The sequence below is a fragment of the Alosa pseudoharengus genome, unplaced genomic scaffold (genome assembly GCF_046254945.1).
Source record: "Alosa pseudoharengus isolate Yale_2024_CS ecotype anadromous, Long Island Sound unplaced genomic scaffold, YU_APseudo_1.1 YU_APseudo_1.1_scf_3, whole genome shotgun sequence".
NCBI lineage: Eukaryota > Metazoa > Chordata > Actinopteri > Clupeiformes > Clupeidae > Alosa > Alosa pseudoharengus.
In genome coordinates, this window is record NW_027468718.1 from 28,644,532 (window position 1) to 28,757,043 (window position 112,512).

General features: G+C 42.9%; 4 protein-coding genes and 1 long non-coding RNA gene across 27 annotated transcripts in view; 1 reads left to right on the forward strand and 4 right to left on the reverse strand.

Moving 5' to 3' along the window:
• Positions 1-1,395, reverse strand: part of LOC143100567 (FERM, ARHGEF and pleckstrin domain-containing protein 1) — a 47,752-nt gene extending 46,357 nt beyond the window's left edge. The window contains exon 1 of one of the 2 annotated variants that reach the window (XM_076263863.1): positions 1,310-1,395. The gene's annotated coding sequence lies outside the window, so the exon portion shown is untranslated. Of the gene's footprint in view, positions 1-1,244 lie in introns of both variants that reach the window. The other variant, XM_076263862.1, reaches the window with a different exon arrangement.
• A 4,162-nt stretch (positions 1,396-5,557) lies between these two features.
• LOC143100568 (gamma-crystallin M3-like) lies at positions 5,558-7,096 on the forward strand. The gene is made up of 4 exons (XM_076263864.1): positions 5,558-5,623; positions 6,179-6,274; positions 6,483-6,725; positions 6,821-7,096. The coding sequence occupies exons 2-4, from the start codon at positions 6,266-6,268 to the stop codon at positions 7,094-7,096; spliced, it is 528 nt and encodes a 175-aa protein (XP_076119979.1). The 5' UTR covers positions 5,558-5,623; positions 6,179-6,265.
• Positions 7,097-25,914: 18,818 nt separating this feature from the next.
• Positions 25,915-85,062, reverse strand: LOC143099717 (uncharacterized). The gene is made up of 3 exons (XR_012981720.1): positions 84,954-85,062; positions 84,696-84,794; positions 25,915-26,033 (listed from the first exon to the last, which is right to left on the reverse strand). It is a non-coding gene; the product is annotated as an uncharacterized LOC143099717 (long non-coding RNA).
• Positions 32,487-46,885, reverse strand: rap2aa (RAP2A, member of RAS oncogene family a). The gene is made up of 2 exons (XM_076263865.1): positions 45,936-46,885; positions 32,487-34,279 (listed from the first exon to the last, which is right to left on the reverse strand). Exons 1-2 carry the CDS (start codon positions 46,247-46,249, stop codon positions 34,042-34,044), a joined length of 552 nt encoding a protein of 183 aa, XP_076119980.1. The 5' UTR covers positions 46,250-46,885; the 3' UTR covers positions 32,487-34,041.
• Positions 53,729-81,757, reverse strand: LOC143100571 (muscleblind-like protein 2a). 22 transcript variants are annotated; one of them, XM_076263873.1, is made up of 12 exons: positions 81,505-81,757; positions 72,797-73,099; positions 72,320-72,574; positions 63,706-63,870; positions 63,144-63,353; positions 62,049-62,309; positions 60,286-60,339; positions 59,735-59,885; positions 58,422-58,457; positions 57,390-57,484; positions 54,852-54,979; positions 54,235-54,371 (listed from the first exon to the last, which is right to left on the reverse strand). In XM_076263873.1, exons 3-11 carry the CDS (start codon positions 72,491-72,493, stop codon positions 54,902-54,904), a joined length of 1,224 nt encoding a protein of 407 aa, XP_076119988.1. In that variant the 5' UTR covers positions 72,494-72,574; positions 72,797-73,099; positions 81,505-81,757; the 3' UTR covers positions 54,235-54,371; positions 54,852-54,901. The 22 variants fall into 22 exon arrangements, with proteins under 22 accessions (XP_076119993.1, XP_076119983.1, XP_076119998.1 ...); XM_076263872.1 differs by having other exon boundaries at positions 72,320-72,690; XM_076263875.1 differs by having other exon boundaries at positions 57,390-57,442; positions 72,320-73,099.
• Positions 85,063-112,512: the final 27,450 nt, after the last annotated feature.

Below are 112,512 nucleotides of genomic sequence, written 5' to 3' on the forward strand. Positions count from 1 at the left end.
TCGGACTGGAACAGGGAGCCCTCTGTTCAGGCAACTGTCTGTTGAATAATTAACAAATTGAAGCTGCACAGCTGCATTGTTCAACTAGCCTGGTTGAAACTGGGATTACTGAAACTGCCATATAGCCTACATATATATGATGATGTCTTCAAAGATATATATATCCTCATATAGGGCACTGATGGCATAATATGAGGGAGTGGTTCTAAAAAGAGTCTAAAAATCGCAAACAAAAACACCAAAGCAATATGTTATCTTCCAGGATGGGTTTTTCAAAGCCATATGGCAAACTGTCATATTACACTGTTGCATGCTATATGGCTTGGAGAGGGGGAGGGGAAGTCTTTGACAGGCGAGAGATCAGACGTCACCAAGACACCAACATCATTCAGTAGGATTTACTAACTCCAGCCGGTTCGACACATCTGCAAGCATCCGTCATGTTTGCCATTGCCTCAACGAAATTAAAGCTTAGGAGATAGCATTACAGCTGGACGTAACGCCAACGACCAACTCAACTCAATCACTACAAATAAACTAGTCACAAAAGCTCTTGTAACTGAAATGCAAAAAAAGCCATTCAGTGGACTGGTACCTGACTAGAAACCATGTCCTAAACCTTGTCCTAAACCATGTCCTAAAGGCTATTCAACGCCTTCAGGTTAGCGGACTAATCCTTCAAGGTATCATGAGCACAAAGGTTATTCTTCATGTGATAGGATGAGCAAAAAGCACAATTAGCCTAATTTTAATTCTCCTCCTCGAGAGTCTTCTTTTCATTTAGGTTAGCATCATATGATCTGCCATAAAGCTTGCAGCGCACGATGCCCTACCGGTTCCCCTGCATCCCTCCCGACGAATGCAGGGCATGTGTGTTTAACTTGCGTTTGCGGTGTTCAAACACATTGTAAATTCGTATGTACACCCATGTTATGCTATGGTAATTCCATCATAGATATATTCTTCTTTAGGCCTGAACATGCTGTGGTTGCTCATTCAAACTGAGATTGGAAACCTGCATAGAAAAATCACTATTCCCTCCCCAACGCTGCTTTCACTGTCGATGGTCGCGTAGTGGCATAGGCTAATAAAACGTTATAACAATTAAACCGCTTAAACCAAGACCAACAATGTCACCAATACCCCCAGGTTGTTCTCGGCTTTAAAGCTTATCTCTCTCAGAGACAGAAGTTGTGGCACTACCGTTTTCCATTCAGGAAAAGGGACGACATGTAAAGACTTACCCTGCCAGAAATTCAGCTAGATCCACGCGTAAATGTTCCGGGGATAAAAGAATAAAATACTCAACAGCAAGTTGATCAGCCTTTCTGTCTTGGCCAATTCAGATGCTTCTGGCAGCGGAGAGGACCTTCCTCTTGGTCGCCATGTCGGACGACTGTCTGTGGAAACAGGATTACATTGAAACGAGCGGCAGATCCACACTTAGCTTGTTACTCAAACAATAAAAGGACGCGCAGTGCCTCCAGCCATTGTAATTGGCATTGCAACTGCAAGAGGAATCCTCCGCGAGGAAAAATTATTTCTTAGCACCATCTTGCGGTTTTGAGAGGGAGAGCTAGCGCTCATGCTCATCTAAAGAGAGTGTCACTCCATCACAGTTGTTCAGTTATAGAGCAAAAGATTAAATTAATAATCAATCAATCAATCATATAAATCAAGTAAATGTATCTATCTATCGATCTATCTATCTATCTCTATTTATCTTATCTATTTATCTATCTATTTATCTACCTATTTATTTGCCTGTCTGTATATCAAATCAGTTAGAAAACTATTATTTCCAAGCAGGGGCTGTAGTGGAGGCTAAATGCAAGTAAACACAGTTTATCCAACTCTGAAATTTCAGATTTTTTTAAACACAGTTATTCACCACTTATTAGAGTTTATCCACCTCTCAAAAGAGTTTATTCACCAGTTGCAACTTTTTACATTAAAAAATGCACTGCATTATCCACTACACCTGTTTCCAAGGTGTGGCATACATTATTCAAATAATAAAATATTTACTTGCTTCCTTTAGAAAATCATCCTGACCATAAAATCTGTGATTGGAGTGCTCTCTGAGACACACATCCTGTTTTCTTTGTGTGGCTTAGGACCAGTTGAGATTGCCCAATACTCAATGACAGAAAGTGTGTAGGTAAGTCTAACTGTGAGGATAAACATTTATTGAAAACCTGCCCAGAGATGCTCAGAGATGGAAGCATTTCATTGTAATGTAAGAATCAATAAAAAGAGAGTATGTTAATCACATAATTAAAACTATCATCCACAGACTGCAGTACTGAGTCCCCCAACTCTGTGTAATTTAGCAAAACATCATTTAGGTTCACAAGTTTCCCAGTATGATTAATGATGCTCTCTAATGTCTGCTAAAATGGGTTTGACACAATGGTGTCATGGCAACTCCTCAGAACTCAGAACATCCAGTGCAGTTAACATGCCTGAAAGGGCAGCAGCCATTGATTGTGTTAGAGCCCATTTCCCCGCTGCCCACCTGGTGTATTCTTCAGGAACGATATCTCTGGGTGGCTGCAGGCATTAGCAGAGACGGAGGCCTTGATGATGCTCACCCACGCCTGCCTCCACGCAGCTGAGGCAGAGGCAGAGGAGGCAGATGAAAAGCCCCAGCAATGTCACGGAGGAGCCAGATTCTGGCTTTACATTCCATTGCTGTCCACCCACCACCTCACTAACTGGCAATGAATCCTCATCTGCCTTCTGCACTGTGGAGAGCCCACTCTGTCTCTTGGAAGCAATACAGAGCTCTACAACAACACACTGCAAAGGGCTGTACTCGTGCTTAAGCCTCAGAATGAATCATTTCTCTGCAGTTTGCATATCATGGCTATCATGGCCTTTTCACTTCACTACTCTGTCGAAAAAGCTGACTTTTGCAAACACTTACAGTCTATATAAGACAATTCAAACACTAAATACTGAGGCAGGGTTCAGTAGTAAAATATGTACAAATTATACATTTGTGGGGATTCTAGATTCTAACGTGCTGTAACAAATACATTCACTGTAATGTGCCACAATTAAGTTTCAAAGTATGCTGAATGTAATAAACAGTCATTTATATTATTTGATTGTTTCCTGGGTGGATCTGTAGGCATTATAGGATCTAGACCTGTTCCTGGGTGGGAATGGCATTATAGGATCTAGACCTGTTCCTGGGTGGGAATGGCATTAGGATCTAGACCTGTTCCTGGGTGGATGTGATGGCATTAGGATCTAGACCAGTTCCAGGGTGGGAATGGCATTATAGGATCTAGACCTGTTCCTGGGTGGGTGTGATGGCATTAGGATCTAGACCTGTTCCTGGTGACACATCATTTGTTTGGGGCATCACTACTTAATACAGAAGCTCAGTAGGCTTACTATAGACTTTAGGCATTAGTTATTTGCATGAGTCATCATTATATGCAAAAGTGTTGAACCGGTGGTCATATGTAATCTGTCTAATATAATTTTACCAGTTCTATTACTCTATTTTGGAAAGAACTGCTGTACTGTAAAACAATTTAGTCTTTATTTGTATGAAAATGAATTACATGGTCTGGCAAAAACCTAGCCTGGGTGCCATTCCGAACTTAGTCCCGCCCACAACATTTGAGGTCGGGAAGTTCAGTCTGGCATTGCTCCATTGTGGTGGAAGTATGCTCGCCCTAGATCGGGCGGACCAATCAAATCGGGCTTTACGATGATGGACAGGTGAGCAACAGCGCCTGGTCTATCACGTCATCTGAGCACGCTTATTAGGCTTATGTTTGAAACAAAAAACGCTGTGGCTAGAATGATACATGGCTTTTAAGACCCCATATGGAAAATGCATATTATTTAATGAGGTTTTATCACTGGAAACGATTATTTCTGAAAACTTTGGCCAAAGTTGAGATGTGGGAAAACTTTCACTTTCATCAAGGGAAAACAGCGCTGTTGCATTGCGACATGTTCCCTCGTTCGTTTGAAATCTCTGATTGACCACCTGTTCGAGGGATTTGCGACAGCCTTTCCCAGCAGTTTAACATGTTTGTAGCATATCAGTGTTATCAGAATTATTTTTAAAAATGGAGGGGATATAGGCTATCAGTTTTTTCCTAACAGCCTACCCTACTAGGCCTACGTATCTCTTAGATTTCGCTAATGAGTGTTGTAGGCTAGGAGTTATTGACGGCACTAACTTTTACAAAAGACCAGAAAACAATGTTAAGGCATTTGTGGAGAAGAAGGATGGTTCGTGTGTTTTCTTCCTACACCTCACGGTAAGCTATTTTGTTGCTCTGATTGGTTAGGTCTATCCAATTGAGTGCAGAGGCATTCCCCCCCTGTATCGGTTGAAACACGCCCCATAATTACGTCCCAATGGAGCAGAATCAGTATCAGACAGACAGACAGACAGACAGACAGACTGACTTTATTGATTCCTAGGGGAAATTCAAGAATTTAATTGAGTAGACTTGAGTATGACTAGAATTGAGTATGACTACATCAGGCTAGCAAAAACCTAAAATACAAACAGTACAATAAAGGCACACAGTAAATATGAATCTTTTCTGATCCCCTAAACAGTCTCTCACATTTAGTAATGTGTAACGTTTATATAAGATTGATTCAAGGCCAACAGAAACATTGCAGCCTTGAGCATTTTCATAAGAAAAAGGCTTACAAGGTAAGCTGTTATTTTGACAACATGATTAAGCATTTTCACTTTCTTGTTTAGAACAATGACACAGGAACTTCTCATTCTGATGGCATGGACATATTTATATTTGCTTTTGAGAAATAAACACGCCTTTGCAGGTAATCCACCGTATGGTGGATTTGCACAAATTGTTTCGAGAAATGAACTTACTGTTAATGATGATTCGAGACCACCAGACTGAGAAAAACTGTAAATATTGAGCATTTAAATAGCAGGAAAAGTGCAATGTTTTCATGCATGGACTAGCTATGGTGTCATTTTAGAGCACTGAGCTGACCCAGCGGTATTTGCAGTTAAGGTCTTGCCCATTGTGTTACATAAGCAAATTGATTTAGTCTAGTACATTAGTTTTGGTTCGAATTATGATTTTACACTTTTTCCCATCATTCAAATGAGGGCCCATCATCTCAATAAGTCTTATGTACGTCACGTCAGAATGTTAATACGTCAACAAGTATGTATTGGAAGCTATTAAATGTATTACGGTGAACCAGTTAAAAGGTAGTCACACAAACATGAACTGCTGTTGGAAGAGACAGCATGCAGGCATGTTCTCGGAGAATATCTTGTTAATGATCACTCCCAGGAGACGAACCCCTTGTTGCTGTCTTTGGGTGTGTCTATGAAACTGTTTATTGTTCTGGGTAGCTCATAGAAACTCCTTGACAGTCATTGTGATGACAGGGTGTGGGAATCCGTGGGGATATAAAACAAGATGTACCGCATAGCGCACTCAGTCCGGAGTCAGTGCGGAGGTCATAATATTATGCCACAATTCTTGGCACCCCTAGAACAGAATGTAACGTCATCTTTTCCCATTTATATTCAACTTCTTCAAGTTAATCAGAGTGTCACATTTTTAAACAGTAATCCATTACTTCCTGTTTCACTAAGGTAAAACAAACTTCTCAAAGTCATTCTTCAACATGAAGGCTACTTCTTATAATTAAGACTAACTCGATTGATTGGTTGTAGAACTGTTGTGTAAAAGCAATATGGTGTGTTGGTGGCATTGGGAAAGGATACAGTTGTGAGAATAAGTTTACACACACCATGGGGTACTTTCCATAAAGTCATCTATCAATGCAAATCAAACCAGCTATATAAAACCATGCCAAATTATATTACATTTCATGAATCTTTAAATTAACCAGCTTAGTAGCTTAAGTATATGCTGGCCATTATACTGGTCAATATTTACTTGTTTGTAACTTATCTATACTTTGAAACAGAGAGTATACACACATACATACATACATAATACAAATATAAAACATAATACATTTACAATTCAACTATTACTTAAAAGAATGGTCCTGAGAACTCAGAACACAAGGGCACACAGTCAAACATAACAAAACCTTTAGAATTGTCCCTGCAGGTTTCAATGTGTTGTTGCTGGGTCAGGACTTTACATACAATGGCAAACATGTTCTTTACGTTGGTCAGGTATAAAAGTAAGGGTTAAACCGTCAGGATGTCAGTGCATCACTCGTGAACGCTCAGTACTGGGACACAGTCACCTCCAACATCAACATGGGAAAGGTATGTAACACCAAAGGCTAACTCTTCCCTACACAACTCCGACAATCCAAATTCAGAAGTTCTTATTTTTAATCATGACTTGTTAGTTATAACTTATTGATACTGATATCAGGTTAGTTAAACTATACTTTTAAACTATACTTTACTTTAACGGCTTTCTCTCATTTATTGGGCTTATTTCATTTATTTGTAATCACTATGATTTCAGATCATCTTCTACGAGAACAAGAACTTCCAGGGTCGCTCCTATGAGTGCATGGGAGACTGCTCTGATATGCACTCTCATCTCAGCCGCTGCCAATCCTGCAGGGTGGAGAGCGGCTGCTTCATGGTCTACGACCGTCCCAACTTCATGGGTAACCAGTACTTCATGAGGAGGGGCGAGTACTCTGACTACATGAACATGTTTGGTTGGAATGACTGCATCAGGTCCTGCCGCATGATCCCCATGGTAAATAAATTCAGAATTATGAGTATTATTATCATATGACTATTAGGATAATTTTTCTAGAGAACTAAACTTTTTGTGACATCTTATGTCTACAGCACAGAGGACAGTTCAGAATGAGGATCTACGAGAGGGAGAACTTCGGTGGACAGATGATGGAGCTGATGGACGACTGTGACTCCATCATGGACCGTTACCGTATGTCTGACTGCCAGTCCTGCAATGTTATGGATGGCCACTGGCTCATGTATGAGCAGCCCCACTTCAGAGGCAGAATGATGTACATGAGGCCTGGCGAGTACAGAAGCTTCAGGGAGATGGGAATGAACAACATGAGGTTCATGAGCATGAGGCGCATCACTGATATGATGTAAATGCTTATTTTTTTCATAATATCTGGGGAACAGTGGGTATAATAATGACTCAAATAAAATCTTTTTTTTCTTTTTACAATGAGAGATGTGTGATATCTTTTTAAAGCAGTCTATATCTTTTTTGCGGTCACTCTCCCTTACATTCAAGACCTGAAACTAAAAAGTCATATATACACATTCCTCAATCTAGTGTCAATTTTGTTTTCTGGATATGTCTGCATTGACCAGTACACAGTAACAACAGAGGATAGAAACACCACCTATTGAACTGTGACAGCACTACACCTTATGAATGGCATGCGTGTTTGCTGAACAATGCAGTTTGCTGAAAGACTAGGTTATTTCCAAGGGGGTACCCCCGGGAGATTCCATAGGCTAACAAGCTACTACTAGCATTCCATTGAACCCCATTCATTTTGGCATCACTTTGACAGTGAATAACTTTACATATGAAGCGTTTAAAGACTTGTCCATTGTTTATTTCTAAAGAAACACAACAATGGATGAATGGCTCCATTACCTTGTATCTCAGGTTATGGCCCTGTAGCAGCCGTTTTTGTAAACGTTGATGTCATGACCACACAACTTTCTGGCTGTGTCTCATTGCGCCTACTTGCACACTTCAAACACTTAGTTCTAAGTATATAGTGTAGATAACGCAAAAAGTCAGTGCACTGAAAGCCGGATGACCCCCTAAAAATGGTCAAAAAGTTCAGTGTGAAACGATGGGCCCTACTCGTACTAAACGGTTGCCATCTTGACTACATAGCGGATTTGAAAAATATAATGGTTTCAAACTGATTTTTTTCAATGCCCATTAAATTAACACATCTTAACATGACAGGAAATTGTGTTGGGCCATCTCGGTCCGTGTATCATTCGTTCATTTGATATTCAATTGAGAATCAAAAACAAAAAAATTAAAAAATGACTTATTTCATTATTTGTTTATGAATGTGATACAAACAAACAAATAACACGTCGTTTTCCAGGCTTTTGATTCCATGGTCAGATCAAAAGTATAACGTTTAAAAAATGGCTTCAGGGCCGAAACTGATTTTTATATTTAGGCCTATTTGTTCCGATTTCTGTGACCTGGAAGTCTATCCAAGTCACTTTCTTGGTCTAGACCTGTCAGTGCTCAGTGTTTATTGACAATTTAGTGACTTTGTTACTAGATTTAGCGACTAATTTTGGCCATCCCTAGCAACAGAAAATATTTGTCAGGGTTGTGCAGGAGGACCCAAATGCAAGACTCCACCATGTAGAGTTACGGACAAAACAGAATTTATTCTTCACACAAACTTCACATTTAATCTTTCTTACTTACTTACGTACATACGGGCTTTGACAAGACAAACAGAGAGACGAGCCGACAGGGAACAGAGAAACAGGAGGGTAGAATACACATACCAATTAACAGAAAGACAGAGGACTGGACGAAACCAACGAGACAATAACAAGGAACAGGTGAGGAGGCAGAACTGGAGGGAAAACAAACGAGACAGGAAGCATGACCAAATAAGGAGATGGGGCGGAAACAAAGACAGGTGACAGGCAGGTAACACAAAGCACATTGGAAACAGGCAAAAACAAACACAGGACAATACACAAAATGGCCACCAGGGTGGCACAAACTCAAAGGTCCGGGCCAGATCCTGACAATATTGTCTAACAACTATAGCGAGAATTTGGGCGACTTGCGCAACGATGGCAAACTCGGTTTTGTTGAATCATCAGAAAATCATAGATTATAGAAGTAATGACTAGCCTAGGATAGGTATCAATAGTATCAGCCCATGTTAGGGAAGTAGGCCTAGATGTTAGATCTATCAGCTCAGATCATCATTTGTCGCCAACGTCACTGAAGGCTGCCTTAGCCTTCTGGTGAGATTGCCCCAAAGACAGTAGCTATGACAGGGAAACTAGGGACACGCATCGTTCAACAAGCACATTGATCAAAGGAAAGAGGGACTACAACTTCATTCACAAACAGAGCAAATAATTAGAGTAAACCAATTACGTTCACCATCTAAAAAAGACGCGCAAGTCAACACTGCTCTGAGAGCTCAAAAATCAGTCAAATCGCGAACAGGCGACAGCTCCGTTTAATTGTCAGGTGTGAAATGCATTCATATTCCACTTTTTATGTCATAGACGTTGCATGCCTATGGAAGGAAAGGCTTTGCAGTAGGATTGTCCAAGCTGTTCGACGCACCGTTGCTGCGTTCATGCCGTTTTGCGCAAGTTTAAAATGTTTAGCCGACTGCGTAATTTGCTATTTTTGTTCAGTAAGTTCTATTTTTCATGTCATGAATGTAACATGCCTATGATAAGGCTTTGCAGTTGTACAATATGGTCAATCTATTGTCTCAATTGTGTTTCATGTGACGCGCCGAAGCTAGGTCTACATTAAAATGTAATTTGCTAAATGTAATAGCGTTTTTTCTGAGACCTGACTCCTTAGAGATGTTTTTCTGAGGCCGTTTGGTTTGAAGCAGTTTTATCTGAGGATGACAGAGGTTTTTCTTACGCTGAGGCAGTTTTTTCTGAATATGACAGAGGTTTTTCTGACGCTGAGGCAGTTTTGTCTGAAGATGACAGAGGTTTTTCAGACGCTGAGGCAATTTTGTCTGAAGATGACAGATGTTTTTCTGAGTCTGACACCTGAGTCTGAGGATGTCCTAAAATGAACACCGTACCTCTGACTACTTAGTTGATCCTCAATGATGATAGACTCCTGTCTACAGTATATCTCCTTCTTGAGGCGCTTAGCCTCCTTTCTTATTAGTGTCAACCCCTCTCATTCCTGTGCTTCTTCTTTCAGACCAGCTGAAAAGTTTGCAGAGCTTCATTTTTCTCACCTGTTCACTTTGAAGTGATTCTGTCAAGAGGAATGATCTCAGATCCCGGCACTATATTCTCCAACTTCATGAGACACAGTGCCACTAACAAGCTTCAGACTCAACATCCAGATGGGGCTTTTATTGTCACTGGGGACTTCAACCATTGCAACCTAAAAACTGTACAACCGAAATTGTACACCTCAACACACACCGGCATGGGAGTCGAACGCTCTAACCACTGAGCTAAAAGCCCAGTCTTCCAACTCAGTAGTTAGAAGCGTTCTTAAGGTTAGGGCTGTGAGGATTTACACGGGCAACTAGCACGCTAGCTCAGTTCGCCTCCGTTACACTCACCTCCCTAAATCCTCACTCCCATCCGGGTCACGGCACCACTGTAACAGAGGTCGTAATTCGTCTGCCGCTCACGGCCCTCGAACCCGCCACCTCGACACACACCGACCGGCATGGGAGTCGAACGCCCTAACCACTGAGCTAAAAGCCCAGGCTTCCAACTCAGTAGTTAGAAGCGTTCTTAAAGGAATTACGGATGATTGGGAGTACACACGTTGAGTTGACATCAAAATCATGTCATTCGGATGTGTTTTGAGAAAGTTCGATTTTACCGTTTTTAGTCAAAACTCATTAGCGTGGAAGTGAGAAGGGCATATTATTTCGCCGCTACAAAATGCTATTTTTCAACTCAACGTATGTACTCCCAATTATCCGTAAATTGATCTAAAGTGCATTTTACTCCGGATAATTCCTTTAAGGTTAGGGCTGTGAGGATTTACACGGGCAACTAGCACGCTAGCTCAGTTCGCCTCCGTTACATCTACACAAATGTGCCTGGTGCCCACAAAGTCACACCCCTCCCCCACCTTGGTCAGTCCGACCACCTCTCTTTGTTTCCCCTGCTTAAAGGGCTCAACATGCTTCTGCATCAACTCCACGGCGTAGCTACGCCGCCACTCCTACGGCGTCATGACCATTTTATGGTTCTGCGTCGGGTTGCTTTGCATTTCACCTCCATAACGCTCGATGTCGCCTGTGTGTGCGTCGCTCACCACCGAAATAATAGACTGTATGACCGAAACGGTACGGAATGTTACCCCATAGACTGTCGTGCCAAAATAATCTTATTTGTGTGGCCCTTTCTTGCTTAGATTTTGTACAAAGTATCGAGAAATATAGTGAAATCAATTGACCTACTTATTGTAACCAGCAAATACATCTGAGGTTTGCGAGGTGTCTGCCAGCCAGTTTAGTAGATAGGTACAGTAGACACTTTACAAACGGATAACCCCGTCATTGTAACCAAATATGTTTGAGTTTATTTGCAAAGCTTATGTCAGTGAACTAGCATGTTGCTAACTCCCCACACCGACAACACACAGGACGAGTTGACAAATCACAGTCCTTGCGATCTGCGTCGCCTCAACGCGAAGTTACAATTTTTTGGAGGGATCGAAGAGGGGTTCGTGGCGACATAGAGGGGTCTGCGGAGGTACGGCATTGATTCGACGCAGAAACATAAAATAGGCTTAAGTACACACCAGTCATCAAACGTGTGAAACCAAAATCAAAAGCCTTTAAGGTCTGGATGGAAGACGCAGACTCCACTCTACAACAACAGTTCCAGCACACTGACTGGAATGTGTTTGCTGCTGACGCCACCACAGACTCCCAAACAAACATTCACACATACACCAACTTTGTCCTGGATTATATCAACAAGTGTGTAGAGGGAGTGACTACACATAAAACAGTGAAACTATTCTCTAAACCCTGGATGAACAAAGAAGTTCACCTTCTCCTCAAGGCTAGGGATGCAGCCTTCAGGTCGGGGAGACCAGGAGGCCTACAACTCCTCCGACCCCCGGCGTATGTGGCAAGGCCTACATACAATCGTGTGGTTGTATTCTGGGTAGTAATCCCCCTCCTGTCAAAAAATCCATGTAGGATTTTCATTCTCTCTTCTTCCATCACGTCTCTCTTCTCAGGGGTGTCAGGCGTGCGCCATGCACTGGCCTGTGGTGTGGGCTTTCCAACTGTAGGATGGCTGTGCCAGTCCTGTTTCAACTGAGGCACAGGTCTCGCTCCGTCTCCACCACCATGCAGCAGGGATGAGCTCTTACCAGCCTCCTCGTCCAGCAGAGGTGTCCCGTGGTCAATTGATGATTCGTTCAGGGTTAAGGGGTTTGTGCCCTAGCTCTTGTGTGGTATTGAAACCTAGGCCTGGTCAAGCTTGTATTCGGGTGGCTCACCCTCCTATGGCTTATCCCTATGTCTTTGCATGAATTTGTGTGTTATTTATCAACAACCAACAGCGACTCACTTGTTCTGTGCCAATGAAGAGACAGTTTACCATTAACTGGGTTTAATGTTGACTGTTATCGGCCACAGCCACGCCACAAGAACACACTTTTACACTCACAAATAGGAGCTCCAACTCACACACACCTCGTAATCTCCACTACCTGTTTTCCCCAAAACTACACACATTACCCCGGAAGGGGGCGGTACCCCAACCCTGGCCCAGGTAACAGAGTCTATCAGAACCATATACACATTTAGGAACTTAGACCACTACTTTTAGGAACTTAGACACGCTACATTACCCCCCCCCCCTTCTTCGTCCCGAGGACAAAGTCTTTAAGCCTCAGTGGTGTCCGCCGCCTCCTCCTCGGTCGGCCCACGGGCGTCGTATCCTTCTGTTGCCCCCCCCCGTGTGTCCTAGGTCAGGTGGCTCCAAAGCCGCAAGTGGCAAACTGCGTGCACTTGCGGTGTCCCCCGGGCTACCTGCAACGACTTCCCGGTTAGGTGATGCCACGACAGGCATCCAAGGTGTTTCCTCACCTCCACCAGCTGTCTGAGGGGAGGCGATGCCCCGGTAAGGTGCCAGCCTGTCCCGGTGTAACGCCACCCGGCGCCCCCTTCCAGGCATCTGCACCCGGTAGACGACCTCTCCAAGCCGCTCCAGGACCAGACACGGTCCCACCCAGTGGCTATCCAGCTTAGGGCACCTGCCTTTCTTCCGCTTAGGAGTGTAGGTCCACACCAGCTCCCCAGCCTCAAAGTGTCGCCCCCTTGGCACGGATATCATAATTCCTCTTTTGTCGCACCCCCACACTACGCATTTGCCTCCGGGCATACGCATGTGCAGAGTCTAAGCGGTCCTGGGGCCCGCAGGGACCTGCAGCGCATCCGGGGGCCGTCCAAAGGCCAGCTCAGCCGGTGTTCTCAACTCTCTGCCCAACATGAGGAGGGACGGTGTACATGAAGTGGAGTCATGGACTGCAGTGCGACACGCCATTAGGACCAGCGGTAAGTGCATATCCCAATCGCGCTGATGGTTGGTTGTCAGAATAGATAGCTGTTCGGCCAGAGTCTGGTTAAATCTTTCCACTAATCCTTCACTCTGGGGGTGGAGTGGTGTTGTACGGGTCTTTGTGATGCCCAGACGTGTACACATAGTGGCAAAAATTTTAGATTAAAAATTTCTCCCCTTATCGCTATGGATTGACTCTGGGACCCCCAGCCTACTGATTATTCCCTCCACTAGGACATTAACGATGGTCTCGGCCTCCTGGTCTTTAATGGCATAAGCCTCAGGCCATTTAGTGAAATAATCCACAGTAGCGAGTATGTAGCGATTACCTCTGTCTGTGAGTGGGAGAGGCCCCAGAACATCTACCCCCAGCCGCTGCATGGGCTCCCCCACTGGAAACTGCTGCAGCTGAGCCCTGGACTGGCCCTGTGGTCCTTTGCGAGCAGTGCAGAGATCACAGCACCGACAAAAGTCCTCAATGTCTCTCCTCAGCCGCCCCCAATAGAAGGCGCTTGACGCACCCGCCGGAGTGTTTTGGTCACCCCAAAGTGACCGGAGCCTGCAGAGCCATGCATGGCTTTCAGAACAGTGGGCGGTTGGGCAGTTTTTCCCTTAAGTATGACCCTTAAGGCTTAATTTCTCCTTAGGTAAGGGATTTACTTAAGGGTGTTGCGCAGAATACCTTAAAATGTTTCCTTAGTTAAGGAGAAACGTAAAGCGATTTATTGCATTGAAAGGGATTTTCTGGCAAGAACATTCTATAGTTTCCACGGAGATTGTTCTAGCTGCCTGTACTAGCTGCCTTTGCCACGATGCCGTTAACCCACCGAACACAGTAAAGCTTAATGATCTTATCATTCATCTTACCTTAATAATATTTGCGGAAATTATCCAGGTAGCAAGTAAAGCATGTTATATACATGAACTGAACAATACTAGTTGGCAAGTTATGATCCTGACTGTCATTAGTGCACCAATGTTTTGCCTAGCGAACCGAACCGAAGCTCATAGGCTAACAAGACATCCACATGAATTGTTGACGTTAGCCTACGTAAACTACACAATAACAATACAGCATGTTTCTGATAGAAGCTAGGCCTATTTTACAGAGTAAGCATGTTAACAGAGAGGTTTTATTTTGAATTGTTAAAAGTAGTTAATATACTTATCAGCATCAATTCAGTTAATAATATGGTTAAGGTATAGTCAGATGTCCCTTAGGTTTTTCCCCTTAGTTAGACTACTAAGGTCGTTTGTGCAACAGTTTAAGGGATTTCTTACAAGATATGGACAAACCCTTAAATACTTGGAAGGGAAAATGGTAAGGAAATCTTAAGGAGAAAACTTAAGGGTGTCTATGCAACCGTTTTTATTTTAAGGGACCCTTAAATCAGATTTTAAGGGAAAAACTTAAGGTGCTTTGTGCAACCGGCCACAGCCCCCTGCATCCCTCTGGGTACCACCGTCTGCCACTTTTTCTCTCCCGACGCTGGTTCCAACTATGCTTGCCGGAGGCCCCCATCAACCAGCTGCAAAGAATTAAATTTAGCCCACAGCCCTTTTGTCCATGGGGTGAGAGCTGCCACCTCCTCCCAGGGCGGCCGCTGCCGTACCTCCACCCACAGCATCACTGGCTGCAGGTCCGGGTCTTGTTGCTGTTCGGCGGCCCAGACAGCATTGTCCACCACCAGCAGCTCTCTACAAGCCATGACAGTCTCTTCACACCCCTCTCTGTCCCACTTGTCTGCCCCCAGAACCAGCTGCTGTTCTCTGGCCTCTCTGCGGTCACAATACCGGCAGCCGTCTTCACTGCAGGGTCGACGGGACAGTGCGTCAGCGTTGCCATGCCGTTCTCCAGCACGGTGAATCACGAACTCGTAGCCTTGCAGCTCCTCCAGCCAACGAGCCAGCTGCCCCTCAGGCTGAATGTCATCAGCCACTGCAGTGAGGCATGATCAGTGCGTATGGTGAAGGGGCGGCCACACTGGTAGTACTTAAAATGTCGTGCGGCAAAGACGACAGCAAGCAACTCCCTACGTGTGACGCAATACCGCCGCTCAGCTTTATTCAGGGCTTTGCTGTAGTAGGCCACAACCCTCTCTCCTTCCGGCCATGCCTGTGATAGGACTGCCCCCACCACCTCGCCGCTCGCATCCATGTCCAGGACAAAAGGACCTTCGGGGTCAGGGGCTGCCAGGATGGGTGCACTTGACAGAGCCTCTTGGAGGGTGTTGAATGCGATTTTACAGTCCTCTGCCCAAACAAATGGCTGGTCCTTCTGCAGTAGCCTGTACAGGGGGGCAGCAATGCCCGAAAATCTCCGCACAAATTTCCTGTAATAGGAAGCTAAACCTAAAAAAACGTTTTAGTCCCCTCTGGTCTGTCGGGGTGGGCCACTCACGTATGGCACGCACCTTCTCTTCCACTGTGCCGATACCCTCGCTGCCTATCCGGTGCCCCAGGAAGGTCAGCTCTCTGCACAGCAGCTTGCATTTGTCAGGGTGTAACTTCAGTCCAGCCCCCTTGATCCTTTCCATAACTTTGCACAGTGCTGCCATAGCCGAATCAAATGAGCTGCCATGGGCTAGAATGTCATCTAAAAACACCAGGCACTCTGTGTGTGGAACCCCAGCCAACACCCTCTCCAGTAAGCGTTCAAATGTGGCAGGCGCATTACACAGTCCAAAGCAGAGCACTTTAAACTGCCACAGCCCCTTTCCTGTGCAGAATGCAGTCTTGGGCCGGGCCTCTTCGGCCAGGGGGACCTGCCAGTAGCCGCTCCTCAAGTCCAAGGACGAGAACCAGGAAGAGCCAGCTACTAAGTCCAGACATTCATCTACGTGTGGGAGGGGGTAGGAGTCCTTCTTGGTGACATCATTAAGCCTCCTATAATCCACGCAGAAGCGCCACTCACCTCCTTTTTTCGGCACCATCACGACTGGTGATGCCCAGGGGCTCGCTGCATTTTCTCCAAAGCCTGCTCCGCTGCGTCTTGTCGGCCCAGGGGGAGGCGACGTGGGCGCTGCCGTATAGGCACAGCAACACCCGTGTCCGACAGGTATGAACCGGGTGCCCTTGTCTGTTTGCCTTCCCCCACACAGCACCTGTGAGGCCCGGCTGTGTGTGTAGCTGCGAGTTGGGAATCCAGCGGTCTCATATGCACCACCTGCTAAAGCTCAGCGTGGCTTTCCCCAGGTCTAACTGACAGCCCTGCTCCCGCAAAAAGTCCAAGCCTAAAATACAGGCATCTTGTACTTCCGCTACCCACACAGTGTGTCTCATTTTCCGTCCCCCCACAGTCAATATCAGCTGCCCTCTTCCTTTCATTGGTGCTAGCTCACCAGTTACTGTGCGGAGCTGAACTGCTGTGTCCTCCAGCTGTGTACCCACTGGCACCACCTCTGGCCGGACCACTGTGACTGTTGACCCCGTGTCCACTAGAGCGGTGCATGAAACACCCTCGATGCAAATGGGAATGTGGCAAAAGTCTGATATGGTCCTTCCCACCACAACCACATTCTGCCCCCGGCCCATGCTGTACTGAGAGGCCATGCTGGCCTCAACCAGTGATGAACGGGACTTTAGGGTGAGAGAGAGAGTACGCAAGCGTGTGTAGAGAACAGCAGCTGGCAACAATATGAGTGACGGAGAGGGGTCCGCGGTGGAGTTACAGCATCTGCGACGTTTGGAGCAGCTCCAGGCTGAAAATGAGAGACTTTCGGGGGGAGAGACAGCGGGCAATGCTAGTAGCAGTGCTACTAGTACCCAACCTGTTCGACGGGAGCAAGTGCTCTTCATACCTCGAGAGCGGCGGTGCCCGAAGTTTTCTGGCTCTGCAACTGCAGGGTCCAATGAATGGATTGAAGAAGCGAAAAGCTGCATTCGGGCGACGCATATGTCTAATTTTGAAAAGGCCTTGTTTTTGTTTGATCACTTAGAAGGCGAAGCCGGAAATGAGATTAAGTACCGTCCTATAGCCACACATGAAAACCCTGAGTCGATAATTGAAGTCTTAAGGGAAGTATATGGGTGTGCTAAATCATATGTGTACTGGCAACAGCGTTTCTTTAGCAGAAAGCAAAAAGACAATGAAAGTTTATTTGAGTTCTCTCATGCTTTAATGGAAATGTTGGAGAAAATAAAACAGTCAAATGAAGGTGCCACCAGAAACCCTGATATTGTTCTGAGAGACCAGTTCTGTGAAAATGTCTGTGATCCAATGTTACGCAGAGAACTCAGGTGATTGATACGAGCAGATAGTGGGTTGACTCTTCTAGACGTAAGAAAAGAAGCTATAAGGTGGGTGCAGGAGGGTCAGCCCAACTGCGACCGTAGTTACCGTGCTCCAGGGGCAAGCAGTGAAGCTCAGATTGTGTTGTAATGTGGTACCGTCCCCCAGTCATCAGAATTCACTGAACTAAAAGACTTGGTCCTTAAGCAACAAGCCCAGTTGGACATGCCCGTAAGGCAGTTAGAACACCCTAGTGGCAGATCACAGACGTGCCCCCAATGGTCAGCCCATTTGTCTACGGTTCGATCAACCAGGTCATATAGCCCGCTACTGCCAGGTAGCTCTCTCCACCCACAATAGTAGGCCAGCTTCACGTTTTCCCCCTGATATCCCCCCTAACTAAGCACCAGGCCCAGACAACTTTACTAGCCTATCGGGAAACTAACATCTCCCAGTGTGCAGAGCCACACGCTGGGAGGGGATGTGTCAGGCTCATTGCATCCTCCGTCATATGATAAGTTAGTTAAAACCTGCCTGTATTGGCTGTTTCTATGGGAGACGTAACAGTTCCCTGCTTGATTGACACTGGGTCAATGGTGACCACCATCACTGAGAGCTTCTTTCAAGAGCATTTCCATCATCTGCAAAAGAAAGACTGTAGATGGCTTGGGCTTAAGACCGCTAATGGTTTAGACATCCCCTATATTGGTTACCTAGAGTTGGACGTGGGGGTACTGGGTCAATGCATTCCGGGGAGGGGAATCTTAATTGTTAAAGACCCAGAGAATAGCATGCTTAAAGACTGCAAACTTGTAACACCCGGGATACTAGGAATGAATGTAATTGGGGAGTGCTACCAGGTCCTTTTTAGACAACATGGGTTACAGCTCTTCCACTCCCCTCCTGTAAAATCGGCGGCACCAGCAGCTTGATGTGCACTGAGACGCTGTGAGCAGATCCAGGCCATTGTAAATGCACCGAAGCCATTCAAAGTGAAGATCCATGGGAAAATGCCAGTCTGTCTTGAGGCAGGAGCTCTAACCATGGTCCCGGTTACATGTCCCCAGCTTGAGTCTGCAGCGTTTTTGCTGGAGCCCTTGGGCTTTGATGAGGAGCAGTTGCCTGAAGGCCTACTGGTGTCCCCTACCCTGGTGCCAGCTAGAAAGGGTTTTCTATATGCACCTGTAGTGAATGTTGGTAACACGAAAGTATGGTTGCCCCCACGCCGCCCTATTGGCACTGTAGAAGTTGTGGCGGCGGCTGCAGCAGGAACAGCTGCTTCCATATCAGTCGACCCTTCATGGGAACAGTGTCAAGCTTATGTCTCCACACAGGAGGTAGCTGAGTTCTGCAGTGTCCCTGAGCTCACAGCGTCAGACTTCCCGGGGTTGACCCAGCAACAAGCTGCCGAAGCAAGGGCCCTCCTGGCCCAGTATAGCAACATCTTTTCCCAAGGGGATGGAGACCTAGGATGCACGTCTTTAATCAACCATGAGATTCCCCTGCTGGACAATGCTCCTGTTCGGCAGCCGTACCGTAGAATCCCACCCTCCCAGTATGAAACTGTAAAGGCGCACATCCAACAGCTCTTAGATAGTAAAGTCATCAGAGAAAGTAGCAGTCCATATTCTTCTCCGATAGTCTTGGTGACTAAGAAGGATGGGAGGTTGCGCCTCTGTGTAGATTACAGGCAGCTAGATGCAAAAACCCGCTGCGACGCATACCCCCCTTCCCCGTATCGAAGAATCGTTGGAGGCACTCTCAGGAGCAAAATGGTTTTCCACCTTGGACCTCACCAGTGGATACAATCAGGTTCCAATAGAGGAGCAGGATAAACTAAAGACTGCCTTCTGTACGCCTTTCGGCCTGTTTAAGTTCAACAGAATGGCATTTGGACTATGTAACGCGCCTGGAAAGTTCCAGCGCTTGATGGAGTGCATGTTCGGCGATTGCAGATACCAGTCCATTCTACTGTACCTGGACGATGTGATCGTCTTTTCCATTACCGTCCAGCAGCATCTGGAAAGACTGGGAGAGGTGTTTTCCCATCTGCAAAAAGAGGGACTAAAAGTAAAACTGTCAAAATGCCATTTCTTCCAGCACCAGGTCAGTTACTTGGAGCTTGGGGAATTACGATCTTTCCTCGGATTCGCAAGCTATTATCGGCGCTTCGTGGAGGGATTTTCAAAGCTGGCAGCCCCACCATCTGGTAGGAAGACTCAGTGGATCTCGAAGGAAGGGAAATGTGAGGACAGAGGATGTGAGCAAGCATTCCAGTCTCTGAAGGAGCGACTCACCTCGGCTCCAGTGCTGGCATATGCCGACTTTAAGAAGCCCTTCATCTTGGAGGTAGATGCCAGTCACGGGGGCCTTAGTGCAATCCTCTCCCAAGAACATGAAGGGAAAGTACGTCCAGTCGCATTTGCCAGTCAGGGAGTTAGAGCTGCTGAAAGAAACATGGAGAACTATAGCTCCATGAAGCTTGAACTACTTGCAGTAAAATGGGCAGTAACGGAAAAGTTCCGCGAATATTTGCTGGGGAACCATTTCACAATCCTCACTAACCCCTTGAGCCATCTGCACACGGCAAAGTTGGGCGTGACCGAGCAGCGGTGGGCTTCTCAGCTGGCGTCATTCAATTTTACTTGAGATATCGGCCAGGCAAGAGCAATCAGAATGCGGACGCCCTCTCCCGTCAGTATCTGGAGCGCTTCACCTTCGGGACAGAGGTCCGCCTGCCATAGAGGGTAAATGTGGAGAGGTCGTGGCCTTACTGGGGCGTACACCCCAGGATTTTAGCCTGCTACAGGAAGCTGACCCAGTTATTGGGCCCGTGAGGAAGTACTACCAAGAAGGGCGACGGCCAGGTGCAACAGAGCGTGAAGCGTACACAAATCCAGCAGAGCCCTGCTCCGACAATAGGACCGCCTAGTTGACGAGGAAGGAGTTCTGTACCGCCTGATTCATGCACCAGGGGGAGGTCCGGAGACTCTCCAGCTACTGCTGCCCCAGTGCTTGCAAGCAGAAGTCCTACGGAGCGTCCACGACCAGCAAGGGCATCAAGGCACGGAAAGAACACTCCAGCTACTCCGGAGCCGATGTTTTTGGCCCAGTATGACTAAAGATGCAGCAGTGCCAGCGATGCGTTTTGGGGAAGGCTGTCCAGCCCAAAGTTCGTACGTATTGGAGCACGATGCAAGCCACTCGCCCAACTGAAATCCTATCGCTCAACTTTACTCTGCTAGAGCCAGCCAGTGATGGACGAGAGAATGTCCTGATCCTCACAGACATTTTCACAAAGTACTCACAGCCTGTCCCTACTAAAGACCAAAAAGCACCCACGGTGGCCAGGGCCTTGGTGCAGCAATGGTTCCATAGGTTTGGTCCCCCAGCTTATATACACTCTGACCGGGGGCGAAGCTTTGAGAACCTCCTGATCCAGCAACTGTGTCAGATGTACGGTATACAAAAGAGCCGCACCACGCCATACCATCCTCAAGGGAACGCCCCAGTGCGAACGGTTCAACCGCACACTCCACGACTTGCTGTGCACACTACCTGAGACAGAGAAGCGTCGTTGGCCACACCATCTGCCTCAGCTCACCTTTGCCTATAACATTACCCCACAACAGACTACAGGGCATACACCATATTATCTGATGTTTGACCACCATCCCAGACTGCCAGTTGATTTCTTGCTTGCAACCAACAGCGACTCACTTTTAGCTAAAATAAAGATTGTATCCTTTCTACTTTGTTAAACCAAACCTGTGCGTGCTTCCTTGTAAAATATCCCCTTGCTCTCACCATATCCCCTTGCTCTCACCAGTCCTGTCCAAGGGGTGGCGTAGTCAGCACTGCATTAGACTTACGGGGGGCCACATTAAAATGTAGGTGTCCATTTTAACTATATTCAACTACTTCAAAATGTGATAGGCCTACTTACTGCAGTCCTCTTTGCTGAATTCTTGATCACCATCTCCATCAACACGCAGTGGGGATGGGCTCCTACCTTCCTCCTCGTCCAGCTGAGGTCTCCCGTGGTCAACAGATGACTCTTCCGGGTCTGTGGAGAGATATGAAAGGATGATTCTGATTGAAGTCTGACAACATTAACATGTAGGCCTAGTAAGTGTCCATTTTGACTCTTCAAGATAGGTCCGCACTCCTGCGCGAGTCCCGCGGGGCCCGTGGGTCGCGACGCAATTAGAGTGTGGCCGTCTGGACATGTTTTGAAAGCTTTCATGTTTTGAAAGCTCTATGTAGGAGCGGGCAAATTAAATGCGTAAAATAACATAATAAAAATAGGTCTATACCGCGGGACCGGGCCATTTCCTTCTTGAGATGCTTAGCCTAATTTCTTTGCTTCTTCTTGCTGGTGTCAACCCTCTCATTCCTGTGCTTCTTCTTTCGGACCGGTAAACAGCAGATGAAAAGTTCGCTGAGCTTCATTATTTTCACCTGTTCGCTTTTAAGTGTCTAACTCTAATAAGACTGAGCAGATTCTAGGAATCCTCTGAAGATTCTACATTTAGCATTTTGGAATGGAATCTTTAGAGTTCTGTAAATAAACATCCCAGGTGAAGTTGTAACAGCGATAAATCTGGAGCAGCAACAAAAGGTTTAGAATGTTCATTCATTTTGATTTTCTTTTTTTTACGGTTTTGTCCAAAGCGACATAGGCTACAAATAAAATGATATAGTTAAATTAACAGTGAACAGTTTTAGAAAGTTGGTAAGACTACATTAAGGAGAATAGCAATGCAATCAATAGCCTAATGAAAATAAACAAATAATATAATATAGGGCCTACTATAATACAATATACAAACCATAAATCATAAGAAACGCTTAATTAACTAAGCGCATGCTGAACAGATGCCTTTAGACCTAAAACTATCACAGGAATGGAGAGCACTGGGCAACTCATTCCACCAACAAGAAACCACTGAAAAGAGTCTTGAATCTGACCTAGCGTTTATGACTGGTTGACACGTTTGACCCAAGGTTGCTAGGATACGCGCTGGCGAGTCACGCCGCTCCATCTAGCTTCTTGTTTATGTTTGAATGTTTGTCTTTTTCGTCTTTTTATGTAAAAATGTGTCCTGTCGAAGTGTGCACTCTTGAATATGAACATAATGAGCATCTGTAGGCGATTTTATCAACGCGGTTTGTCGCTAGCCTAACACCTGTTTTGAGTCCGAGACCCCGACCACAACATCCACGTCCTCTAGTGAGGATTCTGCCTGTCGCTATAACGTTATGCCTGATGACTGCACTACGAGAGATAACGTTACCTTCTCAGTGTCTGGTGAGAGAAAACATCTGTGGGACCTGACTGTGAGCTTTTGAGTGTCAGTTGAGCTGAACTGTCATCCGACTGGATGTCGACGTAGTGATGCTAGCTAGCTAACTAACTAGCTATCCACTAACGTCAACCATCAACAGACGTCAACGCACAAGCTGTGTCAGGATTTCACGTTGAAAAGTTGCTGGTATGAACTTTTAACGTTACATCGTCTGCCAAGAGAACTTAACTCACCGTCTGCCACCGCCTGCCAACTTTCACACCTGCCATCTAGCTGCAGGCCTACGTTTCACCACTGGACTGTCCAGGAGCAACGTATGGGAATATCTTGCAAGCGACTTTTTAATCACCATGCCGGAGAGAAGAGAGAGCCGCCCACCGCCACGGCCACCGCCCCCTCGTCTGCTGGCTGATCTACTCCGCCGAAAGGGGACCTGTGGACTTAACTGCTGGCGAAGCACTATCACCTGCCTGTGGACTTATTGAGTGTTTTTGTTTGTCTTTATCTTTGTCTGCATGAGCGCTGAGTCTGTTTGTTTTATGTCTGGTCTTGTTCTGTAAGCCTACTGTCTTTGTAAAGACAGGCTTGCTTTACTGTCTCTGTCTATTTGTCTGTCTGTTTATTTGTGTATGTCTTGGTGTGATGTCACAGGTACGCTGGCGATTACGCCGCTCTGTCTGACACCTGTTTTGTGTCTTTTGTTATTTTGTAAATTGTTTGTTTGTGTCTTGATGTCACGGGTACGCTGGCGACTACGCCGCTTCGTCCAGCATTGTTTGTCTTTATGTGTCAATGTCTTTTGTGTGGAGCGCTTTGGATTGTACTATGTACATGTTAAATGCGCTTTATAAATAAAAATGACTTGACTTGACACAACAGACCCTCATCAGAAGCTTCATCGAATTGAGAGCAGGGAGCAGATCCAGTAAGTGTCCTATAAGCCTATAAGGTGAGAGATTTCATGCCATCTTTTTCTACTTCGCTACCTACAGATGTTTTACCGGTATGATATTTCGAAACGCCATGTTATTTCCATTAGGCGAGTTCGACTTGCGGCAGATCTGTGCAGATCTGACTTGATGTGATGCATGCTGGGATGGACGCAATGCTTGCTGGTTAGAAATTCTGTCCGACTTCTGTCAGCCGGGGAGGGACTTACCACCGTGACACCATGTCACATGGCCTTAAAATATCGCGGGAGTCTTAGCCTGCAGACAGATCTTGCAGTTGCCTTCCACGAGCTGCACGAGCTGAAACACGCCCTCATGACGTCAGTTCAAAGACGTGATAGGGCCATTTGGGAGGAATGTCCTCATGACGATTATGACGGGAGGCTCATGCTGCTTCCTTATGTTGGAATATGCGAAAAAAAAACAGAAATCGAAGGGATACCTTCTTATATGTGATTTCTGCAACAATGGTAGGCTAGCCGACTGAAAATGTTTGGATATTCTGTTATTTTCTGCTGTTGGTTAAATAGATAGACACACATATAGGGAAAACACTTGATATTGAATTTAAGTGCTACAAAGCAGGCCTGTTAACTGTATGACAACAGTGGTTTATTTAAACTACATCATAAGAATTTATCTCGTCAGTCATCATGCTCATTTTAATGAGTAAGAATGAAAGTTCTGCTGTATTTATTGCATTCAAAATTCCGCGATATCTCCCGCGATGTCTCCCGCGAGTCACGTCAGGCAGACTGTAGCCTTTCTGTCCGGGATGAGCTGCCCTCTGTTGTAGCTCCTCCCGGCTAGCCTCTGAAGATCACGTTTACGTAGAAAGCCAGACGAAAGTCAGACTCAGTGAAGACGAACAAGCCTATCAACGCCAGGAAGTTGGATGGATACGGAAGTTACGGAGGCGGGACTTATTCTGGAGAGGTCTATAGGGAGGGAGCCAATGGAGAGTAGGCCTAAGGAGAGGAGTTACATGTGTCCTCTTTGGCTGATTGAAGACCAGGCATGCTGCAGAATTCTGAATCAGTTGTAATCTTACTACACAAGCAGAGAGGCCAGCTAACAGTGAATTACAATAGTCTAGTTTGTAGATAACCATGTCCTGTACAAGAAGTTGTATGGAATCTTGTCTTAGATAAGGTCTGATCTTCCTAATGTTGTAAAGGACAAACTGACATGATTTTGCAATTGAGGCAACATGCTCAGAAAAGTCATCAATTATGACGCCCAAGTTACGTGCCGATCTAGTTGGGGTCAGTGAAGATGAGTCAAGCTGGATGTTAATCTGTTAGGGAATAGTTGTTTTAGCTGGAAACACCAAAAGCTCTTTGAGAGCTTAAGCTGAAGGTGCCGATCTTTCATCAAGACTAAAATACAGGTGGGAAAGACAGGTAAAGTTGAGTATCGTCCACAGTGATAGTAAAATCCATGGGAGTGAATGGTCTTACCCAAGGAAAAATAGAGAAAAGCAGGGGCCCTAATATTGATCCCTGAGGCACACCTGTGGTGAGGTCATGAGGCCTTGATACCAGTCCTTGCCAATACACACTGAAAGAACGCCCTTTAAGGTAGATTCAAACCAGTCAAGAGCTTTCCCAGAAATTAGTAGAAATAATACTGATGACTGATACTGATGACTGAACAAAGGACTTAGCTACACTCAATGCTTCAGTCACAGACAGAAGAGCAGTTTCAGTAGAATATCCACTGATGATACGGTCATAATAAAGCAGAAGAATAAGCAACTAAACTGTGGCCTTCATATGACACATAATCATCATAGAGGGAAATGTCTGGAAAAGTAACAGACTGAAGGATCAGTTGAAAGGATTCAGAGAAATTTTCTCTTAAAGGAATTATCCAGAGTAAAATGCACTTTAGATCAATTTACGGATGATTGGGAGTACATACGTTGTGGTTGACATCAAAATCATGTCATTCGGATGTGTTTTGAGAAAGTTCGATTTTACCGTTTTTAGTCAAAACTCGTTAGCGTGGAAGTGAGAAGGGCATATTATTTCGCCGCTACAAAACGCTATTTTTATACCTCTTCTACAGTTCCAAACAACATTACACTTACGTGGTAGTGAGTAGAGATTCCCTAAAGCCAAACCGAAGTATCCCAAGTATCCCGAGGTCTTTATGTGGTCGGATAGAGAGTCCAGAATGAATTTCATCAAGCCAGTACCTTTCCGGAAATGTTGCCATCTTTGCTGCCATCTTTAGGGGAAAGTCCGTAGGAGTCGATTGCCAAGTGTGCTCTGGAAATTCACAATTTCGTCGACGTTTAAAAAAAAAAAAAAAAACATAGTCCATTCGTCGACGTTTAAAAAAAAAAAAAAAAAACATAGTCCAGTATTTCTTTTGAAATTTAAATGAAGTTGTATGGACTGGACTATGTTTTTTTTTTTTTTTTTTAAACGGCGACGAAATTGTGAATTTCCAGAGCACACTTGGCAATCGACATGATTTTGATGTCAACTCAACGTATGTACTCCCAGTCATCCGTAAATTGATCTAAAGTGCATTTTACTCCGGATAATTCCTTTAACTCAGCAAAAAAGCAGACAGGCTACAATTCACGGCATATGAGGTGATGAAATACTGCAGTGAAGACAAGGAGTCCAAGATATGTAAATATGATAAACTAGGCCTACTGATATACTACAGATCTGTGCTGTGTTATGAGGTAGGCATGTTGATTCATTTTAAATGAAGAGACCATATGGACAATTCCACGCAAAACTGTCACGTTCACATTGGCGTTATGTGTATGGAAAGATTAATTTGACCCAAGGATGAATAGTGAAAGGTTGGAAAAAGATGGCAAATAATGGTCACTAAGGCATTACGGAAGTAGAATTTGTAAAGGTGAGTGTGATGTTGAATAACAGGAAGATGAGAAACCAGATGAGAAGAGTGACTAAAACAACCGATCCAGAGCAAACTGGCTGAAATAAAATAATATGCACACCCCACATTAAAATTAAACAAGCATTTTACATTTCTGGTCACACACAATGTCGACTACTCTTCTTTCTCAGTAATGGAATTACCTGACAGGATTTGTAAATACTGGTCACAGTTTATCCAGGAGGAGAGAAAAAGACAAAGTCAAAGAAACTTACAGATGGATGTTACCTGATAGACTGAGAATACTTCAACCAAGTACAAAGTGACTCAAAACACAACTGAGATTTTAAGGACATCTCCTGAAAAACATGTAGAATGTGATGCCAAAAGCCTGGCACTTCACTCAGTTACTCACTTCAGACATCAGAAAACTTGAAAAGCGTGGACACACAGTAATGAGGAACATGAGAGGGAGAACCAACATGTGAGGGCTTTGAACAGAATTAATGAGGCGAAAAGCAAACTTTGAGAAAAAACAAACAAACTATTGACAAGCTATTGAGCATCCAGGATCAAATAACCATACCTTTTGATACATTTTACTTTACTGATTAATTTATATTAATTTTATGAATAATATTCTATTATTATTTTGCATGTCATAATTTAATAATTGCTGTGGGCAAGCTAAATTCTTTCCAAGTCTTGGACACGGGAAAAAGACACCACATCTCATTAAGATGTGAGGAATTAGAGGACAATGCTCAGTATCTCGGTCCAGACAGGGATAGATTACTGAAAAGGTCTACCGGGCCCTGACCCCATGCCCAAGACTGTATGAAGGCGCTTCACCCCTGATATCTCCATGGGGCCCAGTCAAATAACACGGGTTATGTTATGTGATATGTCTTAATAGGGCCCCTCAATCATATACTTGATGCAGATGGCATTGACATAATGAAAATAAGGCTACTCAATTCATGAATACCAAATTTTGGTGAGCAATTTTTTAAATCCAAAAAATAAAAAACAATTCCAAGAGACCAAATTTATTCATGTGGACACTGCAGTGTAAACATTAGGATATAGATGTGCTGCCATGTGAAAAAGGATAAATAACCGGGAGCCAAGGACACTGATTTCTTAACTGGGTGCCAGCTGTCCTTACCTGACCAGGGGAGGAATCATTCTTTTTCAGCATTCCGTCTGAAAAATGTCTCAGCCTGTGAGGCTTGAGGCCATAACGACAGAGGCAGACGGTGCGCGGCACAGCGCTAGGGAGGCTGTTGCTGCTGCGCGTCGCTGCGGACCTACAGGATGCTGCATTGTTTGTTCAGGTGTCACAGAGAGGGAACGCAGCATGACAATGAAGCGAAGACCAAACAGGATATCAACTACTGCAGGGGACTCTGTGGTCAAAACAGCCTGATTTTTATCCCAAAGAGCGCATTTATTTTGTTCCCCAGAGGTAAACAAGCTTTGTGCTGTGTAATATAATGCCTAGTGTAACAAATTGCAGTGACATGAACAGTGAACCCTTTTCACCCAGAGATACTTTTCTAGTGGATATGGTGGTAGAGATGTAGCCATGGTAAGAACAACTCCTGCAGTGCTTAAAAAGAATGCAGTAATTATACAACCAGAAACACATTGAGTTATATAATGCCCTTATTCTGACAGGACAAAGGGGACAAGATATTCACTTTGAAAAGAAATGAATCACCTACAAACTTACAAATAGGATTTCATTAGCTTTTACTCAGATCAGTACATATCACAGTTTAGTTTTTATGCTGATAAAATTTTCAGTGTCTTACCACTTCCAGGGATCCTTCCTAAACAGAGATATTCTTGGAATGCAGGAGTAGGAGAGTGCATGCACGCAGGAGTGCACACACACACACACACACACACACACACACACACACACACACACACACACACACATACACACACACACAGCTGATCAAACTGGGAGGAGAGGACTGAGTTTGGAGAGGTGGCCTGACTCCCACTCAGCACTCCCTCCCCCCCCGCTGAGTCTCCAGAACCTCAGTCGGGGAGCAGCAGGGGTGCTGCCTGGCATGCAAGCCCCATTAAGGGAACCCAGACACCCAGACACGGCAGAGATGCAATAAAGAGCATGCGCTATCAGACATACAGTCAGATCAGAGATATAATACACTTCACATGCAGCTTTGCTCAATAGCATACATTGTACATTGCAGCATATTACAATAGCAGCATTGTAAAATAGCTTTTTCTAAAATAAACAAACAAACAAAAAAAACTTTCAATGTCCTGAGGAGTTGGGCCACTGATGATTCATGCTTCTGCAATCATTCAGTGAACATCTAGGTTCACTTGGTGCCTCAGGCACACACCACTTCATAACTTCTAAAACAATTCTTATGTGTTCTGGGTTCTCTCAAAATGAGCAGACCTCAAATATGCTAAAATAAATAGCATACACTAGCAAACTAATGTTGGTCTGTGTGTTCCAGTGCTCTAAGGGCCATTACCATTTTGTACCAGCAGAGGGCGCTGTCACAGTCCACACATACACTCTTGGAAATCATTAGGAGGCCTTTGCATCTGCACAGCTGCAGGTGAGCTTCTCTCCTTTTGGAATTTCAGGGAGAGGATTGAGATGTGTTCCTGAGTGAAGGACACTCCTTTGGAAAGACACATAAGGGAGTGTGCAAAGGACAAAAGGGGGATTGTGGTTTACAGACACATGCCTGAACTGTTACAGAGAACACTGCTGATAATATCATGACTAACCACCACTGAAAGCTCCTAATGGAGGTAGGAATCTACCAGAGTAAAATGGTGACGTGCACACACATACCCAGTTTTGCTCTTGCTCCGTGGTGCCATTTTTTACCATAGCAGAGCTCTTAATCCACAGATGAAAAATGCATAAGCACAAGATGGAACGCGTCCACGATGCTCGTGTTTATCCCCCCTACCACAAACACACACACACACACACACACACACACACACACAGACACGGAAAAGCAGACTGGCCCTGTCCATTCCTACAGCTGCAAATTAGACTGTGAAATTGACAAGTCATGTGTTGCCATCTGGTTGCCATGACACCTAGTCATTAGTGCTTCATGAGCATCCTACACAGGCGTGTGCTTCATGTGGCTTGTGCCTCTTCCACATTGTCTCCCATCTGAATGGTTTAAGTGAATGATGATGTGTCCTCAGGCTAGCTCAAGGTTAGCTCTTTCTGGACAAGGAGAGAGAACGCATCCAGCCCATGAACATGTCCAGTCAGGGACACTCTGTGTGTGTGTGTGTGTGTGTGTGTGTGTGTGTGAAAGAGACAGTCGCTTCACACTGTTTTGTTCAAGGCACAGCCAGCCATCGCACCACCGACTTTGGGCACATGGGCTTTCCACAGCTGCTGTTTTTATGGGATCTCATTATCCAATTAATCTAACCTTTACAGACGACTGTTACAATTCATCTGTGTGCGTGTGTGAGTCAGTCCCTGGGAACAGCTGCCTCATTCCAGCGCTGGGAGTGGAGGGCTACTCTCCGAAGGCAGTGGGAGAGAGGGAGGTGTCCCGCATCACATCTGGAGAGACAAATAAACTCTGGGATCACAGAGCGCTAATCCAGACCATCCTCTGTAAACTCTCCACCTCCCACTTTTTCAACCCCGCCATCCATACACACACACAGACACAGACACACACACAGACACACACACACAGACACACACACACACACACAGACAGCCACACACACGCTCTGTGGCGGTCCAAGGCAACCACATTCCTTCCTTGCATTGTGAAAATATTTTTAGAGAGGAGCGGAGCGGACTCTCTCACAGGCTGTGTGAACTCAGTCACTGGCCGCTCTTCCCTCAGTGACAGTGGAGAGAGGAAGAGAGGATCGCGTGACTGGCTCTACCCTCGTTAACTGCTCCTCCTTGTCTCGCCATTTCGTTCCCCGCAATGGGTTCCTCAGGTGGAACAAACACGCCACTGTGTGTCACAACCTGCACCCTTTTGTTCTGTGTGCTCAGGTACACCGTGAGTCAGCTCATCACTAATACATGAGGCCTGGGTTTCAGAGCTCCAGTGGTTTAGGTGGGTGGATGAGTGGGTGGAGAGGCAGGCAGGCAGGCAGGCAAGCGTTTGGGGCGGGGAGGGCTGTTGCCTTTCTGGGGCACTTTGAAGAAGCCCTTGTGTCCCAGAGCTTCGAAAAACCTCCTAGTTATGCAATGCATTCTTTGAGAGTCCACCCCTCACAAGCCTCTCGGTGTGTGCTGTGCGGTGCGGAGAGGGAGCCGCTCAGCCACTAATGACTGCAGCGGGCGCAGACAGAGTGGGGACATCGGCAGGCCTCGTCCACGCCTGGAGGACGGACATCTCATAGGGTGGGCAGTGACTGGTGACAGCTGCCTCAGTCTGGGAGATGCTGGGACACCTCACGAGTGACATCTTCGGGCCTATTAACAACTTCTCCTCCTGAGGGGTCTGAGGAGGTTCCTGCTAGCTTTTTTTTCATCCTAGTGTGAATGGGAACAATCTGTGAATTAAACACTAAAGCGAGAGCTAGGCCTGGGAGAAGGCTGATCCGCCAGGGATTAAAACTTTTATCATTCCTTTCAAGTGTCTCATTGTTCCGTCCAACAGTCAGCTCCCAACCCTCTCTGGGAAGAGGGATTGGTCTTAAATTAGAGTGGCCCAGATATAGACCAACTATAAAAACATTGAGTCATTTTCAGCTTTGATTCAGATCAGCAAATAGACCTCATCCTCCTGCCCTTCAGCTACATTCCCTATATGAGAGGACCATCTCTGCTCCAGTGATGCCCCTAACCTGCTGCTCCATTGGCATCGCTGATAGGACCAATGATGCGGCAGTGTCCTCTCCTGAGCACCATTCAAAAACCAGCTGAGACAGTTTATCAGTGAAAGTGCTAGCTATCTCAATTGTATTTAGCTAATTGTCTAATTCCATTATCTTCAGAGGCCGTCCCGCTGGACAGTGTGTGCTGAGAGGGGCCTAATCCTGGCCTGCTGGCGCCCGGCCCTGGAGCTCCTCCAACAGGCCCCCTGTGGCTGACAGAGAGCTGGGCCTGCCAGTGGAGAGAAGGGGGGGGGGGGCTGGTGGTGGCAGAAGATGAGCTGAGCCCATCATTGTGGGCTGGGATCAGGCGTGGGGGAGTGAAACTGGGACGTCGGCCATATATGTTATGGATGATGGGTGCGGATGTACACGATGCTGAGTGGCTATGAACTGATATGAACTGCGACAGGATGTCCATATGTAAACCAGAGTGAACAGGGTTATTAAAAAAAAAGTGCATGGCTCAAATTGCAGGACTGATAAAACACACATTTACACACACACATACAGATGTACGCTCCACGTTGCACAAATGGCTATTAACAGCACCCCAGTGTGAGGTTAGTGTTTTCTGTTTGCCCAGCTGTCTTCCTCTGACAGTGTTATGAGTCTCTCTCTGCACCTTCCCCCAGGCTGTGAGGGGCTGGGATACTAATTGCCAATATCAGTATCCATGACTGCAGTCAGCTAAAGCTCCACTGGTGCCATTACTTATACACACACACACACACACCACACACATCCTGCCCTGTATGTAACAACTTACCCCTGCAAGAGAGAGAGACACTTTTGATCATATGGGCAGGGAACAGCTAATCATCCGCTTTTGGTTTCTGATGCAAAATTAAACAAGCTGCTCAGAAATTCACAGGGGGCAACATCATTCAGAGAAAAGCAAAACTGTCCTGCCTGCACTAAAATAGGTCAAGTCTCTCCTCTTTCGAGCAACAACATAAGAGAAAATGCAACAGAAACCTGCAGAGTCGTGTTGAACACACTTTATTGTTCAGATGCCAAATGAAACCGTGTCACCATTCAATTTAGGAAGGGAGAGAAAGAGTAAATACTCACATAAAAAAATAGAAAAGAAATCAACAATGAGAATGGACAGAGGGAGCACTGTCCCCCCTCTGGTTATCACAGACGTACATTGCAGACCAGAGTCCCGGTTCCAGACGTGAGAGTGTTTGGCTGGCGGATTTCAACCTGCTGAAAAAATAAATCTCAAAAAATGATCAAGTCCTTTTTTGTTTGTTTGTTTTACTAGCCATGCATACAGTTGACAATTCCACATGAGTGTTAACGTCTGTGTCTCAAGAGGAGCTGGCACCTTCCATACAAAATTATTTACACTACAGTTAATTACCGTTTGTTATTAGCATCGTCAATATTATTACACTATTATTACTATCATTTTTTTACGAATACTCTGAATACATAAAGATGAGTGAGAAGCTAACAAGCTCTCAGCACCTCAAAGTATCTTGATTCCCAATCAGAGGACATGACAGAAGTGGCTAGTAGAATGATTGATGGCACCTTAAGAGAAAATGTCCTTCATTCCTGAAAACACAGTTCCCTCACTCCAAACAGAGCCCAGTTCCGAGGACTCCCTTGGGAATTAAGTTCTCATTACACTGTGCAGAGCCATCCTCAGTGGAAGCTAACAGCTTGAGGGAGAGACACCTGTGCACTTTCTTAAAAGATCTCCAAAAAATAGAGAACTAACAGTGAAGACATCATGATATTGATGTCTTCAAGGACAAGAGATGGGCTTCCACCTTTTTCAATCCCTTTTCTCAAAATAAAAAAAAGACAAAATGATGAAAAAATAAAGAAACAAACGACAAGAAAGAACTGAGGCGCTTTCAAGTCGCCTCTTTGGTTGTGACAGTGATGAGTAGAAAACATCCTCTCTGCTGGAGGTATGGTTTCTTTAGCTCTGCCGAGAGAAACAGGGTACACAAATCAATTACCCATCAATGTTTCAAACAAGTGGATCAGGGGGGATAATCTCTCCTCTTGGGGGGCTGTGCAGTAGATGTCTGCCTCTGTGCCTTGGTGACTTAAAGTGAGGAAGGCTCAAGCAAAAAATAAAAAAAAGTGCCCAAAAAAACTGGGTCATGACAACAAAATGCACACACGCTCTCACACACCCACACACACAAACACAAAATGAAACCAGTTTCAATGAAATATTACCAAATAATACCACAGCGAAACATAAAAAAAAGCTTCTTTAAAAACCAGTTTGAAAATCCTGCTCTGAAATCTCAATTTCTTTAGCCATAGAAAACAGGATGACATAAGGCGAGTGCTCTTTTTTTTGTCCAGTTTCTCAGGTCGTATGGCTAACAAAGATGCCTCTTCTCCTTGTCCACTGAATTATAAACATAACCACTTTTTAATTACTTTATGAGGGATTTGTATGCACCAAAAACAAGAGTATCCTTTGCCGTTCATGACTTGAGTGTGTGAGTTTGCTCTCCTTCACCCTCCTGTCTGGAGACTCCAACGAGGCCCATGTGGGCTCAGTGGCTATTGTATATTGCAAGAGGAGCAGCAAGGGTCATCCTTGTCCGGCTGGGCCGCGTAGTCCATCTGCCGCACAATCTCGGCGAACAGTTCATCTACCATGGTTTTGCTTTTGGCCGAGGTCTCCATGAAGGGGCACCCCCACTCCTCGGCCAAGGCCTGTCCCTCGCTGGACGACACCTCCCGCTCGCTCTCCAGGTCCACCTTATTCCCCACCAGGATCACCGGAACCTTCTCATACCTACCAAGAAGAAGAAGAAGAAGAACATCAGCTTTTGATTTGATCAACAAAAAATATATATCTTTCAGGAATCAGCTGATCATTCACTTTACACTGTCCCCATCTTCTCCACATACTTCCAAAAGCACCAACCGAGAGCCGTGGCATTAACAGATCCACACGCTTGTTGTAACACACAGCACTTTTACACTTTTGCCTACAATACAATCACAGGAGCTCTTAGAAAACTGCTCTTTCCTCATTTCATGATAAAATACATCATGGTGGCTTCAGCCTACAGCTTCCACTGAGGAAATACTGTTCGATAGTGCCCCTCAAGCAGGAAGTGGGCAGTGTTCCCTGAGGAGAGGAGAGGAGGAGAGGAGGAGAAGAGAGGAGAGAGCCTTAATCCACTGCGCTGCTTTGAACTCCAAGCCTTGCTGAGAGGGATAGCATCACTTGTGAGAATGCCACAAACCGCTTGTTACATCAGGTGTCCTTATTCTCTGAGTCATGTTATGTAATGTGGAACCTGTCTACAAGCCCAAAAGACTTGAAACAAGATGTGTAGGATGTGAGAGCACCAGTTTATAACAGACCATGTTCCAGATCAGCCCACATCTCCCTCAGGTTACGGGAGAACTATTCCTGTACATTCTGAGGATAACTTTGTTTTTGGACTAGCATGATTTTGTCTACCACACCGAACATCTTTGTATTTGATGTGCAACTCATATAAAACAGACGCTGTTGGAAAAATTGTGCGGTTGCACAACATATCAATACCAGTTGTTTCCGAACTGCATCCCAATCAACATTTAAATGGCACATAACTGTCTTTGTCTGGCATTCTCTTTTTCCCCATATCCAGTGCGACAGTAACAAATCCATGAAGAGCATTGGGCTCCATCAAAAGCACATTTTCTGTTAGAACTAAACATGATTAGAGTGTACCTTTAAGAAAAACGTTCTTTCATGAGGCATTTGTGAGTGTTCCTGTGCCAACACAATACTTCTTTAGACAGGACACTTTAATGACAGCACAGACAATATTAGAGCACCACAGCAGTAAGCGTCCAACACCAGGGCAAAACAATGGACCGCTACATTAAAAATAGGTTCTCCCTGCATGTTATTGACAGCATAACAAGAGAATTATCCTCTCAACCACCGCTGGCCATCAACCATCATTATCACTTTCAGAGGTTAGCCTTTTAAGCATGAAATATTCATGGCATTAAATTATTAACCGTTTTCTAAAATGAAAAAAAAAATCAGAAAAACAGAAACAGCTAACTGAGGTGGCTAACAAAGAGAGGATGAAATGAGAATGAAGAGCAGTAGGGGGCACAGAGAGAGAGAGAGAGAGAGAGAGAGAGAGAGAGAGAGGAATGGAGAGAGAGATAAAGATAGGGAGGGAGAGAGAGGAATGGAGAGATATAAAGATAGGGAGGGAGAGAGAGAGGAATGGAGAGAGAGATAAAGATAGGGAGGGAGAGGGGGGGTGAAGAGTGGAAAAACATCAGAGTAGCTTCTGTGAGGGAAGTCAGCGATCACTGCTAGCACCTGACACCTGAGGCCGTACAGTAACTGCAGACAGACAAAGGAACTGAACATGGTCTCTCCACTCATAAAGAGTAAGGCGCTTTGTAGCTTTGGAAATTCCATCCAGGATTGTAATCACTGCCTTGCTGGTGCCTCGGCTAAGAATAACCACTTGGAAATATTGACCGACGACTGCAGCAGAAGGGCTTTGACAGGTGTGTTCAAAGTATGAAAATTGCTCTGGTGCTCTCTGAACATAAGGAACAGCTAGAAATCAATCAATAATACGAGTGAATCAATAAATCCTAATGACTAAAAAGGCAAACTGCACACTGGATTTGGTTTCTGATTCGGAAATGATTTGATGCTTTGTGATATCAATCTCTCAGTCAGACGTGATCTCACAGCATAGTAAACCATGCTCATGCAGCTGATCAACCAGGCCTACATGAGTCAGAAAAAAAGAGCCCCAGGCAGCAGTGTGTTTCCATTCAGGCCCTTACTGTGCAAAGTGCAATTTCACTGTGGGTATGCAAGGCTGCAGTCACCATCCTCATCTGCCGTCTTTTTCTGTTTTTAAGGAAACCCTAATTACACAGCGGTGGGTTGTAGGCCGGGGTGGTGGTGGTGGCAGTGAGTGGCTTGGTTGGGTGGGAGGATGCAGACGGCACTCTGCGGCGACACCCCATTAAGAGCCATGCTGGGAAACGCCTTGTATTTGGGCTTAGGAGACCAGCATGCTCCCCCACCAGACTGATCTGCTCTATTCCAAACAGCATGGAGGAATAGATGGATGAACCCTTCTGAGAGCACCCACACACACACACACACACACACACACACACACACACACACACACACACACACACACACACACACACACACACACACACACACACACACACACACACACACACACACACACACACACACACACACACACACACACACACACACACACACACACACACACACACACACAAATGCCCATCTCTGGGTGGGCTGAGACCATCACATGAGACAGCATGCAGCCACATGACTGCAGATTACAGGCTGCCCTCATTTCATTCATGGGCCCAACCATCAGTTCAGCCGGAGCGCCAGCCAGCATACGTGTGCAGGCCTACATGTGTGCCTCTGTGACAGTGTGAGTGCAAGTATGAGTGTAGGTTGTGTGTGCTTGTGAGTGTTTGTATACAAGTATATATGGCTGTGTCTGAACGTATGTGTGTACTGTACCTGTGTGTGTCTGCGAGTGAATGTGTCTGTGTAGTGGAGATAATCTATTGCTAGGGCTGTGTCCCTCGCCAGGCTCTTTAGCCAATGAGATGTAAGGAAAGGAAACCCGGCTCCTCTCCCTGGTGCCACGGACACGGATGTCTGCCTCCCCCCGCTCCCGAGAAAAATAAGTTACTTTTTTTTTCACTTTTAGGATAAAAACGTAAGCGCTTGCTCTCTCTGACAGTGATGGATGGAGATCAGAACTGTGGATAGCTGGAAGACAGCTAACATTGTTTTAGCGGGAGGAACTGGGAAAATATACGTGTCTCCTCTCCTCCCAGCGGTCCACCACACACGCAGACAATAATAGCCGAGTGGTGGGAGATGCCAGGTGGCTGGAACTTCCTCCCTCTGGAGTGGAGCGGCGCGCTGTGGGGCCCGGGAACATGGACGCCGAGCGCTGCAATCTGGCGCCATTGGAGGAGGCACGCCAAAAATAGCCGTAATAACAGAGGAGGGAAACCTGCAATCTGGGAGAGGTGTGCAAGGACGGCTGCCACGGACAGCAGCCCGCACTGGGAGGGTTTCGCACGGAAGGTGTTGTTCAGCTCGACGGGAGTAGGCTGCATCTGAAGCCAGCTTTACTGCAGCCCACCTCCACCAACCAAACCACCCCCCCACCCCCCACTGAAGAGCTTTCAACTCCACAGTTCTACACTTGACACTCACACTCTCTCTCTCTCTCCTCCTCTCCTATCCCCACTCTACTCGCTCTACAGAAACAGCCACCGACACCCCACCTCTAACTATTCGCCCACACATAAATTGGCGAAGAAAAACATACACTCACACAAAAAACTCTCCCACACGCACACACACAATGACACACACACAAACAGCGCACCGCACTAAGACAGCCCGCCTACATCGAAGCACTCTCCCTGCAAATACCCACAGCACCTCTCCCAGACACACCTTATATATAATGTATGACGCATCAACTGATCTAGCTGAGGGAAGGTGGGAGCTGCCGGGGCCTTGTGCTAGCGCTAGCTCCAGCCACAGACAGTGGAAGTGAGTTGCACTCGACCTGCTCGGCCAGACAACAGGATTTAGAGCACTGCAGCCAAGTCTTGGGTTTTTCTTGGGTCTTGTGCTGCCTGAATCTTGAGCTGCATTTTTAGTAAACTAATGTGGATTAGTTTGCAGACATGTTACTGTAGATAGACCCTTTGAATGACCCTTTAGCCTAAATGAACATCACTGCACATAATTATGGAGAGCTCTCTTATGTTGCATAGTGAACATTAAAAGCTAAACAATGTAGTTATTTTACCTTAAAATAACAGCTTCAAACTGATTTTGATGTTACACTGACCTACACTACAGAGAACGTAGTGTGTAATATTGGCGTCGGCGATGCACATCCGGGACACCTGGCAATCTAATGTTGTCGCGGGTAGAAGCATGACCCTTTAGTGCTAGATGGGTTCCCTGCATGCTGAAAGCTAACTAAAAGGGGAATTCCTACATTGTGTTACTTTTAAAACCAAAGATGCTGATAAAATTGTTGCTCTGAAACACCTAGAAGCCTGTTAAACATGGTAAGCATGTCATGGTAAACGTGACTATGCAGGTGATAGGTAAGCAATGGAAACAAAGTGGATGGGGGTGAGAAGCTCTTTCTCAAATGTCTGGCTAGCACAAGCTCAGTTATAGCACAGTAATTGCACACCACCACCCTACCATCATATCACTTTGTCTGCGGTCCAACCTGATTGTTTTACAGGCTATATTAGCCCTCCTACACAATCTGGACTGTGGTCATAACATTTACATCTTATAACTTATTCCAAATGATATTGTCCTTTGTTAAGCAATTTTATTATGTTTACATTCTTCAAAGCAAGTGTAGATACTAGATAGAAAAGTGAACAGTGCAAGGATTGAACAGTACAATAACTTTGCTTATTATTAAATGCATTAACTATTAATATTATGGTTATAGCATTTCAGGTGATTAAGAACTGACTATTGGAGGCTGCATCAAATACCCCCTGTGCCAGTGCCAGAGTGCATCTACAGCACTTTGGAAACAGTCTGAGGATATGACTATGTCACGAGACATAAATCTGCCCCAACCTCTGCAAAAATCAAACCCTGCATGGCTTTATCTGCTGCAGTAATCACTGCAAATTTGCTGGGATAGGAAATCCGGCCCTCTGCTTTGGAGCCGTACAGCAAGAGCTTTAGCAGGTTGCTTGAGTCTGGCCCCTAACTAGCTCAGCAAAGAGGCTTACTGTACGAGGGCTGCTGCGTCACCGCGTGATGGAGCACACCAGCAACAGCCTACTGGGTGATGCTGGAACGGGCAAATTATAAAAACAGACAACAGCTGACACATAACCTAATTCTTCTCCTCAGTCTCTCAACAATGTCCCTACATTCTCTATCTGCAGTCTCAGGGCGGCTGGAGGAAACCACTTCCGTCACTGCGTTTCCTGTGAAAGCTCAGATACTATTCTCAGACTGGAGAGAGAGAGAGACAAGAGTAGTTGGCGGAGTCTCTTTGGATCAACGGTGCATCACACATCTGGTGCTATTCAATCTGTGTCGTCTTTGCAAACAAATACTGCTTCAAGTCTAATATGGACACTTCAAAGAGGCAGAAGAATAGGAGAATTCAAACACAGTTTAAAACAAGAAAGTACGCAAATTACACCTTATGGCTTCCATGGGGGGGAAGACAGAGGTGGAGCGAGCCCTTTGCTTTTCATATAATTATGTGCTTCTGTGGAATGACCATTTTGAACGCAGAAAGAATTTTATGAATTCTGTTCAGATATTCACTAGATTTGTCACACAGCTCCATGCAATCATTCCAATTATCACCGTCTGAGCAGTAAAATCGTGAAGTTCTGCCACTGTAATTATTTGTCATTGCATTCTTGGCTCTGCAGTGTTCTGCACCTTTGAATGGCCATGCTAAAGTTAAAATGGGAAAATCATGCACCCTTCTCAATTCCCAGGACGATTGTTTGCAGCAGTCCTTGTGAATAAAATGCTAATTTTGGCTGGTGCCCAGAAGAGGGTGAAACCATGTCCTGTTAAAGCTACTGCAAGAACTCTGGACTACTAGCCTGGGTTTTCCCATGCTGCCTTGCGCGCAATTTTATTCACGCTGCTAGGCAGCCTGGATTCTATGGACTTTGTTTTCACCTCAACGAAGGAACCAATCACAGAACGGAGGGAGGGCAGCAAGACGATGACGACACACCGAGGCGTTATGAGCTACGTACAGACGCATTTGATAGACATTCATAGCGCCCTATAAACGGCTCTGGGCATTTGTAAACCACGTTTCAAATACGAGAAAATTAATGTCTAGTTCCCAGACCCCATCTCAATGAGATGAGGTCTGACGTTAGCCAGGCTACTGGACTACTATAATTGCGATGCATTTGTATGTCAGAAATATATAGGACAGAAAATCTAGATAAGGAACTCTGGTGTGTTAGCAAAAATATTTAAGTGCATTATGTGCTCAATGTGCTATAATAACTGAAAATATGAAATCCAGTGATGTAGTTTTCATTAGGACCAAAGGTACTTCTCTAATCCATTCTGTGTATTGAGGAGAGTATAGTGTGGTGATGACACATATGGAGCTTGCACTTGAGGGATTAAATAAGCAGCGCTGAGAATCACACATCCATTCTCCATCGCTGAGAACGATCGCGGCAAGCAGCTCTAATATCCTCAATGGGATTACACGCAGAAAGTAATAAGGCGCCTTTCTCCCGCATTTCATCAGTCATGGCTCTCTCTCTCTCGCTCTCTCTCTCTCTGGCTCAGTCGCTCTGCAGTCGCCACGTCCACAGCAGACCGTCGCCGGCCATCACCTGGGCCGCACTAACCGAGCCTGAGCTCCGGGCTGATGAGTCCCGTGGTGGCGCCATTCATCATCTGCACCCATCACCTCTGCTGATAACGAGCCGTGACGCCGCGTCGCCGTCGTACACTGATGCGGCGTGACAGGGGGCGACAGGGGGCGACAGGACGCGCGCGACACAGGCCGGTGCCTCTGACCCGCTGGACTGCCTCACTGGTGCCGGACAGGCGGCGCTGCCAGCAACAGTGACAGCTGTAGAAGCCACAGGCTGTCACCACAGGGAAAGTTCATCAATAAGGTGTGTGAGTGTGGGTTTGTGTGAATGTGTGCGTCTGGCAGGGCTGGTGTGTGTGCAGATGTGGTGTTTGGCATAAAACCTAAGTCTAGCTGCTGATGAGGTCTGGAGAGCCTGAGAATTAGAAACATAAAGACTAAATCTGGGTCAGATTTTAAAAGGTTAGCCTAGATTCGACAGGAGGAGCCAAACCCACACCTGGCTGACCTTATTAGGGCATGTGTTTTGCCTTTATTGTGTTATAGATCTTCATTAATCAATGTTCTCATTATGCTAGATCTACATGCACCTCCATCCTAGAAAGACACATCTACAGTAGACTACTCTTCAAAGGTCGATAGAAGCAATATAGATTTAAGACAGATGCAGCAGTACTCTAATGAACACTGCCCGAGGAAAGAACACCGCTAAACTCTAAATGTCATCCCTAAACACTTTAGTTGGAAACAACCACCAATTTCGGATGTTTGTAAAATACTTCAAGGCTACAGGAGTGAGTGAACGGATGTACTATGAACCCAACACCCCCCCCCCCCCAAAAAAAAACTTAACATTTACTGAGTAAACACAACATCCCGTTGACATTACATGCTCCCAGCTAACAAACAAACAGGCCCCAACAATGACTTCTTCCTTCACTGCATTGGGCCTCACTCACAAACATCTCTTAGGAAGAAATGTCTTCTTAAAACTGATTTTTGCAGTTTTCACAAAGATTCTGACATTCACCAGGATCACCTTGTTGGGCATTTGTTCTTAGGTAAGAACAGGAGCACACTTGAGAGCACACTTGGACTAATGAAGTTTTTCCTTCTATCTCTTAACTTTTCTTTTCAATATCTGTGTGTGATTTATAACGTGTGTACACAGCTCTCTTCGCATGTCCTTTTATGGGAATGATGGCAGCTGGCTTTCAATTCAAAAAGACAATGGGAATCAACAACAGACAATGTAGACTTTTCTCAACTCTCGATTTTGGTGAATGAGGCCCAGTGATTTGATTACATTTGCACCTTCCACTTGAAATGCAGCTGTGGGCTTGAGCTAGGCTTATACCATGACAAGATTTATTATGCTTCTCGGGTAATGATATGCAGTCAATGTCTATTCTGGTTTCTACAAAAACAGTCTCTGAAATACATTTTTTTGCAACAGCAACGTAACTGCAACAGCTATATCCTGAAGATTCATTGTTACTGTAGTGGAGCTATTCCATGGCAGACAAGGATAATTACCCAAAGAAATGTGTAGGCATGGATACTTGTCAATACTAAAGCAATGTGATTGATTATCTCTCACCACTCTTATCTGATGTGCACACAGCGGGTTGGTGATTCAGTAACCTTCGGCTACAACTACACAACATGTCCAAGTCACAATTGAACGTTATATGTCTGAATCATTCAATATAGATGTGGAGCATCTTTTGTGCCAAGCCTTGCTAATGGATTCTGCAGAGGGCCAGACCCTTCATGCAGGCCTACTTGTGGAGACCACCTCAAAGCTGACAGGTTTAAGCATGTTGGTGCATGCCAAAGAAATTACCAAGCCAATTACCCAATCCAAAGATACTGTAGGTTAATCTTTCAGCCTGTGTGGGAGACAGTTTAAATGAGCTTTTTCAGATGGTTTATTCGTCAGTGGTGTAAGTCTGCCCTGAAGTTTGAACCTCAGTTGGTTTTTCTTTCACCTTCTCAGCGCAATACTGTGGTAAATCAATTCTGATTCGCCCCCTCCAGACCACTCCTCACTTCTCTCACCAAAACAATTCTTTCATGAGGATTGAACTGAGAGGGAAAACACCAGAGGTGGTGCAATACAGGGCATCTCAACTGAGAAATTACAAGACAAGAGACCCATGGTTCTAACTGAAACAGAGGCGTGGTAAGGCCAATGGTGAAACTACAGATAGGGCCTATGCGCCACCACCCTGAGGCTGGTTGTGAGTCTCAGCACTCACTCAGCCTTTAGAGCTTGTACCTGGTGGGCAGCCAGTCTCTGTACTTGAGTTGAGTCATCATGCAGACTACTACTCCCCCCTAGTTCTACATAATCTTTGGGGAGAAATGTTTCTGCATATGATGACGTAATAACATGTAAAAATAGCCTTGCAATAGCGTCATACTGTTGTATTGATTGTGGTCAGTTCCCTTGAATTCCAACTGTGTCAATTAGCCCTCATCCACATAATAGGAAAGTGTGACTACAACAGTAAATCAAATTCACGGTAATTAAATGGGCAATAAGGCAGATCTTGACAGCCTGTCACTGTCAGATTTCAAACAGAATCACTCAATATGTCATTTCATCTCCCCACTGTTCAGTGATGATGAAACTAAGACCAGAAACACTTTTGTCTTTGGGGAGTATACTCTAAGGCAAGTTACTTCAGACTTTTAAGGCAGAGTCCATAAAATACTTATCTTACATTTATGATGGAGGTCAATGAAAACACAAGAGCAAGGTGAGTGTTTTGGGGGTTTGGGGGAAGTTAAAGAAACAAAGTCAACCATCAGCACGTATGGAGTGGGCAGACACTGATTTGGGTCAGTGCAGTAGGCTAACTTATGGACAGGTCAGAGTTGGGATTGTCTTGCCCTAGCTGGTATGCGGACGAGCAGGCATGCGGAGGTAGCCGGCAACCTGCAGTGTCAGTAATAGGAAAGAGGGCCTCAGTCTTTCAGCAGAATTTATTGAACGAGTTAACCACTTCCATTCCTTTCCTTTGTCTTCCCGCCATTAATGCCACAGCAGAACAACAGGCAGTAAAAATGCAGCGGGCCTCCACATAAAGGAGACACACAGCACAGCAGGAATGCCTGGGCTTGTTAACAAAGCCAAATGCAACAGCTTGCTTACAGTACACAAAAGCCCAAGATGAGAATGTGAGGTGGAGGTATATGGTGGGGGAAGTATTTTGGGGGAAAAGAGAACAGCAGTAAACTATGCCAACCCCCTACATGGAATGACAGCGAAGCACAAAACTAACCGCAACACGGTATCCTGGAGCACTATGACCGACAAGAGAGAACCGGTGTCAGTCCATCCGGTATTCCGTGACACCAGGCTGTGCTCAGTAACCACAAGACAAGTCTATTACGAGCAGATGTCCCCTCAGTAAGACCATCCTGATTAACGTGGTGGCTCGCCAAATTCTATTCTATGATCAGATGTATTTATCAAACTCCAGCCTGGATCATGTGGGGGATGAACACACTGGGGTAACAACAGTGGCTGTATGGGGATAATGTCAAAGACAGACTCCACTAAAGCCAGTCCAACTCACCACACCAACACCCTGGCCTTAGAACCCTAAGAACCATGCTGCTGAATAAATCAGTCTACACCGCTACCAGACCTAATTTTGTGTATCTGTATTTGGGCTATTTACTATAGTGACAGAGAGAGGCATTCCCCCCTCCTGATTCAACTAAACTGGTCCCTGCTCACTTGGAAGGGAGATCATTTTACGTAGCCTACATCAAGTCACTCCATGAGTACAAAAATGGTCCTGCAAATGTCACAAAGTACTAAAGTAGAACCCTGCGTGCTATCAATCTGTTGAAGTCCTGTCATCTTACAGAAGTGTGATCTAATACAAGCAGTATTCACACAATATTAGTGAAACAGCATGCCACAGATGATTCCTATTTGTGCTTGTTTGCTCTTTCCAAACAGCTTGTGCTCAATTTTTTAATTTAAAACATCTCTCTCTCTCTTTGCCTCTCTTTCTCTCCCTCTCTCTCTGCAGGGATAGGCCTTTCTGTGGGCTTCTGTTTTTTTAACCCTACCCCTCCTCCCAATTTAGCCACTCCTAACCCTGTACAGCTTTAGCCCTATTCCGGGATGTGTTGCCAAAAGCGTCCCTCCTTCTGCTGGGCTGCAAGAGCACTGAATTGTGGGTGCTGTGCTTGGCTCTGTCAGAGGGGCTGCAGCACACAACTGTGGGGGGGCAACTTATCAAAGTTACCAAGCTCACACACACACACACACACGCACAGACACGCACACACACACAAATAAAAGAGTAGAGGAGAAAAGCGCCCAGTCAGCCTAACACTTTTTGATGAGCAGCAGGACAGAGGGGGCCTGACACTGTGCACTGGGAAACATATGGCTTGGGCCTAGATGGAACTGTCTGTGGTGATAGTGTGACTATACAAATGCAAGAAAGCTTTGACAACACAGTAGCTGTGGACCACACACACACACACACACACCTCAACAGGTAACCGCAAAGGCGTCCAGCAGCTCCAACAGGTGAGGGGCTTAGCTCTGTAGACTATGACACGTTTCTATAAATAACATCCTCACCACCATACTAGCACTAGGGTAGGTGGTGAAAATCTCAGGATATTTAACATGGTTTTCACAATGTCTACAGATGGCCTGAGCTGTATCCCCCCGCCCCCCCCCCCATGAGGTCAGATGCAAAATGCAACTTGGTCAATTTAAGTGCACCTCCAAAAATCAGAGAAAAGTGAGGAGCAACAATGAGGACTCTTCTCACACCAATAACAAAAAGAAACATAAATCTGTGATGAAATACATTTCATAAGGAGTAGGCTACTGTTCTTTTGCATGAGTGGCTTGGCTAGATGAAGCAATCACTCGCCACAACGATCAGATGGCAGACCATCTGCAACATAGCTCACTGCATTGGTTATGCATTAGGTCAAGACGTTTCGTCTAAGAACAAGAGCTCCCCTTTACATCCTCCTCACCTTTTAACTCGGATGATCTGATCCCTCATTGGTTTGATGTCTTGGAAACTCTGTTGGTTGACGAGACTGTACACCAGAATGAAGCCTTGGCCGTTCTTGATGTAGAGATCCCGCATGGACGCAAACTGCTCGGTGCCAGCCGTGTCCAGAATCTCCAGAACCGAGGGCGAGGAATCCACTTCAATTTCTTTTCGGTAAAAATCCTCTATTGTAGGATCATACTTTTCAATGAACGTCCCGGTGACGAACTGCACCGTGAGGGCGGATTTCCCAACCCCACCGCTTCCGAGGACCACCACTTTGTACTCGCGCATCGCTCCCGTGTTTTAACGGATAAAACAAAAATACTGCCGGATGCTATCACTTACCATTCGGCATTGAAAAATTAAAAAATGAATCCGCGTAAAAACACTGTCAATCGGGCTACAGACTGCATCCCATTCTTACGGGAATGTAGACTATGGCTAACGTTACCTCGATTACCACTGCTTAGCTATGAGAAATAAACAGCCAGAGCACAAAGACTTGGTGCCCAGAGATGGGTTTCATTGTAAAAATTTCCCGAGGCAGCCTAGACATTGATGATGATTTGATTTCAGACGCCTGTAATTCCCCCCATACAATAAAGGTAGAACAAAATGACTCGGCAATGAATAACTTGTGCTTTTTCATCTGTTTAGCTCGCCAATGCAAAGCATCATAAAAAAACAAAACTTGCTCCTGCGAGGACATTAGGGGGAAACCTGGAAAAAACCCGTTTTTTCCACCGAGAGACGCCTGCGTTATCCGAGGAAATGCTGTTAAATTATCACGAATCTCAAGAGTTGATATAACAAGTTTTGTCCCTTTGATTTCCTTTCATCTTCTCTCATCTCTCTCCCCTGTTCTTATTCACACAGCAATACATTCCTGGCCGCCATACTCTCGGGTGGAGACCCACCGCCGCCGTGCAACCAGCCGTTCTCCTCTCGGCTTCCGTAGCGACGAAAAAGAGACGTCTTTTCCCTCACTTAACAGATCTGTAAATAGTCCAATGGCCGCATCCAGGCGCCAGAAACCTCGCCCACGCATCTATGGACTAAACACCAAAACGACCAGTACACATTCAAGGGCTGGATTTCCGTTTGAGTGTCAAACCCCTCACGATTCGGTTGCCACAGTGACATCTCTAGAGCATTTACCCAATAGCAGAAGCAGCTTAGGGATGTGTATCCAAGAAGAGCCCAGTGCGTCGGATGTTGTTGCTATGGTAACGTTGATATTAAAGTATTTTAAAAACTTCTCTCTGAAACAGTATTTGATTTTAAAAGTTGGCACTAGAGTTAACCATGTAGCCTATAAACCAATGCAATTGCAAAACTGCCCTTTCAATTACCACTACAGACTGGGAAAAAACCTAGCAGTCCAACAGGCCTAGGCACTTTGGTCTAGCTAGACTGATCCAACTTCCAGGCAGTGGCCCTAATGGAAGCGGTAACTTAGAAGTGTGGGCTTGAAATTAATAAAAGATTGAATATGGATGGACCAAATATTTTTTTTAACTAGGGTGCATGATAACTGATAACATTTGCAAAAAAACACACACACATCATTTAATTTTTCATTTATTTTGTTATAATAACTTTTACATATTTTTTAAGAGAAACTCAAAACAAACTACTTAATATGACATGAACAGCACAAATAAATGCACAAATAAACCACCAATAAATTGTCACACTGAAATTAAATCAAACTCTAGCGAGAGGACCCAATATTCCTCTCTTATCTTTTGGTGCAAAGTGCTGCTTTACTGATGGAACTATGTGGCACTGTCAAGAGCTGAGATTAGATTCTGCAGTCACATTACTACCATATACAAAGATAGAATGAAAAACATAAAGGTGAGAATTTAATTCCATCAAGCTTTGTCAGGAAGTGCTAGACAAGATTGCCTCCTTCACAACAGTCTACCATTTTGGCCACACATTTAAAATATCATACTTTGTTTGATTTGTAAGACCAATTACAATACTTCCTATTTTAAGAGCTCTATAACATAGAATACAAGAACAGTACTCCTGAAGGTAAGGCAAGGTTCACACTTATTCCTTGTTGTCAAGTCCAACACTGCCAAGAAAATTGTGCAGGAAATATGTTACCATCAAAGTCTTAACATTCTGACATTTACCATCACCATTTTCACCACATTATTTAAGATTCGGCTGAGGACATTAGGCCCTACCCTTGTTATTCTGACAGAGACACTTTGTGGAATGCTGAAAAGATCACCAATAGTTTCAAACTTGAATGTTTACACATTTAATGTGTAATGTCCCATGTCCACTTCTTACAGGCATTCGTAAGCTTTTCAAGATCAATTATCACTTAGTGAAACAACAAAATGCTGACTTACAATTCTTATCAACCTCTAAATTATGCTTTAATTTCATTGCATTTCACAAACATTTCATTCATTGTTTGTGAGCCCTCTTTTTTTTTTTTTTAAATCTAGGGTGAGACCTGCCACACTGTAATAATAATAATGACAGAAGTTACTGTATATCAGATCTGTCACTGGGTCTGTTGTAATAGGATAAGAAATGTTCAGAGAGCAACACAACCTAGGTAATACAGTGCTCTAAAATGTTAATAGTTACATCATTTACAAAAATACAGAACTTTAGTCATTGTCATTTTCAGGTTGCCACACTGACAAATTAGTACTTTTATAAAATAGTCACATACTACAATGAAACTTTTCGGTACCCCATTCACCCATTTGTTTTCTTCAGTGAAACAGGACCTATACAATAAAACCTTTAATAGATAATATAAGCAGTTCTGCAGCCTTGCTTCTACTGTAGTGAGCTGTCTTGTGATGGTGGCAAGGCAGTGATGTGTGAGATCTGAAGGCCTGAGCAGACCGATCAGAAATCCCCCTACACCACAGACGGCTTTCAGAGGCCCTCCTGCCAGTACCGTCTCAAGCTGGGACACCAGCAGAAAAGGGCCTAGCATAATAAATTACATTCAGTTTAAAATATACTCGGTTACAACATTGTGTAAAGGACTAACAAAGAACAAAGAATGAGAACAAAATACACTTAATAATATATTTCCATATACACCCATAAGGACATTTTTAAAATATATCTCAACAAAAGAGTAAGGAAAAAAGAATGAATAAGAACAGTGCCTCTTTCCAAGATTTAAAGGAGTCTTGATGTAGATTGTCTATTAATCTCATACCAAGATGTGTACATAGTGACTTTCTTTTAGTCTCTGTCAAATCCCCATGCAAGTGTGTACATAAACAAATGCACTCACACACATACATATAGACACGCAGAGAGTGAGATAGAGAAATAGAGAGAAGGAGAGAGAGAGAGAGAGAAATGTACTATACTGAAAACTTAGGACTAATGTTAATAATGGATACTGCATACAGTATAATGATGAAATCCACACAGAATTGTGTTCAGTGCTTAATGCAGTCGGAAAGCTCTTAGCTCTGAAATGAAAATGAATATCTAAAGACAATGCAGATGAGAGTTGTAACTTGTCAGTAACAATGTGGATGCAGTAATCACACTTACTTTCGCACTTGATACTGGAAACAATTGAAAGAGTAATTACATCAACATTTAAACTAACTCAACATCACGTCATACTTGACCTTGTGACATTTTGACCTATACCAACACAATTAAATGTCTAAATGCAGCTAAAGGGTTTATCATTTCACTCTTAAACAAACAAACAAAAAAACTTAAAACAAAATGTTTCCCACCTTCCATATCAAATAATATTGACACATCGCATTAAAACTGTCAATTGTGCTATGAACAAAAATCATCTTAAAATGCTTTTTCTGTAGATTAAGAACTTCAGGCACTTCTACAGGTACTCAAACAGACCACTCATTCATTGACAATGGTTGTCTATGACAACTTTAGAACAGACCCATCTGAAACTTATGGATGTCTGTATAATTCAGCTCTGCTATTACCCTTCTTTTGGCCAATATATTATTTCACCTTGGCCATTTCTGTCTGCCTGCAGACACCCATACTTTTCAGCCACATAATCTAAATGTCTAAATTTTATGTCCAAATGGCACTTTATGGGGATGTGGATATATGCCACTATGATGGTGCTCAAAAGGATTTGACAATGATGCACAATAGGCTTATTCAAACTCTAAACAAACTTGAAAAAAATGTTGAAACAAATTAGAATTTGCTGGATCTGATAACCACAACATTTGCAAGCATTCATGTCATTAATATTTGCATGAGTTTGTATGGCAATGATGAATAAATCAATAAGTACTAGAGGCAAGACAGTTTTTCCTCCACAAGGGGGCACTGTGCTCCACCCTATTATTATTATTGTTATTATTATTATTATTATTATTATTATTATTATTTAACCCTTTGCAGACCGCACGTTCTAATTTCGGTACCCCAGTACCGATGACGTTCAGTCTAATAACTCAGCCATACCCCAACCAATTTTATCAATGAAAACTTCCTCAAAAACGTCACATCATAGGCTTTCTGGCGATATGATTGGTTAAGGGATTTGTGGCGCGAATTTATTTTACTACGTGAAGGAAAAATCAAGAGTTGATGTCTCCCTCCACTAGAGGAAAAACGGCAGGAAGCACTATGCATCGTTGATCTTGACGTCGTCTAAAGGAGAAACTACTGGATCATCTGAGGTAAAAACAAGTCTTTTTATGTTATTACTACTTGTTATCCATGTTATTACTTCAAAATCGTTTTTAAAAGTTATTTTTGCTGGTAATTACACCTTGTATGCATGGCCGTAACATAATGCGTGTGTGTGTTCACTTCAGCTGATATGACAGCTGATATTTTAGCACACCGTAATCTTTAGTAAACTCATTATTTTCAGTCATTTCTGAGGGGTTACTATATGTCAACCAAGATTACAGACCTACTAGGACTGACATTTTAACGATTTGTTCTATTTTGAACGATGTTCCTTGCTTGTCAGCTGATACAGAAAACTAGCTAAGTTAGGTAACGTTAGCATCAGAAGAGGCTGCAACATGTCCCTGACGCGTAGTCGCGATAAAGTTCACTCCCGTGCTTCATGACTGCCAACTGTATGTCAAGTACACCTAATCGGTATTTTATTGTCAAATAAACCTTTCATTCCTTCGTAATATGTATAGCACAATTTACAGTTGTTTGTAGCCAAGTTGCTTAGCTTACTTAGCTGCTAGATAGAAACATCTGACATGAATGACAACGTTAATGTTACGTTACCGACATGAAGACTGTGTTGATCACCGATGGTGTAACGTAAGGATTTTATTCATTGACTGCTGTTTTCATGAATACATGACTGAAGATTTGTTATAAATGTGTCTTAGTATTGTTTAGCTTTTAGGCTGTAAGGTTGGCTGCTACGATTATTAGGTTTTTGGGCGGCTAACTATGATGGGAGCTCATACACCCAAGCCTACTCGTCGACACATTATTTTCTAAGGGGGTGTTTTGTCTTTACGCAACTGCAGTAGCCTATGCACGGTGTGTATGTGTATGCATACGCTGTTTAGATGTTTTCTGTCATATCTCCTGACTCATGTTCATGAATCAATGTTTGCTTGTAAGCTGGTATGCTATGTATGGTTTAGCCAAGGCAATAACACCTAGTGAGCTCTGAGACTAATGTTACCTCTCCAAGCAATATTGGAGTCCTCCAGTGACAATAATACTTTTAGTGAAAAGAGTCATGGTTGGTGGTGATTAAGATTATGTGGAAGTAATGTAAAATAAAACTAAACCACCTATTTACTAACAGAGCTGTGATTTTTTGTTATTTTAGATGGAGGGAGAAAAGTATGTGCAACTGAGGTGAAAGCAGCCGACTGCTGATGGCAAACATGACCCCAAGGACCACGGTGGCATGGACATGGGACATGGATGGGTAGTTTCTGGATGAAGAGGAAGACAATGATGTGGTAGAGGAGGAGAGTAATCTCCCATCATCCTCAGCTGGGTAAGCATGTTTGTGTGTGTGTGTGTGTGTGTGTGTGTGTGTGTGTGTGTGTGTGTGTTCGCCAAACTGGGCGTATGCACATTTCTGGTTGTGATAAGAGTGTTGCTTATGACAATAATGACAGGGATTATAGTGATAATAGTTTGGTTAGATTTGTAATTAAATTTTTTAATTTTCTTATCTGACAATTTCTTTATTTTGAGCTTGGTCAAGTCCCATGTTAGGTAGAAAGCATACACTTTGCCTATCCTTCTAACACAGACAGGGACACCAACTCCAGTAGCATTTACACCTCATCGTCTGCTAGGCTTAGATGGACACACACACACACACACACACACACACACACGGATCTGGTGTGAATGCGGCGTTAGTGTATCACCTTATGTGTAGGGCAAATTATATCGATAATTATATATTGTATCAAATTATATGCTGTATGGTTGTTAAATGTATTGAATTTCTTCTAATGTTTAATTAATTAACACTTATTAGTGTGAATGTTAATATGAATTGATGCTTTGTTCATTATGTTAAAGTATTTTGTTGATCTTTGTTATACTGTTGTCTTGTCATTCTTGTAGTTCTAATAGTTACTGCTTGTTTGTAAACATATGTTTTGTTATTTACCTGAAGTTGTTGTTCCTGATTATTTAATGAAATTGTTAAAGACTTATCTAAATAAAATGATTTATTTCTTCTTTCGTAAACCTAACACATGTGCCAGTGTCTCTTATTCTTGTTTTTATAGTAGAATGAAGCACATGGAGAAGCAGTTACCATCTGGATAGTCTTTATTTCAGCCTTTATCTTTCCTCCCCACAATTGATTTAGCCTCTTCAGAGTACAGTAAGACATCCTATATTTAGCTATGCATCTTGTTTTGATGGTAAAACATCTTATATTTGTTACATGACCATTATATCTGTGTATTTTTGGTCAGATGTCAAACCAGGAAAGGAAAACATCCTACTCTTTAAAAATTCTACATGTTACTGCGACTTGCAGTTATGAGTAAATTAATCATAACTTCTGAACCAAAGTTGATAAATTGATTCTGTTTTTTTCACTGAGGAGATCACAACACTGTCTATCTTTCACACACTATATCTACAATAGACATTAGGTGAAAAGCAAGATTCTTTACAAATTGATATTTTCGTGTTTTTTGATGTTGAATTTTGAAGGTATTGTTTAAAAACAATGTGTGTTACACTCAAACTTATTAACTATGATATGTACCATTTTAAAGGGCTAGTTCTCCTGATTACAATGGTGGGTATATCTTATCTCTGCCATTTAGCATGGCCACACAATAAGCCTTTTTGTCTCACAAGGGCATCAAGTATGAAAAATCGGAATGTTTTGTGCCGTCTGCAAAGGTCTAATACATTTATCATAACTTTTGAACAAAAGGTGATACATTGATTCTGTTTTCATCACTGAGTAGAGGACAAAATTGTGAATCTCCCATACACTCTAAGTTTTTCTCTATCTACAACAGAAATTGGGGGGAAAATTAGATTAATCTTGACAAACTGATAGTTTTGTGTTTTTTGGGGTTGAATTTTAAAGATATTTTTTAGAAAATATGTGTGTTCTCCTCAAAATTATTAATTATATTTTATACCATTTGAAAGGGCTATTTCTCCTGATTATAATGGTGGGTAAATCATATCTCTGTCATGTAGCATAATCACACAATAAGCCTTTTTGTGCCATAAGGCCATCGAGTATGAAAAAATGGAATGTTCGGCGCGGTCTGCAAAGGGTTAATTAAGAGAAACAAACAAAGAATAAAACTTATTAGGTCTTGGAGCACTGGTGCATGATCATACTCCTATGTGGAGATATTAAACTGTCTTCTGAAACATTCGTGGTTTTATGGATACGAGTTCGGTCAGATGCAAAGCCATACAGTCCAGTAACCATGACAGGTTGAATTCTGGATCATTACACTGAGTTCTTCTCTCTATAATTCTTACACAGTACATGGGGGTACTGCATAAAACATAAGACATGTCTTTCCCGAAAGTGCAAATTAAGTTGTTTCCTTGGTACATAATGTCTTAAAAACAAATATGGAACAAAAATAAAACTCAAGGTTACACATTTCAATAAAGTCTCCACATTCACAAGTTTTGTGTATGTACATACAATATTCTGATTGTGTCAAATACATGTACTAGTATGATACTAGTATTCATTCTAGTATTACGTTACTCTTATTGGTATAGTTAACATTTGAAGTCGGCATTACTGTAAGGAAAAAGGTGAGTGCTTCTTAATTCTTGTCTTAGCATGCAGGTTGCTGCAGATCTTGTGTGAAGAATAGGTTATATTTACAGAGGAGCTGTCTTGGACCTCTAAGTGCTGCATGATGACACTCCATTCCATGTTGATTAGCTATTTCAAGATTATCTGTTTCAGGGAAGCAAAGAGGATGAGAGGTAGGTTACTTATAGATATGGGCCTAACCACTAAAAGGCAATTGACTTAGTTTTCTGTTTTCCCCATGCTACAACATGAATAAGAATTTACAGCAATGACTCAGACGTATTGCTCCAGCAACATACAGATCTGATAGGCTATATTGTTTTTGGAATGTGTACTGAAGCACACCGGATGCTGTTTAGCCAAGGGTAAGTTGGTATGAAGTGATACTGTACAATATATTCTGATCCTCTGAAGAGTTAGACATATGATATGAAACACTCAATTGATAGAGGAAGAACAAAATGATAAAATAAAAATGTCACACTTTCACTGAGACTGTACGAAATCAGTTAATGCAGAATGGTGAATAAAGTCAATCATGGTGCCTAACCTGCTTTGGTAATAGGACTAGTCATTATAAGAAAACAAATAGGAAATGAATACAAACAGGTCATAGAAATGTACCTAATATCCATCTATTAGTGGATCAGTACACCTGGCAATCACTGAGGCCCCTAGTTTGAGAACGGAGTCTCATGGAGATAACAGGAGTTCAAGCGCAGTGTTGCACGTGGGGGAAAGCAGGCGGGAAGCTGTGATCAACACAAAGGCACAAAGTGGGTAGAGCCAGGATGAAGTTCATTACTGAAAGGTTTGGTTAAAGCCAATAGCATTGTTGAGAAATACCTTTAAAATGAATGCGTCCAATTAGACAATGGCTTTTAACATGTCAATATCGCGGTGGGTCTAGAAAGCTTTACAAGAAATAAAATATAGTACTGTATTTCTTCTGTTTTTCCAAACAATTAAATTCGCTAAAACATGATAGTAGCTTTTCAGACCTGTTTTAAATGCCATATCACATCCCTTCAACCTGACTGTTATTTTGTTCAGCCATGTAGCCTATACAATTTTGAGCCAAACATAATGTGATACATATTACTTTATTATCTAAATTAGTTTAATGGAACACATTTGCAACTTTGGAGCAGGATAACTTATTAAAAAGAAAAGTGTAGAGATTACATTTATCCTGGAATATTGAATGTACAGAAAGACATTTGGCAGAAGAGGTCAGCTCTATTTTTCCCAAAGGGCTTATCTGTGATCATGTCAAATAATGATTTTAAGCTTAAGAGTTTGTCTCTGATAGCTATGGTCGGCCTACTATTCAACTAATTAAGCTGAAAATGTTATCTGATGCAGTAGTTGCATCTAGAGCTCTGTCAGAATGGAATAGCAGGTGACTGAGAGACTGTTCAGTTGAGCATTGTATCCAGCTCAGCACTGGGACCTCGGAGCCTTATGCGCCCCGGGATGTCTGGTGCGCACCACCTTGTGGCACTGGTGTTAATTGGAAAGACGTGCAGAAAAAGATGAATGAACTGAATGAATGAACTGGCAACACCGCAAGTTTTGATCAGGTAGGATGTAGGAAGATAGGTCTTATGTCTATGATTTGACAGTTCAATGCTTGTAGCCTAAACTGCCATCCTGTTCTAGGCTATGTAGTAATATGTAAGTAGGCCATGGATTTAAGTAGGCTATGTTATTACTATAAGTAATCTGCAGGTAGGCCTTGCTTTGAAATAACTGAAGCAATGTAGCGGTAGCCTATTTATGTGTGTTGTTTGTTCCAGAATGAGCACTGATACTACATATTGTCAGCCACTTCTGCACATACTGTGATATGTTCCAAATTAAGTGCTTACTGTATGCTGAGCTGACTTACTGAGATCGAATAGTTCGAAGATTAGGATTTATTGCTCTCAAACTAGGGGCCTGAGTCTGTCAGACACATTAAAAACAAAGGTAGGGTTTTTATCTTGTAGCTGAAAGAACATTTGCATACAAAACCTATAAATCTATAAACGCTGTTGTCAATGCCAGTAATGCCAGTAATGACTAGTAAAAAGTTCATGAATCAGACCACACCATAGAGCCTGAGGTAAATCCACATCCATCCCTTGGCTAACTTTTTTTTATTTTATTTGTAACTTAAGCTTTAAGATTGTACATCTTTTTAGTAAATGATAACTAAACAGCACTGTTTACAATGTTGCAGTGTTTGACACCAATACTGCCACTGCTTTCTTCCTACACCCCAACAAACTGCTCTATTGTTGAGAGGCTAAGGGGCTGACTGGTCCAGTATTACCTCATTTAACCTTGTGTTACATTGTCTAAAACTGCCAACAGGGGGCAGTAAAACACAGGAACATAGAGGATCCTGCTAGTTACGAACCAAGTGAGTGCGTAAGTGAACAGCCATTTCAGTTTCCTGGTCCTCCGGCTCTGTTAAATCTGCTAAAGCCGCTACAGCCTCATTTGAAATTGTCCAAATTAACATCTTTTCAGAGCCATGGCCAAGAGCTGGCAGAAATGAATGTCAAATGTCATATTATTCCATCAAATGCAATCATTCATATTACTGGATCAGCATCTCGGGGATGACTGACTGCTGACTGGTTGACTCATTTAATTTACTGACACCTTTTTTTAATATGGTTATGAAGGTAGTGATAGAACCCCATAGCTTTTCACTCAGAGGTTATCTGCAAGGAGATAACGTGGTAGCATCATTAGACCCAGCATTAGTGTAAGCTTGTCTTCTTTTATTGTGGTTTGCATGGATCTCTAAAGCAACAGGTATAAATAAAAATGCTGACAAAAAGGGAGGTCATATAAGCAAAAACATGCAAAAAAAGAAACCACGAAGGGAATTAAGCAACACAACACAACTACTAATTGCATATGTGGTATCTCTAAGTAAGTGCTTAGCACTGCTTTAGTTTCAAGATCCAGTTATATTATTATGTCATTATTAAACAGCCAGATGAATAGTGAATAGATGTAGGGTTTCAAAATATTCCTGATAATCTGCCCACAGATTATGAAGGGCAGCTTTGTAATTTATATGCATGTTACAAATATTTATTCCAGGAAACGTGCACTTATTTAGAGCTCAGGGATCTATGAAAGAAAGCTTCAAAAGGAGCAAACCTGATTGGCTGGTGCTGTTGCTGCGTAGGGGACACTTGTGGCAGGAGTTGTTGCTGCAGAGACAGTAGCAGGCGTAGCACTGTACATCATGGGTACTTTTTCAGGAAGGGGAACCATGGAAGCAATGAACAAGTAGGTGGAGCATTATGGTAACCATGGCGACGTTTTTTTTTTTTTTTGGTTGTTCAAACCAACACAGCGGCAAGCCATCATTAGGTTAGACCAGCAGATGGCATGCAACAGAGCAAAGCAAGAAAAAAACAAGAGAAACAAAAACAAAGCATGGGAGGGAAATCAAAGAGGAAAAAAGCAGATTACAGTCACAACACAGTCAACACATAGGTTAGAATATCAGTGGATTCCCAGAGCAGTTTCAGCATGACAAACATGGAGGCATCAGCTGTGCACTTCCAAGATTGAATGCAGTGAGCCAGCAATCTCATATCACTAAAGCAATTTTCATTTTACAGTTATATCTTATTGAAATGATTGCTTCTATCTCTTACTTTTGTTTTAGAGGGAATGGAAAAAATTGAATGCAAAAAAATCTCTGGGAAGCTGATACAGTTTCCTCAAGAACAAGGGACACAACAGCATGGAATATCTACAGTATGTGTAAGGGTGTGAGGGTTGGGAGATACTTATAGTGTTATAATACTCAGCAGGGGAGTGTGCCAATGGTGTGAAATGGTGCAACAACAAGGGCTACATTCAAAAGACTAATAATATACCACAGAGGCTGGTCAGGAAGAGTAGAGATAGCCATATAGAACATGGAAAAGAGACACACAATTAAATTTTCTGCATACAACTGACTCTCTGACAGCTGGTTTAAAATGCCTGCATGTGCCCAATTTCACACACCTGTCCCTAGCTGAGCCAATCACCTTTACTCCCAACTATCAATGCTACAGTCGATCGGGATGAATGACCGATCGAATTGAGACAGGCCTCTTAGATCAACTGTGAGAGCACGCCAGTCTGAGCCATCCGTCAGAGGAGACGAGAGAAAATAAGAAGCAAGGGACCTACCAATGCTGGTAGCAGGAGTCATGCACAAGACTGGCCCTGGATGATTGTGCAGTGGAGAGTGAACAGAGGGTTAAATAAGGGGAAAACAGATTAGCAGAGTGCACCCTTTAGCATGCTGCCCATCCTCCCTCACACCGCCCTCACATGTGCAGTTAGCCTAGACACTCCTCATGCAGACCAGAGGCATGCCAACATTGTACTGCAGGCTGTGTGGCCAGTCTGCAGGGGAGTGTGTGTCAACGTGTGTGTGTGTGTGTGTGTGTGTGTGTATGTGTGTAGCTAAAGATAATGTGTGGCATTTGTGTGTCGTGAGTACAGTGTATATGACTGAGCAGCTGTGCATGAGTGCATGAGTGTGTGTTTGCTACTTTGGGCACATCTGCGTAGTGCCTGCGCGCACGCACGCGCGCGCGCGTGTGTGTGTGTGTGTGTGTGTGTGTGTATGCGTCTGCTTAGGAGTGAGTTTCTTGTCAGCCTTGGGCACTGTGTGGCTGGAGCATGCTGAGGACTCTGGCGCCCACCACCTGACCGAGACACAGCTGCCAAAGCTGGGGAGGAGCTGAGACAGAGGCCTGACAGAGCAACGAGCAGCGCTACGGGGGTCTAGAGGGAGCCGCAGGGCAGCGTGAGCCCAACACACAAGCCTGGGAGAGGGCACATCAACGCTACACTACAAGGAAGAGCTTCAAGGAAATCACACATCCAACTAAGACTTCTGTCAATGACGGTTTCTGACGCAAAGGCCCTGGGCATCTAATTAACATTGTTTACTCTGAGAGATACGAGTTCAAATGGCTCTAGGGAGATGCAAGCCTGGCGCTTGTATGGGTGCGGTGGGGGACAACACTGGCAGACACTCACATCTGTTGTTGTAGCGTGCTGGCGCTAATTGGCCCTGCTCTTCATGTCATATTGGTATTGCTGTGGATGTTCTTGCTTCTTGCTTTGTTTGCATTACATTCTCAGACTGCATTGAGATCACACAAAGACGATCAATTAAATAACCCGATGTTAAGATAAAGAAGCCATTGCACGCCCTGCTTCCCATCTTTCCTTGAATACAATTTTTTACCAAGTATCACCACGGACGACAGACATTTGTGTGTTGTTGTTTTTTTTTTTTTTTTAGTTGGTTTAGTTTAGTTTTATTCACTGTTGTTTTTTCTAGTTTTAATCTGATGGGCCTGACTGCAGGCGGAGCAGCATGAGGAGTGGCTGATTACTGGCTTCCTACTGATGCCTCGCTAGATGTGTGGCCAGCATCAGCAGGGCCTGCCCTTGCCGGGGACAGAGAGCAGTGACCCTGGGCTTACCGGTGGGGTAGAAGGCAGACTGCTGCATCTGCGCATTGGCCAAAGCCTGCTGGTAGTGCAAAAAACTGGGGTTGAACAGAGCGCTGGCCCCATTACTCTTCTCAAGTGCTGGTCTCTTTGGTAGGGGCTGCAAGACACTGTGGGGGAAAGCCTACGGAAACAGAGTTAGAGAAGCAGAATTAATGCCACAGAGCTGGTAAATATTTCACACAAACACACACTTTACTAGTAAAAAGTATTGACCTCTACTTGGCTAGTGCAAAACTGATTCTATTTACATGCATTCTAACACATTTCTGATATGACTATTCAGAAGATTATAGATTTTAGGTTTCAGGTAATTCTGGGAAACCTATTCACTCTTGGCATATTACTCATGACAAATCACAACACAGGTATTACTGTAGGTTTAAAGATTAAATGATAAATGGTTTTGTACACATACTGGATGATTCTACTTGTGACATACACAAAAAGCCAAATTAAATTCTGTGAGTGGCTACAGTACAATTAAAGCTACATGCAAAGCAAAAGGTGAAAGGTCCAAGTACCAGATCTACAGTTGCCTCGAGGGGTCGCTTCACTGCTTTGGCAGTCGACTGAGTCTTTAAATAGCAGGCAGCGAGCACATGATGGCAGTGGGCCAATGGGATTCAAGCGTATTAACATACAGGTAACAGCAAGCAGAGGTGCGTCATGGGGGGACAGCATTGCATTGTGGGTAGGTGAGAAGAAAGAAACAACAAAAAGAAAAACACAAAATAATCTGAATGCAGAATACCAAACATACTGAAACAATACGCATGCTCAATAAACAGAAATCAGCACTTCAATGAGACACGCCCTGAATTAGTGGGTGAGCAAACTGCGTCTAGTACACTTTTGTTAAAAGCAGTACATGTTACACAGATCTAGTTCAGCTCCTCAGACAGTTGCTTAGAGTACAAACAACACTCAGTACTTATAGAGAGTAACCTAAGGACATCTAAAGTATCTGCATTACTGCTAATGCAATATATAAGATTATAATGTTTAAGAATACAGTTCAAAGCATTTCCACAATTTCAAGTCATTTCATATTTTTCAGTTGATTTTGCCAATCTAATGCATACAATGTTTAATAATTGATCCAATGAAAAGCTTGTTATCTCCCCTAGACTACCAACATGCACAGTAATATGAGCAGGGACGGACACTGTGGAGCTCTGCTTGTTCTCATGCTTGGCCATGACGCCTGTTTGTGCTATCGGCTTAAATCGTTAGAAAAAGTCCTTTTTTTTTTGTGCAGTCAAATAATTGGGCGCATATTTCACGGGAGGCAAGATGACTGGAAAGTGAGACGGATCATTTCCACATTGGCCTCCACAGTGGGTGTGCTGGTGAATTAGGGGTTGATTTTCATTAGCATTTTCTATCTGCATTACCATCTTACATTTACCATGTGAGACATCTTGGTGTGAAATCTGTATTTAAGCCATGACTATATTAAACAATGCTGGGAAAATTAAGCAGATGAGCATAGGCTAAAATATGACACCATGACAAATAAAATGAGCAAAACACATTAATGTATCCACAGAAATTCATGAACTTGAAGGGTAAACAAAGTTCATTGTAGATGATAATGATATGCGGCATAAATAAAAAGAGCATGACTGGCATCTGAATTAATATGGAACACAAAAACTAACAAAGCCACAAAATCTCTGTTCAATATGACAATATTAGACATTTGTGCTTTTCCCATCCAACCAAGCTCTGTATGGAAATTTCAGAGCAAGTCTTCCCATCACAGCCTGACAACCAGATAGATAGATAGATACTTTATTGATCCTCAAGGGGAAATTCAAGGAAACCAGTGGCTTTAGAGCCTTTTTTCCACCTCACAGGGATCAGGGAAAAGTCGTAGGGATCTGCGGTGCGCAGAAATGAACCCTTAAGGGCCTGCAGTGGTTGGCTCCTTTCTTTCCTCCAGACAATACACAAAGGCACGCCTCACACTTACACTTCATAGTCTCAGGCTTATCAATGCGCAAGGGTTTGTATGAATGTAAACATACAAACCACAACACACTCAAGACAGCAGTCCACAGTTTCCTCAGGCAGTATGTGAACATCTTATGCGCAAAAGCAGCCTACGGCAGATGTTGTTTATGTAGAAAATGATTTCATGAGGTAATCCCATGTGAGTAAAGCAGGGCTCCACGTGTCTTACGTCAGGTGAGTCACTACACTACTACTAAACCCTTGCTTAATAAGGCATTTAAATAGGAGTAATCACATCAGTTGGAGGGATTGCTGGAGATGGGCTTACCATGGCTGCAGCAGCAGCAGCCGCGGCCGCCGCCGCCTGGGTCTGGGTGACCTGCTGCTGGGAGGCCTTGATCTTGGCCAGCAGGTGTGCGGGCGGGTGGAAGTACTTGCACTTGTCGCGGGAGCAGCGGCTCTTGACGTAGTCCATGCACACGGTGACCGTGTTGTCGCTCGTGTCGATGGTGGGGCTGTCGCTGGGGTGGGCGAAGCGGCAGTCCGTTTCGCCGCGCGCACAGTTGCCACGCTGGAATTCGCGACACACCTGCCCGACAGACACACAGAGAGAGCAGAAAGACAAGGAGGAGGGGAAAAGGAAAGTTCTCGCTCAGCAATGTTTGGAATGGACTGAGATTACTTCAAGAACCATGGAGGATGGGAATGATAACAGAGAGAGCTGTATTCTTTTTTTCAGCTTTTCCCCCCCATGGTTTTAAAATTCAAATAACCTCAGACCAACACAAAGAGCATGATGCTACATTAAGTTAACATGTTAAGCATGTTAAAGCATGGATCTAGTTATCTTTAGAGCAAACATATTGCTTTTCAGCGTTTGAAACCAGAGAAATAAAATACATATGCCTTTGCCAACCTATTGGGATCACCTAGTATCACTCAAAATACTGGCAGCAAACCTCACACACTTTCTTCTAATTAAACTGTCTGACAAAGTCAGACTCCATCCTAGACAGTGTGCACAGCGTGTTTCTTTGTGTTTGTGTTTATACTTCAAAGATTTATCCTCAAGGTATTACACTGACTCGCTCTCAGCAGTGGAACTAAGCACTTTCTTCTTGATGTTGTTACTGCAACACTGTGAACATACAGCTACTCTCAAAATCAAAGGCCCAAGCAGGAAACCTTTCAGGAAATTTTTGAAAGTCATTGACAGTTTAATTTATATCCAAATGAATAAACCCAACACAATGTCAACCATATACTATCAAAGACAAACTTATACGACTTCATTTCGTTCAGACCAACAACAAATATGAAATAAATAAACAGGTCATAAGGTGTCATCACATATCTAGACTAAATTACATTTTTGCACTAAAGTTATGTTGGCAGTGTTTCTGAGAGGATAAGGAATGGGCACCTCTAGTTTGTCGGCGCGCAAAGCCTTCTGGGTAGGAGAGGATGAGGAGACGCTCTGGACTGTGACGGGAGGGCTGCCAGGCATAATGACTTGGGTGCTGGGGAGCATCTCCGTGGAAACCAGCCCCATCCCATGAGTCATGGGCGTGATGTAGGGGGAGTAGCTGATGACAGGGCTGGTCCCCAGACCCTGGTTCATAGGGAACGAGGGCTGTGAGGGGAAGACAATGCTCAGTTTTCTGTAGTATTACACAGTAACATGCAAATGCCGCAAAACATTTCATTTAGATAAAGTCAGCAATACATCAGTCAGTATTTTTTTTCATAACAATAGGCTTAATTGTCTGGCTTTTGTAAGACCCATATATTATAAGCAGCTTCTAACTTCCTCATGTAATCGATGTCTTGCAAAAGTAGTGAAGTTAGTTAGTTGTACACAGCTATGACTGGGCAGTGGGCCATGATTAATCTCTAGCTAAGGTGTGGGTCAATAAACACTGTCATTCAGAGGGCCAGTGCTTGACGACCTGGGCTGTCATCTTGTGGAAGATAAGCACACTCACGACTTGGGGCATGCTGGAGCCGGGGATCATGAACTGCATCTGCTGGGCCAGCACGGCGGCCGCCGTCTTCTGCTGGATCAGGTTGTTGCGTCCGTTGATCTCCAGCTGCGTCTTCAGGTGTGATGGCGGGTGAAGGTACTTGCAGTTCTCACGTGAGCAGCGCCCCTGCAGATGACAAGTGAGTCAGTGGATAATGAATGCTAATAGCCTCACACTGACAGCCGGTACCTTCAGCTCAACCTTCATCTGAGCACGAATGTCATGATCAGATCTGACTCACCATGCCTGATAACAGCAGATAATGTGAAGTGGCCAAATCACCGCCACCTACTGACAACCATTAAGTTGCTAGCATGATCATGAGTCATCATTTGGGCCTACGCAATGTGACATGGAAAGGCACAGAGGTCTGAGCACAAACAAATAAAAGTATAATTATATAGGCAACATTTTGATGTACATTATCAACTGAGAATTTTCTATTTTTAGCCTAGTGGAAATACCTCATTCGTCTTTCACCCATAACCATTTTCATTTTAAACCCTCAGGCAATGCAGATTTCAATGGAAACACACATGCAAAACATAGAATTTTTGTTTCTCAAAATAGCCTAATATATCTGCTAGCTATCCTATGATAGCTGATTTTATCAGCAATGTCACTAACCAAGGTCACCATCGAGTGCTATTCTCCTCCAGTGCCAGTGCAGCTGCTGGAGAGGTGTGGCAGCAGAGGGCTTTGTTATGGCGGACTATCACTGATGAAACGGGCCGAGTGTATACACAGCGCTCCCAAACGCTAGCCTCTGTCTCATATGCAAAGCTTCTATGGGCAACAAACGCACTACAAATATAGCCTGACTGTGGACTTACAACAGTGAAAAGGTTGTAAGCTACAGGGTTGTTTAGATGCTTTAGCGACCATGCTCGGGTACAACTGTGTGAGACATTGGAGAATACAATAGCTGTACAGAGCAGAACCACTCATTGTGCTCTAATAAACTGTAAAGTGTATTCCAGGCCGGATAACATATTGATCCACCTTTTCAATAGTTAAGTAGTACTCTGTAATGGTCTATCGGACTGTCCTCTGACAGAGGTAGTTCTCTAAACCAACCTTCCCTGAAAGAGGCTTAAAGGAACAGCTGAATGGCCAAAAAATGAGTGCATGCCCGCTAGCGCAGAGGGGTGATCTCTAAGCACTGATCCCACACACTCCCTTTTGTTGGGAGATGGTCGAATGAAGCACACATTCCATAGAGTAGACTGACAGCAGCCTTGACTCCCTGCTCTGACTCCGGTTCCCAACTGAGCTATCCGAGCCAGAACCACACTGACGCCTCAAACAGGGAAGGCAATAAGAGGATTAAAACTGTATTCACTGTTAGTGTACATAAACAATAAACAATGTTACTAGCTCTGCGTTATCCCTGACATTTTAACATTTTCAGGTCCACAGGGATATCCCATTACTTCATCAATCAAACAGCTTAATGGTGACTATTCATTAGAGAAGCATGATGCATCTCAAGCATCTCATGAGGTTTGTCTTCTCCAGACTCATCTCATCATATTTCCCTACGGTGAACTATCACTGATCACACTTTGCCTGACACCCCTGCCTCAGCATACTACTTCAACGTATAGTGCATCCTATATAGCCTATATTTATATATACTCCTTGTTGTTGCTGCACTGTCAGTGAGAAAGCACTGGGCATGAAATCTCTTTCCAGGAACAAGACTAAATGAAGTGTGTGCGGGACTACTGCTGTACAGCTCATTTCAGTGGACTGGCTTTTCAGGATAACCCGCTGGCTTGCAGCAGCTGATAGAGGACACAGGAAAAAGTACTTTTATTCAAAAAAGCTTCCTTCTGATGAGACACGGCATTTGCATTTTTTTTTTCAATTCCACTCTATTCTATATTGTGAGAAGATAGTGAGAGAGGAAAAAAAGGGTGCATTGTTTCCCTGCCAATAGAGAGGGTCTGACAAAACCAGAGGTCTTTATCATCATTGGTTTGGTAGTCCTTTGGGAAGTCAAGAGTTTAAGTTGGGTTTATTCTAGCTACACATAAATTATGTGGGTTTCTCCATTCATGCAGTGCAAGCCTGAATTATTGAGCAATGCAGAAAGCTCACATGCAGCTGGGGCTAGCACAAACTCCCTATTCACAAACGTGAACAAAACACAACACTGTATTTGTACAACTGAAAGCTAAGAGAGAGAGGGGGAAAAAAACTCCTCAAACAAATGTCATCGCCAATTTGGTAGGTATTAAACAGTTAATGGGTTTAACAGCATGTTCTGGTGAAGAATTTTTCCCATTATTAACATGTAAGTGAGGGGTGGCTGCCCTCTGTAGACCCGTTTAGTGGTGGAGCGTTAATCATAAAAGCTGCTGGTAATTAAACTATGACGCTCATACATTAGCAACTGAACATTTGTTGTAAACAAGTGTATTGTTTTTCTAGGCACATCTGAAGCCATCTGGTAGGTGAATACACGACCACTAATGCGCTTTACATTTCCAATTGTGCATTTGCTCACACCCTGCAAACACACACAAAAAAATACTCCTCCATCTAGCTCTCGGGGACTGGAATATGATGCAGATCAATGGGTGGACATTTTCAAGCGACTGTTTTTTTTTTCCTTCAGCATTCTAGATAATAAAGAAATATGTGCAGAGCCTGTCCCATCTTAAAAATGCATGCCAATACCAATTATCAACCTTTTAGTGAAAAACAAAACTGCTCAGTCTTCAGTCTCTAAATGCTGTTAACAGAAGTGAATATTATTCTGACCTATGTTAAATCTACTAAGGATCTCAGTGAACTTAAGACAAAGTAAAGTTTGCCCTTTGGTGAATGCGATGAACTGTGATGAAGCCCCTTTGTGGAGTGTTGTATTGCTGAACTAGACCTATTATGATGCATTCTAGAATATTCACAGCTCCATGGTGAATTGGAAAGAAGTAAATGATAAGATGTATCTAAAGTAATTTGTAAAGGGAAGATGATCTTATCATCACATAATACTGAGAGCAGTTGATGAGTGAGGTGTGGGGGTGGGCACAGTAACGCCCACCATCTCGCTGAACCACACACCATGGAATAAAGGCCTGCTGTGTGTGTGTGTCATATTGGCAGCTGGGGTGGGATTAGGAACATTGCTTTTGCAAAGCACTTAAGAGGTCTGTTTGCTGTTCAGTGTGATTGTTGAAAAGTGTGTGTGGGGGGTTTAATGGCGCAATAAACAAATGCATGTATTAATGACCTCCAGCGAAAATAGTATTATTATAATAATATTATAATATTCACTTCTGTTAACAGCATTTAGAGAGTGAAGACTGAGCAGTTTTGTTTTTCACTAAAGGTTGATAATTGGTATTGGCATGCACTTTTAAGATGGGACAGGCTCTGCACATATTTCTTTATTATCTGGATGCTGAAGGAAAAAAAAACAGTCACTTGAAAATGTCCACCCATTGATCTGCATCATATTCCAGTCCCCGAGAGCTAGATGGAGGAGTATTTTGTGTTGGTGTAACATTCCCTAATGGAAATCTATGGCCTGAATAAGAGGGTCATTGTTCAGTCCTGTTAAATGGCTCAACACAGACGGCTACAGAGACCAGAACTCCATATTCCCTCCTGCTCTCTTCATTGCCCAAGACCCATGTTAAGAAAGACAAATACATGTCAGGGCTGGAGAGCAGGTGTATCGGGGTGTTTTAATAAAGGCTGTTACTACTTAAGAAAATCTAATATAAGAAGGCTAAAAATTCAGTAAAAGCTTTAGTAGTTATTTTGGCCCTCATCCACACATGCAAACGGTCTGCAACCTTTCGCTGGAGGTCATTAATACATGCATTTGTTTATTGCGCCATTAAACTCCCCACAGATGGGCACCAACAACTGCTGACATGCAAGATATTAATACCCCCAAACAATAGCTTGTGTGTTAGTGTGTGTGTGTTCACTACAATTCTCTCCTCTGCAGTAAAGGGCAGCAGTAGCAGCTCCACAGGCAGACACATGCCCTGGCTCCACTTCCTGCTGTTGCTGCCTGTGTTCTTGCGCATCCATAGGCTCTGCAGTGGGACCCTGCAGTGGACCATGGCTCCAGCTCCCTCCTCTAAGAGCCCCCACCGCCTGGCCTCCAGCGCTTCAGAGGACATCAGTAAGTCACGTACACTCAGGCCCGCACACCTCACGACAGCGCGGGCGTCTGCAGGCGAGGGGGTGCCCAGCGGGTGGGCTGCAAGTTCCGAGGGGGCTCGCGCATCACTTAAGAGAGAAAGTGAGAGGTCACGGGGGCCGGATAGTCCCCCGCGGTTGATCGATCCTACTGCCCCATGTCACGCGAGGGCTTTTGATGTTGTTCATGGGATGACGCATGACCCTCTTGAACTCAGATCTATATGCCACTGTGCTGCACCTGAACCAACACCCACCATCTACTGGTTTGCCGGGTCACTGGCTCACAGGCGATCTGCAAACACTGGACCAAGACACTACCGTGTTTAGTCCTCTGTGCTTTCACACAGGCATAAAAAGCTAGCACTGGTTGAAAGCAGCTGAAATAAGCCAGAAGAAGGCAAATAAATATGCAATGTTAACCTGCTGTAGGGGCGTATCCTATGACAAGTACAAATGTGGTTAATTCATAAACCAAGGCTGATTACAGTCAAAACAAGCATTCAACAAAATCAGAGAGGGAAAGGCAGAAATTACAGATAATAATGACCCAATGTTGTGAACAATCTGAGAATTAGGCCATTCATTGTAATGCTAAAGTCTTCCTGTATACTGGTAGTAAATATTTTAAATAGGCAGGCGTGACATTAGGTCCCTTGTCATGCAGCAGACTGTAACCTAGGCCTCTACTCTGGGAGGAGTGGAGCTCCATGCCCTTCCTCTTAAAGGTTAGCTTAGAGGAACTGCCACTGAAGATTGTATCACAAATAGGCCAGACCTGGACAAACCTGCAGCAAACACACGTCCTTTGTATTAAATATCAGCCTATTCAAAGACTGCTTGGCCTTCAGACCGAGAAAGGAGAAGGGGAGTCTATACAATCAAAAGAGCCAGTCTCAAATCTGGCAGCTTTCTACTGATGAAAGACACCTTTGTTACAGCTAGGACAGTATGAGTTAACACAGGCATTTTAATACAAATGTGTGCAGTTTCCGCAATGGTGAGTCTGTATCTTGAGCTGATAAACCAAAAGCAAACCTTCTAAATTGATTATTAAGATTAATGCGCAATTGTTTAACTATCTTACCTCAAGCTTACAGACAATAACATGGCTTTAACGTGGTCACCAGAGACAGACAAGGGGTAGATCCACACAATACAAAAGCAAGACACTGCAAGTGCAAAATATTTGGACAAATACATCCAACTTCAAATTGTGTGTAAATTAAACTCAGAATCCTAATATTTTCATGCCTTTTATGACAACAGCACATGATCTAGGGAGCAATTTCTGCACACAGACTGCACCTTTTTACAGTACCGTTGAGTCTTCAACTGCTGCATTCGATCAACAAATTAGACTAATACTGATATCGCAGCATGTGGTGTGCTGGTCACCCCACCCACACACTGAATGTTAAACACTGCCGTGCCATAAACAAGCTAGCCTGGGAGGTGACTGAGTCCACAGGACGCAAATTTACATTTCTTGCCAGTCTGTGCTGAACGAAGCAATCAAGGGGGATGAGCGCATGACATGAAATTAAAATAAACAGAAAGGTCTGATTGTTTGCTATGGTGTGCTAAAGGTATAACATTATATTCAACATTATACTCAAACCCACTTTGGAATATGATAAGGGGCATTCAAAATCCACACGTCATTTTATTAGTCTATTCTCTGAGCCTGAGAGGGATTCTGACAGCTGTTCGAGAAGCTTGGAATAAATAATCCATTATTATTCCAGCTCTGACTGTGTCCCAGACCTGTCACTCCACAGCTCACCCACAAACCTCTCAAGGACTTCATGCCGTCCCGTCACGTGGGACTTTAGATGACAGGACACATCAGCTCGAGGGAACAACTTAACCCTTTCCTCAAGCTCTGACAGTTGGCTGCATGAACGTGCTCCTGCCAGATGATGCTCAAGTTAGCTTTGTGAATGGAAGAGTACTGTGCGCCATCCCCATCATTGAGACGCATGCCGGCCGCAGTCTCCTCTTGCCGTCCCAATGACCCAAATGAGCTTTAAAAAGAAAAGAGCCTCTAATCAGCTTGAAAGTGATACACGCTGGCCCTCCCCCACCCACGCCACACAACAGCTCTCGGCCTGTCTGCTCGCGCTCTCTGCATCATCAGTATGCTCTGTCCAGGCTACCTCAGCACTCTCTGCCCCCCCCCCCCCCCCCCCACACACACACACACACACACACGCACTTCCTCCCTCTGCCTCTCCAGCTTTCCTCTATCTCAGCTTCTTTACGGTCCCAGGGGAACTGTGCAGCAAGCAAGGAAAACAGCTCTTTTCCAATAGCTGCTGTGACAGGATGCCCCAACTAGGGTCCAGAAATAGGGTCCAGGGTTGTGACCTCTAAGCCTTTTCCTCCAGTGCCAGACCCTGGTGCTACATCTCAGTGGTTAAAGCATCATGCTAAAGCAGCACTGACTCTGATGAAATGTGCACTCAACAGTTCACCACGCTATGCAACTTGCATTGCTATTCAAAAAAAAAAAAATGCAAATTGTATTTCTACTACCATTCCAATGTATCTATCAGTAGATGTAACTATCAGTAAAGAAAAAAGGTAATTTGACTGACAGGACAATGTAAGCAAGTACTATCTTACTACAAACACTATGGATAACTCATTATATTTCCATATGTTTTACATGTGGGGTCTTATTTTGAATTACAGTTATTTCTATTGGACAAAATCCTGTTAACAGCCAATGTTGGAAATAATACATTATCAATGTTTATGTCAGTGGGGAGCATAATCTCTCAGTGAGCCAATGAGTGCCATTTAGATTTGCAGTGATGCTCATCCTTCAAGATCAATTTTCAGGTATAGATATGTATCATTAGCTCACTAGGCTCTGAAATCAGATCTTTCAATCAACTAAGAGTAACCATTTTCCAATAATGGCATGTTGATGTAAACATGTAGGAGGCAGTCTTGGATATACTGTAACTTGCTGCACTTTCATTTCATTTTAATGGTTACAATCTCAAAATCCCAATACAACAGGAATCCGTCATAACTCAGTACTACATGCTACACTTCTTCATTGTAACCTAGTTTCATACACAAGCATTACAGTACATGTGTGTTTGTGTGTGTGTAACATAGTGCTGAAAATAAGCCAGTAACTGGCCACTTTGCTTGTTATTTAAAAACATCTGCTGTGTACTTTTTGAGAAAAAAAAAAAAGAAAAAGAAAAAATCGCCTCATGAGCAATGACCAACCCTGTGAGATGCCGAGAAGTTCATTTAAGAAGATCACAAAAGGCCTGCAGACATGTTCACTGTACAGAGCTACATAACGAGCATGCTGTGCTGACTTGTCCAATTCACCAAAACCACTAGAACCATGAATGAGCTACTTAACATGTCAGTTATCAGCCAGCCCTGTGAGAGCCTACATTTTTGTAAGCATGCCCAAGTATTTCTGCCGTGGGTGCTGTACAGGGCAGGTATCGGTGGAGATCACTAAATAGCGGTCAAATGAGCAGTTAAGAAGTCCTTTAGTGTGAAACTCAAAGGAAGCTCATCTATAGACAGTAAGGTTTTGTGTCATAATTTGTATCTATTAATATCATATATCATATATATTCATCTCAGTCAGACAAATAGTCATACAAACTCTTATGGGAGACACTGGTAAATCCGACAATTTAACGACTCAACCATATAACAAAATCAATCTAGCAGTCAGTGATGCCTTATATATTACAAATAAGAGGTGTTTGAGACCATGGGTTGCCACAATAGTGAGATGCGCAGGTATTTATATCAGGCACTACAGATAAGGCTCTGGTGGTTTCGAGTAATCCAGGAGAGTGCAAGTGGCATTATGCCATGGAGGCGCTGAGAAGTGCACTGTGGATTAACCCTAACATTAGGCCAGACGGAACTGCTGAGGTGAGGGACCTCTTCTACCAGCATTAATTCCTGAGGATAGCAATGGTGTGTAGTCGTACAGGCCCTCTGGCTTGGAAAACTTCACTGCAGGACTTGTGGCTGAATGATACTGACCCACTGACATTTTGTACCGACTTCATGTGAGGGATGTCTGCCTTTGAGAAACAGTTGATTGATGCTCTTATCCATTTAATGCAGGGTGGATACTACTGTGGTTTATGGAACAGTAGTAGTGGTGATATTGCACATTTAACTCTTTACTTGTTTCTCAATACTTTGGGAAAATACTTAGGGACCAGTATACAACTCTCAACCTTATTTGAATATATGCATAATAACTAAAATAATTTATTTACAACTCACTTGTTGAGATTTTCGAGGACTTATTTTTCTAAAGTCCCTGCAGTTTTATGTGGGATATTATGCAGAGATGGGCTTGGGAAATGTATTGCCTGGTCGTTTCAAATTTGTGCATGACATTCCTTACCTTCAGTGAGTCGAAGCAGGCAATAACTCTTCCATTTTCCACCTGGCAGCTCTTTGGTGGGTGTGCAAATTTGCATTCCTCATCACTACGTGAACACGTCCCTCTCTGAAACTGCCGACACACTTCCAGAGTCAGCCATTTTGTGTCACGTATTGAAGACAGGTTGAAAGCCATACCGGTAGAGAGGTCTGACTTAAGCACTAGCCTCTTGAGATGAATCCGTAAGCACACTTAACGATGGCACCAATGAGGAGTCTGGGAAATAGTTTTGACAATGTGAGACCTCAAATCATTGGTAGCAATTTGATTAGATAAAGTAGCAGTCTTCTGGATTGACAGTCAACAGAGTATAAAGTCTGGATGGATCCGTCCTGTTGAAAGAGCACTTTTATGAGAAAGAGGCATGCCTAGCGTGCTCACTGTACAGAGTAAGCATCAGTACCAATGCACTGATTAGGAAACAATCATTAAATTTACCACTGTGGTCAACGAGGTGCCCTTTACAGAGACCTCTGTAGAGCTACCACACCGTTGTAAGTTCTGTGTTTATCAATGTGTCAGCTTTTTCCACATCGGCTATTTCCCCTTCTTCCACAGTAAATCTTTCTGCTCGAGTTCCTTCAACGATGGAATCAGACAGGAAAGCCAGAGATTTGCCACTGAAGGAGTCGCTGTCTGAGCCGAGGTCTGGAAAAGGAGTGCTGGCGTTAGATGCAAACATGGGCCGGCACGCAGCGTCTGCTTAGAACTGGCATCTGAAAGGCACTTTCTGACAGAGATCTGTGAAGAGGAGAGAGAAAGAAATGAGGCTGAGTGTCAAAAGTCTATTTCAGCTTCATTGCAACAGCACAGGCCCAGGAGTACTGGTGGAGAACATTACTAATCCTATTAAAAGAAAGTGGTCTTCACTCTAATGAGATTTTCTGAGGGAATCTCTGTCTGAGTCTGGGCTGCATTCATGGACACTTTAAGCACATCAACACTCATCAGACACAACCAAGCCATTCTCAATTGGTCACAAGCAAGCCATTCTCAACTCGTCGTCACATCCTACCATGGCTTTAACATCTGTGAGGCCACCAGTCTTTTGGTCAACATTCATACGACATGCTGGTCTAAAATCAGTGGAACCTACGGCCTCCCGGGGCTAATTGCTTAAGTAAGTTTGCACCTGTGGGTATGTCATTATGGTGGCCCTTTGTTTGTTCAGGAGCAACAATTAATAAAAGTGAGAGTTTGTAAAAGCAATCAAAATGCTTTTACAATCATGATTTAAAATAGCAGCAGTCACAATTCTATGCTTTTATTAGCTATTCCTGTTTGCTTTTGTTTATGTAAAGCACATTGAATGACCTCTATGTATGAAATGTGATATATAAATAAAGTTCATTTGACTTGACAATAAATCGTACCCCAACTAGTTGAAATCTCCTCTGTTCCAACTGCAGAATAAGCAGCTTAGACTATTCTTGACAACAGGTAGAGCGCCTGATTAAAAAGATAAAGTGGGAACACTGCCTGAGAACAATGCACACAACCTCAGTCTAATAGATCTACACCTACAGAATCTCACAGTTGAAAAGAAAGTGCCAGGATGTGGGGGAATTACTTGCTGCCTGTACAATATACACAGCCATTTTCTGTATCATAATTAGCTGTACTGGTCAGTACTAAGTAACTGTACTAAGTATCTTCACAGACAACAAATTCAGTTACATTTGTTTGTGTCACTCTTACATTACAATAGACAATGTATAGACAGTGTATTTTCAAAAAATATATAATTTACAGACAAGACAGTCATGCAGACATATCAGGCCTATGTATAGAAACATTAATATGGGAAATGTCAATAATGTGCAATGTGGTGGCTAGTGCAACTCCACGTAAAGAATCCATTGAGGTGCAAACTTTTGTGTATTAGTTATAAAATCTGAACTAAGCTAAAAAATGTCTTTGCCTAAAGACACTGAGAATGTATTCTGACCTACAGAGCAATCAAATCTGACCTGCTTGATGGAATGTGAGTACTGCAGCAACTCAGAGGATTGATCATTAAGTCCTCACGGATGGCAGGACCCCATATGACACCCCAATTAAATATAACACGACGCGTAACCTCACACACCTGACCAATCCTTACCAAACACAAAAATCAGATCAGTGCACAAAACCATTAAACTATATGTGTGATTCCACAGAATTCTGAGACCCTCTCTGTCTCATGTTAAAGACCCATCTGCTACAACTGGACAGGAGTGTTGGAGTAGACAGTCAAGCTTAATTGACAGTGCGTTTCTTGGCATACTATCCATTTACTTTTACTGCCCTGGACGGTTCTATTTGTACTCTCCAAACCAATTCAGTGGACAAAGCCAGAACCAGGGCCAGGTGATTGCTCCTGTAAGATGTGGCAGTCAGCCCCATATATTCAATGCAAGTTCCTGACCAAAGTGATTCTGATGTGCACAGTCTTATGGCAAAGCTCTAAAATCACCCTGTCAAGCTCTATTTGTCATTTATCTTCTGTTCCCATTCACTAAGGGACGCTGACTTAATCAGAATGACATGTCAGATTGATCAGGGCTACTGCCCTTGAACATTTTTCTGATGGGGGTTATTACATTTTAATTTAACACACTTGATGTTCAGCTGTTGGCTTATTTATTACCAATAGGAAGGTTGGGAGCAGCCGAAGGGCTCAATTCAGCAGAAGATATCCAACGCTCGAGATACTAACTCTTAAATATGCCCCTCTCAAATTCAGAGTAGGCTAATTTGTGGACAAAATATAGAACTAAGACTGAACTGCAATTATGCCTTCAATCATCACTACTAGCAGCCTGACTCTGTGGGAAAATTAGGTCGAGTACCATCCCACTAAAGACAGGCATCGTTTAATTCAACAAATGAGACGATTCTTATTCCCCAAAGGCTTGGAATGCAACCTAACTGGGGTAATTGTGTATGTTTTTTTCACCCAGGGAAATTTAAATAGCTTGTAGAGAGCACTCCATAATTGGTACTGGGGGTTTAAACATCGGTCTTTTCAGGAAGGAAAACAACTAGGCATACCAGGTGATGCATTTCTAAATTACCTGCAGAAAAACAGTAACAATGGAAATGTCAGTCTGTCAATCCTGTCAGTCAATTCTGAATTTATTTCATATAAGAGACTCTAAGAGAGCATTGTCAAATGTCTTTTCTTTCTTTTTCTCCACATACTAGGTTTTGCACCAGGGGAGCAGAATACACGTGTCATGCTGCTATAGTAAGTGTCCTGGTAATGCAGATCACTACTTTATTTATTACAAAGAACTGCTTAACATACCGTAGGATAAAAACAAGATGCCCAATCACCTTTATATTTAAATATTAAGCCTAGGCCTAAACATCATTAGCCTATGGAAAATATTGTGATCAATCTTTTGCTCTAATGAAGATTACCAAACAAAAAAGAAGAATTATTTACTAAAGAACCATGCCATTATATTTAGGCTGAAGCACAGAAGCTACTCATAACTTCTGTGGTTTAAGAGGGAGGCAATACAAGCAGCACATTCCTGTGTCAGCAGAGTTAAAAGGAGAACACTGCTGATTTTAACCAAATTTCCTTCAACCAACCAACGACATTTAGAGGTAGCCTACAGAAAAAAGCAACAGAACTTTCGAGCATGGAATCTCCTGAAAAATGCTCTCCTCCAGAATGCTACATGACACATTCCAGGCAAAGCCACAACAGTCCCCTAGAATGGCTAAGAAAACATGTTGCAGGCTATATTTTCCATTACAGGTTTGTTTGGTTGCTTGAGCACTTATTTTGAAAAGAGGGTTTGTTTTGTCAAAACACTATCAGGGCGACAGAGTGCGACTAATTTGGTCGCATATGCAACCTAATTTTTCAAAAGTGCGACTAAAAAAAAATCGGAGGTCGCACCGGTGCGACCAGCTATTCGAGAGAGGAAAAAGTGTCCGCATTGAAACTCTACCTTTGGTTCAATAACAGACACATATTTGGCCAATATCGTGGTTTAAACAAATCACAAGTGAAGGGCGGGACCTCCCCTCTGATTGGCCGTGGCCCAGTGCCTGTGTGTAAATTTGAAAATGCGTGTGCTGCAGAGAGAGAGAGAGAGAGAGAGAGAGGTCAGAGACCCGTCAGATAAACAGAGTGGATGTAGTTGCATTACAGTGTGGTAACATAGGCAGAGATAAATGTACCCTCTCCCCACTGCCTTTCGACAGCAAATCGATCAGACGAGCCCGAGATGATGATCAATTTTATCGTTGCCTACGATAGGCCTAGTGAAACTTCCCTTCACCAAGTTCAGTCCGAAATAATTATTCACCAGAAAAATAGTTTGAACGTAAACCTGACGTACAGGAATGCCACTTGCGCCAAATTTATAGGAGTCATTGCAGATGAAAAGACGTCTTAAAACTGCGAACAATGCATACAAGGCCTTCGCGAACGAGAGATACAGATATCGCCGAAAAGGAGTGCGTCATTGACCGCAGTTACATGCAGGGAGTAGCCCGGTTTTCAACAGCAATATTCATTTTGCGCGCGAGTTGTGTAAACTCATTCTGATGGCATCAATCAATTTAATCCGGTATTTGGCGCAAACCGAATATCGCTGCTACATTTAAAGCCCGAATATTCCCTGCATGTATAACTGTGGTCATTGTGTACGGTGAATTGAATGGACACATTTAGATCGAGCATGGCAAGTCATTGCAATAGCCTATAATAATAGGCCTACCATTTCGTTACTGCATTAACCATAGTGATGTTCTTATTGAACATTTAAAAATACTAAAATTAAAAAGTAAATTGCATTGTGGGACTGTCAAATGATTATTGCAATCATCATTGCAAAATCACATAAAAATCCCCCAGGCTACTTGGAACATCTCTTTAAATTGTGCTCAAATACATTTCTATGGAAGATGCTAGCATGGCAAGCTGGTTTAGCCAAGGCCTAAAGCTCATGAAGGATAGTATGTAAGACATTGAGCCATGAGATGTGCAGTTTGAAGCCCTTAAAAGACGTGCACTGTTAATTTACTCACTGTTATTTTTATTTAATTTATCGAGATGTTTTAAGTTTAAATTTCAGCTCAGTGAAGCACTTAAAGCACCAACACTTCATTAAGTTACTTTTCTTGTAGTAAATTGCTAATTGTAAATCATAAGTCATCAACCTATATAGGACAGTAATTAAGGAAAAAAAGTGAACCTGCTGCGGTGTTAAATGCGATGTGGTTGAAAATTTGGGTGCACCTAACTTTTGTGCTGGTGCACCTAAGAAAAAAAGTTAGGCGCACCAGTGCAAAAAGTTAGTCTGGAGCCCTGACTATACACAATTCACACAACCACACACCCAAGTCGCAGAACACCTCAGATAGTTTGCAAAATGAAACACTTCTGTCAAAACAACACAATTATTTATGGAAACCTTATTTTGTCGTTGTGTGGCACACACATGTAGCCTTGGTGAACCGAGGAACTTGTTAGCACATTTGAATTTGCTCTGCATGCCCGTCTGGCAACTCTGAATTTGTACTATGTTCTGAAGGGTATTGTATAAAACCATTGGGCATGCAGTACACATTTTTGATGGTCAAGTCTGAGAACATGTTTGTCAGCAAATAGAAATCTACTTTTAGATATTAATGTCCAAATCTGGCTTCCAAGATTTTGAGTGTAATAATAACTAACTAACTAACTAAGAGTCAAGGGTGAAAAAATATGAAAACATTGGAATTGAACAAAAGCAATAGTTTACAAGCATTAGTTTTGGGACCTAAACATTATGTAGACAAACTTTGAGCACTTTTTTTTTTGAATCCGAAACACTATTGTTACGTATGCACTGCTCATCTACACTACACAGGCGTTTTCGAGCTCCTGAAAAGGAACAATTTCAAAATGCTGTCAGCCCTGTATTCATTTGAAAACTCCAGCATTGTGTTTTACTTGTGTTTTACTGTACATATATACTGTACATATATACTGTATACATATTTATCTCTGTAGACATGTCATCTGGAAAACCTGTATTTATCCAACTATACACTGTACATTATTAATCTCTTTTACACAACCATACTCTACCTGCACTTGGAATTTAATGCTTCTTTGCACTTCTGGTTGGATGTCAACTGCATTTAATTGGCTCTGTGCCTGTACTCTGCTAAATGACAATAAAGTTGAATCTAATCTAATCTAATCTAATCTAATGTGGACTGGTAAATTTGCAAACATCTGAAAACGATGACGTTGAAAATTATGTTCACTTCCAGATTGGACCTTGTCTGATGTTTGTTGACTCACTTCAACTTCCACTACTAGCTGCCGGCAGTGAATGCAACATGGAGAACGAAATGAAAGCCTTACTGTCTTTGGTAGCATCTGTTGTACAGTTAAATTCAGCATTTTACTATGGGTGTCCCATGTGGACAAGATTCTGTACTTGGCAAACATGCACATGGAATAAAATCATATTTAAAGTGAAATGTTGTTTTAAAACTAAAACATTTTACCAATTGGTTCATGGGTGTGATGTTTGGAAAAACAGCGTCTTGAAATCACAAAAAGAGACATAATGTAAGATGCCTATCTAAAGAAGATAAGTGTGTTTTGCAAAAAGTGTGAGGCTGACAATGTGCTGCTTGAATATTTCTTGAGTGAAAGATTTCGCTTGGAAGCTAATCATTTTTATTTAGTGGAAGCAATTGAAATACAAACTGTTAAAGTCTGTCAGGGAAAACAGTCAACTGTCTGAAATACAGTACAGCTTTGAAATGCTCCAAACACTGCATCATCATTCTTCACTTGATGAATTACCACACCATCAAAAACATATGCAACTCATTTATTTGCTCTGCCTGAAAGTCCTACCTTGTAATTTTGAGAAATCATCAAAGTTCTGCTTTAAGGCTAAACTGAGTTGCTATGGTAAATAATAATATTCTTCCCAGTATAGGCTTACCTCTGTAGCATCTATCTGGATCTCTTCTCTATCTTATCAACAGAGAAGTGATGACAAAATAGGCCTAGTATTATATAGGTCTGCCTGCAGGCCTACAAAATGAATGTCAGTCTTGTGAAATCACTAAAAATCAGGCATGATGACCAAACACAATGCTGTGAATGAGAAAAAATAGCTTAACATACCAAGGTTGAGAAATAAACAATTTTGCATCTAACTTCGGATATTATAGTCACTCTCAGATGGAAACTTCAACATTCTACACCCAGTGTCGCTATATGAAACTCATCTTGCCTCTTGTAATTTGAATGAAATGATTACACTCTGCATTCATTTCAATCTGAAACAATGTTAAATCAATTATACTGAGGCACATGGCTTCTGTCTGAGCCCGTTCAAGGATATCTAGTCTACACCTCTCTTAGACAAAACGAGACAGTACCATGGAGAGAAAAAGGGTGGTGAATGGGTGGGGAATAGATATCGTATAGCCTAGCCTATCCCAACTAGCTTGCAGGAGCCCCACAGGAAGTTGCAAATAGCATTAAGGGGCACCTTTATCTCTCCTGGGGCGAGGCGAGAGTTTCCCGCTGAGAGGAGAGGCAGCCAGAATGCAAATGGTAGAATTGCAGCACCAGCAGTGTGCTGGGAGACGGCATATTCCAGCAACCTGTGCTTGACTCTTTAAGGCATCCCATCCGGCAGTATCTTTTTCAGTTTGGTCTCCTTATGGTCTTCCTCAATCAAACCTTTCCTCTCAAAACCTTCAAATGGTTAACAGAATATATGTCCATCTTGATCTAGGCTAAGTAAGAAAAAGAGCAAGCAAGCAGTTCTCCCACCTCACATGGTGCTGCAGATCCTCTTAAGTCTCAGTGGATGCCACTGAAGCTATAGAGATGACAACAATTTGTTTCAGCTACTATAATTTTGAGCTCAGGAAATTCTCACTCGTATGGTGTCGAATTCAAAAGGCCCATGCTCTCACCGGGATTTTCTTTCACCGACAGTACAGGAACACACAGTCTGCTTAACTCTGTCCGAAACATTTTTGGCCACCCCCCTTCCTGTGAACCCAGCCTGTGTGCAGGAAGGCCCTCCCAGTGAGGTCTGTCCAATGGCAGACCAGACAGAGCTGCTGTTAGAAGTAGACAGACACCAAAGCTGGAAATGTGATGTTCCAGACGGTAACATCACATAACCCTTTAATTCTGATTACTTTTCTTGTTTACTACTGGAAAACCAAACTCAACTGTGTTAAATTAATAATTTCATGGAAGTAAATGCAGGTCTTTTAACAGTCAATAAAAGGGTGATGTAGTCATGTAATTAAATAGTCAAGTCATGTAAGTTATTAAAGAAATGAAAAGTGATGAATGAATGCATAAGTTGGGGGAAGACAAGCTTCAAGATGATACTCTTGTATTCAGAAAATACTGACAAACAGAGAAAGTGAAGTGAGGTAGGCTAAACAAACGTTTCCAAGTCAACCGGCTATGACGTTAAATTCTATCCTAATCAAATCGGTTACCAAAATAATGCAACAACAATAACATCTCTTCTGCAAGACCATTTGTTCGATGTAACAGTTAACAGCCCAGCCAATGCTAAATTATATAACTCATGAGTATGAAACTGACGTTACATTATGGTTGGGTGACAAAGTATAGCCAATAATATACAAGCTGACTAAAAATCTGTAACGTTACTCGAAATAATACGACCGAGTTAAAAACCCGCTTAACGTCGACACATTAGTTCATAAAGTAATGTTAACATTAAAGGAGTCCTCGAAAGTCTAAAATATTTTTAAGCCATTCCCTTACATGTGAAAAATCAACAAAACAACAAAACAGTTACTGCTGTGACAATGTGAAAAATAATGCTAAAATGTAGAGGGCTGCTTTCCACCCACTTTCAAAGCTAGCAAGTTTTCCTGCTACGGAACATTGAACGTTAGCTACTAGCTAGCGTGTTAGCTTTCAGTAACCTCGCTATATCCCAATGACGTTATCCTGCGTTAACACTGCCTGTAACAACAACTGTAATAGATGATAAAACTAATACTTACGTCTACACTTCCTTGGAGCAGTTTACATTAGCATTATCCAATGGCGTCTATAAGCAAAAGTAAGCTTGCGTGCTAGCTAGCAAACATCGGGCTGAAAGAATATTGACAGTCCTGCTTACCTCATCGTCACGAATCGCTTCTGATGTGTTCTCTCTGCTGCTGTACTGCTGCAAGCTACCAGTCACGCAGGCAGACAGGACGGACACCAATTCTGCGCGTAGAGACCAAAGAGAAAAAGCTTGACCAACTGATTCAGCAGTAACTGTTGTGTCCACAAACCTTGGCACTCTAATTAATCACCAAAGGTTGTTGGATAATTTCGAGGAAATTAGTCTTCACACGTCGATAACATCGTGAGGAAACTACTTTACACAGGGAACGTTCGCGCTATGAGCAACAAGCATCTGACAGCCCATAGGGCAGTGAACATGAATTTTAAAGAAACAAGGTTTAAGCATCGGCTAAGTTACTGATACCACGTATATTTTGACTAACAAATGTATTGTGACTTGCACTTTACACTAAATGGACATTTACCCAAAAAGGGCTACTGGACCACTGCCTATCGTCTTGCCTTAGCTGTCTGTGCAAACTCCCTGCAAAATGGTTATGGTACGACCCAACGATGCAATGGGTTTGCTTGTTACCAGGGGAACCAGCGGATACTGTAGGCCTGAATTTAATGTCAAGAGTCCTATAAAAAGAGGTAGCCCGTTTGATCATCATTGCCTATCCATAATGTATTAGTCCTACCTCTATGCATTTGTTCTCATTATTCCATTTTATTTTGCATGAGCATGGTAATTTAGAAATATTACACTGAATGAATAGGCCTACTAGGCTACATCATCAAAATATTCCTTCCAGGACTGGGCACAACGTGCCCCAGATATGATTATGGATAAGGTGAGGTAGGCTTGCTTATGTGTCACTCATTCATAAACCATCTTTATTGTGTCCCATTGATGAGGGGGACCCAATGCATGATGCTTCCTGGCCCAGAATAGCGTAGGACCGGCCCTGTACATAGCCTAGGCTATTTTATCTATGTTAATATGACAGATCTGTTTTTTACTGCCCAAATGTAAGTTTAGCACCATCTAGTGGTAGAAAATGTACACCTGCAACAAAATATTCCACAGTAAAAAAAAATATGAAAGCAGAACTGTGCAGTTATTATGACCGCCGCGCAGCGAAGCGGCGGTCATATAGGTTTAGTCAGATTTTTTTTTTTCCTTTCTTTTTTTTTTTTTTTTTTTCGCATGCCCAAATTTCCGTCAAGGATTCCCGGGACACTGAAAGACCGGGGTACACGAAACTTGGTGGGCATGTAACCCCGGATAGCATGGAACCATCGTTTTTCGTTTTGATCTGTAGCCCCCCCGCTGGACTGGACCCCCAAAAGGAGGGTAGGGCAGACACAGTTTTCTGTGAATATCTCGAGAACCGTAGGGTTTAGGAGGACCATTTTTTTTTGTATGTTGATCTCAAGGGGCCACGTCAACCCATTCTATAACCACTCATTTCATGTATAGCGCCACCTAGTTAAAAACAAAAAAGTAAAAATTAGGTGTTGTAATCGCAGGTATCTGTGACCTAACATAGTCAAAACTGCACAAAATTGGAAGTGTAGGATCATTATGACACCCTCTGTATGCACGCCAAGTTTCGTGGAATTCCGTTCATGGGGGGCCACACAATAAATTAATTTATGTTACTATACACCAACTGGCCTGTAGGTGGCCGGAGACAGTTTTCTGTGAATATCTCGAGAACCGTAGGGCCTAGGAGGTCCACCTTTTTTATGTATGTTGGTCTTAAGGGGGCATGTCAACCCATTCCATTACCACTTATTTCATGTATAGCGCCACCTAGTTAAAAATTAAAAAGCAAAAAATTAGGTGTTTTCATCACAATATCTCTGGCTGACACGGTCAAAACTGCACGAAATTAAAAGTGTAGGATCATTATGACACCCTCCAAATGCATGCCAAGTTTTGTGTACTTTCGTTCATGGGGGGCCTTACAATACAATAATGTATGTGTACATTTAGTGACGTACACCAACAAGGATTCCCGGGACACTGAAAGACCGGGGTACACAAAACTTGGTGGGCATGTAACCCCACATGGATAGCATGGAACCGTCGTTTTTCGTTTTGATCTGTAGCCCCCCCGCTGGACTTGACCCCCCGAAAGGAGGGTAGGGCAGACACAGTTCTCTGTGAATATCATGAGAACTGTAGGGACTAGGATGACCATTTTTTTCCGTATGTTTGCCTCCAGGGGTCATATGTTAACTCATTTCATGTGCACAAACAGATACACACACACACACATACATTTACAGTAATCATACGTATGACACATACTCACACAGTAGACATACGTACGCTTGCATGCACAAGCACATACGCAGGCACACACACACACACACATAACATAAACATGTACACATGCACACAATTCAAGAATTTCTCAGAATTATGAACAGGCAAGATGGAGGTGGGGTTGTATAAAATGAATTTTACATGTGAAATCTATGAACTAATCATGTTTTGGTACTTGTTGTCTAGCAGATATCAGTGAGAATTGAGTGTGGATAATGCAATTTAGTGAGACAGTTAGAATCATATAGGCCTTTCAGCGTGATTTATTTTTGTGGGAAAAATGTGCTGGACTGGGCGGCGGTCATATTTTGTACCGCTCTGCGGTACATCTAGTTTTTACATTAATTTACCTTTACCTTAACTTAACAGCTTCGGAGTCATTAGGATCGTTATGCTTTTCCGGATTGAATGGGGGCTGTCTCGCTTCCCCCTAGCATCTGTGAGCGGAAAAAACAGCCTTGCAACTTTGGTCCGGCGAGCCGCTGGCCTCAGAGTCTCAGGTCTCGCAAGGTAACAAATTGCTTTAAGCCACTATAGATTTAAGTCATTACATTAATTGCTTTAGGCTACACCACACATACAGCTCAACAGTCCCGCCCACCGCCGATTCCTGAAATAAGAATTCAATACAATTCCTCTTTTGACAACTGGAGTATAAACCATAAAATCGTAACCGTCCATGGTAGACTTAAATGAATTATCCGGAGTAAAATGCACTTTATATCAATTTACGGATGATTGGGAGTACATACATTGAGTTGACATCAAAATCATGTCATTCGGATGTATTTTGAGAAAGTTCGATTTTACCGTTTTTAGTCAAAACTCGTTAGCCTGGAAGTGACCAGGGCATGTAATTTCGCCGCTACAAAACGCTATTTTTATACCTCTTCTACAGTTCCAAACAACATTACACTTACGTGGTAGTGAGTAGAGGGTCCCTAAAGCCAAACCGAAGTATCCCGAGGTCTTTATGTGGTCGGATAGAGAGTCCAGAATGAATTTCATCAAGCCAGTACCTGGTTGGCTAGATGGGATACAGCTAAGAACGGAAGTCACGTAACAGATAGTGAAATCTCCAGTGAAATCTCCATAGAAATAAACAGTATCAGGACAGGAAGTAACCTAACCCTAACCCTAACCCTTAGCTGTATCCCTTCTAGCCACCACCCCAGTACCTTTCCGGAAATGTTGCTGCTGCAGCTGGCGTCTTTAGGGGAAGTCCGTAGGAGTCGATTGCCGAGTGTGGAGTAACACGCTCTGGAAATTCACAATTTCGTCGCCGTTTTTTAAAAACGGTGACGAAATTGTGAATTACCACTAAAAACAGTTTTACCCACTCCACAGTACACCCGAGGCAAATAAATTACAACACCAGACTATCGATGTAAAGGTCTGTGTTGATAGAATTGTGTTAGAAATAAAACTACCCTTGCATCGCATTGCCAAAGTTATACTTTGTTCCCTGTAGTTGGTAGCAGGGATATAAGCTACGGCAGCGGCGGACGGGTGCGTACCTATGCTCCCCGGGTCCTATGTTCCCCGCTTTGTATGGGAATGGGGAACATAGGACCCTTTTTTTAAAACCCTAACCATAACCCTAACCCAGAGCGGGGAACATAGGACCCGGGGAACATAGGCATGACCCCCGGTGGACTAATAGGCTACTACTAGGTGTCCCGATCGGAGTGGGCTTCTCTGTTTACTTTTCAGCACAGTACTACTAACCGGAGCAATTAAAATTCCGCCGCTGCCGAGAAACTAGTCCCTCAAATGTAATGTGATCATTGAGATGCAAGGATAGTTTTATTATAAAACGTTCCTGCCCTGGAGGAAGGCGATCTCCTGGCCCGCCCCCCCGCTCACTCCGATGGCTGTACATCGACAGAGACAGAAGCGCAGGCAGCGCCCGCAGCAGCAGCCTAGATAGGCTGGTCAGCCCCAGATGAGCAGTTTCCCGCAGCAGCAGGGCGGGCAGCTGAGGTGTGGCTGGAAGAGGAGCCGAGAGCATCCTGCTTCTCGCTCTGGTCCCACTGGCCAGCCCCAGGCCAGTTAAGGGTTGTGGCTGTCTTGGGAGGATGGCGAGCCCCCCGCTAAATGCGCTAGTTGGTGTGCCAGTGTGTTCCCCTTGCACGTCTACACATGCACTTGTTGATAATAATAACAAAAAATAAAAACTCCAATAACTAGATGTACCGCAGAGCGGTACAAAATATGACCGCCGCCCAGTCCAGCACATTTTTTCCACAAAAATAAATCACGCTGAAAGGCCTATATGATTCTAACTGTCTCACTAAATTGCATTATCCACACTCAATTCTCACTGGTATTTGCTAGACAACAAGTACCAAAACATGATTAGTTTATAGATTTCACATGTAAAATTCATTTTATACAACCACACCCCCATCTTGCCTGTTCATAATTCTGAGAAATTCTTGAATTGTGTGCATGTGTGCGTGTACATGTTTATGTTTATGTTTATGTGTGTGTGTGTGTGTGTGTGTGTGCGTGCTTGTGTGTTTGCCTGCGTATGTGTGTTTGTGCATGTGCATGCATGCGTACATATGTCTACTGTGTGAGTATGTGTCATACGTATGATTACTGTGAATGTATGTGTGTGCGTGTGTATTTGTTTATGCACATGTGTGCACATGGAATGGGTTAACATGACCCCTGGAGGCAAACATACGGAAAAAATTGGTCATCCTAGGCCCTACGGTTCTCAAGATATTCACAGCTGTGTCTGCCCTACCCTCCTTTCGGGGGGTCCAGTCCAGTGGGGGCACTACAGATCAAAACGAAAAACCATGGTTCCATGCTATCCATGTGGGGTTACATGCCCACCAAGTTTCGTGTACCCCGGTCTTTCAGTGTCCCGGGAATCCTTGTTGGTGTACGGTCACTAAATGTACACATAAATGATTTTATTGTGTGGCCCCCCATGAACGGAATTCCACGAAACTTGGCGTGCATTCAGAGGGTGTCATAATGATCCTACACTTCCAATTTCGTGCAGTTTTGACTATGTTAGGTCACAGATACCTGCGATTACAACACCTCATTTTTACTTTTTTGTGTTTAACTAGGTCAGGGTATATACAGAAATTCTTAAGTTGAATTTAATACCTTTTTTAATACCTTCACAATATTGTTTAATACCAACACGACTTCGAGCTGCAACTAGCGGCAACCTTTCGAAATTCAGTGTTGGGGGTGACTAATTATAAAGTAACAGATTACTGTCATTTTTGTTACTTAACTTTCCGAGTAAGAAAGTGTAGCAATGCTTACAATTCAAATCAAGTATCTTATTACAGTTACTGGATACTTTGTTCCTTTTTTGCTTCAATAAAAACACTGGCCTATACAAAATTATTTGTTATTTAATCCTAACCCAAGATAAAAAAGTTATTTCATTGTTATGTGTAGGAAGAGCACACACCACTTCTCCAGCACTACACTTTTTCTTTCACTATCATTCTCTCTCAATCAAGACAAAATGACAAATAAAAATAAGAAAAGGTATACTGGACTTTCTTCTAAAAAGGCCCACGACCATACGCAGTACACACACCCTTGCTGTCTCATATAATTTGCCAGTCAAGGTATCACATTCAAAAATAGGCTGTCACATTTTACAAAAATACTAATTATTAATTGGGTGCTGCTGGAGAATGTGGGCCCCATGTGATAAAATACTTTTGGGCCTGAATGCTCCCTGTGACGAAAATTTTGAAAAATAACCCCTTAAATGGTGACTTCTGGGGAATTTTGTGTAAACTAATTGACAAATTGACTTAAAATATATTATATTATATTGATAGCATATTACTATACAGCCTATACAAACCTACACAGGTTCTTATATTCAACTAATTTTAAGCAAGTCTATTGGGACTTTGATCTCATCACATACTACATCAAGGGAGTAACCCTATAGCTCCTGAGCAAGCTTTGAATAATGTAAAGGTAACACCTGTTAAACTAACCTTAACATGACATTTACTGAGGGTAGAAAATGTTAAATCTTATAGCCTAAACCGTATCTTATAGCCTAAACAAAGCAACACTGTCAGGCCTATATTTAACCTCTATTCTGTAGTCAAGGAAGTGGTAGCTCATTGCAAATAACCCCTTATAACATGTGCATATGTTTACATGTTATATTCTTGTTTTTTTTTCGCCTTTCATTTAATTATATATTTGAATGAAAAGGCCTTCTGCCTTTATGGGGACTTTTAATTTGAAAATGGGTTATTGTGATACTGTATGTAGGCTAGGCCTTGTTTAGGCTATGTCTGCTGCTCTTACAGCCTGTGTGCTGTGTCATTGAAAACGCGATGGCGCAAATGATTACTTTTTTGGATGACAATGACAGCTGGTAGCGTAGACTTACTGATAGCTTCAATGACGCATATTTATGTGGAGACAGTAGCCCTACGTGGCCGATGAGCCAGGCAGTCGACTCTTCCACCTCTGATTACGTCCGCCCATTCTTGTTTGCTGGCTAGTAGACTCCAGAACGGTAGAAAAACGGCTCTGGTAGACTCCATATGTGACCTGACGGCATTCACTCCCATCCAGGGGCATTTATTGTCTTTTTACAGACGTGGTAATAAGCCTCTTGGCTGTTGCCAACTAGCCTAAGCCAGTCTTTGAATCTCGAGTCCTCTAACCAAATGTCCGAAAAAATAAAATTTCCCATGACATCGTCAATGGTAGCGAACTTTTGGCAACAAGTTTAGGCAGTAAGCCAGCCGTATATCCAGTTTGAGCAGAGTTTGAGGGGGCGCTAAAAGTTTTTACCGCGAATGCACACTGACATATCACTCAGGTCCTACTCGCACATATAAATAATATAATATAAATAAATTCACGCGAATTTTAGGAGATAGGTCTGCACTTAACACAAATGGAAAACATCATAGTTAGTGGTTCGAAAATTTAATACCTCATCAGATGACGTTTATTACTTTTTAATACTTTTAAATGGCCTTAAATTTGGCTAATTTCATTTACTACCTTTTAATACTTTTTACAACCGCGCGGACACCCTGTAGGTGGTGCTATACATGAAATGAGTGGTTATGGAATGGGTTGACATGGCCCCTTGAGATCAACATACAAAAAAAAAAAGGTCCTCCTAAACCCTACGGTTCTCGAGATATTCACAGAAAACTGTGTCTGCCCTACCCTCCTTTCGGGGGGTCCAGTCCAGCGGGGGGGGCTACAGATCAAAACGAAAAACGATGGTTCCATGCTATCCATGTGGGGTTACATGCCCACCAAGTTTCGTGTACCCCGGTCTTTCAGTGTCCCGGGACTCATTGACGGAAATTTGGGCATGCGAAAAAGAAGAAGAAGAAAAAAAAAAAAAAAAAATCTGACTAAACCTATATGACCGTCGCTTCGCTGCGCGGCGGTCATAATAATTTCAAAAAATCATAATCATACAAATAATAAAAATCATACAGTTCGCCCGCGCCCCGCACGTTTTCACGGACGTCAGGCAGACGGTGGTCTCTCCCTCGCGTGCACCGGCCCTCCGCCGGGAAATCCAAGAGCTGGCGGCAAAGCAGGCAATGCTCCCCGTGCCGCCGAGCCAGTGGATGAAGATGGCAGTCTTCGGCCCATCCTGGACCTCTGGCCAATGAACACATATTTATTTTAAAAAATCCGTTCAAGATTATTCAGAGCAGGGGGATTGGATGGCCACAATAGACCTGAAAGATGCATATTTCCATGTTCCGATTCACCCTCGCACAGGAAGTATTTGCGCTTTGCGTTCGAGGGAAGAGTTTGGGTGTCTGTCTTGTGCTTCGGGCTAGCACTATCACCCCACACTTTTACCAAAGTCGTTCAGGAAGCGTTAGCCCCTCTCAGGAGACGGTGTGTTCGCATATTAAATTACCTCGACGACTGGATTCTACTGGCAGACTCCAGGACCCTCCTGGAGCTGCATGTCGCCAAGACGCTTATCTGTGTCTGGAACTCAATTCAGAGAGCATGACGGTGAGGTTATCTCCAACGTGTCAGGCAGTTCTCCGAAACTGCATCAGCAGTTTTCGCGGGGGCGATATGGCCAGGGTGCGTCAATGCCAGCGCCTGCTGGGGTTGCTGGCAGCGGCATCTCATGAAGTTCCCCTCGGCCTTTTGCACATGTGAGATCTCCAAGCATGGTTTGCAGCATTCCATGCACACTCTGTCAGGGACAGGAACAAACGTGTTCGAGTGGACAGGAGATGCTTTAGGGCTCCCGCCTATTGGCGTGCCCCAAAGAACCTCTCTGTTGGAGCCCCGTTGGGGAGGGTATCCCACAGGCATGTAGTGACTGGGGAGCAGAGTGCGAGGGGCAAGCGGTCCGAGGGACATGGAGCAAGCAGCTGCAGCGGCTGCACATAAAGTAAATACGCTGGAACTTTTAACAGTGCATCTAGCGCTCAAGCATTTTCGCCCGCTAATCGAGGGGGGCATTTTTATACAGTCAGTCCTCATAGGCCTACTTTTTTAAAAGCAAATTTTTATGCAGTCAGTCCTCATAGGTTTACTGTAATCAAATGGAAAAACACTGTCAGTTTCACTAAACTTTCGCCAAACTTTTTTATTTAGACACAACCATACACAGTACACACTGTTCAAAAGTCACAGACAGAGCGTTTAAACCATTGTGATAATAGGCTAGCCTATTGCTCCACAGCCACTAGCTGCGACATGACTACACATCTCATAATCTAAAACATATCGCTATAGTTTTACAATTACGTTAAGAACCAACCTAATATCATAACATAACATATTAATAATAACTTGATGTTCTCTACCCAGCCTGCAAGCTAGCGTTAGCTCACCTAGCCATAACGTTTCATGTAGCCAATGTCCACTGTTGATCTCACCATGTGTCTGGCCAGCTCCAACTTCACCATAAACGATACTATATTCATTTAAATTGTATGAGCATAGTTTTAGGACTCTACCAATTATTAGGCTTCCTGGCCTTCCCATAGTATAAACCTCTTTGATCCACTCTGGAACCAAGTGTCCGAAGGAGACAACAAAGATGAGAGATGCTGAGAGACTGTTGATCCTTTTATTCACCGTATTACAGTGAGAATACAATCAGACCAATGTCTAGACTGAACTGTCAGGCAATAGGATGAAGAGTATGCAGCTGCTACCCCGATGAGATCTGAACTACTGGTGGCTAGGCTGTCTTTTATTCTCCTTGGAGCCTGAGATGCTCCTCCTCCTTGGGATGTCATCAGACCGTCTCTCAGCCAATCAGATTTGACCAGGAACTATTATAATGGTGGAAACCCTTTTCTGTTCATACATAAAAATATGTGCTATACTGTGTGATTTTGGTTCTTTCAGTGTTTTCCAGTCTGGTGTAATGTGAGCACCTGGTTTCACTCTATGTCTCATTTTCCCTTTCTGGGGCCTATACTACGAAGCGGTTACTGGCTTATCTGGGTAACTTCGAGAGTAACTTGATCACGTGTGGCGTAACTTCCCGATTAACCCGTACTACGAAAGGTGGATAGGTTTAAACCGAGCTATGCTGCCATGGCAATTTACGCTGCATCTCAAACCTGCTCCGACCAGGTTATGTTCTTGGTTAACCTGAGGTTTCCGTTAACCACACCCTTTATAAGTACCACCTCTCCACTAACAATTCGAGACAATGTCGGCGTACCTTGATGATCCATACGACATTGGAGCGCAAATCGTGAGGGGCTCTCTTCGCCATATAGACTATAGCAGAAGTTTCTAATGTCACCTGTCATAGCAATGCCCTTACGTGGACATTCATGTATTCCATCTAATCGATGATGCTGAACATCTGAGCAAGAATACTGTATGTCCGAAAATAAATCGGACATAGGCCTATAGTATGCTGAACATCTGAGCAAGAATAGCCTGAAATAAATCGGACATAGCCTACAGTAGGCCTAATAAATTAAAATCACCATTTTAACAAACTTGAATTGAATTGAGTTGAATTGAATGTCATATTACTATACCCTGCACATAAAGGCTACACATTTCCACAGCACCAGAATCCGACCGAATGCCTCCCTCAACCCCTTCCATAATCGGCCTTCCACTATTATTTGCGATGGCCAACTCCTCTGCTACTGTAAAACACTCTGGTGCCTTACAGTAGTGTTCAAAGACACCTTTTTCTTGTTAGCTGTAAAACAGAGGCCAAGTGAAGGCTATAAGCATACTAGGCCTACATGTTTTCATAATTAAGAAATATTAATGCAAGCTATAACTATATAAACCTACTATTCTGAATAATGTGTTTGTGTTTCATTTTCACCTGCTGCCATGTGCGTTTGGCAATGGTGTTGCATCTGAAATGTTCACAGGATTAGGCATACACTAAATCAGTCAATGGGGGCTACTTAAACATTCAATTATCTATTACTGTAATCTATATGCCCACTTGTAAATTGTGTTGCATCTGTAGGCATTTCTATGAACTCAAAATAGCGGAAATAAAATGTGGAAATAAAACTTTACTTTTAGGCATTTAGGCTACCCGATCGGCAATACGTTGCCAACAGCTTTGCCTTGCTTTGTTCACTGCCGACGTATTTGATTTTTGTCGTAGAGTGGGTTTTAATTCCTCATAACTTGGCATAATAATTGTGCATTCCTCATCCGTAAAATAAGGTGATCGCGTCATCATTGAAAGTGTTGACTTGCGCTGCAACCCGCCCCTTTTATGTGAACGCTCACAAACTCCAGTTAGGTTAACCCCGGCTCAACAAATCAACTTCATAATCAGCGTCGTAGTACCGATTAACACCACTTAAGATAACCAGGTTTTGTCAACCCCGGATGGGTTACATCTGGGTAGGTTAAGCTCCCTTCGTAGTACAGGCCCCTGGTTTAGCCCTCTGACTGTTTTCCCTTTCTGGTTTCACCCCCTGACCGTTTTCCCTTTCTGGTTTCACCTGAGGCCTTGTGAGGATACAAAGGGTCATTAACACAAGGAGGGGTTAAGAACCGTTAGGACTGAGATTTATCTGTGTGTCAGTGGGGTTAAAGAACAAATCCAGCTGATTTGTACATGGATCTTGATCGCTAGAAATCCCCAAGTGCTGTTGGCTCGATGGTGTTTTATGCCCCACGTCGTCTTCCATGCAGCGCTGCCACCACTGACTTAGGCACCTAATGTTAAACCTATTCCTAACCTTAACCCATGCCTAACCCTAGTGCCCTCCAGGCAGCACTGCCTTGAAGACAACGTTGGGGGCATAAAACACCAAGAAACGTACTGTTGATAGGGAAAAAACGTCCAAAATTGGTGCTACCGAACTGGAGTAGATGCATCTTATGGCCAGTACTCTCAGTGAGCTACAATGCTAGGTCTGGAGGCATCTTCTAAACGTGCCTTTTTGCTTCTTAACAGACTCAAAATGTCTTTTCAGTATGCTTGAATGGGGGGGGGGCATTAGTTAAAAGATTACAATCTTTCAAGAATCTTTTCCAAATCTTGTCAAAGTCTTCTGAAGTATGGGTAGCATAATGTGCAGTGTTGGGCAAGTTACTTAAAATTAGTAATTAGTTACAGTTACTAGTTACTTCTTTCAAAAGTAATTCAATTACGTTACCAATTACTGTATATCAAAAGTAATTAGTTACTAGAGAAAGTAACTTTTGAGTTACTTTTAAGTCTGCTTTTAAAATGTCAATATGAACAGTACTGAACAGTCACACACACAATAAACCTAATTTTTGGACCTATTTATTGTAGTTTCAACGGGCCTTCAAATCAATAGCCTTGTGCATGAGTTCTCAAACTTTTTCCGACCACAAAACATTCTACAATGCATGAAGGCCTCCCTGACCTTGTTTTGCGCCACCCTCACCATCTAGGTGGTTTGATAGATATGTACAGTACACTGCCTATTGCTTGCCTACTACTTGCCTTCTGCAATATAGTAATAAGTTATTATCATTATTATTGCAATCCTTCTGTAGGCTACATGGAATTCGTTCAATGGGATGTAATGTGAAACAATGTTAAATGGCCTATTTTCAAAGCAGTTATTGTCTGCTCACACACACATAACCTTAGGTTATTGCATCTGCAATCTAAACATGAAACACAATCGCTGGAAACACAGCTAAGGTCGGGAGACAAAGCAGCAAATGTGCATCTTGTCTGCAATCGTTCATTCAAGATCAGAGTAACGCAAGTAACGAACTCTTTGAAATTTCAGTAATTGTAATTGCGTTACTGGATTTACAAAAATACTTCGTTACATGCTCTCCACTACTAAAAGTAGTGGAATTACAGTAACGCTTTACTTTGTAACGCATTACTCCCAACACTGATAATGTGTGCTAGAACTAGTTGCATTACACTGACGATATAAAGTTAGCAAGGTAATGAAGCTAACATTATAGCTACAAGACAAATTTGTTGTCAATATTGAGAAATAGAGGGGGAATTAGGTTGATAGCTCCACTCACTAATTAATTTAGTATTACAGCATCGTGAGTTATGCTCGGCACCGCTCACGGCTAATTTTATGTTATTACATCTTGATTAACGTTACGTGCAAATTTAGTTTGAATTGAAATAGAGTGTATAGCCTGTGAATTCTCCTCCTGTGGGTAACATTCATCTTGAGGTTACTGAGCGCCTGAGTTTGATCGGCTCCGCTCTAGTACATTCCTTGTCGAATTCAGGCTAATTGCTGAGACTATTGCCCACCCTGCAATATCACTTAGCTAAAGTTGCAGTGGTGCTATACCTGGTTAGCCTGGGTGCCATTCCGAACTTAGTCCCGCCCACAACATTTGAGGTCGGGAAGTTCGGTCTGACATTGCTCCATTGTGGAGCAAGTATGCTCGCCCTAGATCGGGCGGACCAATCAAATCGGGCTTTACGGTGATGAACAGGTGAGCAACAGCGCCTGGTCTATCACGTCATCTGAGCACGCTTAGATTAGGCTTATGTTTGAAACAAAAACGCTGTGGCTAGAAGGATACATGGCTTTTAAGACCCCATATGGAAAATGCATTTTAATTAAGTGAGATTTTGTCACTGAAAACGATTATTTCTGAAAACTTTGGCCAAGTTGAGATGTGGGAAAACTCATGGTTCCCCTTTCATCAAGGGAAGACAGTGCTGTTGCATTGCGACATGTTCCCTCATTTGTTTGAAATCCTAAGAAAAGGAAGGCTATGGACCCACTTGCTTCCAAAGCTAGACTATTTAGACTATTTACATATTTTAATAAGCCTACTTTATATAATTTAATATGTGCATCTATTGTCCAATATGCAGCACAGCAAATTAAAGTTAATCCACTACTTTACATTTTGCATACCAGTTGTGTCTAAACCAACCAAAGCTTGACTGAAACATTGTAAAACCATTGACTTGTTTTAAATTAATTAAGAGACAGGTCCTCCTCACATGATCCTGCTGAAAACTGCTGGTTTCATCTCAAGCACGCACGTACTGTATTATGAATTATCTCTGCAGTTCCTGTATCCTATCAAATTCCAACATCCTAGATGCATGGATGAGCTGTAGTCATGTCATCTGCACCTGCAGCTACATCAACAATCCACCCGCCATCCACTCCAAACAATGTTTTTCCCAATAATTGATATCGGCACACATTTCAGTCAAAACCTTAGGTAATTTTGAACTGGCCATGTGAATAAATGTTACACATTATGTAAAACACAGGTAGCTCTCCTCATTTTATTCTCTAAGCTCTCAGGGGAAAACGGTCGAAAACTCCATGTATCAAACAAACTCTGTGCGTGCCACCTATATTAATTAATTAATGGCCGTCAATCAATGGCCAATTGCGCAAAGACGGGCGGAATTCTTACGCCCCAGTAGCCGAAACCACTTCAGTGAATGTTCAAATAACCCCCAGAGTTCAGTGTCCATCAGGGTGTTCAAACTGGAGGTGCGATATATTCAAGTTGCTTATATTATAGAGGACAATGATAAACGCATTTTGGCTTGCCAGCAGGTTGGATAAACTCAATTTACTACACAATAATGTAGGCTAGGCCTCTATCTTTTACATGTCATGCGTGCAGTTGTTGAATTGCACATAACATGTCTGCATATTTATTATGACTGCCGCTAGCAAAGCTAGCGAAGCGGTCATATAGGGATTGTCAAAGTTTTTTTTTTTTTTTTCCCCCGTCATCTACTTCCTGAATTTTTGGTCAACGATACCCTTGACACCGAACCACCGGGGCACATGAAATTTGATGGGTATGTAGCCCCACTAGACTTTTACGGAAAAATTTCGTTTCGTCCCCGGGGGCCACTCCCCCCCCCCCCCCCCATGCTGGGCCCCCTGAACCGCAAAAAAAGCAGTTTTTCCTAAATAACTACCTGAACCGTGGCACTGAGGATGAAGAATCTTTTATGGTATGTTGGTCTCAAGGGCCCACATCAACCTGGCCCATAATCACTTATTTGTGATTTGCACCCCCCCGGTAAAAAATGAAAATGCAATATTATTCTGCTTTAATCGCCCCTATCTTCAGTTAAGATGTTCAGAACTGCACCAAATTTTATGTGTATGATTGACCTGGCATTCTCTGGGGGTATGCCAAGTTTCGTAGAATTTCATCCATGGGGGGGTCTAAAAAAAATTAGGTTATGTGTACATTTAGTGACTGTACACTCATTGGCCTGTAGATGGCGGTGCAAACATATACACATGCACACACACACAGGCACCCACATACTATCGGTATTAGAACGGCCGATACATAATTACAAATTCAGTAGGATTAAAAGAAAGCCAAAATAAATATTCATCATCATCATCATGGCTGCATTTCCAGTATTGGCGATAAGTAGTCGTTTGTCCACTAGATGGCACATCGTTGCAGTGAGACGTAATTTTGTTGGAAGTTAAAAGTGGGTTGGAAAAACAATGGACACTTCCTACAAGGACTTTACCGCAGAGAACGTCTAATAAGGATAGGACAATGTTCACATGAAATGTAATTCCCATTTCTTCTTGAAGCCGGAATAAATCTGAGGATGTTTATCGGACATGCTTGGTTTTTACTGCAGGTACGTTAATCTTATAATATCAATAAGGACCTAGGTAATGTTACTGTTAGCGTTGGTTGAGTGATGGAGGTCAATTTGATTGATTGCATTTGTAGAAAACTATAAATGTGGTTATACCAAGCAAATTGATAGCAGCACTGTAATTGTATCTTTCGACTGTCATTTGTTGCACGTGCTACAAAAATCATTCTGTGCAATGGAAGATTTACCAACGTTACACCGGTCTGATACAGTTTTGCCTATACATGCGTGAGACTGAGACGCCTGTTTATTTTGTTTTAAGTGCGTGCAGGGTGTGAGAGGGGAATCGACGTGCTTTGATTCCAGCTTGGTAGTTGTAGTCTGTGAAATGAAAAAGCCTGTGTGTGTGAAGTATCCAAACAATGACACCTTCATTTCACTATGGCTGCTTTAGCAACACACCTTAAGCTACTGTGTAGTGGGTCCCATTTAGAAGTGGCTACTTCATTCGCGCGCCTTGACTCATGGAGCTGCGTGAATTCTATTACAACTTTTCGCCACAATATGGCAGTTTAAGTCCGCTTGATACTGTAAGGCGTAAGCCATTGGTTTCCAAAGGAGATTTTATTTGTGTCGCCAGCATAGCCTATTGACAATTTATGTTGTAAATAGGCCTACCTTATAAGCCTACCTGTAGCTTAGGGGAGCTAACAGCTTTCTATTAGGATCTAGTTTGTTAGTTACAGTTTTGTCATAACTCCCTGATGCATTTTTGCATTTAGAATAGAATAGCCAGAGCGTGGATATCTCAATCGGAAAATTAAACAATATCGGGTGCCTATGGGCTAGGCTGGGTGAACCCTCTGCCCACTATTTATTTTTTGATTTCTTAAAAGATTGAGCTTGGTCTGGTGAAAGCCAGACTAGCCATGGACCTCAGTTACACAATGCAAGGGAACATGAATCAGCCTATATTTGCACGAACAATAACGGACAACAGCTCTTCAACTTTGGCCCGTTAAAATGTGTATGAACAGTCTAGCGACGCATTTAATCAAGGCCCATTTGGACATGTCAGTTATTTGCACCACTAGATGTAAAACAGCATTTCGTTTCAGACTGTTACTTAATTTGTGCATTGACAATAAAGTATTACATGAACTAAAGATGACATGAAATCTTATGTAGAAGAAGAAACCTTCACAAAAAATCCATCCATCCAAAAATTACCTTTGCTTATAGCTGTTGAAAACGGCATGGAAATGACAGAGATGTTTTTGTTTATTTATAAATAAATAAATAAATAAAATTATGCTGATACCTTTTGCTTTTCCCAAATACAATGTAGCCTACAGGTGTAAGTGACCTTTCATCAATCCAGTTGCAATAGATGAACTGTGATGACTGCCCTACTTGTGATTGTTTAGAGATTTTAAAGGTTTTATAACAATGCTACATCTTCTTTGGCTATTCTAGGCTACAATCTATTCACCTTTTCAGCACCAGTAGACTACTTTCTGTGCAGCCGCACACACACACTCAGACATGCCAAACTAGCATACACAAAAGTTTCAAGAGTGGGGGATGGAGTAAAATATGGAGAAAAATTGAAGTGTGATTTATTTTCGCGGAACGGATGTACAGGACTGAGCGGCGGTCATGTTTTGTACCACTATGCGGTACATCTAGTTTAGTCTTCTTTCTCTTGACTCTGCTAGCGCATGCATTATCATGGCCCTATAATTGTGCAAAGACAGGCGGGACGCTCCTTAACAGTAAACCACTTCACAACGAACGTTCAAATAACCCCCAAAGTTCAGTGTCCATCAGTCCCAACATTTAGAAACATAATCGAAAAGTCCAAGCGTGAATTGGGTGTGTTTTGATTTTGAGAGAGACTGGAGAAGGGCCGTATGTCTCACAGCAACTGCGATAACCTTGTTTCTTGAAGGCTATCCTTACCTACAAATATCCACATCTAATGAGGGTCGGCGACTATCCAATACTATTTACAATACCCTCGATATACATATTGTTGGAATGGCCGTTCGTGTAAGTACAATAACTTAATTTTGTAAATTTTACCAAAACGACGGTTTCGCCTTGCAGGGTCACATTTCATTTGTTGTCTTATCTTTTTTTATTCAAAACAATTCGTAGGTATCATACTCAAGTCTAATTACCACCAGACACAAATAATCATCACCTAGGTTAAATCCTCTCTCTCTCTCCAAAATCTCTTCCTCTGAGATGCACGCGCTATAGGCTATAATTTAGGCTACCCGACATTTCAAATGCGACTCTCTAATCAACTTTTTTAGCTCTTAAACACGAAAAATACACTGTTCAACGGAGCTGGTGTGTGTGAGGTGCACTCTTGGACTCCTTGAGACGCGACTAACCTTTCGGTTGAAGTTCTTGTGCTAGGCTATTATAGAATCCAATTAGGGCTGCAGCTATCGATTCTTTTTGTAATCGATTAATCTAGCACTTTATCGATCGATTAATCGGATATTTTTTTTTTTTGCATTTTTAAACAACCAAAACAAATAATGCATAATGAAAATGACATGGCTGTAAAATGATCAAGCAATTGGCACAGAGGTGCTCCAACATTTGGCTCCAAAACTAAGCCCATTTATTGCAATTTACCCATTTAGTGTTTATAAGTGCCAGTGCCAACAATTAAATAATGTTCAAAATGCGCTCTGTAAAATGGCAGCCTCTTGTGCATGACTTAGCTGGGCGAACAAAGCTGTCCATACTATGTTGTGAAGTGCTGGGAGGGAGAAGAGGGAAAGCAATTTAATGTATTAACAACAAGTTTCATGCTGTAATCTAGACTTGACATCAAAGTAAATATCTGTTTTATGTAGATTTCTACACCTGCAGCATTTACCATTAGGCTACTAACAAATAATGTTACCATTAGGCTACTAAAAAATAGCCTACCATTAGGCTACTAACAAATAATTTTACCATTAGGCTACTAAAAAATAATTTCTGGGGTGAGCCTATTTGCTATGGTAACCCAGCAACCTGTGTGTGTGCACGCGTGCGGTGCATGAGGAAAGATGAGGGTGCATGCATGTGTGTATAAAAATGGGTTCTTTTTTAGGCATACTGTCTTGCAATTGAACGTGAATAAGTTTACTACTTAAAAACATAAAAAGCTAAACATATCACGACATCGCTACAAATACAGTATGTGATTAAAATCAGGCCCTGTTTACACGAAGGGAAGACGCAGATATTTCCCTGCGGTTTGGCCTCTCATTTACACGAAAACCCCGTTTTTATCACAGAAAACGATTATTTCTAAAAACTCCGGCCAAAGTGGAGATTTATGATAACGCCGGTTATGTGTTGTCGTGTCAACTGGGAGAAACGGGGTTTTAGGTTCTCAAACGTCACATTACGCATCAGAAAATGCTTAACGTCATGTGAGTGCCCTATGTTTACAGTTTGTTTGGCTACTGATTATGGATGCTATTAAGGTGGTACACATTTTTACGTTTGTGCAAACGCTTTAGGCCTGTTTGCAATGGCAAATATCATTCAAAAGAGAAATAGGAAGTGATTTGTTTCTGTTGTTGCTAATTTCGGGATTCTGATTGGCTAACGTGGGATTGAGCTTCTCCTTACACTGCCACCGACAGGTTTGGCATGCTCTTGAACACGGGGAAACTTCTCTGAAAACTGACAGGTGTGCATGATGTTATTTTTGAAAACGGAGAGGGTGAAAATAGCCGGCCATGTATAAATGTAGCCTCAGTCAACATCAATGTAGGCTATAGGCTACGTAGATAGATGATAGATAGGCTAGATAGATTGATAGATAGCCTACTTTATTGACGCTTGGTGAAACAGCATGGAGTGCATGTTTTCGGTTCAGATGCTTGTTCTTTTCCTTTTTTGAGTATGTAATGATCCCAAAACTTTACTTGAAAACTTAAGACATTCTCTGCCATTTATGGACATCTTGACTCCGCCATCGTGCCAGCTAATTCAGAACATAGACTTGGGGCTTGTTTTAAAAGTTCACTCGTTCACTATATAGTGCACTATATAGTGAATCAGCCATTTTGTAGTGTTGTTCGAAATCCAACTGAAAATTTCGTTCACTACATTCGTCCCCTACAAAATCGTCGCGCGACATGCCTAAATGTAGGGTACAGAGGCTGTACCAAGGGGGCAGGCGAATTCCCGGAAGTAGAAGCATCGATGTAGCGGTGGTTATCAACTCTCTGCTAATCCCATAGAACGCCCAGTCATTTAGGATTTTTTTGAACTCCCATAACTTCATATAACATATATCATGTGCCGATATTTTAGCTTCTGTGTTATCTACATAAACAATAAAAGGCAAAACAAGACTCGACTACCTCGTACTTAACGTTAGGTTCCCGTAGGAAGAATGTTTAGCATGTCCGGTTGAAGGGAAGCTAACGCACTGAAGGGAGATAACCGTATTGTTCGGATAAGAAGCGTAGTCCAGCCAGCACGGAAACTCGTGAACAAGCTATGTAGCCTACAATAGCATTGTAGCCTATGTTAAGGTAAAGCATAGAGGCAAGTAAACCTAATGGAAAAACAGTAGTTTTACCGTTAGGTAGTCTAACGATAATCATTTCAGAGGTTTTCGATGGATTGACGTAGGTCAGAAAAGTGGAAAGAAGATTAGCCTCAAGGCTATAACTTTTTTGTTTTGTTTTACCATGACTGTTTTTAAAGATGATCATGTGTGGTAACGTTAGTTTCAACATTAACACGACTTGATATCACTTGTGAGGATGATATTAATAATAATACATAAATAAATGTTTAACTTTGATGACTTTGAAGGCGAAGGAAGTGTGAGAAGAATTTCTGTGTATCTATCATATGAGTTACAAGATTCAGTTGGATGGCTAACGTCACGAAGTTAAGTGCGAGTCTGCGCAGTACTGGGGGGACCAACTGAAAAATGACTCGGTACCCTCCCATTGAGAACGACGGAGTCTGTTCGTCCATTTCTTTTACTGTCTATGGGCTGTACACTACCTAGACCATAATGCATTGCGGGCCATCCCGATTCCCGTGAAACTCAAAACAGCCGTCTGTAGCCTGACAGCTGACCTGCAGCTGATATCGCCAGCCCAGCTGAGAAGATGGACGCTATGATCTACAAATGTAAGTGATGTTTTGTTGTTGGTGGTTAATATAATGTTACGATAATGAATCCATTCCCGTGTAATCAGTTGAGTCAGAATTTAGTCATCGCAATATATTTTCAATTAACGTTACGATTTGTTAACGTTACGTTAATGCAAAGGACGTGTATGTTAACGTTAATGGTAACACTACCTCAGTTCGTTTGACATTGACATAAGATTTTTGCATAACGTTAGCTGAAAATACTCCCTTAACCCCACATGTAATTGTAATGTCACAACAACTTTATCATCCTACAAGCTAACGTTAGTTATATTTTGAATTATTATTAAGAGTTTAGTTGACAACGGGATGAATGAACACGTAACTTTGTAATGTTACAATGTAGGCTAGGTAGTGGGCTAACTTACCGGTAGCCTACAGGCAATGTAGGCTAACTTACAGGCATAGCAAGGGCTTGTCATTGCACTGGTGCTACAGAGATTGATAGTTTTGTAGCACAATCACTGAAACAAAGTGGCATTTAGAGCAAGGTAAACAAAGTTAGAACCGTTAAGGAGATAACAACCTACATTTAAATATTTTAAATACATGACTATTCTGATTAATGAGATGTATTTGTGCTCAGGGACTGATGAGGACGTTGACCGCCTCATCAAGCTGAGGAAGAGTAAGGAGAGGCTCTTCTCTGGCAAAATAAATGCTGCCCAGCATGGATGGGAGTAAGTTGTTGCAGTTGTTGTAAATAGAAACATGAAATACATAAGTAAAACTACAAAAAGATAAGAATTTAACCAAGTGATATTCATGTGAAATGATAGTAAAAATGTTCTTGTAGAGGAGATGGGGCTGGAGGCAGTGGTCTCCCCTGCTAGGGCAGGGAAAAAGTGGGAGAACTTAAAGAAAAAATAAAAAGTAAGTAGTTTGTGGCAATGCCAAAGTTTACATTTAAGAGTTTACAATTTTATAATTTTTCTAATTTTCTAAGCCTGATTTAACATTTAACCTGTATAAGGAAGACATGCATATGCTGACGGTAATGCAGTGGTTAAGGAACTGGGCTAGCAGCCAGGTTCAATTCCCTAACTGTGACCACATTGAATGTTGCAGGAGCTCAAACCCCCCCCCCCACACACAGGTGTGAGCACAGAGTCAGGGGAAACCACTGCAGGCACCTGGAAGTGGTACAGCGTGAGGGATGAGGCGATGGGAGGAAAACCCTCCATCAGCCCCCCAGTCCTCATCACATCCGCAGGGGGTGACCACTTCAGTGAGTCTGCAGTGGCTTCCCCTGAACCGAGAGGTGAGGAAGAAGAGGAGGGCGAGAAAGAGACCCAGAGGAAGAGGACAGGGAAGAGAAAGGTGGACCCTGTCCTGGACTTCCTCGAGAGGGATGCAGAGAGAGCGGAGGAGAGGGCCAGAAGGGACGAGGAGTGGGAGGGCAGGCTCCTCAGTATCCTGGAGAGGCCTGTGGAAAAGCTGTAATGTTGTTTGTATTTTACTATTATTTATTTTGTGTTTTATTTTTTAATTAATAAATTATTATATTCAATTACATTTTCAGTATTATAATTATTTTATGTTTTACTGTAGATTTTTATACATTGGCTTTGCATAAAGTAGAAACAGTGTTCCATACACTCAAAGCACATTGGGGTAAACATATATGTTTTAATTTAGATGTAATCATGCCCTTCTGGAGCAACAGCCTGGATTTGACCCATCACAGCAGCTGCCAGTTGCCTCCTCACTTCCTCCCCACTAGGATCGATCCAGCTGCTGTTGGTGAGGCTGATCCTGGTTGTCATCCCTCACTATGACCACCTCCTCCAAGGGCAAGTCATCCAAATTCATCGCAATGTTGTGCATAATTGCACAACATGCTATCACCACCGGAGCAAAGGTGGGCTTCACCTCCAGGGCCTTGTAAAAGATTGTCCTCCAACGCGTTTTTAAGATGCCAAAGGCCCGCTCAATTGTAGAACGACCCTTGGCGTGATGGTAATTAAACCGCCTTTCTATTGGTCTCACCACAGGTTCCCGGTATGGGGTGATCAGTGATGGTGTACAGGGGTACCCGCCGTCCCCAAGGAGAAGGTAACCCTGTGGCGGGTAAAGTCTGTCCGCAAAAATAGGGCTGTTCCTGTACACACGGGCATCGTGGACTGACCCTGGGTAGCCAACACAAATGTCCAGGAACAGCCCCTTGTGGTTGCATACAGCCTGCATCTGCACTGAAAAAAAAAGTTTTCTATTTAAGTAACATGATTGGTCTTGTGATGGAGGCTTGATGCGAATTTGACAGCCATCAATGCTTCCCACAACCTTTGAAAAGGCTGGGGAACGTGCCAGCTGCGCAAATCCAGCGCCGATGGCATCCAGCTCCATGACATGGGGGAAGGAGATAATTCTTTGCTTGAGCCCAAGGATTTTACTTGACACCCTGTGGACTATATCATGTATAGTGCTGCGTGGCATGGCAAAGGCCCGTGACACCACTCGGTAAGCGGTGGGACTGGCGAGCCAGAACAGAAATACTAGGACCTCTAGTTCAAGGCCCCAGCCAGAATACCGCCAGTCGTCAGTGCGCAAGAGCGCAATCAGCCTCATTATTGTTGGACGGCCAAGGCGAAAATCTTCCTTCAGGTCAGAGATCCCGTCCAAAAACATCTGTAGCAGGGGCATATGTTCCTTTCTGACACAGTATCTTGCAGGCTCCGGCTGTAAAGGGCACCAAATAAAGTGTCACTACTAAGTGTGTTTTATTTTTGTAGTTTTTAAGTTGTCATAGTGAACTACTTAAACAAGAAGTAAGATGGTAATGTTTTATGTACAACACTTGAAATATAAAAGTTGTCGACACCTCATTGCATGGCAATTTAAAATATATGTTACCATGGCTTCCACATCATCTGGTAACCCATACATCACAATGTGTGATACGTTGGGAAAATTTAGGCCCATCCCAAGAGCTGTTGTTGCCACCACAACTCAGCAACTACCCTGTCCACTCAGAGATGACAGCACTCTGTGGAACATGCCTATAAGCAGGTTTTCAATATTTTTCTCAGGGTCTCGGTCAACCCAGGAATCTTCACCGAGTTCTCCCTTCAAATGGCAGATCACTCTGCCAACTGCCTTCACGGTTTTGCAGTAGATAATTACTGGCAACATGGAGATACCATTTTCTTTAACATCCCTCACAATCCTACAGAAGCATATTATGGCTAACCTGACTCTCACCAGATGAATTTCGTTCCGCCTAGCTCCACTCATCCATCTGGGACCAATCCATTAGAGTGTTGCTTCAGAAGGCTGGGCCTAATCAAAAAATCCTTGCATATGATTGAATAAGCCACTTGTCCGTCATCTATTGACGTGCTACTTCAACCACTCACATCGAAGCCAACCAGTGATGCTGATAACAGTCTCACAGTCGCTTCTACGCTATGTCACATCTATGAAATTCCCGCCCAGCGTCCTGATTGGCTGTACCATAAAATCGGGTACAGAAATCATTCTCAATGGAAGAGGTCCCAGATGGATGTGAGTGAAGCTAGGCGGAGCTAAGCGGAACGAAATTCATCTGGCGAGAGTCAGGTTATATTAGGGCCACATGAAGAGAAAATATTTTTTTAAATTCCGAGATAAGTCAAATTTTTTGAGAAACAAAATCAGAAATAATTTCTGAGATTAAAGTCAGAATTTCTGACAAAAATTCTGACTTTAATCTCAGAAATTATTTCTGATTTTGTTTCTCAAAAAGTTTGACTTTTATCTCGAAAATTTTGACTTTTATCTTGAAAATTTTGACTTATCTCGGAATTTTCAAAAATATTTTCTCTTCATGTGGCCCTAATATGCTTCCGTACAATCCAGTGTAGGCAGTCCAGTGTATGGCCAGGTACTTTAATCAGCCCCAGTCTGATGTTTGTTCTGTTTGGGCTCCAAAATGATTGGATTGTCCATCTGAAGCTGTTTCATAACCCTGGCTCTGGATTCCCGATCAGCAAAAGCCGTCAATGTCAGCACAGGTGTACCTGGAATATATAGCAGTACAATAAGCAACCAATAAGTAACAGTAAAATAAGAAATGATGAGTAGTATCATTCATTTATTTATTTATATCACTTATAAGGGGTACAGTGACTACAAATGGGTATAAAGCAACAATGAATGGTCAATTTCCATCTGAATGGGCAACCAGTTCCTATGGCCACTTGGCCAGTGCGAATGCAAATGGTAAACCAGTTTTGGGGGAAAGTGGTTAGTAGTGTTTAGAAGTGGACAGGTTCCTGTAATGCAACTGATTTCAATTAAAGTGGTGAATTACACTAAGTGTAGAAAACATCGAAGACTGAACATGCAGGAAGTCTATTGTTTTGTACTTACCAGCTTTAACTAAGGATCTAAGGTCTCCCAACTTGGCGAAGCGGTCGCGAAATGGCGTCTGCCCTTTTGCAGCCTGACCCCTGATAGAAATAAAAGAGTAGCCTACATTAGAATGTTTGAACTGCTAGTTATTTCGCTAAAATTACACTAACGCTATGATTGTACCAAGTCTGAGTTAGCGAACGTACAACGACACCTACTATGTTTACAACATGGGATTCATATCACAACATTGGGAGTTATTTACCAAGTCAGACTATCTCTTACCATTTGTAAGTAAGATAAACTTCGTCCACGAAGATACCCATTACGTTGGCTTGAAAAACATCGGAGCCTAGCATGTCCCTCCACTTGTTGTTCAGCAGCCAGGATTCCAGTCTTCCGAAAAGGAGCTGGAATGACCGCTGGCTATATCCACCTCGTCGTGCACGTTGAGTTGCATCGCCGTGATGCCCATTTCAGTTGCTTCTTTCACTTGGTCCTCCATGAGTGCGACAAAGGAGAAACAACAATGACTAATGGGTTTTCATTGTGTCCCATCTTCTTAGCGACCATCAGAGCCAACTGATAAATTAAACTTTTGCCGAATCCCATAGGAAGGACGGCAAAAACATCTTTCTTATCAACAAATGCCTTGCGTTTCTCTGTTCCTCTTTTAAAATTAATGTGCTGTTGATATCTTCTAGAACAGACTCGATGGCAGAATCTACACATTTAAATTTTCCAGCGGCAGCCATCTTTGTTGTAAACGAACTCAACCCAAATGGCGTTTACAAACGGAAGTTCGGGAGGAGCATGACGGAATTTGCCACGCCTCCTTCAATCAGTCAGGTTACTTATTCGCAGTCTGCCTCTACCTGCCGAAGTGGCAGCATCGGTGTCACTCCGCTGGCAAGACGCGTTTGGTCAAGCTAGGAGCTAAGTCACCGGTCGTATGGACCATGTTTTTCAACTCCGCAAGTTATGGCAGCCCGCGTGCAGCCCTCTACCTTGCCTTCCGCTACTGCGGCCTCTTTCTCTATTCCTAAACAGCTTTCACCCCTGCTCACTCAACTCAGCAAGTTATGGCAGCCCGCTTGCAGCCCTCTACCTTGCCTTCCGCTACTACGGCCTCTTTTTCTTTTCCAGCTAATCAACCCTCCCCACTTTTCTCTTTGCCTACCTAGGGTGCTGTGCAACCTCCTCCCCCTTCCCCCGTAGCGACCGCGTCGCTACCTTTTCCCCTTTCCCCATCATCTCCCGCCGGCGTGAACCGCGTTCGAGCCCGCGTTTTTTCCCAGCCAGGGACCGCATCCCTGGTTCTCCCTCGCCCCTTTCCCTGGATTGGTGCCACCACCCTATAGGCTACCGTCTTGGCATCTCATCTGAGACCATGTCTACATTAAAATTGTAATGCAATATAATCTATGTGGTGATCACAAAATGTATTTAAGGAAGCATCGCTTTACCTTAACTCAATGCCGGCGTTGGCCGTAAGGCAGCTGATACACAGGAGCTGTTGCTCTGTCGCTTCTCGCGCGTTTCTTTATTAAAGAGACAGTTTGTTGCCCCCAGACCATGCAATCGACAGACACTGTATAACTAAGATAATAAAGTAAAACAAAAGGGTACAAGTAAAATGCAGGCAGTTGCCAAGTGCAAGCAAAGCTAAACAGAAACAAAACAAAACCAAGACAAGACAGCAGCATGACCTACGCTGAGGGCAACGCGGATGGAAAAGCTGTGCTACCTGGAAGACAAACAAAATATATCAAACCTGATACCATTTCCCAAAACATCCACATTTATTTTAAAGCTATACACACACACTCTTCTCTATGCCAATTTTCCCAATGACAACAGATGAGGATAGCATATCCATCCATCTACAGGGCTACATATAGAAATGGAGTTTAGCTACACCAAGCACATTTTAGTCTACAACATTAGGGCAGCAACACACCTGATGGTCGGTAGACCCCAGTGCTCAGACAAGGGACAACCAGTGGAACCTACCGAGCTTCTTGCTGTAGAGCTCCTTAAGTAGCGCATGGTTGGCCTAATTGAATGATTGGCCCCACCCACTCATTAGCAGAGGGCCAGGGAGAGGCCAGGAGGAAAGAACAAGCAAGCAGACAAGGTCTGCCTGCCACACATTGTTCAAGAATAAAGGGCAGTTGACTCCTGCACGATACCGCAAATCACTTCAGGACCCTGGCCAGAGACTTCGCCAAACATGCTTTTCTATTATGCTATCTGTTTGCAAATTACGAATGTGAACTAGTGAAGCGCTCTTGGGGGGTATTCCATCAACCTCGCTAAAGGCCAAACCTGGCTTATTTCGATAAGTCTCGCTAATTTTAGTGAGAATTCCATTAATGAGGTTAACGTGAATCCCAGCTTGGTAACTATGGGAATTTATGCCACAGAACTAACCTGCTCCGTATAGCAGGTTAACTTTCAAGCTTAATTAAGCTGTGTTGCAAAAAAAAAAACAATCAGTCGGAAAACGAGTCCAAAAAGATGGTTCCGTCAACCTGTGCTTTCGTCTGAAATTGAACAAGTGAAATCAAAAGCAGATTATGGGTCAGTGTAACGCTTTGCAGTGCTTTGTTCTATTTGCTCCATCCATCTGATCCAAATAAAAAATGTGTTCAATAATCCAATTTTCAATTTTTTTTAACTGGTCAGCAAATACATAATTGCTGCTATTTTCTAAATGTATCATTAGTCACACAAGATAAAGAAAAAAACAGAAACTGGATTGGAAACAAAAGTAAAATTCAGTTAATATTGGATTTTTGCCTTTTTTACCGTTTTTGTTGGGCTTTTACATCTATTTTTACTCCTACTTCTACTCCCCCTACAGTTGTGGAGTGTACACAACTGTCATAAATACTACTCATGCTTGCATCCTTCCCCCAGTGGGGTATACTACTAAGCACGTTAGACATATCTAAGCTATCTACACATATCGAAGCTACACAAAGCCTGAACTCGGGATATAAGTTAAAGCAACACCAAAGAACTTTTCCTCTGTCGCACGCACGCTATTTGTTTATCCAGCAATGCATGATTTTCTGAAATTACGATATATTGCGACATCATGCAAGTCAAATTTGTAGTTTCTTATGTCTCATTCCATCGAACTACAGATCCGCTACCCGATCTGGCAAACTTACATAGTGCGGTTATAGGCGATAGAGGGCCGCGAAGCGAATGCAGAAGTGCCATTCACCCTGTTACGAGTTGATGAACCACGGAAACAATTTTGGAAACATTATCTTAAGGTACAAAAAACTCTTTGGTGTTGCTTTAAGTGATACTATGATAGCAGTTATGTGATATATTTGTAAAACTAGGCTTTCAGCTCAGAGCTGTGTGTGTTCTCGGTGTTGGGATCAGTGTTGCCACAGTTACCTTGAAAAAGTAATCTGATTACTGATTACTCCTTTAAAAAGTAACTTAGTTACTTTACTGATTACTTTATTTTAAAAGTAACTAAGTACAAGTTACTTTATTAGTTACTTTCAGCAGCTGCCGACAACACCCCGACCGCCTCAACATAAAAATGATAACCGGTTTTGCCAATACTCACTATACTGGAAGTGCATTTTAACAGTAATGCCAACAATGTATAGCAGACATCTCAACCTAACCTACTTAGATACTGAAATGCAGATGTCAGATTAGTCAGTACACCAAATAAGGAAGGCCTATTGATAGAAATTGTGATAGTAAAATATCTAGATTTTGGTAGTTTGGCCTTTTCATGTAGCCTTGGCAACTAGCCATCTAGTATAGGCCTGAGTAATATGCAAATGAAATTACACTTGTTAAACTTACCTCAACAAGTCTTTTGCAATCATTTAACCCGCCGTGAGCAATGCTAAAGTCACTGTTACAAATAGTGCAGTGTGCAATACTATCATTATGTTTTACTCTTATGAGACAATTGGGTACACTTTTGTGTAGTCTTATGTGAAATGGGTCTTAAATGTTCACTGATGGGCACGGACTCTGCCATGGCTCCTGTTCCTAGATACACTAACTGAACTGATTAATTAAGTTCGGGAGAAAAGAGATATAAGCCCACCTACACTGAAAACTGATTGGTTGATTTAGCAAAAAAGACCAGGATGCTCTCTGTCTTGGATGCGCTTGCAGGCACACATGCACCACTCCTCTCTCTCGCCATAGACAGCACTTTGTCGCCAGCACAGAATGTACAACGTAGGCTACCTTAATGTTGTCATGTTTAGCTGACAAACTCAAAATAATGACTGTATAGATAAAACGTGCATCTCTCTCCTCCCTCCATTGTTGTTTACGTTTGTGTCGCTGCGTGGTTTTACACGTGAGTTGTCCTCATTCCAGGGCTGTAGTACTCGAGTCCGGTCTTGGCCTTTGGTCTCGACCGAGTCCAGGTGTCTTTAGGGCCATCAAAATCAACGTGGTAATCGCCGCCATTCATTTTGAAATACATAATGCGTTACAAAATATTAACGCAATAGTGTTTACCTTTGTGGGGGGCTGATGTCACGTAACGGGAGCCGCAAAACCTAAAACCGCAAGTCTGAGAGTTTATTTTACTGTCTGTGGAGTTAGCTGAAGATGAAGAGGAACCAACATTTAGCCAATAAATATTAGCTTTACTGCAAACTGCTTTTCACTCTTGTTAGATAACGTTTACAATGTCAAAATGCACCAACAGCAACAGTTACATAAAGATGATACTTTTCGGGTCCTCTCCATTAAGATCCAACTTGAACGTATGCTACTCCATTTAATTGAGAGCGCGTCTGAGCGCACACGAGAGGGAGAGAAAGCGATTGGCAGGCTCCAGCTGGCTTGTCGTTGTTGATGATAATTGATATCTCCTTTTTATTTTTAAGAAACTTATAAAAGGAAGGCAACAAAGACGAGGTTAGAGGAGATTGCTGATTTATCCGATTTCCACTACTGACCAGTTAAGGCCTAAACTGAGAGCCAGGGCACTTTGACATGTAGGCTGCACTCACTGTGATTTGAAAAATGGACAAAAATATGAAGAGTTGTCTTTGCCTTTGTGTAATGGAACTGGTGAGTCTTGAAGTCTTCAATAATTTGTTTACATGAAGCACATATTATGCCGATTGAAACACATTCCACTCAGCTAGCTAGGTGACTGGCTCAGGCTCATCATTCACTTTTAATTGCAAACAGAAAATGTCTAGCTAGCATCATGTCATTACATGCTTCTATTTCCAAAGGAATGAAAGCTGTTTATACCAACTTAATATCATGCTTATCATTGTTAATATTGTACAATACATGTGGTACAAACAATATTAGAGCTTGTGGACTAGCTATAGGCTATATTTCAATGGAGCTGGTAAAAAAAAGATCATTATGAGAACGTGGCCACAATGGGCTTAAAGTGACAGTGCACCATTTACAAATGAGTTAATCGAGATTAATTTATTTCAAAATATATATTTTCGATTGTTTGACAGCCCTATAATAATATTGGAGAAGGGGAATGGCTACACTTACAAATCCTGGGTGTGTTCACACTGTTTTTGCTTTTAGATAATAATAATAATAACCCAAAATGATTGTCTTCATACTGTCATGCATAAGACTTTTTTTATCCTGGACTCGGTCTTGACTCGGACTCGAACCTTTTTGGACTCGGTCTTGTCTTGAACTAGAACCTCTTTGGACTCGGTCTTGACTTGGTCTCGACTAGTCCTGGTCTTGGACTTGACTTGGACTCGACAAAGGTGGTCTTGACTACAGCCCTGCCTCATTCTGAAAAGGTTGGCATAACCTATGACGTTAATCCCCGAGACAAGAAGAAAAGTAACACGTTACTGGCATCACTGGTTGGGATGATGTTGGCCAATCGTGAAACGCGAGATGCACAAGAACGCCTATATTAAAAAACGATTACTTCTGCATTTATAAGCGATAGTGTAATCTAGACTGCAGTCATTTTTAGTGTCTAGCCTATAATAGGGGTGTAAATATTAATCGATTCGTATTGATGCATCGATTATGCAGCCGGCGATTCAATGCATCGATTCGTCCGCAAGAGTATCGATTAATGTGTTTATTTTGCCGCCTGTTTGTTTGCCTATCTATTTTCAGCATCAGCTCCGACCTTTCTTTTTCTGCCTATGGCT

Coding starts and splice junctions, on each gene's coding strand:
- rap2aa (XM_076263865.1), bottom strand. CDS start 46,249: ATGCGCGAGTACAAAGTGGTGGTCCTCGGAAGCGGTGGGGTTGGGAAA. Junction 34,280..45,935: donor CAGATCATCCGAGTTAAAAG/GTGAGGAGGATG, acceptor TCTTCTTGGTAG/GTATGAGAAGGTTCCGGTGA.
- LOC143100571 (XM_076263868.1), bottom strand. CDS start 72,493: ATGGCTTTCAACCTGTCTTCAATACGTGACACAAAATGGCTGACTCTG. Junction 62,310..63,143: donor TGCGCGCCGACAAACTAGAG/GTGCCCATTCCT, acceptor TCTGTCGGGCAG/GTGTGTCGCGAATTCCAGCG. Junction 59,886..60,285: donor TCGAGGCAACTGTAGATCTG/GTACTTGGACCT, acceptor CTGTTTCCGTAG/GCTTTCCCCCACAGTGTCTT.
- LOC143100568 (XM_076263864.1), top strand. Junction 6,726..6,820: donor CCTGCCGCATGATCCCCATG/GTAAATAAATTC, acceptor TTATGTCTACAG/CACAGAGGACAGTTCAGAAT.